Source organism: Leopardus geoffroyi, chromosome A2 (assembly GCF_018350155.1).
Source record: "Leopardus geoffroyi isolate Oge1 chromosome A2, O.geoffroyi_Oge1_pat1.0, whole genome shotgun sequence".
Classification (NCBI taxonomy): domain Eukaryota; kingdom Metazoa; phylum Chordata; class Mammalia; order Carnivora; family Felidae; genus Leopardus; species Leopardus geoffroyi.
Genome location: NC_059331.1, coordinates 126,004,149 through 126,110,764, shown reverse-complemented (window position 1 = coordinate 126,110,764; position 106,616 = coordinate 126,004,149). Strand labels below are relative to the sequence as shown.

Sequence of the window (106,616 nt, the reverse complement as noted above, 5' to 3'; positions counted from 1 at the left end):
GTTTAGTTGTGGTTTTTTTCCTTATTTTCAGAAACCTAAAAAAACTCTTTTATTTCCTAGAGGATAAAATTGGATATAGCCTCTTTAGTAGACTCTATCACAGTTATATCGTTTGCTGTGTCCATTTGCTTTAATGAATTGCGTGAGAACAGTCACTGTAATGAAGTGTGTGTGTTGGGGGTGGGGGGAAGGGCATGGGAAATGTTTTATGAAAAAAGAAGTTATAAGCCTAATACTATGAAGTAACACCTAACGAAGTTCTTTTTAAGTGCAATATATTTATTTCTGCTAGAAATGTATTATCAACATTATGTAATATTTGAAGCATTACATGTTATTTGTAAACAGCTTAAAATTATATATTACCCAAAATTGTACAGAAGTACAAATGTGTGGATATTAATTTCTTTCATTAAAAATGGTGTGTTTTGATATATATGCACACATTTACACCTTTAATTATCTTACACACTTTGCTTTGTGACTTTTGGCACCTGTTTCCTCACCTTGAAAAACAACAAAAAAAAAGGATTAGGTAAGAGTAGGGGTCATAGCTGGCCACTCCCAGTCCAGACACAGCCAACTGGATTACTGTACAGGGTTTGGGTTTTGTCTTTAATTGTATTTGGAAGCCTTTAGAAAAAACAGCGCTCTTAAGTCCCCACTGGTTCCTATTCTCCTACACCTAGTCCCCTCACTCATTTACTCCACCTGATGAAATCTTAAAATTACAGGACTTTGCACCTCTCTGTATGGAATGACACTGAAGACTCCATATAGCTTAAAGATCTACCTCTCATTCTAGCCATAAACTCTTGGATGTGCTGTAATGATATTACAGAAGGCAGGTTGATACAAAATAAGATTAGCCAAATTCAAAGTCTTAATCCTTCCACATGACATTTGACATTATCATACCTTGTGCTTCAGGGTATTTGACATTATCATACCTTGTGCTTTCAGAAGTCTACTCTATTATACTTAATTTTTTGTGCATGCCAAATGCCAACCTTTTAAGAATCTTTTATTTGGAATAATTCCAGGTTTACCGAAAAGTTGCAAGGATAAAATAAAGAAATGCTGTATATTCTTTACCCAGATTCACCCATTGTTAATGTTTTGCCCCATTTGATTTACAATTAGCATTTACATTGAGTAGTATATGCCCCCCCACCCAAACACATGCAATATATACAATTTATTTTCCTCCAATTGAGAGTAGGTTTCACATATCATGCCCCACTATCCCTATGTAATTCAAAGTGCACATCCTAAAACCAAGAAGATTCCATTAAATATCTACAGAAGAGTTAGCAATTTCAGGAAATTTCATGGTGATATAATACTGTGACCTACCATCTGTACTCCAGCTTTGTTAAATGACCAACCCAGTGATGTCCTTTGTAGCATATTTCTTCCTTCAGTACAGATCCAGTTCAGGGTTACATATTGCATGGAGTTATCCTGTTTCTTCAGTCTCCTTTAAGCTGGTACAGCTCTGCAACCTTTCTGTGTCTTTCATGGCAAAGAATTCTTATTTTTCAATGTTTTATAATTTATTACTATTCTTAGTTATCTTGATGCTCAATTCACCCTGGATTTGGTCATCAGGAGCCCCTTAAGCTGGTCCCTATGTCCTTTTGACATGCCCTACTTGATTTTTTTTTTTTTTTTTTTTTAGCACTTCAGTTTCTGGCATAACACGTTGTCCAGGGCTCATCTCATACCTTTTCTGGAACCAGTCATTTCTCCAAGGAGCCCAGATTCCTTTTAGTTGGGGAATATATTAGAAACCAAGATCTGGGTACCAAGATATGTACTGTATGGGATATGTTTGTTTCTAGGTTCTCTCAGCCAGCAGAGTTGGGAATGCATATATGTGTATAAGCACACACATTAGTGTGTGTGTGTGTGTGTGTGTGTGTGTGTGTGTGTGTGTGTGTACAGCACGTATTAGAAATCATGAGTCTGTGCTGCTATCTCCAATTCCAGTACACTCCCACAGGGGCCTTTTCTTTTGCTTAGCCCCATTCCCTATCTGCATGTACCTTCTCCCTGGTTCTCAACATCAACATATTTATTTACTCAATTCAACCATAAACCCCAAATAACTTCATCTTGCTTCACCCATAAAACTGCAATAAACAAACCTTTTAAAAAAGAGTTCAGAGGTTGTTTGCAGTTGGTCCCCTTCTACCCACTCCTTGACCAAGGGAACACAGTCAAATCACATGTTTAGCCATTAGATTAGTTCCTTCTTCATCTTCCTATATGGTTATGTTACTCATTCACAATACAACTGGGTTCACTTGTTCAGTTGCTTCAGTTTTGTTTTTGTGGGCTTTTTAAAATAATAAATGTATTTATTTAATTTATTTTTTGAAGTAAGCTCTACACCTAACATGGGGCTTGAACTCATAAGCCTGAGATAAAGAGTTGCATGCTCTACCTACTAAGCTAGCCAGCTGCTTTTAATTTTAAAGAAGGATTTTCTTTCCTTCTCATTCTTACTAATTTTAAAAAAACATACATTAACATGCTTCGAACAAAAACCTCATAGAACTAATAAAAAATCATATCTAGGTTGTGGGATGCAAGGTTAATAAATGAATTGCTTTTCCATATATCAGCAATGAACAATCCAAGTTTGAAATTAAAAATACAATACCATTTATATCAGCACCCAAAAAGGGGAAAAAATACTTAGGTGTGAATACAATATATACAAGATCTATATGAGGAAAACTATAAAACTCTGATGAAAGAAATCAAAGAAGATATCAATAAATGGAGAGGGATTCCATGTCTGAGGGTAGGTAGACTCAATATTGCCAAGATGTCAGTTCTTTTCCACTTCCACAAAGTCGATACAGTCCCAATCAAAATCCCAGCAAGTTTTATGGCTGTCGACAAACTGATTCTAAAGTTTATATGCAAAGGCAAGAGTCCCAGAATAGTCAACGAAATACTGAAGAAGAACAAAGTTGGAGGCTGACTTCAAAACTTAAGATAATACTGCCTATTTTTTAGCATTGAACAGCCTTAGGCTCTCCATTCTTATTTATTTTTACCCCCTCCCTTTTTTTTTTTAATTTCCCTAGGAAGAATCATAGCTATTTCTTTGGACTCCCTGGGGAGTGGGGGGGGGGGGAGGGAGGGACGATGATATAAATAATTCCCTCTCCACTCTGAGCCTTGATATGGTAATAATTGGTACCTTTTATAGAACATTTGCTATATCTATGCACTTCATATACATTATCTGACTTAATATTTGCAACAGCTCTCTGAAGTAGGAGCTAGTATTATTTCCATTTGAGGTACGAAAAACCTGAGGCAGAGAGAAATTAAGTTCTCAGAACCTACCTCAGTGAGATAGGCAGGATTCACATCCTGTCTGTACTCATAACTGAGACACTGTGCTAACCCCACAAATACTTCTAAATTTTAAGAAAAAAACTTAAAGCGTGCACATTGCCTTTACTGAACCCATATACACACAACCTTAATCAAGAAACATAAAAGCTGCATGATCCAACAAATTTTCTCATAGTGGATTATATAATTGTCACTGATAAGTGTCTCAAGAAGAGTTTCAGATTATGGCAAAGAACAGGAGGGAATTTTAGAGTTCCACATTCATCTTTTGGGGATGGGTCAATGTCTACGTGAAAGCAGGACTCTGCTGCCCAAAGCAAGAGACTGGTGGTCTTGATGTAAACACTTAGTACTCACTTAGGGACACTTTTCCTTCTCCCTTAAACTCTGGTTCCAAGTTAGTTCTTCTAGAGCACAGAAATAATTAGAAAATAGAAACAATGAACCCCACCGTACTGAAAGACTAGGGCAAGTGGAGTCAGGGAGGAACCAGAAGAAAAGACCAGGGATGGAGCAGGGGCCAGGTTGGGGCTGGGCTGAACAGGTTAGAGAGAAATAGGCTTAGCTCATTTGGGTTGGCAGTGAAGTGTAGCATCTGGAGTACAGGATGGGGATAAACTGTGGAGTAGATAGACTGCAAAGATGAAGACCCTCAGGGCAGAATCCAAACATAGCTGGACACAAAGGAGAGAAGGGAAGTGTTGGTACAAGGCACTATATGACTCAACAGATACATTTTTCCAGCTACTTAAGTATATGTGCAAATACTAACCAGAATCAAATAAAAGTAATAAGGCCATGTAGTCCGAAGTCTTTATTCCATAGTTGGGGAAATAAAAGCTAGAGAAGTAAAGTAAATGGTCCAAAACATACTGGGCTCAGTGCAGTGATATTTCTAGACCACTGTGTCATAATCAAAGTTAAATCTTAAATCAATCTAAAATATTATGTGAAATAAGACATAGCACACAGATGCCTTATGCAGCATTGCTGTTTTGCTATGTTTTGCATTTAATCTGCCTACACATATTCTACAATTCACACTTTAATATATTCTAAGACTTTTGGTTATTAATATTGAATGTAGTAATTCTTATAATAGTTACTTTGGTGGTAAATAAAAATAATCTCAGTATATTGGAGTTTTCACATGGAACTACCATCATTAGTTTCATGGAAAAATAGATTTTGCGGGAGGGTGGTGTATGTATGTATGTATGTATATATGTACGTATGTATGTGGTATACATATATTGGTTAAGTCATTTAACAGTGATTACTGAGTACTTTTTTGTTCAAATCAGTGTGTATATACTATGCAATTAGGCAGTGTCTTCATGTGGCCTGGGGGTGGGTGAAGGAATTCATGGATTTCCCCGCCCCCCCCCTTCCTTTGAATGAAATACGCCTATATAAGGCTATTCAAGGTCGAAGAGATCTCATTTCATCTACTATAAGCCTGGGTAACAACTGACCAGAGTATGGGTGGCAGAAGGAGCTCCAGTTTTGTTTTTGTATTTTGTTTTATTTTTTATTTGAGAGAGAGCGTGAAGCTAGGAAAGGGGCAGAGGGAGAGAAAGAGAGAGAATCTTCAGCATGGAGCCTGACATGGGGTTCGATCCCACGACTCTGGGATCATGACCTGAGCTGAAATCAATTGAGCCACCCAGATGCCCCTAGGAGCTCCAGTTTTAAAAGGAGAATACGCCTCTCGTGGACAAAGAAAATAGACTAGAACTCCCAGAAATTCCAACTTATCACAGGTACCTTTCTCATTTGGATGAAAAGGCAGCGTTATGCAAAACATTACATACAGATGTATTTCCATTCAAGCTGTACGCTTCACTGACACCTGGTGACTTTCCATTTTCTCCTATGAAGAAGCACTTGCATCCAACTAGAATTTAAGCAGGCTCTATAAAGTAATTCAGTAGCAGTAAATATACTATCTAAAAATGAATCAATCCAAGATATGTAACAGTTTTAGACTGAAGTAGTTGTTTTATAAAATACACATGTACAAAAGCATTTCTTTTAGTGGAGGCAACTTGCTGAAATTTGAAAAGATCTTTTAACGTATAAAAACAGACCAATTAGAAAATACACAGCCACCAAGAAGCACATACCTATGGTTATCCTATATTTTGGAGACAAAAATAGAGATACATGATTAAACAAAAATATTTTTTTCATCTTTATAAATTTATAGGAAGTCCTGCGAAAATATAAAAAATGAATCCCATTTGGTTCAGCTTTTTAAAACTTGTTAATTGAAATGAATAAAATTACTACATCAAATGGTTCTAAAAGAATATTGGATATGTGGTTCAATTACAGGTGATGTCATTATGAGATCCTAAAAACTTTGCTACCATCTTTGGGGCTAACTCATGGTAATAAACTAGAGATACACACTTTGATGCCAATTCCAACTCCTTGTACCATCAAAGGGGAAAAAAAAGTACTTTAATGTGTAAGAAACTGAAACAACACTGATACAAACCCATCTTTTATGCAGAAGAGCATCAATTACAGTGGAATTAGTATGTTAATTTATCAAATTATAGTTAACCTTTTCAAAATGATGTTCTCAGAACTACCTCTACCTCTGTCTTTCCTGGTCGATATAACCAAGCTAAATACAGAAGTCCACTTAGCTATGCGCTTCAATTTACATCTGTGTATTTGTGCAAAGTTAAAGCATTTAAGTTTGTGGGGTGCCTGGGTGGCTCTGTTGATCATCTGACTCTTGCTTTTGGCTCAGGTCATGAGACCAAAGTCGTGAGATGGTGCCCCTGTCTGGCTCTGCTCGGGAGTGTGGAGCCTGCTTAGGATTCTCTCTCTCGCCCCTCTACCCCACTCGTGAGTGCGCGCTCTCTCCCTCTATCTCTCTCTAAAATAAAAAAACAAAAACAAAAATAAAACACTTAAATTTGATTAAAAAGTTATTTGAATCAATATAAGTAAAGTCATTCTTATTTGGAAAACCAAATGTTGGCCATGATGAATATCTTAATTATTTGAAATATGAAATATGCAACATAATTATTTTTATATGGAATTACATTTGTAATTTCATATTTAGTAGATGGATTTATTATAAAACTGATTTTTTAAAATAAATTTAAAAAATACCTAAATTTTAAAAATTCTGATTTACAAGTCATTATTGCCATCTGCTGGTTATTTTGATTCATTGCATTTGGGGGGTAAAAATTACCAATTGCTTTACTAAGATACTAAGAGAAAACAGATGAGTTTTACATATAGATTAATTAGAAACCTTTACGTAAAACAAATAATTTGCTAAATTATGAGGCATATTCATATTAAATAGGATAAATAATTCAAGAATATATTGTATTATATCAAATTACAATGTGCTATTTTGTCAGTTCATCACAGAATAAATATCAAACATGCTGGTTTAAGTTATTATAATAATAAGTATGTAGTTAAAATACAACTCAAATAACTGTTGAAAACAACTAGGTAAAACAAGTGACTGCTGTGGGAAGTTATAGAAAGGTGAAAATGTGCCATGAATAAAACTAAGTGCCATGGTTTCCCTCACATACACAAATCTATTCCTCTTCTTAGTAAGAGAATGCATAATTATTTAGGCAACTGTCTCTCGGTTTTTTGAATTAACTAATGAACCTAAAACTCATATTACTGTTTAATAATATGACTACACAGAAATATAATTTAATGAAAAAGAATCCAGGTTAGCAAATATTAATGGTAAGTAACACTTACCAGTATACTTTTAATATGATCAATCTAGAGCAAGATCTAGGAACATTTATTTATTTATTTTTAATGTTTATTTATTTTTGAGAAAGAGAAAGAGACAGCCTGAGTGGGGGAGGGGCAGAAAGAGAGGGAGACACAGAATCTGAAGCAGGCTCCAGGCTCTCAGCTGTCAGCACAGAGCCCCCACGCGGGGCTCAAACTCACAAACTGCAAGCTCATGACCTGAGCTGAAGTCGAACACTTGACTGACTGAGCCACCCAGGAGCCCCCAGGAATATTTTTTTAAATTAAGAATGTACTGTTTTACATGCTTTAACATTTGTCAGATGAGAACACAAATATTAGAGTGGCTAAGCTTCTAGCTCAAGGTCATACCACAGTAATCTTCCATATATGAGCCCACTATGTAAAAGATTTAAAATGGAGCCTGGCATATAGTTAATTGTATGCATTTACTGTATGCCTAAATCATATATATCTTGATTCTTATACCTTTTTTTATAATTTTTTAAAAATGTTTTATTTATTTTTGAGACAGAGAGAGACAGAGTGTGAGCAGGGGAGGGGAAGAGAGAGAGCGAGAGACAGAATCCAAAGCAGGATCCAGGCTCTGAGCCATCAACCACAGCCCTCGAACTCACAAACCACGAGATCATGACCTGAGCTGAAGTCAGACGCTTAACCGGCTGAGCCACCCAGGCGCCCCTTCTTCTTATACCTTAAACACTATATCTTGAGTATTTTTCTATATTGTTAAATATTCATTCCAATAACTTTAGTCAATTTAGGAATGTTTCACTGCATGAGTATTCTATCATTTGCTATTTGATGTTTAGGTTATTTCTGATTTTCACTGATAGAAGAAATAATACAATGATCATTCTTATAAAAATTATGTTTTAAATCGTAAAAGTGACCAGATTTACACTTTCAAGAGCTAAACCAAGGGTAAGAATAGGCTTTATTCTGTTAGTACACTGAGTGATCCAAAAGGCAACTGGAAACTCCAGGAAACAAATTAACAAATTGGCCAAAAAGTGTCACATAAGAAATAGGAAATAGGCGAAAGAAACTGAAGGGTAGGAAACAAAAATCAGAAAGTTCAGAATTCTACAAGAGAATGACACTGAAAATGACATCTGGTCAACATTCCAGCAGCATCCACTCCTTCCTTCCCACAAAAATGCCCACCCTCATGAAAAACAGAAACATAAATCATATAAAGTCACTTAAATGAATAATCTATTAACAAGGACCCTCAAATTATCTTAAAAATATTCAACTACATATAGTTCAACAGCAATACATCTATTAAAGTAACAGACAGTTGAAGGATAGATAGATCCATTGAGCAATCACGATTTTTTTTTAAAAGCACACATAGCCATATTAATTTCAGGTAAAGTAGGTATAAAGTTCATCCAACTTGAAATGTCTATGGGAAAAAATAAATTTCCCAAATTGACTACAGAAGAAGTAGACAATGTAAATAGACCAATAATCATGAAGGAAACTGAAAGATTAAAGGAAAAAAAAAGGCTTCCAACCAGATGTTGTAATATAGACAAAAAGGTACGAATCCACGCAGTTCATTTTATAAATCTAATATAACTCTACTAAAAAATAATCATAGAATTTCACTTACTATTCTCAAAAAATATTAAAATACATAAAAATAAGGTATTTTGAGTTTGCATATTTATTCAATAACATTTTTAGCAACCACCTATAAATACTTTTCATTTTAAACTCAATATTGAACAGTTTACCAGGTATTACAACTTGGGCAAATTACTGTATCCTTGATCCTCAGTTTTCTAATTTGTACAAAGTTATTGTATGAATTAAATGAGGAAATATTTTAAGCACCACAGTGCCAGGAATGTAGAAATGCTCTTTGAAAAAAACTTACAAGACAACAAGTTAATAACAGTACTTACTGAATTTAAATAAGTGACAAGAGGAATACTATGGTCAGTAGTTGCTTTAGACCTTCAGAGAAGGGGGAATTCATGTGGGCTGGGGCTTGGAAGGTGACAGAATTCAGATTTGCAGGGAGAAATGGATGAAAAAGCTAGGGGATACTTTCTGGTATGAGCAAAGGGATAGATAGTTATAGAGTCTCATGCTCCGGACCTTACTCAAAATTACTGGAAAGTTTGTGTCCAGGAAAGTGGGAAATTAAAGTTGAAAAGGCAGATGGGGGCCGATTATTGAAGGCACTGATGAGTAAGCCAAGAAGTTTACATTTCATTTGTGGGCTATGGGAACCATGAACTTTTTTTTTTTTTTTTTTGAGAGAGAGAGAGAAAGAGAGAGACTGCACTCATGTAAGGAGAGGAGAGGGGTGGGGGATGAGGAGAGAGAATCTTAAACAGGCTTCATATTCAGCGCTGAGGCCCACGCAGTGCTCTATCCCATGATCCTGGGATCATGACCTGAGCAGAAATCAAGAGTCAGACGCTTAACAAACTGAGCCACCCAGGCGCCCCTACCATGAACATTTTTGAGAGATGTTGCATCAGGAAAATTAATCTGGCCAAAATGAGCCATAGATTTGATGGGGGAGGTGGGGATTAGGGAGTTCAATCTGATCCATCATAAAACAGATGGGAAGTGAAGAACGTGTGGACTCCAAAGATGCCAAAGGACATGGAAAATGACAATGAATCATGTCCATCTTTGCCAGACGCTGTGGCATCGTGTTTGGCTATGTGGTGACTGTAGGGCTGGGTAGGGTCTGGTTTAGCAAGGTGAGAGCGCTGAGGACAATGATTCTATGCCCAAGGAATTCTGTCTTAGCAACAATTATTAGTTGGGACACACACTTCCACTTGTGAAAATTAATAGAAGGAAATCTCATTTCAAACGGAGTCTAAAGGCCAGAAGGGGGAGCTACCACACTGTACCACTGGAGGTCAATTACAGACCCCAACAAAAGACGCATCAATAAGGAAGAATCATCAATTCCAAGTCCTAACAGAGAAAGAGGTACATTGTATCTCCCACAAAAACATCGGTAAACAGCAAGTCCGCTAATGAGAAATCCTCATGCACTCTTAATGTTCAAAATAACCCCTCCCAACTGTCTCCTAATAAGTTCTCTGTTGCATTCACCTCTGGTTTTGCCTATAGCTTGCATTTCTCTGATATTCCTAAATCAGCACCCCACCCTTTTTTTTTTTTTTTTTTTTTTGGCTGATAAAACAACTTTAAATTTCAAGGTCCACATACTTCAAGAACGGATTCATAAATGCCGCCCTCCAAGGGCAACCGCGGTGTCACTAAACTCCTGCCAACCTGAGGCCTCGAGGCTCAGCCTGCTCTGCCACATGTTGCCTATGGCCTTAGACCAATCCCTCTCTGTAGGAGGCATTTAATGTCCAATGCAAGGTGTGCGTAGGAGGGGAGGAGAGATGTTCCCAAAAGTGCCTTCCCTCCCTCTCTTTCTATGGTTCTTTCTTTCAACTAAACTCTCTTTCCCTTTTAATTACTTCCAGACGCACAAGCTTTTGGTTGAAATAACAAAGCTAACCCTGAACAGGAAAAAAATAATAATAATAATAATTAAATCGGAATTCCTCCTACTTCCCGCCAGCAGGACCATGGAGCCAAGGTGTGCGCAGGGGCGGCCAGCGTCCCAGGACGCGCGCAGGGATTTGAGTGGGGCAGTGAGCCTGTGCTGCGCGCGGGGCTGGTTAGGGGGACAAGGGGTGCTTCTGGGCGATGCGCGGGATGCAGGGCGCAGGGGCTGCGCGCGTGGGATGCGCAAGGGGACCGTGCTAGGTGCGCGTGGAGGGCGCGCGCGGGGCCAGGGCGGTCTGGACTTCAGGCCCCTCCCTCCCGGTTTCCCGGTCGCCATGACGACCGGGCGGCCCGCAACGGCGGCGGGGGCTAGTCGTTGAGGCCGCGACCCGAGCCAGGCCCCAGCGGACCTCGCCCGACTGGGCTGGGCCTGCGCCAGCCAGAGACCCAGCTCCATTTGAACAGGGACTATGAGAAAATGGTCGGGCAAACGAGGAGTAAGCTCAAAGAAGCGGCTTCAGAGCCGGTGCAGTCCTCGCGCTCCGTGCAGTCCCGGCGGCGGCGCCGGGCCACCGGAGCCGGGGAGCCGGAGATGGAGGAGCCGCAGGCGGAGACGGAAAAGCGGCAGCCGCCTTTCCCCGTAGGCGGGGGGAACCTGCCGGGGGGCTCCCGGGATTACTCGCCGCGGAGGACCCGAAACCTGAACGCGCAGAATTGCATGCAAATGGAAGTGGTCGCCAAGACCCTTCTTCTTGGTCGCTTCCAGTTCCTCAGCTGTTTGCTGGAGCAGCTCCGGGATAAGGTGCTGCAGTTTCGGAGACGACAGGTCAACAGCAGGACCTCCTTCGGCATAGGTGAGCAGAGGGGGGCGGGGGCGCCCGTGGCAAGGCCGGGAGGGCCTCTGAGCCCGGGTTTGAAGCGGTTTGGCTGAGTCTTCAAGATCAGTTTAACAAACAAGCTTAGCAGTTCTAATAACAAGGTCCAGCTCTGGAAGATCGCTGAAGAATTCCAGCCCCCCTGGTTCTTGTTTTAAAACAGAGTCCCGGGTTTGGGGGGGGGCATCGTGGTCACCCCCTATGCCACCACCAAAAGGTCGTTTTAATCAGGGCAGCCATTTATCACGGGTTCTAAAAACGATAGGCTACTTCTTGGGGGCACCCATGTTCCTCTTGTACCTTAAAGCAAAATAAAGTGTTGGTTTAATTAGCTGAGAACCTTTAATAGTTTACTTCCATCTTGCTGTAGAGCTTCACTGCTTGGATTTGGGAATTTTTTTTAAAGCACTTGAAAGATTGTTTATTTACATTCTTCATTTTCTGTAGTTTAAGAGTTAATTTAAATGTTGCCATTTCAGTAAAATCAGATTTGAGCCTAGTCCTCGTTCAGATGGGCTACTGATGTAGGTTGAAACATGGAGAAATGTCTGCTAATGTAAGTTGTTGTGATTTCTTTTAGTCATAAGCTGACTGCTGATGTTAGAGAAGAATGGGTCTCCACATGTGGGGTATTAACAAATATGAGAGGAATAATAGATGGGAATTCACACTTACATTTTATCAGATGTGTAGTTGTGGCAGCACATACATCCCACATCCAGAATCAGCATGGACACCACGCTGTTTCACCAACCCAAACACCAGCTCCTGAGCACCCATGTCTGGCACACTGAGGGCATTCCCTGAGTGCTGGGTGAAGTAAGGACTGAATATATTAAGTGCTAGGAGAGTTCAGAAGAGGAAACTAACACTTTAAGATGGGAAGTGGGAAATAAGGTGAGCAAAGACTTTTAGGAAAAGGTGGGATTAGAATTGTGATTCAAAAGTTAACATCTGGCTGTGTGAGGCAGAGAACAGCAAGTATTAGAGGCCCGAGGAATGGCATAATTGAAGTGGAGGGAGTAAGAAAATATAAAGGTGAAGTAAAAGGAAGGTGACAAAAGTGGGAAGTAAGTTCACAAGGTGGGCTGGGACGAGCAGTGGAGAGTCTAACCCAAAACTTGGGTTAAGGAATTTGAACTTCATTCTATGGAAGCAACTGATGGATTCTTTAAGGAAAGAAAAACAAAACCAACTTTTTTTTAAGGAGATGAAATGCCCGTCATATAAAATTAACCATTTTAAAGTGCATAATTCTGTGGATACATTCACAGTGTTAGCCTTGAATAATTTTAAAATCGAGTGACATGATTAACATGGTAGTGGTTTGTAAAATGGATCCATGACGGATGGAGAAGAACAGAAAAACATGATTGGAATACCAGAATCAAGGCAACAGTGGTCTTAGCGAGGGTGGAAACAGCAGGACTGTAGAGGAGAGGAGAGGAGAGGAGAGGAGAGGAGAGGAGAGGAGAGGAGAGGACAGAGGTGAGAGTCCATGGAAGCATATTGTGAGGGCTGGGTAGGTGGTGAGGTAGACAAGGTGGGAGGACAGGGAGAGAGAAAGTTCAGCAATGAGGATTATAGATTTGGGAATTATCCATGTAGAAGTGAGCTGAAACTTGAGGATTGAGATTCCCAATGAGAGAAAAGTGGGCAAAGCAGAGATACTTGAGAAAACCCCTTCTACTTAGTTTTCAGAGAGGAGAGGAAAAGGAAAAGCCAGATATGCATATAAAAACAGAGGCCAGAAAAACTGGAAGAGCTGGTGTAATAAAAGATGAAGAAATCTAAGAATCTGGTCAGATGCTAGAGAGAGGTTTGAAAAGCATAAGAATTTGAAGAGGTCATTGGTCATTAAAAAAAAAAAAAAAAAAAAAAAAAAAAAGACCAGGAACTCAGGAACATAAAAGAAAGACGTTGTGCAAGAATCTTGGCAGCAAATGGGGTTATGGGTGGGGGAGAGAATCTGTCGTAGTTTGAAGTGAAGTGCTGTTAGATCAACCAAAGTGTTTTAAGGCTTAGGAGAACTGAAGGCTGAAGGGACAGATCAAGGGGAGAGGGTGAGATTCAGATTCCAAGAGAGGAAGTAGTTGAAGTCTTGGAATCTTTGAGAAGAGTGGAATTAGAGGCACAAATTTGAGAAGCTAACTGGAAAAGAGAGAGATACTTCCTTTGCTGAGATAGATGGTAGAGAATAGCAAAGCAAGGATTAGTATACACAGAAATGTTAAAGTGGGTATAAAAGAAGTTAGGAGTGCTTGTATCAGATGATCTCCGTTTCAGTGAAATATGAGGCTAGGTCACTTTCAGAGGAGAGATTGACAGGATACAGGGATCAGGAGACATGCTTTTTATCACAGCTTTGGAAGGGACTGTGATAAGCACTTCATGCGTTTAGAATATTGGCTTCATTACACCTTATCATTTTATCAGGTGTGGAATGTGGGGTAAAGGGAAGGAATGAGAGGCATAAGAATATTTTGAAGATTTTTGGAAAGCTAGATGGCTCAAGTAGGATATTTGATCTTTTCCCTTTCCTTAAACACCATTTTTAAGAGTTTTTGCCGCTATATGTAATTGCCTAGAGAGTGAGAAAGAGATTATAAATATAAGTTGAATGAGGTAGTATGTGTTTATCTTAAGGCTAATGAAACCTTATCAAAGGGGCATCTGTTTTAAGTTGAGAGAGCAGATATAGGTTTAATCTCAAAGTGGTTCAGAGTATATTACATATGAGATAGAAAGAGCTAACATATGTAATAAATATATACTTAAAAAATTTTTTTAACGTTTCTTTATTTTTGAGAGAGGGAGACAGAGTGTAAGTGGGGGGTGGGGCAGAGAGAGAGGGAGACACAGAATCTGAAGCAGGCTCCAGGCTCTGAGCTGTCAGCACAGAGCCCGATGTGGAGCTCGAACTCACAAGCCGTGGGATCATGACCTGAGCCAAAGTCAGATGCTCAACTGACTGAGCCACCCAGGCGCCCCTGTACTTTTTCTATAAAGAGCCAGGCAGTAAATATTTCAGGCTTCACAGGTCACATACAGTCTCCATTGCCTGTTCTTCTTCCATATCTGTACAACCCTTTACAACCCTTTAAAAATGTAACAAGCATTTTTAGCTTGTGGACAGTACAAAAACAGACCAAGGGCTATAGTTGCTGATCATGTAAAATCAAGTAAATCTTCTGAGAAGTATTAAAGAGTGGTTGGGACCAGATGGTTAGGAACATGGAGAACAAGAGCTGGAGAAGCATGGCTGGGAATTTTTTTCAAAATTGCAATTTATTATTATTACTTAATTTTTTATCGACTTAATTTATTTTGTTAGTCCAGGTGAGTCATTTCTTGAATTTTTAAGAGGCTCAAATTTGTGGTTTGCTAAAATGATTTGCCAAGCATATTTGGGACAACCATAAGAAATATTATTATAAAATCTTGGAGGGGAGACAGGACATTAGGAATAGCTGAATGAATTCACTCCTCTGTGACAGTAACAAAAGTACTTGGAAAATTGTCAGAATCAATTTTTCAAAATTTTACAAAAATAACCAAAGGGTTACAGTACTCTAGAGAACATGTATTCAAAAAACGACTGCAATTCTGTAAGAACAGCAGAGTTTGTGGCGTTTTATTTAGGCCTCATCCTGTGCCCCTTCCCCAGCTCCGTTGTATCCTTGAAAACAAGCTGAGTTCCAGCCACCAGAGGAGTCATTGTTTGGAGCTCCTCAAAAAAATCTCCATACCCACAGGAGTGTCACTGTTTGACCTGTCTCCACGCCCTCTGTTAAAGCCTCATTCATAGGGCGCAGACAGGGCGGCTCTAGATGGGTCTCCCAGGCCAGGTGTCTGGGAGCAATCAAGCTCCATATATAGGGGCTTTCAGGTGCGCTGCTGAGGAAGGCAGTTCCTGCATTTAACAATCTTCTGATGAGCGTGAGGGAAAGTGGTCTACGGTGGCTCCTGTAGGCTAGATTCACTTCTGAAAGGATTGAGCTGAGCATAGTGTATATGTGCGCTTGTTTTAAAAATTTTATTGTAAAGAAATAGAGAATAAGAGGGAGAAGAGAGAATAAATTGAAAATCACAGAGAAGCACAAAATCAGTAATTTCATCACTCTTTTGCAATTTATGCGAATGAGATCTAGTCTTCCAAATCTTCCTTTGCTCCTCGGCCCTCCCTTGCAGAGGTGAGAACTATTCATAATTTGTTCTATGTCTGTTTGTAAATTTTTCCTAAATGGAATCATTTAGCCATCTTGCTAAATATGTGTGCTGTCTTAAGGCATAGAAGGGAATGCATTTGAAGTAGTTGTTTTAAGGGTATATTACGATAAAGCAGCTTTTAATGACTTTTTTGTTTGTTTTTCCAGCTGCCTTTGTGGGAGTTTTGCACTGGTAAGATTAGTTACAGTTTTAAATGAATAAAAACATTTGGATTCAAAATTGACATTGCTGTTTGTGTACAAACAATAAGACAATAACCTCTTTCTATGTGTATATAATATCTGTGTACCAGTTTACACATATTTGTTATTTAAAAAAAAACATGTGAAGCAGCATTTACAAAATAGATGCATTAAAGGAATAGTACTTATGAATTAAAATATTTTTGTGTTACCCAAGGATTCACCACTATATTTCTTAAATATCTAGCTTTCTAGTGTATTATGCATGTTTATTTCATCTAAAAAAAATTCCCTTATCTTACAGTAAATGTGTGTTGTTAGTGACATAAACGTAAGTTTCAAACATAAAACATATAGTGACTAAAACATAAGTTTTAGTAACACTTGTCAGCTGGAAATCAGGTAGAAATGAAACTAAAGATGCTACTGTGGTATTACAGAATTAAATGAGCATGCACATGTACCTTATTTTACACAGGTGACCTATCTATAAAAACTATATGTAATTTAATATTTTTCCTCTGATGTATTTTCATTTCTATAAGAGCTCAGGAATTTTTACTCTTAGGAAGAGTGGGATCTGCCTCACATATTTTCAGTGCTGTTCTGGCCATTTAGTTTGCAGGGAGATTTTGATTTTAGAACTAAGGCTGTAATGGTAAGAAACATTTCCTATAGCTACTGTTACCCTGACGTATATATGTCTTACATGTAAATCAAGGTACGTGAAGACAGGGTTGATATATAGAAGTTTGCTTTCTGTGTATTTGGAAAGCTTCTACTCGGTAAGTTAAGGATAGCAGAATTGCTAATTATTATCACATGTGCTCCTATTTTCACTACACGGCTGTTTTCTTGTGTCTCACTAATAAAATATCTTGACATACAGTTCTATGTCTCTTTGGCACCTGAAAGTTGATCCCTTTTATACTATTTATTTTAAAACTGCTTTAATCTAAATTTATTTATTTATTTTTAATTCTGCATGCTTTTTGATAGTTACAGAGGCATTTCTCCAACCTGTTACATTAGAATCACTTGTGAAACTTAAAGAAACTTGCCTCTGTTCTGATTTAGAGACCTGGAGTGGAAGAAGGGTGGTGCAGAGAGGGAGTTTTAGATATACAACTGTAGCTAAGGAATTTCACCTCTGTACACACTGAATTATAAATGCCTAAAAATATACAAATTATTAAGCAAATTATAAAATTATCTCATTTATTACAAAACTTTATTTTTTTCATGGTTTTTGTACTTTAATACTTTAGTAATGGTTTTGAAATGTTCTTATTAGAATATGGTGCATCATTTTTTTTTTCTAGGATGCATTTAGTAACACTTTTTGAAAATGATCGTCATTTTTCTCACCTCTCATCTTTAGAACGGGAGATGACTTTTCGAACTGAAATGGTTAGTTTCTTATAAATTAATTTGTAGTTTAAGAATAGTAAGACTATAAGGTGAAAATATATTAGGAACTGAAATGAATTTTTGTTGAATGCACTGTTTCTCAAGCTACAACTTAGGTTTAATATTTAAATAGAAAATGTTTTAGGATTCTTTTACTTATGTCATTACCCTACTCTTCTAATGCACACTTCTTTTAAAGATAGTAAAGATCACTCAGAAGAGCTGGGGAAGAAGGAAAACAAAGACAACATTTAAGAAGCGATATAGGCGTGCCAAATGTTACCAGAAATTTCTTATCCTCACCACCGTTCATTTCCAGAACTTTTTTTATTATTCCAAACAGAAACTATGCCCATTAAAAACACCAACTTCCCATGCCCCTCTCCTCAAGCCCCTCATAATCTCTGTTCTACTTTCTGTCCTTGCAGATTTATCTGCATACAATTTTTACCTTACCCACTGCTTTTTGAATCTCACCCCAATAGCCTCCTTAAACCTTTGAAGAATTGGATACATTGAGCATATTTGTGGCATTTAAATTTTTAACATACATACTATTTCCAAAGGGAGGATATAAAATACTATTAAATGAATTGTGTAGCTGTGGGTAGGGTGTGGGCTTTGATGACAATAACTGGATTCAGATAGCAGGTCTGTGCTTCGTTGTCTGACGGCTTGTCAGTCAACCTCTCAGATTCTCAGTAATCTCATCTGTCATCTAGAAATAATTCCAGCTTTACAGGATTTTATGGAATATGAAGGGAGATCATGAATGAAGCACATAACACAGTACCAGGCATAAAAATAACAGCTGTTGTTAACAAAAACTTATTTTTATATTTTTCTATTTCTCTAAGTATAAGACTTAAGCATATTAAATATTCTTTCATTGTAGTGTTGTCTTGCCCTCCTAAGGAGAAAGGAGCAATCCTTATATGAACTCCTATTTTAGCAACCAAAACTATGGGGAAATGCTCTTTCAGACATCAGCTGAAACAGAACTTCAATCTAGTAGCCTCTAGCATTGCTTGATCTGTTAATAACAAAGTTTTATGAGGCAGGAATGAGTGTAGAGTTGAAAATTATTTTTAATGCTTTTGGAAGCATTACTACGTGTACTACAAGCAACATGGCCCTTTATTTGCTTTTAGATTTTAGGAAGAAAAGCAGGAAATTGATGAGGAAAGTAATATTAAACAGCATGCTTTTGTTAATCTCTGAATTTTAACTAAACAGGACTTTTGCTGGCCTAATAAAGTCCTTATTTCCTATGCTAGCATAATACGCTCAGATAATCCCCTTTTCAGGACTGCGTTTGTGTCATGAACAGTGGTCAGTTGACATTTAGTTAGCTTTCACTTTGTGCAGAGCCGTTAGATGGAGCTAGGAAGTAAGTTGCAAGCCTGAATCATGTCTCATCTTTGCTTGTGACCATTGTATGTTGTTAAGAGGTGGAAAAAAGCATATGCAAACTTGTACAAGGAGATGAAGGCTTCTCTGTTTATGCCAGAATTCATCAGATTTCAGCCTCTAGGAATCTCATAATGTGGGGGCAAAATCAGGCTTGCTGGAATTACAAATATATTGTATTCCTGTTTTTGTTTTTTTAACGTTTATTTATTTTTGAGACAGAGAGAGACAGAGCATGAACAGGGGAGGCGCAGAGAGAGAGGGAGACACAGAATCTGAAACAGGCGCCAGGCTCTGAGCGGTCAGCACAGAACCCGACGCGGGGCTCGAACTCACGGACCGTGAGATCGTGACCTGAGCCAAAGTCGGACGCTTAACCGACTGAGCCACCCAGGCGCCCCTGTATTCCTGTTTTCAACCATAGTCAGAAAAATTCCTTGCAACATTTAACAACCCCTCCACCTGTTTTTCAAGCATACAGAAAATATGAAAGAATAGCACAGTGACAACCTGAAAATACATGCCTTTTTTTTGAGCCCAAGGATGCAGTAGCAAGGAGAAATTAGGAAGTTTTACTATTGACTTTTTCCTTTTATTCAGAAGAAATTGTTCTAAAAACTTTCATATTTAATTATATCAATAATTTATACTTTTTAAAGGGACTTTATTATTCCTACTTCAAGACCATTATTGAAGCACCTTCATTTTTGGAAGGACTGTGGATGATTATGAATGATAGGCTCACTGAATATCCCCTTGTAATTAATACAGTGAAACGCTTCCATCTTTATCCAGAGGTGAGTACTATTTGGGAGAAAATATTTGTAGATGATCCTTTTTTTATCAGATAAAAATAGTAAGTAAGCACAATGATGTCATAAAAGGAAGGAGACCTTTAAGGCTTGTTGACTGTGTGTCCTTATAGTTGAGCAGAGAATCAAAAATTCCTCTCCTAAATTTTAAAGACTCCAGAAACTAAGCTGACATAAACTCAGAGAAATGAACGTTCGTGTGGAAGTAATGACCAGCATACTTAGAGGAGCCAAATGGGAAGGAGTCAAGATGTGTCTAAATGGGGATAGTCTGTTGGCTTTTGAGACCCTGCAAATAGGCAATACTGGTCTCATGAAGGGACACTGAAAGTCATGAGCACTAACAGCGACCTTAGAGTTACATTAATAAAGCAAGATTTATTTAGTTACATAGTCAGAGGTCTGTGAATATCTTCTAATGCTTAGCCTAAAAGAGTATGGATTTTCTAATCTGCAGATTCTAGAAATTGGAAAAACGACAACAAAAAATTAGTTCAATTTTTGAACTCTTAAGATAAATGCTAATTTAATGTCATGGTATGCACTACTTTTGAGTTATCTCAGAATCCAGCACGTTTGTTAAAAATTAGTGCTTTTTAAGCCCATTTCATATTGTATAGCTTTAAAAAATTATTATTCCTTTGATTTTGAAATGTTGAAAATTACAGAAATTTAGAGAAAAGAAGTGAATGTGTCATCAACCACTTGGAATAAATAAATGCTATTCTTTTGTAATTTTTGATTCAGGTATGTTAAAGCATTATAAATACAGTTAGAGTCATCTTTGTTTTGCTTCCCAGTCTGGTTTGCTCCTTTACCACTCCCACAAGCATCCACTACATGAGTATAATGTGTGTGCCCATCATTCCTGATTTTCAAGGATTGCTTCATGTGTTTTTATAAATCCATACAAATGCTCTCACACTGAGTAAAGCACTCTACAGCTTTTTCCTCACATTATATTTTTGAACCCTGTGTATGTGTATATTTTTTCTTTAATTTTAACCATTTTATTAATTGCAAAATTATTTGTCCATTTTCCTCTTTGTGGATATTTGTTTCCATTTTTTAAATAGTCCCAAAGTATATATTCTTGTATATTCATAGTATATGTTCTCTAATTGTGTATAGGTGCAAGATTTTTTGGTAGGATATGTTCTAGAAGTAGAATTACTGTGTTATAGAGTATGTGTTTAGTCAACTTCATCAGATACTGCTAAATTGCTCTCTGGAGTAAATGTAGCAATTCACACTGCTGTGTAGGAGTATGTACTTTTCCTCTATCCTTACTAGATTTCAGTTTATCAAAATTTCTGATTTTGCTCTTCTAATTGCTGTGATATGCTATTTATTTTAATTTGGACTTGTGGAGCTAAGAATATTTTCATGTTTAATAGTCATTTGGGTTTTTTCTTTGTCACCACTTGATGGATGTTTTCTTATTGCTTTTTTGGCAAAATTTATATATGTTGTAGAGTAATCCTTAGTAATATGTGTTATACATATATTCTCTCTGGCTATTTTTTGTTTATTTAATCAGTTTTGCTGAGGTATAACTTACATGCAATAAAATACATTCATTTTTGAGTGTACAGTTCTTTGAGTTAAACGTTTGACAAATGTGTAAAACTGTGTAGCCACCACAATTGAATTCTGAAACATTTTCATAATTCCAAAAAGTTCCTGTGTGCTCCTTTGTGCTCCCCCCACTGAGTTGTCTCATCAGAGGAGCAGTGAGATGGAACATCCTTACTTTGTTCCTGATCTTAGTGGGAAAGCTTCAAGCTTCTCCTCAGTAAGTATAATTTTAGCTATAGTTTTTTTGTAGATATTCTTGATCAAGTTAAGGAATTCCCTGTATTCGTAGTTTACTGAGAGTTTTTTTTTTTTAATCTTGAATAGTTGTTAAATTTTGTCAATTGCTTTTTCTGCATCTATTGATATAATCTTGTAATTTTTCTTCTTTAGCCTGTTGATATGTTGGATTATATTAATTCAGTTTCAAATGTTGAGCCATCTTTACATACTGGCAGTAAATCTCACTTGGTCTGGGTATATAAATCTTGTTATACATTGTTGGATTTGATAAGCTGATTTTTTTTTTTTTTTGAGGATTTTTGCATCTATGTTCATGAAAAATGTTGTTTGTAGTGTAGTTTTTTTTTGTCATATCTTTTTCTGGTTACCAAACCAAAAATGCTGGCCTCAACAAATGAGTTCATAAGCGTTCCCTCTGCTGTATCTTCTGGAGGAAATTCTAGAGAACTAGTATACTTTCTTCTTTAAATGTTCGGTAGAATTCAGTAGTAAACCCATCTGGGCCTGATGCGTTCTGATTTGGAAGGTTATTATTGTTAAATTTATTTAATAGATATAGTCCTATTCAGATTGTCTATTTCTCCTTGTGTGAGTTTTGGCAACATTGTGTCTTTTAAGAAATTGGCTCATTTAGATTGTGAAATTTATGGGCAAAGGGTTGCTCATTACTTTATTATTTGCTGAATGTCAATGGGATCTGTAGTGATGTCCTCTTTTTCCTTTCTGATATTAGTAATTTGTGTCTTCCCTTTTTTTCTCAGTTAACCTGGCTAGAGGCTTATCAATTTTATTGATGTTCTGTTGTTAGATGCACGCATGGTGAGGATCGTGTCATGTGGAATTGACCCCTTTATTATAATGTAATACCACTCTCCACCCGTGACAACTTTTTTATGGTAAAGTCTGCTCTGTTTGGGATTAGTATAGCTACTCCCACTTTCCTTTAATTAGTGTTAGCATAGTATATCTTACTCCATTTATTTTTAATATATAGGTGTCTTTATTTTTAAAGTTGGGTTTTTGTTTTTTTTTTTTAATAATATATGGTTGTGGGCACCTGGCTGGCTTAGTCAGTAGAACATCCGGCTTTTGATCCCAGGACCATGAGTTGAAGCCCCACTTTGGGTGTTAAGCCTACTTAAAAACAAAAACAAAACCCACGTATGATTGGGTCTTGTTTTCTGATCCTTTCTGACAGTCTCTGTCTGTTGATTGGTACATTTAGATCATTGACATTCAAAGTAATAATTGATAAACTTGGATTGATATCTACTATGTTTCTTGCTGTTTTCTATTTGTTGCCTTTGTTCTTTTTACTATTTTGACCAACAGTCTTTCTGTGCCTTTTGTGGTTTTAATTGAACTTTTATATTATTACATTTTCTCTCCTTTTTTAGGGTATCAATTATAATTCTTTTTTTTTTTTTTTTTACTTTTTTCGGTTGCCATAGAGTTTACGATACACATTTATGACTAATCCAAGACCACTTTCAAATAACATTAAATCACTTCCATTGTAGTGCCAGTACCTTATAATAACAAGATAATGATAATTCCTCCCTCTCAACCCCTGAATCCTTTCTGTCATTCATGTCACCTATACATAAGCTTACATGCATTCATAATGATACATAATTGAATACATTGTTGCTATTACTATTTTGAACAAAACTTCTATATGTTAGATCAATTAAGAATAATAAAAAGGAAACTTTTTATCTTCACTTTTCTTATTTTGATCCTCTTTTTTTTTCCTTATGTAGATTCAATGTCTGATCTATATCTTTTTCTATCCCCTCTAAAGAACTTTTTTACAAAGTTCCTCAATTTTTGTTTGTCTGAGAAAGTCTTTATTTCTCCTTCACTTTTAAAGGATATTTTCACATGATACAGAATTCCAAGGTGGGTTTCTTTTTCTCCCAGCACTTTAAACATTATCAGTCCAGTTTCCTCTTGTTTGAATGGTTTTTGAGGAGAAGTCAGATGTAATTCTTAGCTGTACTCCTGTGTAAGTAAGATGTGTTTTTTCTTCTCGCTTCTTTCAGAATTTTTCCTTTGTCTTCGATTTTCTGTAGTTTAAATACCATATGTGTAGATTTTTTTTTTCTTTTTTTTTTTTTTTTTTTTTTTGGCATTTATCATGCTTGGTGTTCTCTGAGCTTCCTGGATCTGTGGTCTGACATCAATTTGAGGGAATTCTTTTCTTTTTTATGTTTATTTATTTTGAGAGAGAGAGAGAGAGGGAGAGGGAGAGAGAGAGAGAGCACACAAGCAGGGGAGAGGCAGTGAGAGAGGGATAGAGAGAATCCCAAGCAGGCTCCGCACTGTCAGCACAGAGCCAGACGTGGGGCTTGATCTCATGAACCCGTGAGATCATGACCTGAGCTGAAACCAAGAGTCATACACTTAGCCTACTGAGCCACCCAGGTGCCCATGACATTAATTGGAAGGAATTCTGAGCCATTTCAAATATTTCTTCTTTTCCCTTCTCCCTTCTCCTTCTGGTATTCCCATTATATGTAGGTACACCTTTTGTTGTTGTCCCATGGTTCTTGAATATTCCAGGATGTTTTTTTGTTATTTTTTCGTTTTGTTTTGTCTTTTTTTAATTTTTTGCTTTTCAGTTTTGAAGTTTCTATTGAAATATATTCAAGCTCAGAGATTCTTTCCTCATCCATGTCCAGTCTACTAATAAGCCTATCAAAGGCATTCTTGATTTCTGTTATTTATTTATTTATTTATTTATTTATACATACATACATACATACATACATACATACATACATACCTCTAGCAATTGTTTTTGGTTCTTTCTTAGGATTTCTCTTTCTGATTACATTACCCATCTGTTCTTGCATGCTATTTACTTTACCCATTAGAACCTTTAGCATATTAATAATAGTTGGTCTAAATTTCCCAATTTGATAATTACAACATCCCTGCTATGTCAGGTTCTGATGCTGTTCTGTTTCTTCAAACTTGTTTTTTGCTTTTAGTATGGCTTGTAATTGTTTCTTAATAGCTGGACCTGGGTGAAAGAACCACTGTCAATAAGCTTCCAGTAGCGTGGGGATAAGAGGCATTCTATAATCCTATTAGTAGGTGTCAGTCTTTTATGAACCTGTGCCTCTGGGCTGTAAACTTCACTTGATCTTAGCCAAAAGGCCGAGAAGCGATGGGCTGTAAACTTCACAAGTGCTTCTCAGGTTTTTTCCTCCCACTTAGGTGCAACAAGATGGCTAGATAGGGCTGAAATTTGGTATTTCCCCACTTCCCTGTGTGTTGGGCTCTGATAAAACCCTAGCAGGTTAGGCTCTAGTAAAATAATTTCTCCTAAGACAGGCTTTGTTAGGAAAAACACAGTGCTGTGGTCCTTTTTCCACTCCTCCTGCCAGAAGTGGGAGGGTATTTTTCTCTGATACTCACTGTAAGAACCTGTTGAGCTCATAGAAGTAAAACTCATAAATATCTGGCACTTCCCCTATTACTGGGTCCCTGGAGTTTGTGATTCTCAGACTTGTCTACCCTGTGCCTCCAGCAATTTATTATTATAGTTTAGTTTTTCCTACTCTCCAACTGGTTCCCATGGAGGTTTTTGTTCATGGGTTTCTGTTCCACTAAGTTGTGATTCTCTCAATTTACCTGTCATTTTCAAATTTGGGGAGCAGGAGTTTGCCTTGTGACCTAACCTCTCTTATGGATCTAAGAATTACTGACCTTTTAGTTTGTTCAACTTTTTTTTTTTTTTAATTTTTTTTTTTCAACGTTTATTTATTTTTGGGACAGAGAGAGACAGAGCATGAACGGGGGAGGGGCAGAGAGAGAGGGAGACACAGAATCGGAAACAGGCTCCAGGCTCTGAGCCATCAGCCCAGAGCCCGACGCGGGGCTCGAACTCACGGACCGCGAGATTGTGACCTGGCTGAAGTCGGACGCTCAACCGACTGCGCCACCCAGGCGCCCCTGTTCAACTTTTTACTCATTAGGATGAAGTTGCAACTTATGAGCTTCTTAGATGCTGGACTTGGAAACTTTGTATTTCATTTTTATTCAATTTAATATGTATATATTTATATTTATTTCCCTTGAGACTTTCTGTTTGATCCATGGATTTTTTAGAAGTGGGTTTTTTAGTTTGCAAGTGTTGGGAGATTTCCTTTTTATCTTCCTGTTACTCATTTGTGGCTTAAATTCGTTGTGTTTAGAAAACACACTTTGTATCATTTTGATTCTTTTAAATTTGTTGAGGTTTTATGGCCCAGAATATAGGCCTCTTGATATATATTCTGTGGGCACTTGAAAAAAATATGTATTACATTATTCTTGGGTGAAGTGTTTTATAAATGTTGATTAGATGCTGTTGGATGATGGTGGTGGTGATGTTTTCTCAGTGCTTGCTGATTTTCTGTCCAGCATCTATCCATTTTTGAGAGAGGAATGCTGAAGTCTTCAACTATAATTGTGGATTCATCTATTTCTCCTTTTAGGTCTATCAGTTCTTCATATACTTTACAGCAATGTGTGAAGTGCATAGGCATTTAGGATTGCTGTCTTCTTGTTGGATTTTTATTATTATATAATAATCCTACCCCCTTCACTTATAAATTGTTTTCTCTGAAGCCTACTTTTCCTGATACTAACATAGTTACTTTTTTTTTTTTGATTAATGTGTACATGGTCTCTTTTTTCATCCTTCTACTTTCAGTCTGCCTTTCTCATTATATTTGAAGTGAGTTTCTTGTAGATAGTTATGTTTTTTAATTGTCAATCTCACGTTTTTTAATTATTGTATTTTACCACTTATATTTAATGTAATTATTAATTCGTTTCAGCTTGAGTCTGTTATTTTTTGTTTTCTGTTTGTCCTTGGGTTTTCATTTCTCTGTTTTTGTTTTTTTTTTTTTTTTGTCTTCCTGTGGGTTATTTGAAGATTTAAAAATTATATTTTGATTTGTCTATACTTCTTGAATATATCTCCTTATGTAGCTTTTTTAGTGGTTGTTGTAGATATTACATATATGTAACTTATTACAGTCTATTGCTGTTATCATTTTACTAGTTCAAATAGTGCGTAAAACTTACCCCCTTTTACATCTCTCTACCCTTCTCCCTTTATAACATCATCATCTTAAATAATTCCTCTACATCCATTTAAAACTACATCAGACAGTACTATGATGTTTGTTTTAGCCTTCAAACTTTTTTTTTTTTAATTTGAGAAGGGAAATCTATTTTATTTTAGTCATTAAAAAAAAATTCCCTCCTTGGACAGCTGGGTGGCTCAGTCAGTTAAGCATCTGACTTTGGTTCAGGTCATGACCTCACAGTTCATGGGTTCAAGTCCTGCATTGGGCTCTGTGCTGACAACTCAGAGCCTGGAGCCTGCTTCAGATTCTGTTTTTCCCTCTCTCTTCCCCTCCCCTGTGCTCCTTGTCTCTGTCTGTCTGTCTGTCTGTCTCTCTCTCTCAAAAATAAATAAACATTAACAAATTAAAAAAAAAAATCCTTCCTTCTTGATGTTCTAAGATGCCTTCTTTTAGGGTAAGTCTGCTAGCAACATATTTTCCTAGTTTGTTGTTTGTTTTTGTTTTTTTTTTTTTTTTGTTCCATCCCTCATGTCCAACTCCCTTTAATTCTTAAAGGCTGTATTTTGCTGGTTATAGGATTCTAGGTTGACAGTTTTTTCTTTCAGCATTTGGTAAAGGTGCCACTTCATTCTGGCCCTTCATGGTTTCTGATGAGAAATCTGTCATCAGTTGAATTTTTTTTTTCCTTTAGGTAAGATTTTGTTTTCTTACTCGTTGCTTTCAATATTTTTCTTTTTCAGTTTTCACAAGTGTTCAAAAGTGTGATGTGTCTTGGTGAGGATTTCTTTGGTTTTATACTATTTTTTGTTTGCTCAGCTTTGGTTTCCTCTTTTCTCTTTTCAAAACTTCAGTGATAAAAAATGTTAGATTTTTTGTAATAGTCCAAGAGGTCCATAGATAACCTTATTTTTTTCAGTCTGTTTTTTTTTTTTTTTTCTGTTATTCAGATTGAGCAATTTATATTGTTCTGTCTGCTAGTTCACTGATTATTCTCATCTATCCCCCTCATTCTCCTGTTAAGTTCATCCGTTGAGTTTTAATTTTGGTTATTGTATTTTTCAATTCTGAAATTTTTTGTTTGTTTCTTTCATATCTTCTATTTTTTTGCTGAAACTTTCAATTTCTTGACTAAGACTTTTCTGTGTTTTTATTTGTTTCAAGTACATTCATAATTGACTCATTGGAGTCATCTTGTTACTGCCAGATGGGTATGGAAGTCCATATTCTTCCCCTGGCCTCTGTTAACCCCAAGGTGGGGGTACTCTTCATTGCCATTGAAGGGATCAGAATCTGACTAACTCTGTGATCTCTATAGACACCATAATGTGGATGGCTTACCCCTGGGTGGTAATGAAAGCCCTGACTCTTCACTAGGCCTCCTCTGACATTACCCCACTGAGCAAGGAAAGGGTTAAGTTATTTCTGGTTAGGGTAGAAGTCCAGGCTCCCTACATGGTCTATACTGACACCATGAAGATAGAGAGCTTCCTAGTTGGTTTTCTCCTACAACATCCCAGTGGGTAAGTTGGGGTGACTTGTTAAAGCCTAAAGAAGGTTGAAGTCTCTGTTCTCAATTTGACCTTTGTTGGTAGGAGTGGGACCACGTTTTTATTGTTGTTTTCTGTGGTTTTTGGTTGAGAGATATTATTGTCTATAAAATTTTTATGTATTCCTGGGCCTCTGCTTTCCTGATCCTTTAGCTAGAGAGAGAAGGCTTTTGTTGGTCTTTTTTTTTTTTTTTTTTATCAAATTTATTACCACGTGTATTCAAGTACTATGACCAAGGCTATGAGAATAGATTGGCTGTGTTTGCAACTTGTTTGCAAAAGCCATTCAAGGAGTTAGGTTCACTCATTTTCATTTTGACTCGAGAATATAGCTTTGCATATTACCTAGAAAGACGCCATGCATAAGCAAAGGTCATGATTTTTAAAAAGTGCTACATCTCCTTTCTCATTTATTTTTTATTTTTATTTTTTCAATATATGAAGTTTATTGTCAAATTGGTTTCCATACAACACCCAGTGCTCATCCCAAAAGGTGCCCTCCTCAATACCCATCACCCACCCTCCCCTCCCTCCCACCCCCCATCAACCCTCAGTTTGTTCTCAGTTTTTAAGAGTCTCTTATGCTTTGGCTCTCTCCCACTCTAACCTCCTTTTTTTTTTTTTTTTCCTTCCCCTCCCCCATGGGTTTCTGTTAAGTTTCTCAGGATCCACATAAGAGTGAAACCATATGGTATCTGTCTTTCTTTGTATGGCTTATTTCACTTAGCATCACACTCTCCAGTTCCATCCACGTTGGTACAAAAGGCCATATTTCATTCTTTCTCATTGCCATGTAGTACTCCATTGTGTATATAAACCACAATTTCTTTATCCATTCATCAGTTGATGGACATTTAGGCTCTTTCCATAATTTGGCTATTGTTGAGAGTGCTGCTGTCAACATTGGAGTACAAGTGCCCCTATGCATCAGCACTCCTGTATTCCTTGGGTAAATTCCTAGCAGTGCTATTGCTGGGTCATAGGGTAGGTCTATTTTTCATTTTTTGAGGAACCTCCACACTGTTTTCCAGAGTGGCTGCACCAATTTGCATTCCCACCAACAGTGCAAGAGGGTTCCTGTTTCTCCACATCCTCTCCAGCATCTATAGTCTCCTGATTTGTTCATTTTGGCCGCTCTGACTGGTGTGAGGTGATATGTGAGTGTGGTTTTGATTTGTATTTCCTGTTGGTCTTTTTTGTGTCTGCGCCCATTGGTGTTTCTGTTGCCAGGATCTTTAACACCAATTCTGAGAAAATGAGGCAAAAAGAAAGTCCCAGAAACTCATCACCATTTTGTGCCTTAGGTCAGTCCTAAGATCCCTGGCTAGCTTGCCTTTTCTCTACCTTTCAAAGTTTTCTTAGATTTGATTTATATAATTCCCAAGAGCTTTAGTCTCACTTAGAGAAATAGGAGAAAGTACATCTACTCCATCTTTCCCCAAACAGAAATTCATAGTATTTAAACATTTATATGTTGTTTTTTCATTTTGGTTCTGTTCAAGTTATTTTTTAATTTCCAATATGGTTTTTCCTTTGACCCATCGTATATTTGGTATTGTGTTGTTTAATTTTGGTTTCTAGATTTATTTTTCTTTCCTTTTCTTTTCTTTTCTCTTCTTTCTTTCCTTCTTTCTTTCTTCTTTTCTTTTTTGATTTCTGTAAGTACTTCTCAATGTCATTTGCAATAGTAACAATTGTATAGTATGGACCTGCCTGAGATCTAAGATGAAAGAAGCAGTTTTCTGTACCAGCTTTGTCTATGTCCCAGCTAACCCTTCAGAGACACTCTTCTGTTCTTACTTCTGTGATTACCTGTGTAACTAACATGAATGCAAAGATCATAAGACAACCTATTTCTTCAGTCTTCCACTTTAGTTGATGTTGACTTACTCTGTGTGTAGGATGAGGATTTAGTTTACTACACTAGCTCCCTTTCTCCCAGCGTTTGATACTTATTTTTACTTTTTTGGTTATTTTTAGAACTTTATATAGTAAAATCTCTGTTTCTTGTTTCCTTAATTTCCAACAGTATGGTCTCTTAGCTAATTTTTTTCTTTTCACTTGTTCAGAGATACTTATTTTTTTTTTTTTAATTTTTTTTTTCAGCATTTATTTATTTTTGGGACAGAGAGAGACAGAGCATGAACGGGGGAGGGGCAGAGAGAGAGGGAGACACAGAATCGGAAACAGGCTCCAGGCTCTGAGCCATCAGCCCAGAGTCTGACGCCGGGCTCGAACTCACGGACCGCGAGATCGTGACCTGGCTGAAGTCAGATGCTCAACCGACTGCGCCACCCAGGCGTCCCTAAGAGATACTTATTGAATAATTAGCAGTTTTCAGTTTCCTTGATGTTATGAAAGAGTAATCATGATAATGTAAACTTGATAGCATTATAAGGGACGAGGCAACAAGGAGTCATTCAATCTCATTTCCCGTTGCGTAGATACAATGTGGAGATCTGGATTTGCATGCAACCTTCTCTAGTACTGCAGTGTTGAAGTGGACTTCCATACTTTTTGTGTTCATCAGGGGATTAATTTCTCACCTACAGCTGAAACTGTTAAGTGTGAAACAATATGTTTTAAAAAGGCAAAGCATTTAATGCTTAACTGTATGCCAGTATATAATTTCTCATCTCCCATCACTCTTACAAGATGGTTATCACTAATGTCCTTTTAGAGATGAGGTGTGTGAGGTTCAGAGGTTGAAGGATTGGTTACTTCAGACTATCAAAACCATAACTGTAAGTTTGGTCACTTTAATTCTGACTTCAAAGCAATGCTTCCCTATTATATCAAGCTACCTTCCAGAAAGGAGTATAATTCTAGATTTAGCACATGCATTTAATGTAATAAAGTTTTTGTACATGGGTGATAAATACACAAGAATATATAACTTTTTGCATAAGGCCAGTTTTATACAAGTAAGTGATAAAACAGTAAATCTATACTTTTCGTATATGGAAAGATGTTTATTATGTTTGGTGATGCATATTACATTAGCATCTTAGATAATATATAATCCTGAATCATTTTAGCTCTGTGTGTGTTTTTGTATACCAAGGGGGAAACTGGAGGGATGATCACCAAAATACTAAAAATAGATCTAGGTGGTTTTCACTTTCACTTTAAACTCTTTATTTATTTCTTTTTTTATTTCTTTTCCCAATGATCTTGTATTATTCCCAAATCTATAAAATTATTTTTTTTAAATCTCCCAACCATGAGCATTTTGTTGTAATTTTCTGTTGTTGTCCTTTTCCCTGGTCTTTAAACTTCACCAAAGTGGATTGCAGATTGGGAAGAATTAGTTAATTAAATCTGCTTGTTTTAAGATTTGTTTTGTTTTTTTAATTTTTTTTTTTTATTTTTGAGAGAGAGACAGAGACAGAGACAGAGTGTGAGCAGGGGAGGGGCAAAGAAAGAGGGAGACACAGAATCTGAAGCAGGCTTCAGGCTCTGAACTGTCAGCACAGAGCCTGATGTGGGGCTTGAACCCACGAACTGTGAGATCATGACCTAAGCCAAAGTTGGACACTTAACCAACTGAGCCACCTGCTTGGTTAAAGTTTTAAAGGGCACAGGAGCTATTATCCCGTATGCAGTTGGTTTTATATTTTGTAGACTATGAAGAAAATAAATTCAGTAAATGAAATGTTATGAAATACTCCCGTAAATCATTGTATTTTGCTATTAATAAACACCATATTTTAATTATGTACTATTATACTTGATTTTACAGCTACTGTTATTTACGTTGTAGAATTGATTACAAGAACATATTACAGAGATATTGATCATAACATACATTTTTGTAGATGTGCATTAATTAGTAATATACAACTTTAGTTTATTGTGTGTATATATATAATTTTAAAAGGACTGTTTTCCCAGTGAAATGATTTAAAGAAATTTGTCAAAAGTTTATAATGTCAAAGGAAGCCATCATAAAGTAGTATTTTGGAAAAAGTTTTCTTATGAAGATATTTTTCTCCATCATCTCTTTTTGTTTTTGTCTTTGTAGGTGATTATAGCCTTCTGGTATCGTATATTTGTGGGAATAATGAGTTTATTTGGGCTAGAAGCTAAGACCTGCTGGAATGTCACCAGAGTAGAACCTTTAAATGAAGTTCAAAGTTGTGAAGGCATGTTTCTTTCTAAATGCTGCCATGTTCTCATTAATATTTACAAAAATGTTTTATAGAGTTGTGACTCATTTTAAGAATTATAAATTACTGTGATTGATTTGTTTTCTTTAAAACACTGTAGAGCTGATTAAAAGAGTATAAATAGAATAAAAAGATTTAAAAAAAGTTTTGGGGTAGTTTAAATGTATAAAATTGGGCGATGTAAACAGTCAAATATCTACCTGTAATAGTTCATGTAAAAATTTGGTTATGCATACATACATAAAAATCAAATATGCAATTAATAGATTGCTTTAGAAATACTGTTTCTTATATTCTCACAGTTCATGAATAGTTCTACTTGAACTCTCCGTATACATCTTCATTAGCACCTTTGTCGAAGAACCCCATTTGGAATCCTCGGTTTCCCAGGATCTATAATTGTCACTTCTATTTGAGATATTTGTCGTTTAGCACTTTTAAACTCTAAGAACTTTATTCAAAGTTACATATATCTACTTGCATAATATTTGCCTTTTTTATTTCTTCATATTCTCTACAACATGACTACTTAACTGTATTTATAAATATATTTTTTAGATTTGTTTATATAACATTTATTTCTTAGAATGTTCGCTAAATCTGTATTTCTGTATTTTCCTTACATTTTTCTAATTTTTTCAGCTGATCTTTGTAGCATCTAAAATAGCATTGATAGGGGATAGTTGAGGGGCGATTAGACTTTTTTTGTACAAAGTAATCAAGAAAATGTTTCATAAAATGAGAAACTTTGTAATGACTCAGCTTAGAAGTTAACATTTTTTTCTGAAGGATGGGGAAAAATTGCCACATATATGTGTGTGTGTATATATGACACATATATATATACACACACACACATATATGATGTTTATTAAGTTGCCACTAAGTGATAGGTTATTGTTTGCACTTAGAACCCAGATGAGCCAGGTAGGCATAGACCTTATCCTCATAGAGTTTACACGTAAGAGGGGTGTTAGTGGTTACAACTGTGATGGATATTGTAAATAAGAAAATAAGGTTGCTGAGTTTAGGAGTAAAGGAGAAGTGTTTCAAGATTAGGAACCAGAATATTCAGAAGTCCTGAGGCAAGAGAGAACTGAAAGAAGGCTAGACTTTTGGGAGCAGAGAGAGAAAGAAGAAAAAATGGTGTGAAGTGATGCTAGGAAGGTAAGGAAGGGTCAGAAAACAAACGGCCACATGCTGGTTAAGGATTTTGTACTTTGTACTTTATTCATTGAAGAATGTTAGCAGATTAACATTTTAAAAACATTATTTTGACAGTTATATGGAAAATATATTAGTAAAGGACAAAAGTGGGTTTAGTGAGACCAGGAGGAGACTATTAAGCTCTTAGCAAGTGATTGCGGTTGTGTGTGTGTGTGGGGGGGGGGGGGGGGGGATAACTGGGAAATGCAGAGATTTGTGGGATATTGGAAGTAGAATTGACAAGATTGGGTAATCGATTGATGGGGGAGGGGAAAGTGAGTGAAGTCCTGTTAACATTGGTTTCTGGCTTAAGTGATAGTTTCTTTGAATGGAAAAAAAAACTTTTAAAAGTAGCAGGTTTGGGGTGCCTGGGTGGCTCAGTCAGGTAAGCTTCTGACTTCAGCTTAGGTCATGATCTCATAGTTCGTGAGTTCAAGCCCTACATCAGGCTTTGTGCTGACAGCTCAGAGCCTAGAACCTGCTTCAGATTCTGTGTCTCCCTCTCTCTCTGACCCTCCTCCACTCATGCTCTCCCTTTCTTTCTCTCAAAAATAAATAAACATTGAAAAGATGTTTTAAGGAGCAGGTTTGAATTGCTACATTAGTTTGAGATACCTAGGAGACCTGAAAGTGGGAAGGTCAAGTGGCTACCTGCCTGGATACATACAGGAAGAAGAAAGTCTCAAAAAGAAAGTCGCAAAGGATAAAAATAATGCAGTAGGTCTTCTCCTGTAAATACATCAAGTGACTTTACAGAGAAGTCTAGATACTGAACAATAGCAACATCACTTTAACAAAATAATACACCACCAACTAATCATTGCAGTATAATAATACTTCATTAGGGCAAAGTATAAATGTAACTACAATAAAGTATAAAATTCAAATGTAATAATACGTGATATAAGGGGAAGGTACTTATGTAACTATTAAGTAGAGCAGCAATCTGAAAAGCAAATGTTTTCAGCAAGTTCTGAACCCTGAATCCAAGGCACTGAGACAGTTATGCCCAATTGCCTTATAGTCATTTATTCATGAAGTACTAATAATCTGTGTCTTTTTTAAAGGATTGGGAGACCCTGCTTGCTTTTATGTTGCTGTGATTTTTATTTTAAATGGAGCAATGATGGGATTGTTCTTCATATATGGTGCATACCTGAGGTAAGATTACTGTGTTAGGTCTTTCAGTGGACCTATAAAGACTGGCTGACATTTTCTGATTAAATGAAAAGAGTAAGTGTGAGATTAATTGATTAATAGTATGAAATTTTATACATTTATTTTATTTTTTTCAGAAACTTAGTTAATATCACGCAACCAGAAACTAAAGCTGTCACTTAAAGGCCTCTCTTTTATCCTTCTGGGTTTTGTTTTTGGGTTTTTTTTTTGTTTGTTTTTTTTTAAGACTAAGATTCCTTAACAAAGCCTTTAATGAGAATACTACCAGGCCATATGTAAAATTATTATAACATTAGAGGAATCTTTGGTTGGCATTAGTGACTGATTATTTCTAATTTTAATGTCTGTACATGTGAAATTAAGAAAGTATAAAAGAAAACATATATCACTATGGCAGACACTTATATGTGATAGCCTATGTTTCTTGTTAATGGTACCACAATTTGGTTTCGGGTAGCAGTGTGTCCAGTCTCAGGTGATAGGTTGAAGTTAATTATGATAATCATGCAATCTGCTTCCCACTCTCCATTGCTTCTTGGGATGGCCATGTGAGTTAGTTTTTTCATCGAAAAATACGATGAAATCAGTCTTGTTTATACATAGGAAAGCATTTGTCTTTCTGACAAAAGGATAGATTTCAGCTGTCTTTTCTCTGTCTTCTGCTTTAAAAAAAATTTTTTTTAACCTTTTATTTTTATTTTTGAGACAGAGAGAGACAGAGCATGAACAGGGGAGGGGCAGAGAGAGAGGGAGACACAGAATCGGAAGCAGGCTCCAGGCTCCGAGCCATCAGCCTAGAGCCCGACACGGGGCTCGAACCCACGGACCACGAGATCGTGACCTGAGCTGAAGTCGGACGCTTAACCGACTGAGCCACCCAGGTGCCCCTGTCTTCTGCTTTTATTTTTATTTATTTATTTATTTATTTTTTACGTTTATTTATTTTTGGGACAGAGAGAGACAAAGCATGAACGGGGGAGGGGCAGAGAGAGAGGGAGACACAGAATCGGAAACAGGCTCCAGGCTCTGAGCCATCAGCCCAGAGCCCAACGCAGGGCTCGAACTCCCGGACCGCGAGATCGTGACCTGGCTGAAGTCGGACGCTTAACCGACTGCGCCACCCAGGCGCCCCATGTCTTCTGCTTTTAAACTTTAGGGTGATGCTTGGAGTTGCTGCCGTCATCTTGTGACCAAGAGGGAAAGGCCACAAATATAGCACCTAAGTCTGCTCTAACATCCTTGTGCTGGTGAACCAATGCCAGCAGACACTTATCTTTCATTTTTTTAATTGAATGACATCAGCCACTTTTGTTAGGAATATATTTTGCTGTAAGAAATAAAACCTAACTGATCAGCAGCTTTCTTTATAATGTTATTCTTGAATTTAAAGTTGAAAATCTAGGGGCACCTGGGTGGCTCAGTCAGTTGGGTGTCTGACTTCAGCTCAGATCATTATCTCAGGATTCGTGAGTTCGAGCCCTGTGTCGGGCTCTGTGCTGACAGCTGGGAACCTGGAGCCTGCTTTGGATTCTGTGTCTCCCTCTCTCTCTCTGCCGCACCCCTGCTAATGTTCTGTCTCTGTCTCTCAAAAATGAATAAACCTTAAAAAAAATAAAGTTAAAAATGCAAAAGACCTAAAGAAATGCAAAAGACCTAAAATAGTGGAGACATTCTTGAAGAAGATAGGAGGACTTGCTTTAGTAATCGTTTCTGTATTATAAATCTGATGTAAATAAGGTAATGTGGTTGTGGTATGGGGGTAGGCAGGTAGAACAGTGGAGTAAAGCAGGTCTCAGAAACACTTGGCCCATTTAAAGACACTTGATGTATGCTGAGAGTGGATATTGTCCATCAGTAGGTAAGGACCAGCTTCTCAACACATGGTCCTGGAATCACTGGAAGATCATTAAGGAACAAAGAGAAGTTGAAACTGTACGAAAATTAAATCCTAGTTAGAGTAAAAACTCAAATATGAAAGAAAAATATATAAAATGCTTAGAATGAATATCAGTAACTTGGGATAAGAAAAGATTTCTTTAAACAAGGACCAAAAGGTTAGCCATGAAGAAGAAAACTAATAAATTTGATGGGAAGAATTAAATTCCTCAAGGCATTATAGAATGAAAAGATAATCCACAAACTGGGAAAAGATATTACAAAGCATATAACCAACATTGTATCCAGACTTTGCAATCACATGGCACTCCAGGTGCCAGGAATACAAAAGAACCTCTGTCCTTTTAGAATTTATATTCTAGAGAGGAGACAAGACTAAGAAGACAGACAACCCGATAGAAAAGTGCACAGAGTATTTATGATCAGACATATATGAGAAGAATTCCAAATTGCCAATAAACATATGTAAAGTTGACTACCATAATTACTTATCAGAAAAATACAGATTTTATCCGCAAGGATATTTCACATCTACTAGATTGGCAAAAGGAACTTTTTTCTGTGGCAAGTGGACATACAAATTAGTACAACTATTTTGGAAAAACTGTGTGCATTAATTTAGTAAAGTTGAAAGTGTAGATACTTTCTAACTCTGCAATTCCAATTTAAAGTATATACGCCTTTAAATACAGGGAACAAACTTGGTGTTTGCCACAGAGGAGGGGAATGGGGAATGAGCAAAATAGATAAAGGAGAATGGGAAATACAGGCTTCCAGTTATGGAATGAGTAAGTCACGGGGAGAAAAGGCACAGTATTGGGAATATAGTTAATGGTATTGTAATAGTGTTGTATGGTGACAGATGGTAGCTACATCTGTGAGCGTATCATAATGTATAGAGATGTTGAATCATGTTGTATACCTGAAACTAACATAATTGTGTGCCAGTTATACTATGTACACCAGAAAGTATGTATTGCAGGTGACACCAGCAGTGTTGTTTGTAAGAGCTGCAAGCTGAAAACAACTCTATCTATGAACAGAGAAATGTACCCATTACAGTTTATTAATAGTGAACTACTACACAACATTGATAATGAATGAGCTGTAGCTATACACATCAACATGGATTATTCTTACAAATAGAATGTTGAATGAATGAAGGCAAGCACAGAATTAAAGAAAGGCTGCATACTTCCATTTGTATACAGTTTAAAAACAGATTAAAGTAAATCATAGTATGTGTATAGATGTGGTTATATTAATACTCACAAAAATCAGGATAGTGGCTTTTGAAGGGGTGTCAGGTGGGGACCCAAGGCGTGATCAATTTTCTATTTCAATGATATATAGTGGTTGAAAGGATGTTCACTTTATAATTGTTCTAGAAACTAGAAAATTTTATGTATGTTTTAATATATGTTTTTTAGGAAAATATAAGCTCATCAATATTTTGATGGAAAAGAATTACTTTTAGATTATGTTGGCAGCTTTAAAATGTTCTATTTTTGAAATTATCCATATTACTCTTTTTTTATATGGAAAATGTTATACAAGACTAAAACTTTTTAAAGTTAATATTTTTCCCTGGGAGAAGTACCCAAGAGGTGATAGTCTTCTCTGAATTGTTTACACAGTTCAGGAATATCAAATACATTATTCGGCTCCAGTCTTTAAAAAAAGGATATATAGATAAAACAAATGTTGGCTATAAAAGTGTTTACCCCCAAATCAAGAGCACACTGTATATATACTGTATGTCAGCTAACTTGACAATAAATTATAAGCTAGCTGACATACAGTGTATGTATATGTATGTGTGTGTGTGTGTATATATATATATATATATATATATATATATATATATAGCATCACCAATATTGTGACGAGAGCAGAAACAATGGCATATGAGAAACAAAGAAATAGGAAGCAGGGGTAAATTTATATTTCTTACCCTGGCTACCCTCGCCGTTGGCAGTAACTTGGAATGTAGCTATTCCATTTCTGTTCTTTTGGTGGTTAATAATAAAACATTAACATGCTTATCTGACTTTATCAAGTCTAAAATTAATTGAGATATTTCCCCTTCTTACAATACAAGGAATTTGAGGACACTTTGCTTCAAAGCAGCCCCTCATATCTTACAATTATTATCGTAGTTTAGTGCTACTATTTCCCCTCCATAGCAGTCACTGTTATCACCATTTATGTTGTTGAATCTTGCTCACATTTATATCCACATGGTCCTACTTTCTGTATGCTAGTCTTCTGTCTCTCACAGGTTCCTCCTCGCAATTTCTTTCTTTTCAAAGGCATTCTTTGAATATTCTTTCATGAAAATCTGTTGATGGTATATTACTTCCTATTAGCTTTCCTTTGCTTGTTGTTTTGAGCTCATTTCGTTAGTTCTTCAGTCATTCATGTGATATTGTCTTCCAAGCGTGAAGCCGTGGATACAGTGATGACAATGTACAAAGAAAAGGCAACTTTAAGAAACAGTTCATAATCTTTGATGATTATGAGCTAATCATCTGGGATGATTAAGTTTTGCCATCTGGGATCTAAGTTTTGCATTTTGCATTGCTGTTTCTTTGGGACTTAACAAAAGAATGTAGTAGTTTAGATAGTTCAGAGTTACTGCTAAGTGAAACTTTTGGGCTCTTGTCTTCATCTCCCAGTCACTGAAATCCAATTTCAAAAACAAAACCTGGCCTCCATTGAGAAAATTCAAAGAATGCAATATAGGCTTTGAAATGCTGGCCTGTAAAAAACTTTTATGTTCACATGTATTTTGTTTAGAAAATAATTTAAATACAATAAATTATAAAATTCTGATTTCTTTATATGTATACTTTGTATGCTTGTACATTCAAGATTAAAATATTAACTACGTGGGTACTTTTGAAATTGTTACTATCATTTTATATGGTTCAGTACTGTGGTGTCTTAAATATGACTTTAAATTGTGAGAGATAATTTTGTGAGAAACTCACTATATTTTGCATGAATTATGAACGTATACTCTTTTTTTAACAGTGGGACTCAACTTGGAGGTCTAATTACAGTATTATGCTACTTTTTCAACCATGGAGAGGTTTGTTTTCTAGAAAATAATTTTTAAGAAATAGAAGGGGCTGTATAGGAACAAGGAAATACATTCATCAAAACAATATATAATTGCATGTTACTTAGGACTTCGCAATATGTTAAAGAACCTTATGTTGTAAGCTGATATTTTAATCATGTTAATCCACATTTTTACATAATTAGAATTCATGATGTGAAGTATCTTGCTTGGTTTTTAGTATACCTACATTTTGTAGAAAAAGCAAATACTCTATTTTGTTGAAAAAGCAAATACTGTACTTGTTGAGTTCAGGCACTTGATAAACATCTCATTTACTCATACCACACTTTTTTGGAAGGTAGCTGTTCTCCTCACGGGTGAAGATGTGAAATTGTAATTTAGGCTGGTTGTTACTTATGCAAGATTTCACAGTCAGTACCTGGTGAAGCTGGGTTTCCCATTCTCCATCTGTCTTGCTCTAATACCTTGTTTCTGTTATTACATCAGGCTGCCTTTTTCAGTTACACAAAATGCTGAATTCAAAATAGAAATTTACTAACTCAGTCCAATGGGGTATAGTCTACCTACAAAGAGCTCATAGAAACTTATTTAGAGTATGATAGATTCATTCAACAAAATACTGAGTACATGACCTATGCCAGATTCTGTTCGATGCTGAGGATGTGGCAGTGAAAAGAGAGAGAATATGACTGCTAGCTTTTGGAAGCAAAATATGTAATATGTTTTGGCATGGGTTACATAGGGTTGAAGTTTCTGTTACTACTGGGAAAGGCAAACACTTGGTGAATTTTAGAAAACTAGTTAGACAAGGGAATCATAAAAATTATACATAAATATCTTAAATGTATAAACTTAAACGAATACATTGTCATTCACCAGGTGTTAATATAAAGGCAAGAACTTTTCTTTGAGTATGCCAAACTTCCTTAAACATACCATAATTAATCTTCCAAAGTTTATAGTTTTGGTTTCTTAGAATAGGAGTAATAAGAGTTTATAAGAGTTATGATTTTCTCTAGAATTTTAGAATTCTTGACATAGAACTTTTATAATATTCTCACTCGTGTCTTAGAAATGATTAGTTTTAAAGCCTGTACGAAATGTTAATACTTTCATTTATGCATCACATTAGTGATTTACAAATACTTCCAGTTGTTTTTAGAAATTTACAGTTAACTCTTTTAAAGGTATATTTCACGGATTCAGAGACCATCTTAATTATTTGTACTGTGTGTCTGTACTCATTAAACTTGTTATGTGTAAATTCTCTTGGTGCTTGTGCATGCCCTAGGTGACATTTGGTTAAATATTTTTCTGGGCCACAGCCCTGAGATGCCAGGATCATTAGTGCAGAGCTAGAATGTGGATCTGGTTGTCAGTCCCAGAATCCTCACCACTCCTATGCCTGTCATCTTGTTTGTCCTTCAGGTTTTCTTGTATTTGGCATGATACATCTTTCACTTGCTTCTGGACTTGCTAGTCAATGGCTCTCTACCTAATGCCTGTATGCCCATTAAGCGAGCTCCAAAAACTGAGAAGCTATCCCAGCTATTCAGAAATCAATGAGTCTGGTATTAAAAGTATTAAAACCAGCCTACCCATGATTTTTAGATTAATAATGTTTACTGTAATGGAACATAAAGCAAAGTAAGTATTTTATTGATTTCAGGCTACCCGTGTAATGTGGACACCACCTCTCCGGGAAAGTTTCTCATATCCATTTCTTGTACTTCAGATGTGCATTTTAACTTTGATTCTCAGGTAATTTTTGTTTATAAACAAATCTAAATAAATTATGTAAGCTTTCTTAAAATATGCTTCAACTTATTAAGTTATAATTGTCAAATTTAGTTTTCCTTTTATTTATAGTTACTTTAAAATTAAATTGAGTATCTAGTTGAGAAAATTATCTAAAATTACGCAAATAATTGCTTTCCACTTGAGTCTAGACTACAGATTTTTGGTAATCTAAATTCCTAGAGAGATGGTTTCTTTTTTTTTTTTTTTTTTTTTTTTTTTCAACGTTTATTTATTTTTGGGACAGAGAGAGACAGAGCATGAACGGGGGAGGGGCAGAGAGAGAGGGAGACACAGAATCGGAAACAGGCTCCAGGCTCTGAGCCATCAGCCCAGAGCCCGATGCGGGGCTCGAACTCACAGACTGCGAGATCGTGACCTGGCTGAAGTCGGACGCTTAACCGACTGCGCCACCCAGGTGCCCCGAGATGGTTTCTTTTTATATTTTTGAAGTGATTTTAGTCTGACCAGTCAGGGGTTTCCTGGAATGAAATGTGTTAACTACAACATTTAGGATTATACCCGTGAGTGCATGTATTATATACTCTGTACTTTAGCCAAGAGTCATTTTTGTTTGGTAAATATAACTGAGTACTTAGTGAATATATTTTGTGATAATATAACAAAACAATAGGAACATTTAAAGTTTTGCTTTTGAAAATTTATATAACATAGTGTAAGGATTTATCAAAATCCAGTATACCCTTTATAAAAAAGAACGGCTACAATTTTATGATTTACACAAAATGTTGTACATTTCTTTTTCATATTCTAAAAGATACTAACACTATCTGTGGTAAAAGGTGTTGGTTACTGATATTTCATAATTGCAGACTGGACAATTTAAAACTTCAGTGTGCAGTAGTTTATAACTGCATTCCAGAATTCTCTTTAAGTCATCATTTTAATTTTTTTCTTTAAATTTTTCTCATTGTTAATCTATTACTTCACCAGCTTGTACACTTTTCCTCCATTGCTTTTTGAAATATAAAAATGGTGGTATATAAAACTGTTGCTGCTAACATAGGCTAAGTATCTTGAGCTATGCAGGGTCAGTTCATGTTCTATTTTCTGACCACATTGCTGGAGTATTAAATTTCTTATGTCATGCACAGTGAAAGGAAAATAAACTTTTATGTTTAAAGTATTTTATTTACTGGTAAACTAGATACAGTATTTAAACTGCTAATTTAGATTGTTTTGTACTAAGCATTTTTATAACAGGTATTTTAAGTTCTTTTTAATGAGGTTTTAAATTTAACTATATTTTGTTGCCTTAGATCAAAGGTAAGGAGTCATTAGATTTCATCATTTTGCAGTTAGCTTTTCTGTTTAGTGATAGGCTTAACTTTAATAGTAAAACTTACTGGTATTAATTCTCTCTATTAAGGACCTCGAACAATAGTAGAAGGCATTTTATTGCACTCTGTCTTTCCAATGTTGCTTTTATGCTTCCCTGGCAGTTTGCTCAGTTTATACTTTTTACTCAGGTAAGATGATTTCAAACTAATTTAAGTTGAATGCAAGATGTACTTGGTTGCTTTTATAGAAGTTTTAAAATGTCATGATGTTACTGCTCTAATAGTCTTTTAAAATATGGAATAATTATAGTTCTACATTCTATTGATGTATTGGTTTAGTTAGGCAGATATTAATGATCAACACGCAAAAGACCTTTTCCTATTTAAGTCACAATTTTTCTTGTTTATTTTTGAGATGGTCTCTATAAATTTGCCTGTAGATTTTCCTTTTATCTTAGGAATCATTTTGGATGCCAAGCTACCCAACATGGTAAGGGCCAATCCTATTCTTCATGGTGGGGGTATCTGCTTCTAATCTAGTTTACCGTTGGCTGTTTTGTCTGAAGAGCAGAATCGTACTGGACAGCGCTTCTCAGAGCTTCAATTGTGGTATTATTTGAGTGAATTTGAGGCCATATCCTGCCATTAAGTAACTAACGGCAAGAAACTGAGCTGGAAAAGCAGAGAGTAAAAGGTCAATTTTGATGAAATTTCATGATACCCAAATTTTCCATCAGAGCTCCTTTCTACCTAACTAACTAGCACTGATAATAATAATGTTCTCTATTGCCGATAAGAAATTGTACCAAGAAGACTGGTGCTGCCCATTATCTACAAGGAATGAAATGATAATCTCAGCTTAATTGGTGCTACATGTTTAAAGTATTCTCTGTGCTTACTTCCTTAGAGTTGGCCCTTCCAGGTTGTAACACAGAGAATCTGTGGTTTCCATTATGTGCACGTGCCAGCATAGATTTCTAATGTGCCTCACTTCCTCGCAAGCACATGTATTAATCCACTGGTGCTGATGAGATTGCTTAAGTAGCTGTTTGGGTAATTTTGATATCGCTTTAATGATTTTTGATCCATTCAAAACATGTGCTAGGCTTTTCTTTCTTTCTTTTCTTTTTTCTTTCATTATTGAGATACAACTGATGAGCAATAATTTATAAGTTTAAAGTGTACAGTGTGTTGCCACCTACTCACTTTTAAGGCCAGTGTCTGCAGAATCATGATGAAACCTTCGTCTGGGGGCAAGAAAAGAAGCCCGTTGTCTACATTTTCACAACACAATGTTGACTCTGTTGCTTGTATCTAATGAGAGGGCTCTCTTTTCAACCAGAAATTCAAACAGCAACATTTCAGCAACTGAGCAGAATTTTCGCCCCTTCAGTGTTTCTCTTAGCCACAGCTTATTTGTGATACTTAATAAGTGTGGTCCAGACTTGTATATGCTAATGATACTGGTCTCTGAGAGGAAAGAAAGGGAGACTAACATATGCCAGATTTCAGTTTCACAGTTTATCATTTAATCCTCAAGGAGTCCAGTCAGATGGGTATTATAGATAAAGAGAGGCTCAAAGATTAAATTCAAATCATCTATCCAACTGCAAAGCTCCAGCATTTTCCAGTTTATTTTTGTTGCATGTCTAAGGCCTTTGAACTCTTCTCTGTTGAAGGCTGCACACTTGGCTATATTATCTTACTTCCTTGCTAAAACGCCTTCAGCTTTCATGCAGCAGTAATAAAAGAAATATGCATTTGAAGAACATTTCTGTACCTTTTGTGAAACTATAATTAATTGAGTGTACTCTATTATCTAATTGCTTTTCTATATAAGTACCTATATGACACATTTTTCATAATTAGTGTCAAGATTAATTTTCCTCACAAGGTGAATTTATGAACTTCCTTTTAACCACTGTATCATATTAAATGAGCTGGACTCAAAAGGAGACCGGCAGAAAGCAACTGCATTTTTTCTCCTACTGCCTCTTAAAACCTTCATTCTAGACTTGTTTCTCCCTCATATTTAGATGAAATTTCAGGAGGTTCCATATCTATTCCTTTCCTTTTCATTTTGAAGAAGTTTCATTTCAGTAAAAAAAAAAAAAAAAAAAAAAGATCTTTAAAATCTTGTGTTTTCTGACCACAAAACATGATATATATCCACTTAACTAGTTCTAGGTTAATTTTCCTTAATAATGTTACATAGATTTTTAGAGACCTTACAGATCTTTCATTAGATTTATTCCCAGGTATTTTCTATTTTTGATGCATTTTAAAAGATTGGGTATTTTATATTTGTTAGGTATATAGTTATACATATGTTAATTGGGCAAAGTTTCTTAAATATGTTATTCAATTTTTTTTGTTATTTACTATTTTTGTTTGCTTATTTCAGTTACTAGAGGGGGAATGTGTTAAAATCTTCTACTTTAACAGTCGATCAGTATCTATTCTTTAAATATGTTGATGTAATATTATGATATGCACAGTTGTTAAATATTCCTTTTAGTTGTTATTTTTTTTAATATCAAATTTGTTGTCAAATTGGTTTCCATACAACACCCAGTGCTCATCCCAAAAGGTGCCCTCCTCAATACCCATTACCCACCCTCCCCTCCCTTCCACCCCCCATCTACCCTCAGTTTGTTCTCAGTTTTTAAGAGTCTCTTATGCTTTGGCTCTCTCCCTCTCTAACCTTTTTTTTTTTCCTTCCCCTCCCCCCTGGACTTCTGTTAAGTTTCTCAGGATCCACATAAGAGTGAAAACATATGGTATCTGTCTTTCTCTGTATGACTTATTTCACTTAGCATAATATTCCTTTTATTTTTATGTAATGTGCCTTCAAATTATTTTTTTAAATTTTTTAATGTTTAGTTTTGAGAGAGAGAGAGAGACAGAAACAGAGCACAAGTGGGGGAGAGGAAGAGGGAGAGGGAGACACAGAATCCAAAGCAGGCTCCAAGCTCTGAGGTGTCATCACAGAACTCACATGCCATGAGATGATGACCTGAGCCGAAGTCAGACACTTAACTGACTGAGCCACCCAGGCACCCCTGTGTCTTAAAAAATTTTAAGTGCATCTGTGTGTGGTAAGAACACTTAACATAAGATATCCCATCCTCACAAATTTGTTAAGTGTAGATAGAATACAGTATTGTTATCTATAGGCTCAGTGTTGTACAGATCTCTAGAGTTTATTGATATGTCATAACTGAAACTTTATATGCATTGATTAGCAACTTTCCATTTCTCCTCCCCCCCCCACCCCCCCACCTAGCCTCTGGCTATCACTATTCTTTGCTTCCATGGGTCTGTCTATTCTAAATACCTCATATAAGTGGAATCATGCAGTATTTGACCTTCTATGACTAGCTTATTTCACTTAGCATAATGAAATTATGAATTATCCTCATTCATATTGTACCATATTACAGGATTTACATCTTTTTTAAGACTTATGATATTCCATTTTATGTGTATGACACATTTTTAATCCATTTATCCATTGGTTGTCATTTAGGTTATTTCCACATTTAGGATATTATGAATAGTGCTACAGTGAGCACGGGAGTGCTTGTATCTCTTCAGGATTCTGTTTTCAATACTTTTTTTTTGTTTTTGTTTTTATCTTGTTTTATTTTTTATTTTTTTTTTTAAATTTCATCCAAATTAGCATATAGTGCAACAATGATTTCAGGAGTAGATTCCTTAACACCCCTTACCCATTTAGCCTATCCCCCCTCCCACACCCCCTCTAGGAACCCTCAGTTTGTTCTCCATATTTATGAGTCTCTTCTGTTTTGTCCCCCTCCCTGTTTTTATATTACTTTTGTTTCCCTTCCCTTATGTTCATCTGTTTTGTCTCTTAAAGTCCTCATATGAGTGAAGTCATATGATTTTTTTCTTTCTCTGACTAATTTCACTTAGCATAATACCCTCCAGTTCCATCCACGTAGTTGCAAATGGCAAGATTTCATTCTTTTTCATTGCCGAGTAATACTTCATTGCATATATATACCACGCCTTATTTATCCATTCATCCATCAATGGACATTTGGGCTCTTTCCATACTTTGGCTATTGTTGACAGTGCTGCTATACACATGGGGGTGCATGTGCCCCTTTGAAACAGCACCCCTGTATCCCTGGGATAAATGCCTAGTAGTTCAATTGCTGGGTCTAAGGTAGTTCTATTTTTAGTTTTTTGAGGAACCTCCATACTGTTTTCCAGAATGGCTGCACCAGCTTGCATTCCCACCAACAATGCAAAAGAGATCCTCTTTCTCTGCCAACATCTGTTGTTGCCTGAGTTGTTCATGTTAGCCCTTCTGACAGGTGTAAGGTGGCACCTCCTTGTGGTTTTGATTTGTATTTCCCTGATGATGAGTGATGTTGAGCATTTTTTCATGTGTCAGTTGGCCATCTGGATGTCTTCTTTGGAGAAGTGTCTGTTCATGTCTTTTGCCCATTTCTTCACTGAATTTTTTGTTTTTTTGGTGTTGAGTTTGGTAAGTTCTTTATAGATTTTGGATACTAACCCTTTATCTGATATGTCATTTGCAAATATCTTCTCCCATTCTGTTGGTTGCCTTTTAGTTTTGCTGATTGTTTCCTTTGCTATGCAGAAGCTTTTTATTTTGATGAGGTCCCAGTAGTTCATTTTTGCTTTTGTTTCCCTTGCCTCCGAAGACGTGTTGAGTAAGAAGTTGCTGCGGGCAGGATCAAAAAGGTTTTTGCCTGCTTTCTCCTCAAGGATTTTGATGGCTTCCTGTCTTACATTTAGGTCTTTCATCCATTTTGAGTTTATTTTTGTGTATGGTGTAAGAAAGTAGTCCAGGTTCATTCTTCTGCCTGTCGCTGTCCAGTTTTCCCAGCACCACTTGCTGAAGAGACTGTCTTGGATATTCTTTTCTGCTTTGTCAAAAATTAGTTGGCCATATGTTTGTGGGTCCATTTCTGGGTTCTCTATTCTATTCCATTGATCTGAGTGTCTGTTCTTATGCCAGGACCATACTGTCTTGATGATTACAGCTTTGTAGTATAGCTTGAAGTCTGGGATTATGATGCCTCCTGCTTTGGTTTTCTTTTTCAAGATTGCTTTGGCTATTCGGGGTCTTTTCTGGTTTCATACAAATTTTAGGATTCTTTGTTCTAGCTCTGTGAAGAATGCTGGTATCATTTTGATAGGGATTGCATCGAATATGTAGATTGCTTTGGATAGTATTGACATTTTAACAATATTTGTTCTTCCTATCCAGGAGCATGGAATCTTTTTCCATTTTTTGGTGTCTTCAATTTCTTTCATAAGCTTTCTGTAGTTTTCAATGTATAGATTTTTTTATCTCCTTGGTTAGATTTATTCCTAGGTATTTTATGGGTTTTGGTGCAACTGTAAATGGGATCGATTCCTTGATTTCTCTTTCTCTCACTTCATTATTGTTGTATAGGAATGCAACCGATTTCTGTGCGTTGATTTTATATCCTGCAACTTTGCTGAATTCATGAATCAATTCTAGCAGTTTTTGGTGGAATCTTTTGGGTTTTCCATATAGAGTATCATGTCATCTGCAAAGAGTGAAAGTTTGACCTCCTCCTGGCTGATTTGGATGCCTTTTATTTCTTTGTGTTGTCTGATTGCAGAGGCTAAGACTTCTAATACTATGTTGAATAACAGTGGCAAGAGTGGACATCCCTATCTTGTTCCTGACCTTATCCTTCTGTCCCTACTTTCTTGAGGGTTTTTATCAAGAAAGGATGCTGTATTTTGTCCAGTGCTTTCTCTGCATTGAGAGGATCATATGGTTCTTGTCCTTTCTTTTATTGATGTGATGAATCACATTAATTGTTTTGCAGATATTGAACCAGCCCTGCATCCCATGTATAAATCCCACTTAGTCATGGTGAATAATTTTTTTAATGTATTGTTGGATCTGGTTGGCTAATATATTATTGAGGAATTTTGCATCCATGTTCATCAGGGAAATTGGTCTATAGTTCTCCTTTTTAGTGTGGTCTCTGTCTGGTTTTGTAATCAAGGTAATGCTGGCTTCATAGACAGAGTTTGGAAGTTTTCCTTCCATTTCTATTTGTTGGAACAGCTTCAAGAGAATAGGTGTTAATTCTTCCTTAAATGTTTGGTAGCTAGAATTCCCCTGGAAAGCCATCTGGCCCTGGACTCCCTTGTTTTTTGGGAGATTTTTGATTACTAATTCGATTTCCTTACTGGTTATGGGTCTGTTCAAATTTTCTATTTCTTCCTGTTTCAGTTTTGGTAGTGTATATGTTTCTAGGAATTTGTCCATTTCTTCCAGATTGCCCATTTTATTGGCCTATAATTGCTCATAATATTCTCTTATTATTGTGTTTATTTCTGTTGTGTTGGTTGTGATCTGTCCACTTTCTTTCTTGATTTTATTTATTTGGGTCCTTTTTCTTTTTGATCAAACTGGCTAGTGGTTTGTCAATTTTGTTAATTCTTTCAAAGAACCAGCTTCTAGTTTCATTAATCTGTTCTACTGTTTTCTTGGTTTCGATAGCATTAATTTCTGCTCTAATCTTTATTATTTCCTGTCTTCTGCTGGTTTTGGGTCTTATTTGCTGTTCTTTTTTGAGCTCCTTAAGGCATAAGATTAGGTTGTGTATCTGAGATCTTTCTTCCTTCTTTAGAAAGGCCTGGATTGCTATATACTTTCCTCTTATGACTGCCTTTGCTACATGCCAGAGGTTTTGGGTTGTAGTGTTATCATTTTCATTTGCTTCCATATACTTTTTAATTTCATCTTTAACTTCTTGGTTAGCCCATTCATTCTTTAGTAGGATGTTCTTTAGTCTCCAAGTATTTGTTACCTTTCCAAATTTTTTTCTTGTGGTTGATTTCGAGTTTCATAGCATTGTGGTCTGAAAATATGCACGGTATGATCTCAATCTTTTTGTACTTACTTAGGGCTGATCTGTGTCCCAGTATATGGTCTATTCTGGAGAACATTCCATGGGCACTGGAGAAGAATGTATATTCTGTTGCTTTAGGATGGAATGTTCTGAATATATCTGTTAAGTCCACCTGGTCCAGTGTGTCATTCAAAACCATTGTTTCCTTTTTTGATTAGATGATCTGCCCACTGCTGTGAGTGGGGTGTTGAAGTCTCCAACTCTTTGCAAGAGGGTCTCACTGAGCAATGGCCGAATGCCAGCTGCACGCAGGAACGCTTGCGGGACTCTGTTGCTGCCAATGCCCTGAGGCTGCGGCCAGGTGCCAGCCCACCCCAGAAAAAGTTCACGAGATAGTGTAGCAGCAGCGTTTCAGGGATTATGGAAAATCACACCACACATCTGGCACCAGGCTTCACCCTTAATGACCTTGTTCCAGCACCAGCAAATGTGGTTTTCTGGGGTCTGCTGGGACCAGGTGGCTTCAACAGTCTCCACCAAATGTCCTTCCAGCAGTGGAACCGCTTTTCCCCATGTGGCCTGGGAACCTCCCAGACCCCACTCAGTTCCTGGGGATTCGCCCTTCCCACCAGAGCACCACCAGTATTGAGCTGTGGAGTTGCAGACTTTGCACTCCCCTTGTTTACAGTCTTAATGGAATTTAAACCTTCTCCTTTCTCCTTTCTCTCTTTTTAGTTTAGTCCCTGCAGCTATTTCCAATTTTCCACTTTCTCTCCAGCTGCTTTTGGGGAGGGGTGCTTTTCCCATATACTTCCCCGCCCCCCACTCCCCCGCCCCAGTCTCCATCCTCTCTCTGCTCACAAAAGCACCCTCCTTCCTGCACCTTCTTGCTCCCTAAATTCACTTCTCTACGCCATTTACCTGCTGAATTCTGTAGTTCAGGTTGTGCAGATTGTTGTGTTAATCCTCCAGTCAGTTTTCTAGGTGTGTAGGATGGTTTAGTGTTGTTCTGGCTGTGTCTCATGGATGCGAGACATACAAAAAACTTCCATGCTGTTCTGCCATCTTGGCTCCTCCCTGTTTTCAATTCTTTAAGATAAATACCTAGAAGTGTGATTGCTGGATTATATGATAATTCTATTTTTTATTTTTTGAGGAACCTTCATACTGTTTTCCATAGCAGCCATACAATTTTGCATATGTATCAACTGTGTGAACTGTGTGAAAGAGTTCCCTTTTTTCCATATCCTCATTAATACTTGTTGCCTGGTTGTTGATAATAACCATCCTAATGGGTGTGAGATAACATACCATTGTGGTTTTGATTTGTATTTCACTGATAATTAGTGACATTGAGCATTTTTTTGTATATATATTATCCATTTGCATATCTTTGGGTAAATACCTGTTCAAGCCTTTGCCCATTTTTTAATAGCATTATTAGTTTTTCCCTAGAGTATTAGGAGGTTTTGTTCAGTAATAAGTATTTTGGATATTAACCTTTTATCAGATATATGGTCTGCAAATATTTTCTCCCATTCTATAGATTGCCTTTTTACTTTGTTGATTGTTTCCTTTGCTGGGCAGAAGCTTTTTAGTTTGATGCAATGTTACTTGTCTGTACATCTGATAAGAGATTAACATAAAAAGATAAGAGATAATTAGTGTTGGAGAGGATGTAGTAGAAACGGAGTGAATGCTTATGCTCTGTTGGTGTGAATTTAAATTGGTGCAACCACTATGGAAGAGTTTGGAGGCTCTCCATGTAATTAAAAATAGAGAATGGGGCGCCTGGGTGGCGCAGTCGGTTAAGCGTCCGACTTCAGCCAGGTCACGATCTCGCCATCCGTGAGTTCGAGCCCCGCGTTGGGCTCTGGGCTGATGGCTCAGAGCCTGGAGCCTGTTTCCGATTCTGTGTCTCCCTCTCTCTCTGCCCCTCCCCCGTTCATGCTCTGTCTCTCTCTGTTCCAAAAATAAATAAACGTTGAAAAATAGAGCTATTATGTGATCCAGCAATTCCATTTCTAGGTGTATATCCAAAGGAAATGAAAAGAGATTATCCAAGAGATATTTAAATTTCCATGTTTCTTACAGCATTATTCACAATAGCCAAGATGTGGAAAAAACCCAAGTGACTTTCAACACATGAATGGATAAAGAAGATGGGATACACACACACACGCGCACACACACACACACACACACACACACACACACAGTGGAATATTCTGCTATGAGAAAGAAGAAAATCCTGCCATTTGTGCCAACATAGATGGACCTTGAGGGCCTTGTGCTAAGTGAGATATGTCAGGCAGAGAACAACAAATACTGTATGATACCATTTATATGTGGAAACAAAAACAGCCAAGCTAGTAGAGTTGAATGGTGGTTACCAGTATGTGGGGGGGGGGGGGGTGGGGTGGGGGGTGGGGGAGAGATAGGGAGATATTGTTCAAAGAACACAAACTTGCAATTGGAAGATGAATGAATTTGGGAGATCTAATACACAGTAGAGTGATTACAATTAACAATATTGTTTTATATACTTGAAAGTTGCCAGGAGAGTAGATCTTAAATGTTCTTACTACAAAAATGACATGGGAATTTGGTGACATAATGGAGGGAGATATTAGCTAACACTGAAGTGCTAATCCTGTTATAATATATAGGTATGTCAAATCAACATGTTATACACCTTAAACTTACATAATGTTGTGAGTTAGTTACATCTTAATAAATCTGGAAAAAATAGGGGGTTCCTTAGTAGAGATTCTAACCATAATAAAAAGGGAAAATTCTTAAGTCTAGTTAAGTTCTGATTATCCATTACCTGGTATATTGCTTGGAACTACATTCCACCTGTCTTATCTCTTCTGGGGGAGGAGGTGGGTAGTAAGGTATTTAGGCTGAGAGAACAAGAAATGACAAAGGCTTTGACAGTAAGATATTAGCCTCAAACTCCCAAATTCTGGATAGTTGATTTATAGAATAAACTTGTAATAATTTATGCATTCTTGAACTGTGAGTTTTGATGGTCGCCTTCTGTTTTATGAGGCACTTGATAATGTGTTGAAAAGAGGTTTGCTGAGCTATTTGTATCCTTGCCTTTTTTTCCACACCACCAAGTAAGTACCTTTAGGGTGGAGATAGCATTGGTACTCTAGTATCCATTGATAGGATTTAAATTTATAGGATTGTCTCTAAAAAAAAACAAACAAACTTGTATTTGAAGCTCTAAGTAGCTAAGGTATGACAAAGCACTGGAAAACTGTATTCAGGTAAATTGTTTAGTACTTGAAAGTATTACCATCTTCAGCTTTGTTTAACACAAACATCTCCTTGGCACTCTTGAATGAATTACTCATTGTTTCTGTGTTTACAAATTTTTTTGAAATTGTACATGCAATGAACTCCTAACCTCTTTACTACTGAGTGTTAAATTGCATGGGACTTTTCTGTTCAAAGGCCCAAACTAAAGAATTCCTGGGCTCAGTCATAATAATGACTGTGAATACCATCCTCTAAAATATAAGCAATGGTAATATTGTACTTTGCAGTAGAGTTCTGCAGTCTTTAATTGAATAAAGTATAACCAAAATAAAATGTCAAGTAGTTGGAATCATAGAGCATGTTGCTTTTTCACCCTAGCTTCTTTCACTTAGCAATATGCATTTAAGTTTCTCCATGTCTTTTCATGACTGGATAGCTCATTTTTTTATACTGCTGAATGATATTTCATTGTACAGATTTACACAGTTTGTTTATCCATTCACCTTTTGAAGGACATTGTGGTTGCTTCCAGTCTTGGGTGATTCTAGAAACATTTGTGTGAATTTTGTATGCATATAAGAATGTAACACAATTGGGTACATACTCAGGAATGTGATTGGTGGATTGTATTGTAAGACTATGTTTAGGTTTGTAAGAAATTGCTAGTTTTATCAGGATTTTGGATTTCAGCCATTCTTATAGGTGCATAGCAGTATGTCCTTATTGCTTTAATTTACAGTTACCATTTTTATATGTGCTTATTTGCCATCTGTATATATTATTTGATAAGGTAATTGTTTGGATCTTTTGCCCATTTTTAAACTGGGTTGTTCTCTGGGGCGCCTGGGTGGCTCAGTCAGTTGAGTGTCCCGACTTCAAGTCAGATCATGATCTCACGGTCCCTTGAGTTCGAGCCCCATATTGGGCTCTGTGCTGACAGCTCAGAGCCTGGAGTCTGCTTTGGATTCTGTGTCTCTCTCAAAAATAGATAAACATTAAAAAAAAATTTTTTTTAAATAAATTGGGTTTTCTTATTTCTGAATTTTAAGAGTTCTAAATATATTTTGCATACCAGACCTTTATCAACATGGGTTTTTTTTCTTTAATAACACTTTAAAAATGTAAAAACCACTCAGCTTGTAAACTACTCAAAAACATGTCTGGCATCATTAGAAATAGACTTTCTTTTTGATATGTGGAAGGAAATAACAGATAAAATTGAGACTTCCTGGGTTGCATGGGTGGCTCACTTGGTTAAGCATCTGACTTAATAGCTCAGGTCAGGATCTCACGGTTTGTGGGTTAGAGCCCCACATCGGCTCTGTGCTGACAGCGCGGAGGCTGCTTGGGATTCTCTCTCTCTGCTCCTCTCCCACTCGTGCTCTCTCTCTCTCTCAAAATAAATAAACTTTAAAAATTTTTTAAATTTCCAAGAGAGTTCTGAAAGCCATAATAGAAATTGAAATATATAAATTGATTACATAAATAATATGTAAATATGTAAATAAATTTATTACATAATATTACACAAATTTATATGTAATATAAATATTAGAATAATCAATATTAGGAAAGATGGATTTATTTATTTTTTTAACATTTTTATTTATTTTTGAGACAGGGAGAGACAGAACATGAACAGGGGAGGGTCAGAGAGAGGGCAACACAGAATCTGAAACACGCTCCAGGCTCTGAGCTGTCAGCACAGAGCCTGACGCGGGGCTCAAACTCACGGACCGCAAGATCATGACCTGAGCCGAAGTCAGCCGCTCAACCAACTGAGCCAGGCAGGTGCCCTAAGAAAGATGGATTTAAAAGCAGGTTAAATACAACCAAAGAAGTGATAAATTCAAAGGTAGGTCAGAAGAAAACATTTAGAAAAAAGAATGACAAAGGGATGAAAAATATATGAAAGAATATAATAGATACAGAACATACAGTGTAAAGGTCTAATATATTCTACTTTATATCTTAGAAAAGGATATAGGAATGAAATAAAAACTATATTTAAAGAGATTATATCGGAGAAATTCCAAACATTTACAGAAAAAATCAAGCATCGATTTATAAAGTATTCTTTCATATATTTTTCATCCCTTTGTCATTCTTTTTTCTAAATGTTTTCTTCTGACCTACCTTTGAATTTATCACTTCTTTGGTTGTATTTAACCTGCTTTTAAATCCATCTTTCTTAGGGCACCTGCCTGGCTCAGTTGGTTGAGCGGCTGACTTCGGCTCAGGTCATGATCTTGCGGTCCGTGAGTTTGAGCCCCGCGTCAGGCTCTGTGCTGACAGCTCAGAGCCTGGAGCGTGTTTCAGATTCTGTGTCGCCCTCTCTCTGACCCTCCCCTGTTCATGTTCTGTCTCTCCCTGTCTCAAAAATAAATAAAAATGTTAAAAAAATAAATAAATCCATCTTTCCTAATATTGATTATTCTAATATTTATATTACATATAAATTTGTGTAATATTATGTAATAAATTTATTTACATATTTACATATTATTTATGTAATCAATTTATATATTTCAATTTCTATTATGGCTTTCAGAACTCTCTTGGAAATTTAAAAAATTTTTAAAGTTTATTTATTTTGAGAGAGAGAGAGAGCACGAGTGGGAGAGGAGCAGAGAGAGAGAATCCCAAGCAGCCTCCGCGCTGTCAGCACAGAGCCGATGTGGGGCTCTAACCCACAAACCGTGAGATCCTGACCTGAGCTATTAAGTCAGATGCTTAACCAAGTGAGCCACCCATGCAACCCAGGAAGTCTCAATTTTATCTGTTATTTCCTTCCACATATCAAAAAGAAAGTCTATTTCTAATGATGCCAGACATGTTTTTGAGTAGTTTACAAGCTGAGTGGTTTTTACATTTTTAAAGTGTTATTAAAGAAAAAAAAAATAGACGAAGAATATACAACAGAGACTGTACATGGCCCACAAAGCATAACACATTTACTAGCTGCTTTTTACGTAAAAAGTTTACTGACCCATAAAGTAGATTCTTTATATACCTGTTTCTGTTATCCTAGTGATAATAGATATCTCCTATATCTGGTTGGTTTTGATGCGGTATTGGATATTGTACATGAACAATCACAGAGTTACTTTGGGACTAGGTTGATATTAACTTCTTCCAGAGAAGATTGAAATTTGTTCCACTAGGCAGATAAAGGCACTACCAATCTTCAGTCACCCTCATACAATGAGAGAATGAGCTGATTCAAAGGTGGACTTCCATCTTTCTGAGGGCTGCTTGACTTCTGCTTCTCTCTTATATCCCAAAGCAAAGCTTGGGGACTTAGTGAGGATCTTGTTCTTTGTGTGCCCTGAGTACTGAGTCCATTGAGATCTTTCAACTACCTCTATTAGAATCTGCTTCTGTTGGAATTGGCAGCTACGTCTGGGATAAAAGCAACCCAAAATGTCACACTCATCACTAGGTTTCCATCTCTTCTCTGGTTTTAACTTCCTAATTCTTTTTTGCTTTGTTAATGATGTGTGGCTTTCATACAGGTTTTGAAATATTTTTTCTAGCTATTCTAGTTCTTAATGATAATGTTGGTTCAAATTATTTTGATTATCATTATTGGAAATAAACTCTTATATTTACTTATAGGTAGTGAAGTGTTTGTTTTCTGCTTGTTTTCACTTTTGCTTTTTTGCTATTTTTATTTCAGATAGCTTCATTATTTCCCATGTATGTTGTGGGGTACATTGAGCCAAACAAATTTCAGAAGATCATTTATATGAACATGGTAATATTTTTAACATTTATAAGTCAAATATTAAAATAAGATTTCAGGGTTGATAAAACAGAACTGACTCTATTTTATGGGGTTACCTCCTCCAAGTAGTATTTAATGTATATGATGTTGATATTATCCAGAAGGAAAGATTATACTATTATATATCTACATCTATAACATCGGATAGACTACACTCTATCAACTAGACTATAGATGTTTTATGTTCTGTGAAACTTTAAACATTTTTAATGTTTTATTTATTATTATTATCATTACTTTTGAAACTGCCTTTTCTCCCTGAGATCTGAGATTTTTAGCACTTTGCATTAATATGACCCTGTAAATTTTATGTTTCTGCATTTTTAAAATCTTACTTTCTAAATACATATATATATATATATATACTTCAGCTAAGAAAATAAAATATGGCCTTGTTAGTTATGGAAATCTTCAAGTAGTCCAACAAAAATAAGATTAGAAAATTAATACTTTCTTACTATATTCTTTCTATATTCTTACTGTAGTCTTTCTTACTATATTATTCCATCATTGAATCAATAGAAACAATAGTGTTTTTTCTGTTTTCTTTATAGCAAGTAGCAAATAGAGAAATAAAATGAAATTCTCCTGTATATAATTTATGGTGTTGAAAATACTTAAAACCTATCAGTGTGTTGAAATTCTATTATCATTTGAACAAGATCTACTTATCTATTTATCAATCTTATTTATGCATATAACATTTGTGGTTTTTTTTTTTAAATGCTTATTTATTTTTGAGACAGAGAGAGACAGAGTGCAAGTGGGGGAGGGGCAGAGAGAGAGGGAGACACAGAATCTGAAACAGGCTCCAGGCTCTCAGCGGTCAGCACAGAGCCCGACGCGGGGCTCGAACCCACGGACTGTGAGATCATGACCTGAGCCGAAGTCGGACGCTCAACCGACTGAGCCACCCAGGCGCCCCTATGCATATAACATTTGTATTAGAAATGACTATGCCTGTAGACAAAGTATGCATCATGCTGTTTATCTAATCACAATAAAACAGATGTTTCTTTTCCTCAATTTTCAGATTTCAGTTCTCCTTTGTTTTGTGTTGATGTTTGGAAATCCAATGTGTTTATCTTCTTATTATTCATCATCTTTGTTAATGACATGGGTAAGTGTTTGCTAAGCTCCTGAAGATTTGTTTTTACCTGTCAAATAGTAGGTTTACCCATGTGATATAAGCTTAGGAGAATAAATAGTGCCCTTCCCGAATTATTGCTCACATGAGAAACTGTTTCCCAAATAATGCTTTCTGTCTATCTTATCCTTGAAAAATGAATACAATCCAAAATTTACCTCTTTAAGGCAATTCCCAAGTAAATATTTTAAAAACAATCATAAGCTAATAAGACTTATTTTAAAAATATGCCATCTATGATAAAAATTAGTTATTTCTTTCTATGTCAGTTTAGTACACTAGTTATTGCAGTGACACTGCCGTTGCCCAAGCATTTTTGAACTCCTCTGAAATGCCTTCACAGACACAGATGGTGGCACATTCTTTTGAATATCCTCAATGGTGGCAAATCTTCATCTTTCAAGGGTGGATTTAGTTTTTGGAAATGACCAAAGTCTTATGAACAAGGTGGGTGATTAGATCTTGGGTAATATAGATCTTGATCAAAATATGGTGTGACAATAAAGTAATTAGACTGATTTTCTTGCACCATAAATTATCCCTGGAAAAAAATTTATCTCTGAAGGCAGTTTAGAAAGAGGAGTTTCCGTCTGTTTTAAGCAATGGCAACATGATGAGAATAATGCATGTGACTTACTTTCATGGGATAACACTCATTTGGATTATGTATTTGGAAGGGTGGTTCAGTATATTCGTTTTATTACTTTAGAGTCACACTTCTAATATTGATGAGCCAGAGCATGGAGTGTTTCCCTCCACTGGAATGTTATTGGGGTATTCTCTTTTTGTAATGATTAGAAATGATATGAACCACAGTAATACCAAAATGTAGCACTTTTCCACATATGGTGCATAGATGGGCTCTTGCAATTTCCCCTATATTTTAATATTTTGGTCCCCAGCCTCTTTCCCCCCCAAATAAGTAATCCCTACTTTTTCTGTCTCCCCAAAAACCTTTCAGCATTTTGTCAAATTTTGTCAGTATTACAACATAAAGTACTTGTAATCATCTATCCCTTTTTATGAAAGCATTTTGTTTTGAAATATAGCACACGTGTAGAAAACTACATAAAACAAATGTTTTATGTACTTAGTACTGACTAGTAGTGATAAATACTGATTAATGAACTGTTATTTGACAAAGTAACTTAAGCTGCCATCAAGTCAAAGTTAGAACTTGTCTAACCATTCTAGAAGCCCTCTATGTGTCCTGCCCAATTATAACTCCCTTGCACTGCTCTAAAGCAGGAATAGTTGTCTTGATTATGGTAATTACTCCTAGCTTTCATTTATAGTTTCATCAATTAATTTTCTATTTTTACTTACAGCTTTTCTATATATCTTCCTGGTTTTGTTTCCAAGAAATTTATTTGTTAAGAATTCAGGTCATTGAACGCAGCACAGGAAGGTGCTGTGGTCTAGGTTTTGCTCTTTGAATCCTCATTGGGTGATTTTACGTCTCCCTTTGCCTTTTTTATTTATAATACAGTTTATCCTCGAACAGTACAAGGACTAGGGATGTTAAATCCCCATGCAATTAAAAATCCACATATAATTTTGATTCCCCAAAAACTTAACTACTGGTAACTAATGTTGACTGGAAGCCTTGCTGATAACATAAGTAGTCAATTAACATGTACTTTGTATGTTATGTGTCTTATGTACTGTATTCTTAAAGTAAGCTCTAGAGGAAAGAAAGTGTTATTAAGGAAATCATAGGAAGAGAGAATACATTTACAGTACTGTACTGTACTTACCAAAAAAATTTAAGTTGACACATGCAGTTCAAACCTGTGTTGTTTCAGGGTCAACTGTATATTAGTAATTAGATCTAAAACTTGGACAGGTTCAGATTTGATTCCTTTGGCAAGTCCATAGTATTGTTTTTTAGCAGGAGGCACATAATATCTGGTGCCTCTCTTTTTATGGTGGCAGCCATCAATGCTTAATACCAGATCCACTAATTAAATAGGGATTGCAAAATGGTGATATATCAATCCCTCACTTACGGTTCATATAGGAAAATAAAGTACATGTCCAAATGAGGGAAGTTGGGAGGAGGTAGAAAAATATTTGAAGAAATAATGGCCAAAACTTTTCCAATTTGATGAAAATTACAAACTGAGATATAAAAAATCTTGTTGAATCTCAGTACAAGAAACTGAGAGAAAGCTAAATAAGGCACATGATAATCAAATTGCTCAAAATTAGTGATAAAGAGAAAATCTTAAGAACAGCCAGAGAAATAAGACCTATTAAATGTAGAAGAACAGAGGGTAAGGATGTCAAAAGATTTTTCATAAGAAAAATAATGCAAGCAGTAAGATAGTCAAGCAACATCTTTATAAAATACTTAAAAAAAAAAAAAACATTGGGAATTTGTAATTATATACCCAGCAAATATATCCTTCAAAATGAACACAAAGACTCTATGACCAGCACATTTTCACTAAAATAAATGTTAAAGGGGGTCCTTCAGATGGAAGAAATAATATATTAGATGTCAGTCTGGCTCTACACAAATGAAGGGCACACGCAATAGTAGCTAAAGGTAAATATGTAAGGTTTTCCTGACATTTTTAAAAATATTTATTCTGAGAGAAAGAGAGAGAGAATGTGTACGTGTAGGGGAGGAGCAGAGAAGGAGAGAGAGAATCCCAGGCAGGCTCTGTGCTCTCAGCATAGAGCCCTTGTGGGGCTCCATCTCATGAACCCATAAGATCATGACCTAATGTGAGATCGTGACCTAAGCTGAAATCAAGAGTTGGATGCTTAACCGACTGAGCCACCCAGGTGCCCCCCTGCCATTTTTAACCACATTGTTGGACTTTGGGGGCATCATGCTCTGTGAAATAAGATAAATACTATCTTTCAATTTGTGTCTTTAGTTTCTTTCAGCAATGTTTTGTAGTTTTCAATGTATTAAGTCTTTTACCTGTTTGAGTTTATTCTTAATACTTTTTTTCAGAGGCTATTACAATTACAAATGGGATTATTTTCTTAATTTCCTTTTCAGAGTTTTCATTTTTAGTGTGTAGAAATACAAAACATTTTTGCATGTTGATTGTGTGTTGTGCTTCTTTGCAGAATTTATTTATTCCAAGTGTGTGTGTGTGTTTTCTATGTAGAAAATCACATCATCTGCGAAGAGATAATTTTACATCTTTCTTTCCAATTTTTTATGCCTTTTATTTCCTTTTCTTGCTTAATTGCTGTAGCTAGGACTTCCAGTACTATGTTGAATAGAAATGGTGAAAGTTGGCAACCTTGCCTTCTTCTAATGTTAAAGTAAAAGCTTACAGTTTTTCACCATTCAGTATGATGTGAGCTGTGGGATTTTCAAATATGGCCTTTATTGTGTTGAGGTAATCTCCCTCTATTCCTAGTTTGTTGAGAGTTTTTATCATGATAGGACACTAATTTTTTTCAAATGCTTTCCCTACATCTATTGAGATGATCTTGTGATTTTTAATCCCTCATTCTGTTAATGTAGCATGTTACATTAACTGATTTGCATATGTTGAACCATCCTAGCATTGCAAGATCTCACTTAATCATTGTGAATGGTCCTCTTAATGTGTGCTGTTAAATGTGGTTTGCTTGTATTTTGTTAAGAATTTTTCCATTTATGTTCATCAGGGATATTGGTCTGTAAGTTTTCTCAGTGTCCTTGCCTGGCTTTGGTATCAGGGTCATGCTGGCCTTAAGAAATATATTTGGAAGTATCCCTCCTCTGCAGTTTTTGAAACAGTTTGAGAAGGATTGACATTAATTTTTCTTTAAATGTTTGGTAGGATTCATCAATAAAGCCATCTGGTCTTTGATTTTTTTCTTTGTTGTGAGGTTTTTGATTATTTGTTCAATATTCTTACTAATTATAGATATGCTTAGAGTTTCTGTTTCTGTATGATTCTGTCTTGGTAGATTGTTTGCTTCTAGGAATATGTGTCTTCTATGTAATCAATTTGTTACTATATAACTGTTCACAGTAGTCTCTTATAATCTATTTTGCTTGAGTTTAGTTATTTCAGATGGGAGAGTATGTGTGATTCCTGTTATATCAACTTGACCAGAAGCAGTAGTTCCATCCTGATTGATTTTAATTACTTACTTTATTTTGGGGGTGAAATATTATCATGTTTCTAAGAATAAGAAATATATAAAAAGTTGTACTCAGAAAATGTCACTCCCTCTCATTCCCTCTACCTTTTCTCTCGTTTTCTTTTCACCTTTGTCCTGCCTTTCCTGTAAGGTATCTCATTGTTTTTCTCATTTAGTTGTTTTTTCTTTTTTACAGTAATAAATATTTTATATATATATATATATATATATATATATAAATATATACATATGTATATATATATATTTATCATATCTCCTCTTACTTACATGAAAGGTAGAATACTTAGATAGTCTTCTGCACTTTGGTTTATCAGCCTATTGTATATATCATGCAACAACCTATCCTGGATACAATTCCTTATAATGTCATAGAGATCTTCTTCATGCTTTATATAGTTTCATAGTACTACACTGGGTATGTTCTGTAGATAATTCAAATACTGTCCTATGTCTGGGCATCTAGGTTGTTTCCTATATTTTGCACTTACAAACAGGTTGCAGTGTATAATTTGGTACATTTATATTTTCTGTTGTTGGAAGCTCAGGAATTCTGGCTCACCTTGAGCTAACTAGATGCTGCAAAATTCTACTCCAAATCTAAGTAACACAGAGGCCTAAGATTTCGGTTTCCTATAGGAAGCTTTTTCTTCCCACCCCAAACTCAAACAAATACCTTGTGAGCTTGTAGCAATGGCAGGAGGAGTATTCCTAGTCCTTGAGTATCTTTGTCAGTTTGGGTTGCTATAGTAAAAATACTATAGACAGAAATTTATTTTTCACAGTTCTAGAGGCTAGGAAGTCCAAGATCAAGATACCAGCCAATTTGTTTCTTGGTGAGGGCTCTCTTCTTGATTTACAGATGCCTTCACTATATTCTCACATGGTCAAGAGACAGACATCTCTCCCATGTCTCTTCTTATAAAAGCACTAGTCCCGGGGCACCTGGGTGGCTCAGTTGGTTGAGCGTCTGACTTCGGCTCAGGTCATGATCTCACAGTTTGTGGGTTCAAGCCCCACATCAGGCTCTTTGCTGACTGTTTGCTCGGAGCCTGGAGACTGCTTTGGATTCTGTGTCTCCCTCTCTCTCTACCCCTTCCCCGCTCACACTTTGTCTCACTCTGTTTATCAAAAATAAATAAATGTAAAAAAATTAAAAAAAAATAGCACTAGTCCCATTCATGAGGGCTCTGCCATCATGGTCTAATTACCTCCCAAAGGTTTCATCTGTTACGTCAGAGTGAGGATTAGAGTTTCAGCACATGCATTTGGTGGGGGACATAAACATTTAGTTGATAGCACTGAAGGATATGATTTTTGAGGACCCCAGCTTTATACATGTCTCAAGTCCAATTTCTTACCTTCCATAGCCCCAGGCCCTTTTCTGCTTTTGATGTAAGCCCATTGTTGCAACTTTATTCTGCAGTCCTTCTTGAAGACTACCCTAAGTTTTCTCCTACATGTTTGTTTTTTAAAGTCATCTGCTTTCTCTGGCACCTGGAAAATTCATTTTCTTTCTTATAAGTTCAGTTAGGTATGTTTTTAATATTTTGTTTTTATTTTTATTTCATCCCACTACAATATTCAACCCACATGGCACAATGCCTGGCGTCCAGCACCCACAGTCACTCTAGAACACTTCTCCCCAGTCCCCTTCATCTAAATAAATTTCCAGTTCTAACAGCATCTGTTTTTCCACAACTGTGTGCTTCCCACCCCCAGGTACCTCTTAACTGTTTGTTTATTTGAGAGAGAAAGAGTGAGAGAGAGCATGCAAATGGGGGAGAAGGAGAGAGAGAGAGAGGACAGAGGATCCTAATCAGGCTCTGTGCTGACTCACAAACCGTGAGATCATGACCTGAGCCAAATTCAGACGTTTAAATGACTGAGCCACCCAGGCACGCCCAGTTAGCCATTTTTTAAAAATTTAAAAATATTTTATTTAGGAATTTGGGGAGGAAGGATTTTCATGTTATTTTAGACCACTAATTTTGCTGGGCGACTTAACATATATCCTTGCATGGACACACCTCCCACAAACAACCCACACCATCAGAGGAGTAACCTGCACAAGGCATCACAGCTAATTCAGTGAGGAATTAACTTGATTCTAGAAGCAACTTGCTGGTACATACAGCATTGAGCTGTCACTAAAAGGAAATCTGCCATGTCCAAATTTTGAAAAATCAACAATTAAGAAGGAAAATGACTGGTGATAGCCAAGATGGAAGGGGGTGGCTGGGTAATTTTTAAAATGTATCATTCATATAAAATGTCAATTTTATTTAATTGTTTAATTTTATATCATGTGCATTTTAGGTGATAATTCTAAAGAGAAATCAAATTCAAAGATTGGGAGTGTCTGAACTCAACTTTTGGGTAAGATTCAACATTTTTTACCATTTCTTCGAACTTTTTATTTCTATAAACTGAATACAGACAGTATACTTTAAAACTCGAATGACTTATAGTCAATAAATCTTATAAATACCTACTAATATGGGGCAAGAAATAGTCCTTAGTGACATCTACAAGTCATTATCAGAAACGAGTTCATGTATTTCAGTACCACTCTCACACCTCTCTTCCTTTACTTTTCACCCTGCTGTATATACCCTTACTGCCTTGCTTTCTAAAAAAATTTTTTTGCCTTGAGTTTCTCCCTTTAAATTTACTAACCTTCTCTTCAAAATAACTCAGTCTGTAGTCCTGCCCCCACTTTCTGTTTTTCTTTTCTCTACATCTGTCTATCATCTATTTGTTCTTCTGCTTCCCATGTTAGACTATTATTTTTGTCCCTGTCACATTTTCCCTACAGTCTCCCAGCCCCTTCCTATATCAACTCAGACACCACCTAATCTTCTTTTGACTTCTTCCCACACATGCAAATGGATGGCCCACATTAATTCTATGTTTGTGTGTTTTGTTTCCAAATAAACTCAGTATGCTGTTAGGTAGACACTACAATTACTAATTCTCGTAATATTGGACAGGTGACACTCCTTTTTTATCTCTTGATCTTTGATGTAGATGTACACCTATGAAAAAGTAAAACCTGCCATATTGAAGAACTATGTGATTACATATGATATATTAATAGGGGGAAGCTGGAGAAGTTATGGTAAGATAAGGTAGATTTCTACTCAGAATGCAAAAGGACAAAGTGTATTGAGTTGCCAGTTACTCGCTACTGGAGGCTTTCTCTAATGGTGAAAATATAGAAATATTTGTGTACTTGAATTAGTGGATGATATGACTCTTCTAATATATGATTTTTTTAGTTCACAAAAATTCGCAGTTTTTTCCAAGATGAAGCCAGGAAATTGATGGAAAATTCAAAGATCTTCACTTAATAACTGAACTCAAAGTCAAAATTTCTATTACAAACTGTTGAAAAATGGCAACAAACAGAATAGCATCCATGGACATTTAGGAAATTCTGGCAAAGCTGTACTGAGATTTATTCTCTTCTTTTCAGTTTTAGACTGGAAAGGGTAAAAATTAAGCTTTCAAGTCAAGAATTCAAAGAAACAAACATCTAAGAAGAAAAAAGTTGAGATATAATTAATGTTCAAAACATTTATTTTTTTAAAGCTGACAGAATTGATGTCAGTCTTTTGCAAAGGGGAGAAATAAATTTTAGTTATCTAAACAATACAAAGGATATTCTGGCCTTTTATGGCTTTTTCCCCATAAAAAGGCAAAAAGGAAAAGCAAAGATATTTTGTGAACTAACACTTTTTCTTGCAACCCCCTTCCTCCCAAAAAAACTTGGCATTTTACTATTCCAAGTAATTCTTTCATACCTGTGGAATAAAGATTATATTGCATATCTTACTCCATATGGTATTTAGAAGCCAAGGTCTGAATGCTGAGTGTTCTCATTGCTACACTGTTTCCTTGCTTCTAGACCCATACTTCTAGACCGATATAGATACATATGCATACATACATCTAATATTTGTACCATTGAAATTCCACAAGGAGAGGTAAAAGAGAGTGGGGCTGAAAAATTTTGAATATATAATGGCTGAAGACTTTCCAAATTTGGTAAAAGACATAAATCTACAGAGTCAAGAAATGGAGTGAATCCCAAGTAGGATAAACCCAACAATATCCATGCCAAGACACATCATAATTAAATTTCTGAAAACTAAAGACAAAAAATCTGAAAAGCAGGCAGAGAGAAATGACATGTTGCCTATAGGGCAAAACTGATTTAGATTACATTAGCCTGAAACTATGGGGCCAGAAGGAGATGGCATAACATTTGTCAAATGCTTGAAAGAATTGTCAACTGCAAATTAAATGTCCAAGGATAGTGTCTTTTAGGAGTGTAGGGAAAATAAAAGACATTCTCAGATGAAGGAAAACTAAGAGAATTTGTTGCTAGCAGAGCAACCCTTAAAGAATAGTAAATGGAAGTTCTTGAGGCAGAAACTAAATGACCAGAAAGAATCTTAGAACATCAGGAAGAAATTAAAAAGAAAAAAAAAAAAGAAAAAAGAAAAAGAAAATGGATACATAAAGGAGTAAATGTAATATACTATTCTTGTGTTTTTCTTTTCATGTGTTTCCTCTTGGCTTATTATTTAGCTAGATGTTTGAATCAAATTTTAATTAATTTATTTTTTCTCTCATTTTTATTGATATGAGTTTTTGAGGCCATGGATTTTCTTCTGATCATTGTTTTACATGACTTTCTTCATTCCTAATACGTAGTTTTCATTATCATATTTGGAAAAAAATGTTTGTTTCTCTCTCACTTAAGACCTGTTTTAATAATAAGTTTGTTAATTTCCAGGAGGGAAGGACCTTTTTTTCTTCTAACTTTGTTATTAACTTCTAGTTTTATTACATCACGATGATAGAAGATTACATTTTTAGTTTGTGGACCCACTGGATGCTTTCTCTCTGACCTAATGGATGATCATTTTTTTGTGAATATTTTATGTGTGCTTGATGAAGGTGTATCCTTTATTAGCAAGACATATTTTGATAAATTTATCCACGAAATTTATTTTTAAATGTTTTGGTCTTTTATATCTTTATGTATTATTTGCCCACTGACCTCTCCTGTATTGAAAAAGTGTATTTAAGTCTTTTAATATTAGTGTGTTTCTGTTTCTCCTTGAAGATCCAGTAACTTCTGTTTTATAAGGATGGTTGCAATACATAGATATTCATACTTAATTATATTTTCTTCATGAATTGTGTCTTTTAGTGTCAAAATAATTTCCATATCTAATGCTTTTTGGTGTGAAACTTAGTGAGGATAGGATTATAAGCTTTAGTTTCTTATTAGCTTTGGTACATTTTTGCCGCTGTTTCATTGTCACGTTTTTGAATCTGTTTCAGTACATCTTTGTATAGCACAGGTCAAACACCGCTTTGTGAGAATTTGAAGATTTTTATTTATGTTGTAAATGTTATATTATTTTTTGTATTTACAATTTCTCGACATATTTCATTACACATTTCTCTTTCATTTTTAACTTTCTATATTCAGGAAAGTTGTTCCCTCAATTATTGCATACTTGAAACTGTTTTTCTGTAATCTTTATACCTGAATGACAGATGGACTAGATATAAAGTTCTTGGTTCCCACTTTCTTGAGTGTCTTGAAAATGCTTCTACACTGTTTTATCGCTTTTATGTTTCTTTTAATATGCATGATGCAAGCCAGATTTTCTTGCCCTTCTAAGTTATGTGCTGAGAAGTGTTACGGACTTTTCTTCCTTTTTAAGTTTTACTAGGCTATGTCTCGAGGTAGTTTACCATACTGGTCAATTTTCCCAATTCCTGGTGGGTCCTTTCCACATGTAAGTCCAGGTCTTTTATTTCTAGGAAGTTTTCTTGGATTGTAGTTTGAATACTAGTGTGAATTCATTGCTCAGTTTTCCTTTTTCAGGGACTCCAATTACAAACATGTTGCCTGTCTTCTGTTTCTACTACTTTCTATGATTCTTTTATTTCCTTGTTTAATCTCATTTTTATTCTTTTGTGGGTGGTTTTTTTTTTTTACTGTCTTCAGTGCGTTTTTTGATTTTTATTTAAATCTCTGCTCCTTTAGTTACCTTGAGATTGTCTTCATTTTTCAATGGTTTCCCTCTTTTCTTCCATTTCTTTTTCTATATTTAATAAGTACTCTCAATTTTTTTCTGGTTTTGTCCATTTATGTTCTTAGTTTCAAAAAAAATTATGTCTCTGAATGCTTATTTGAGCTTACTTAATTGAGCTTTTAATTCTGCATTGTAGTTTTTTCTGCTTTGTAAGATTTTTATCATTCATTTGAATGGATATCAGCAGCTGAAATGTTTGGCTCTCAGTTTTGTTACCTTCTTATAGAAGCTCTATTATAGATCATATAGACATCTTTCATCTAATTAGTTTGTGTTCAGAGCAGGTATTTTCTAATCCAGGTGCAGCCTTTTGTCAATGTAACAAAATCTGGTTTTATCAATTATTAACTTCCTTCCTTCATCTTTCAGTGACAGTGGTGATTGTCTTTTGTTTGGTCCTCATTTATTTTTCTGGATACTTGATTTTCCTTTCTTCCTTATTCCCTTATCCACACATTCTTCAGAGGGTTTCTCTCTTTCTTTCCCCTTCCTCTCTTTCCAGAAGTAATGCCTTTCTGAGGTCAGTTCTTCTTATACTGAGCCCTTTAAGTCCCCGCTCTGTAGCTCATTCTCCAGTCTCCTGGCTCTTCTCACATGTAAGGTAGACTTTCTCTCCGTCTGGTTATTTCAGTTCATTTTAGTACTCCTCACCTCCCTCTCTCCTCTTCTGCATGATTTTGAGACTCCCCTCATTCTCTGCAAAGGCTTAGATCAGGAACTTGAGGTTTAAGTTCGCTGTATATGTTGTTTCTTTCTATTTACAGGTAATTTGAAGTTTGTACTGTTACCTGTTTTTTATATTTGTGATTGCGTTGTCCTACTTGTTGGATGAGTGTGGAGAGATTTGGATTTAGTCTGCTATAATTTTCCTCAGGCTACCTAGAAGTCCACATCTGTGCTTTTTCTAATCAAGGTTAGCCAAAAAATAAACAAAACAACAGAAACCCCCACGTGAGTTTTAGTTTCTATTTCTCTCTTTAAAATGAAAGCTTAAGTTTTGAAATTTTCCTTTCTTGAGGAAGGACTCATATAATTCTATTTCCAAAAGAGTGGTAGAAGAATATTTTATAATTTAATCCTATTTTTGAAAAAAGGACTTTTCTGCTAGGAAATAATATTTGGAACCAAACATATAACTCCTTTCTTCACAGAAATTGAAAATAAATAACTTGAAAAAAATTCTTTTAGAATTTGTAGAACTCTAGTGTTGTTATGTAGTTTATACCAATGTCATCTGTTTCAATTCTTTGCCTTTAAACAAAATTTTCTAAAGGAGCAACCTTTTTTTAGACCACATCACTAATATAGTTTTCCATACCATGATTAAAATTTCCCATACCACTTGTTGATATGATTGAATTTTGTAGCTGGGTAACTTACGATTTTTAGTGTCTGACTTCTGTCTCTTTCTTTCTTTCACTTACTTTCTAGCTGATTCAAGGCTTTGCCTGGTTGTGTGGAACAATTATTTTGAAATTTCTGACATCTAAAATGTTAGGTGTTTCAGATCATGTAAGTACTTTCTAGTTAAAGCATAAAAATTCCTATAAATATGTAGCTGGATGAAAACTTTAAAACCATCTATTTTTACCTCTTTAGTTTATAGAGATTGAGTGCCTTTTCAAGGTCCTGGAGTTAGTTATTGGCAGACTCAGTAATAAAACCCTACAGTTAAGTGATCTTTTCAACCCACTAAGAAAAAACTGTATCAATGAATGCTAACCTAGCCATCCAGAAAAAAAAAAAAGAATAATATCTTAAGTAGTTATGTGTTTATATTTCAGTTAAAATACGAATTGGGGCACCTAGCTAGCTCAGTCAGTAGAGCGTGTGACTCTTGATGTTGGGGTTGTGGGTTCAAGCCCCATGTTGCGTATGGAGATTACTTAAAAAATAAACTCCTAAACAAATAACCTCATTTATTTAAATAATAAGTTACTCATTTATTGAAAATGTTAACATATGAGCAGTCTGTACTCAGCTTTGAAATATAATAGTCAAAATCTTAATGTAGTTTTATTTATGTATCGTTAATAGACTAAAATCAAGATATGACTTGATATTTTTAAAGCTTTTCTTGTTATGTAAAAGGAAAGTGGTAAATGTTAAAAATCCTCTATCTTTTCATCTTCTAGAAAATATATGGACCTATCCCTCATGTGTGGTGTGTGTTTGTTTTAAAGCCAGTGTCTTACATAATAGTCCTTGTCAAAGCTTAAGTCCCTACTTAGCTAATCAGTTTAAGGGACAGAAAACAATGCAGAAACTTACTTTTGATTCTTACTTTCTGTTTGGATATGGGCATACATGAGCAAATCACATAGTAACCTACTCTGAAATGTACTTCATGTCATACTATCTAATTAGAAGCCTGTCTAATGCTGAAATTTCTTCATCTTTAACAACAGATTATGGTCCTTAGTCTCTAAAAGGTCAAGTGCTATCACTCTCCAGTAGAATTGAGCTAGCATACATGTTCAAGTTAAATAAAATTTCAAAGTATATGGATTTATCTGCCATTTATTGGTAGCTCTGTATGGTGATTTATTAGGTTTATTTGTTGCTGCTGTTCTCTGGTATGTCTGATATACTCCTTTTTTCTTTTCCTTTTTATTCTGTAGGGCTAAACATTTTATGGTGAACTTTATTGAGGCCTCCTAAGTCATCTGTTTGTTAAGTTGGTCTATGGGTTTCTTTTCTGCCTTGCTCCACGTTGTCACCCAACTCATTACAAATCTTACACACACACACCTACCCCCCCCTTGGTACTCTTAAGTTGCTTCATGTGTGTGACACTTGTGCGAAAGACTTGCAATGAAAGTGGTTTAGTTAAATTATTATTAGTCATCAGGCCCAGTCAAAATTAGAAAAATGAAGTCAATTCTAAATTATCCTTGCTACTGGTAGATAGGGGGAACCATAAATAAATGAAAACCACAGATAATTATTACACTTGATATAAAATAATTTCATTTCTGTAAAATAATTTGAATTAAGGTTTATATACCAAATATTTTCTCTTTTCTGGCCTTCTGAGAATGCAGTGGAAAAACAATTGTCTCACTGACAGTGGGTAATAAATAACTGAAAATAAGAGTTCTACATTGAGTTTGGTTGGTGATGTTTATTTCAAAGGCCTTAGAGATCAAGTAACTAAATCAAAGTCGTGTGTGTAGTTGTTATAATTCTTATGATGAATAGCTGTTATGTTTAATGGCTTGACTGTATGCCTGAAAAATTCAAGAAACACCAAAAATTGTAATCAGTGTATGAAACTTTGTGAAAATGACAACACATAGGAAATTTATTCATGTTTTTCACTGTGTGGTAAAAAGGGTTAATGTGAGACTGTTTTCTTCTTGAGAGATGATTATAAAATCTCATGATTAACTACATGGTGGTTTCTGCCCAGCTATTGTCGATCTTAACTCACTCTTTATATTATCATGTCTGCTTATTTTTTCTGACCTCTTTCTGCTTTTCGTTCTTTTGATATTTCTCTTTGTTTTCAGTTTTCCTCATAATTCAGTATATAATAATGTATTGTTCACTGAATTTTTTGTTTGTTTTCTTTGAGGGCCATCCATGTACCTTGGATTTATCTGCTCTGTAGACTTTGTTAATATTACAACAAATCATTTATTATTGACCATAATTATTAGTGTAATTTTAATTTCTTTTACTTTATTTTCTTCCCAGATTCGCTTGAGTGACCTTATAGCAGCCAGAATCTTAAGGTATACAGATTTTGATACCTTAATTTACACCTGTGCTCCTGAATTTGACTTCATGGAAAAAGCGGTATGAACTGGTTTTTTTTGGGTTTTTCCTTCTCTACAGGTATGATGGTCTTTTGCTCTTAAGTTTTCCTTTTAGTCTGAAACTCAAATTTTTTATTCAGAGACAACCAACTTTATCATTTTTTTACTATAATTTTTACTAATCATAAGCATTCCTTACCTGTTTTTGCTTATGTGTAAAATGAGTAAACAGTGACCCCTATCTTAAAGAGTTCTTGATGATGGTTGAATGAGATAATCCAGGAAGAGTGTCTACCATACTATTTGATCCACGGTGAATTACTATTAGTACAGTTCAATTACTTTTAATAGTGTATGTCACTTAGAAGTATGGGACTACTCACGAAAAATAAATCTAAGTTCTTGTTTTGGTTTTTAAAAACTTTAGTTATGTTTCATTTAGTACATCAAATATTATAAAAATCTTTAACAAAATGGTGCCGAGAAAGATATACTACTAATCATACATTATTCTCTTATCTATCCAACCAGTCATACATTTACTCAAAAACTATTAGCACTAATTATCTGTGAGGCTGTTGGCTGCAAAGAGGAAAATGGCTTGGCTTCTGCCTTCAAGAAAGTATTTAATTTAGTGACATGGTAAATCACTCTGACCACATTAATGGGTCATGAGAATTATTTAGCTGCTGTCATTTCAGTACTTATTCATATTTACAGTAAGTATGTAGGATGACTTTCTTCCTTGTTTGCTCTAGTTTTTCACCGGTGAAAATAATGGAACTTTGCAACCCAAGAAATGATAATATAGGGCCTGGGGATCGGTAAACACAAAATTTAAAAATTAATATATAAATAAAGGAAAGATAAAACCAAAAGAAGGGGAAAAATAATATATAGCTAATTTTTGTTTTAATAGTTTTTACCGTTAAAACCTTTGGTGCATTTGTATAACTTTTTATAATTTTCATTCTTGTATTAGAAGATGAAGGTTGATAAATATACATAATATTAATGGCAAAAACATTTTTACCTTTATGAAGTTTCGTTGTGACATAAGTTTTTACTCACTTAATATAAAATTTAATAAATGACTTTTGAACAATTTGCTTTATTTCAGACTCCATTGAGATACACAAAGACATTATTGCTTCCAGTTGTTATGTTGATTACTTATTTTATCTTTAAAAAGGTATATTTAAAAATTTGTTATCATCTGCTTTTGGGTTCAAGATAAGGGCTATAATAGAATTGTAGTTCAGAATTCCATCTTATCAGAATTCCATCTTATTTTTAGGATGAACCCTTCCCCCATAAAACAGATTTCTTACTCAGATCTTTATCTAGTATTATATGGGTTTTAGGAAGCCTCATTAGAAAAGATATTCTTATTTATTCTTTCAAAAGAAATTTGTCAGTTACGTACTATGTACCATGAACTATATTCACATTGTCAGTCCACTGGAACGAATAAAACAGGCCTGCTTCTATCTTGGAACTTACATTCTTGGTGGATGTGGGTGCAGGGTGGGGCATTAAGCAAATAATCACACAATAACTAAAGAATTAGAGTTGTTATAGGTGCTGTGAAAGGAAGATGACAGTTTGGTAGCTTTTAAATATAAAGCACATTCAAGGAAGTCTTAATCCGCTTTAAGACCTTCACAGGAGAAATTCTACACACATTCTTTAAAAAGTCATTGTGTGTTCACTGTTTTCCCAACAAAAGAAAACATTATTAATGATAGAAGAAATAATATTCTAAAATACCTGTGACAGATTTTCTTGGTCTTGAAGTGGTATATCTGAAAGCCTAAAGAACCTGGGTCTTAGTTTTTTGCAATTTTGAACCATCTTTATGTTACTGTTTACAAGTCGTCTTAAGTCAGTATTGTTATGCCCAGAATTCGTGATCCCCAAAGACCACCAGGGAGCCAAGTCCGATGTAAAAGCAAAAGAGCCTTTATTCGAGTTACCTGGAGCTCAATCCCCTACCTGCACCGACACAGCGGTGAGATACCGGGGAGAGAGAGAGAGAGTTTCAAAAGGACAAAGGTTTTATTGGGGCCTAGGGGCAGTTGGTGAGGTAATGGCTATGGCCTCAGCTGATTGGCTGGGGAGGGGTCCGAGTCCTGTTAGGCAGGTGAGGGGTGGGGGGGGGTTACTCAAGAAGAGGAGGTGTGGTCAAGGTGAAGGACACAGAACAAGATGGAGTTGGCCGGCGTAGGCCCGCCCTTTCAAGTATGTATTTATCATAGACTTTTAAGTAGATAGCAGGAGCATCTCTCTGCCACCATACCAGGGGTGGCCCTGATCCAACTAGTTTTCTATGTGTAAAGTCACGGTGCATACCTTGTGTGTGTGGTTGCAATTCCTACATTTTCTCATTCCTGTGTTTTCATGTAAAATGTGAACAATTTATGAGAAGCCTCTGTCTCTACCTTGATCTCTGTTGTTTCTCCCTTGACCCAGTTCCCTAGGGACCACTTGGAAAGAGGATAGAGGTAATGAGAAGGAATGGGTAAACTAGAGCAGTGTCCCCTGGGCTCTACCTAGCTCTCCACTAGCCTGTTTCCATTCCATCATGGCAAACGGTGGTATTCTTCCAAGGCTACACTTAAAGGGGTAATGCAGGAATTAACTCTTCAGTGAGGAGATAGCTGGCATCGGAGAGAAGATGAGAGCTAGATCTACTATTACTATTTTTTAAAATTAACATCCAAGACTCATAAACATAGTACTGGCCCCCAGACACACCACAGCTCAAATCATGCATGTGCATTAACATGTACACACACACACACACACACACACACACACACACACACACTCTCTCTCTCTCTCTCTCTCTCTCTCTCTCTCACACAGACACACACACGCGCACACACACCCATCCCTGCAGCTTAACTCCTTTCTGCCTCCAGGTATACCCCTCATCTTTATTTGTCCCATTGTGGTTTCTTTTTCACCTCAAGGATACTTCTGATCTAAATTTACATTTTCACTTGTGTGAAGTCACTTCTGGGAAGAAAGAAAGAAGGCATATATAGTATGATTTTTCTGTGACACTACAGAATCTTAAACTCCCCTAAGTGCATATATTCTATCAACTATACCACCAAATAGGCTTCGTGCTTGTCTAAGTGACTAGAATCTCATTTATGTCACTTGAAACATTCATCCATAAAAAATGCTCTTGAACAAATGAGAGAAGTTAAAGATTCTAAACTTAGATTTAATTTTAAATTAGAGTTCAAATTTCACTCTATTTATTTCATTGTTGATTTCTAAGTTGTAAAGCACATATCCTTCACAGTTTAAAATTTTAAGTTCCCCATAAGGTTTTTATCTTCCTGTTTAAGTTGCATAGGATTGTAGCTAAAGCCTCCTTGGCCCAATTTAGCCCCCACCTTCCCCTTCACTCCTCCTGTTCTCCTCCCTCCCTCAGCATCTTGTGGTACATTGTCAGAGGTGCTCACTGGCCTTCCCAGTGCTCACTCATGGCTGAGATCAGGGAAGCAGATATGCCATAACTAATTTTATAATAATCTGGAGTTTCAGTGAAGCAGGAGTATGGACTGCAGTGTATGGAGTATGTAGGGAGGTGGTAGGGGTGGGGGAGAGTTTCCCACTTTGCGTGGAAGGTTAAGATCCTCTCTGAAAGTACATGGGAGAAGCAGCCTCCTTTATAGAAACTAATTCCCTACTTTCAGCCCACCTCCCTCCCAGTAAAATACAAACTTAAACTCTAGTAAGGAGTTGTCCACATGTAAGGGCTTAGAATTTTAATGTTGAAATGGACCTTAAAGATTTATCTCAATAGCAGGGTGCCTGGGGAGCTCAGTCGGTTAAGCAGCAGACTTTGGCTCAGGTCATGGTCTCATGGTTCATGAGTTTGAACCCTGCATTGGGCTCTCTACTGTAAGGAGCCCACTTTGGATCCTCTGTCCCCCTCTCTCTCTCTGCCCTCCCTGTCCCTACTCCCCCACCCACCCCCTTGTGCACTCTCCCTCTCTCTTTCAAAAATGAATAAACATTTTTTTAAAAAAGATTTACTCCAACACTCCTTTCTTTTTTTTAATAGCAGAGGAACTTAGAACGGCAAGAAAATATTTGCCTGGGGCAAAGATGGGATTAAAGTGTTTCTGAGGACTCACTTTAACAATTAAGATACTTTTTCCTTGTGGGGGTGTTTACGTTAATGAATTGGAGCATTTTAAATGTCACATAATTCCTTAGAAAAGTTTAATTTATTCTATTCACAGGCTACTCGTGATATTTTATGTGTCTTATCTGCAAACACCTATCAAAGGTAATTATAATTGTTTTTAAATCACACTGTCTTCAGTTACTAAATAACTACTGTAATATTAAATGAATGTATATTAAATCAGCATTTTGATTAAGAAAGACATGAACCAATCTTAGATGTTCTCTTAAAAGACTGAATATATTATTCTTAGAGATTTCTTTGATGTGTTTGGACTTGTTTTGGAGATACTTATATTTGAATTAATTTAAAGTTTAAATCAAGTTAAACTTTAATATATGGCTAGAATTTAAAGTCCATAAACAGAAGTAAGCTAAAGTTTTATTTGGGCAGGTTTTTTTTGACTTTCAGAGAAAACATAATTATTTGTTTTTCTGCATAATCATGAAATAGTTTATTCTCCATTTATTGTACCATTTGCTGTATCACTTTTTTTTTTTTTTTGGTGGTTTTAGTGAAGTCACTAGAATTATGGCATAAACATATGTGAGTAAAGTAACTCAGATCACACATTGCTAAACATATGTGAGTAAAATAACCCAGATCACACATTGCTAAACATATGTGAGTAAAATAACTCAGATCACACATTGCTACCAGACATGAGAAGTGGATTGTGAAGAAAATTTCCTTCTGAGGAATATCTTAAATTAAATTTTATACTTATAGCTGTATCATTAAATTTGATGTATTTAATGAAATTTATTTTTAGGACAGTTTTAGATTTACGGAATATTTGTGAAGTTAGTACAGAGAGTTTCCATGAGCTCCATACCCCTGCTTATATTTTCAGTAAAGCATTTCATATGGTTGCTAGAAGAGCTAAACAGAACCGTATGTTTGAAATGGTTAAATCTTATTTGTTGAAATCCAAATCGAGGCGCTTAATAGACCCATGTTCTGGGTCTTAAATCTTAATAGACTTTGTTCTGGTCAGATAGAGACCAGGGAAATATGCCTTGATGCAGTAAAAAGAATGTTTTTAGAGCCATGGGAACTATTCACATAAAGAATATATGATGGCACCTGGGATATTTAATTGGATAATAGAGGATTGAGAAGTACTTTGTGACTGTCTTCAAATATTTGAGAGGGTACAGTGTGGAAGAGGACAGACTTGAGGGGACCAAAGGGTGGAAGATATTTAGCTCAAAGGAAGGAGGTAATTACAGTCCTGAAAGTGACAGCCTTGTGTGTGTGTATGGGCAGAGGAGTTTTTTAAATTACAAAAATAATACATGTGTACAGTAATACATTCAGATGAAATAATATTTCAAGAAAAGAGGAAATGTTTCCCTCCCTTAGAGCTACTACTCATTGGTGCTGATCACAAATGGCTTCATATGTATCATTCTAGAAAACACTTCCAAAAACACAATAGTTTTATAAAAAATAGAATCAATATTATTGTTATGTAACTTTTTATTTTTATTTAACAGCTTTATCTTGGGTATCTGCCTAGATCTTCCTCATACTTTATAGTGGTCTCCACATTTTATTGTTCCTCATATGAGCGATTACCAAGTACTTAGCTAGTCCCTCATCAATGGGCATTAAGATTATATTTATCTTTTTGTCATAACAACAAGTGCTAAGAGTAATGAACATTTCTGTACATATTTCTTTGCATACTTATTTTAATATTTAGAATATTTAGTATTAGAATATTTGAAATGGGACTTTTGAACCATAATTTATAAATGTTTATAATTTGATAAATCCTGAGAACTTATGATGGGAGTGTCCATTTCTCTGTATCTCCATGAACACCAGTGTTATCAAACTGAACTTTTTCTGACAGGTAAAAAAAGAAAAAAAAAGGTGGGGGGAAGCGGGGGCTCATTTTATTTTATCCATCTTTACCAGGGAAGTTTTACATCTTTCAAATGTCTGGTGTATTTGTATCTCTTGACCATTTGAAAATTGATTTGTAGGGTATTTTAATTTATATTATAGACAGTAACCTTTTGCCTATTACATGTATAACATTTCTTCTAGGATGTCAATTTATAGTTTATTAATGGTCTTTGCTTTATAGAAGTTTAGAATTTCTGTACAGTCACAACTATACATTTTCTGTGTTAATTTGTTCCTTAGAAACACCCACATCAAAATCATTAAATTACTTCCTCATATTTTCTTTCATAATGTTTATTTTTTGCCAAGTAATAAGTACATATTTAAAGTGTACAACACAATGACTTGATGTACATATATATTGCGAAGTGATCACCACAATCAAGTTGATTAATACATCTAACACCTATATCACCTCTCAGTTACCTTTTTGTATATGAGAATGCTTAAGATCCTTACTCTCAGCAAACTTTAAGTATACAATACAGTATTATTAACTATAGTCACTATTCTGTACATTCTTTTCTCAGAACTTTTTCATCTTACAACTAAAAGTTTGTATCTTTTGATGAACATCACCCGCATCAGCCCCCACCCCACAGCCTCTGGCAACCACCATTCTATTCTGTTTCTGAATTTACTTTTTTTTTTTCTTTTTTAGACTCCACGTATATGTGATACCATAAAGGATTTGTCTTTCTTTGACCTATGTCACCTAGCTTAATGCCCTCCTGGTTCATCCATGTTGTCATAAATGGCAGAATTCCCTTTTTTTTTTTTTTTTTAAGACTGAATAATATTCCCTTGCTTATATATACCACATATTCTTTATCCATGTGTTCAGTGACAGACACTTCAGCTGCTTCTATATCTTGGCTATTATGAATAATGCTGCCATGAACATGGAAGTGCAGATATCTCTTCAAAATATGGATTTTGATTCCTTTGGATATGTTCCCAGGGGTAGGATGGCTGGATCGTATGTCAGTTCTCTTTTTAGTTTTTTGAGGAGCCTCCAATACTGCTTTCCATAATGACTGTACCAATTTACATTCCCACCAACTGTACACAGGGTTTCCCTTTTCTCTGTGTCCTCATCAACACGTATCTTTTGTCTTTGATTATAGCCATTCCAATAGTAGTGAGGTGATATCTCGTTGTGGTTCGGAATTGTATTTCCTGGATGATTAATGAAATTGAGCACATTTGCATTTTTCCTGTTCTCCTTCAGAAAAAAATGTCTCTTCAGGTCTTTTGCCCATGTTTAAATCAGATTATTTATTTATCGCCATTGGGTTGTATGAGGTCCTTATTTACTTCAGCTATTAACTCCTTATCAGATACACAGTTTGCAAATATTTTCATCCCTTCCATAGGTTGCCTTTTTATTTTGTTGATGGTTTCCTTTGCTGTGCAGAAACATTTTAGTTGATGTGGTCCCACTGGTTTATTTTTGCTTTTGTTGATGGTGCTTTTGGTGTCAGACTCAAAAAATCATTGTGAAGATCGATGTCAAGGAGGTTTTTCCCTGTTTTTTCTCATAGGAGTTTTATGGTTTGAAGTATTACATTTAAGCTTTTCGTCCATTTCAACTTAATTTTTGTGAGTGGTATAAAATAGTTTAATTTCATTCTTTTACATGTGAATACCCAGTTTTCTAAGCATCATTTATTGAAGACACTATTCTTTTCCCATTGTGTGTTAGTGCCCTTATCAAAGATAAATTGACCATATACACATAAGTTTATTTGGGGACTCTATGTTCTGTTTCATTGGTCCATGTATCCACTTTTATGCCTGTACCATACTGTTTTGATTACTATACTTTTGTGATATAGTTTGAAGTCAATAACTACAATACCTGCAGCTTCATTCTGCTTTCCCAAGATTATCTTGGAAATTCAGGGTCTTTTGTTGTTCCATATGAAATTTGGGATCATTCTTTCTGTATCTGTGAAAAATGTCATTGGAATTTTGATTGGGATTGCTTTGAATCTGTAGATTGCTTTGGGTAGTAAGGATATTTTAACATTAATTCTTCCAAACCAAGAACATAGGATATCTTTCTATTTGTGTAGTCTTCAGTTTCTTTCATCAGTGTCTTACAGTCGTCAGTGTAGAGGTCTCTCCTTGGTGAAATGTACGCCTTCCTAAGTGTTTTAATGTTTTTGATGCTGTTATAAATGAGATTGCTTTCTAAATTACCCGTTCAGATAGTTCACTGTGATTGTGTGGAAATGCAACTGATTTTTATATGTTAACTTTGTATTCCACAAATTTACTGAATTCATTTATTAGTTTTAACAGTTTTTTGGTGGGGTCTTTAAGGTTTTCTGTACGTAAGGTCACATCATCTGCAAACATAGTTTTACTTCTCCCTTTCTTATTTCTTTTTTTTATTTTTCTTGCCTAATTGCCCTGGTTAGGACTTCCAATACAGTGCTGGAGGGAAATAGAGTGGGTATCCGTGTCTTGTTCCTGATCTTCGTGGAAAAGTTTTTGAGGTTTTCAACATTGAGTATGAAGTTAGCTGTGTGCCTTTGTTGTGTTGAGGTACATTCCTTTTGTACCTAATTTGTTGAGAATTTTTATCATGGAGGGGTTTCGAATTTTGTCAAACGCTTTTTCTGTTTCTGTTGAGATACTCAGATGGTTTTTATTCTTCATTCTGTTAAAGTGGCACATCCAATTTATTGATTTGTATGTATTGTACTATCCTAGCATTGCAAAGATAAATCCCACCTACTCATGGTGTGTGGTCCTTTTAATATGATGTTGAATTAGGTTTCTGGTATTTGTTGAAGTTTTTTGCATCTATGTTCATCAGGGATATTGGCCTACAATATTCTTTTCTTTTATCATCCTTGTCTTGCTTCAGTATGAGGGTAATGCCAGCCTTATAAAATGAGATTGGGAGTGTTCCTTCCTCTTAAATTTGTTGGAAAAATTTGAGAAGGATTAGCATTAATCCTTATTTAAATGTTTGGTAGAATTCTCCAGTGTAGCCATCTGGCCCTCCACTTCTTTTTTGGGGAGATTTTTGGTTATTTATTCAGTCTTCTTACTAGTTTTAAGTCTATTCAGATTTTCTGTTGCTTTGTAATTCAGTCTTTGTAGGTTGTATGTTTCTAGGAATATGTTTCTTTGAGATGTCCAATTTGTTGGTGTATAATTGTTCATAGTAGTCTCTTATGATCCTTTGTATTTTTGTGGTATCAATTTTAATGTCCCCACTTTCATTTGTGATTTTATTTATTTAAATCTTCTGTTTTTTTCTTAGTCTTACTAAAGGCTTATTAATTTTGTTTATCTTTTCAAAAAAACTAGCTCTTAGTTTTATTGATGTTTTCTATCGTTTCTTGTCTCTTATTTCATTTATTTCTATTATGATCTTTGTTATTTCTTTCCTTTTGGTAATGTTGGGCTTCATTTGTTCTTCTACTTCCTTGAGGTATATAATTGTTTATTTGAAATATTTTTTCTTAATATAGGCATTTACCAGGATAAGCTCCCCTCTTAGAACTGCTTTTGCTTCATTCCATGTTTTGGTATGTTGTGTTTTTATTTCATTTGTTTCAAGATATTTTTTATTTTCTTTTGATTTCTTCTTTGATCCGTCGATTGTTCAGGATTAGGTTGTTTAATTTCCATGTATTTATGAATTTTCTTTCTTTCCTACTATTATTGATTTTCTAATGTCATACTATTGTGGTCAGAAAAGATACTTGTTATGATTTTAGTCTTCTTAAATTTATTGACCTGTTCTGTGACCTAACATAGGATCTATCCTAGAGAATGTTCTGTGTGCATCTGAGGAGAATGTGTATTCTACTGCTGTTGATGAAATGCTCTGTATATATTTGTTAGGTCCATTTGGTCTAAAGTGTAGTTCAAGTCCAATATTTACTCATTGATTTTCTGTCTGGATGATCCATCCATTGTTGAAATTGGTATTGAAATCCTCTACTGTTTTGCATTGCTTTCTCATTCTCCTCTCTGATCTATTTATATTTGCTTAATTTATTTAAGTGTTTTGATGTTGGATGCATATAGATTTATGGATATAGATGTATATATGTATATATACATATGTATAGATATATATGTATATCACATATATATATACAGGCATATATATATGCACACACATATATGTGTATGCATATATATATATGATGCTTATATAGTATGCATATGTATGTATGATATGTATGCATATATATATCATATATATATATGTATATATATATGATATATATAGTTACCCCTGCTCTCTTTTTGTTTCCATCTGAGTGGAATATCTTTTCTCATCCCTTCACTTTCACTTTATGTGTGTCCATAAAGCTAAAATGAGTTTCTTTTTTAAAAAATTTTTTATTTAAATTATCTGTACACCTCATGTGGGACTTGAACTCACAACCCCAAGATCAAGAATCACATGCTCTTACAACCATTTTACATATATACATCTACATCTATAAATCTATATGCATCCAACATCAAAACACCTAAATAAATTATGTATAATTTGTTTAGCCACTCTCTGTCTTTGGGTTGGAAAATTAAATTCATTTACATTTAAAATAATTGTTGATAGATAAGGACTTGTTTTGCCACCTGGATGCTTTCTGTTTCATAGTTCCTTTCTTCTTCTCATGCTGTCTTCCTTTTCCATACTGGTATGCTTTGTTTCCTTTCTCTTAATCTTTTGTGTATCTACTGTAGTTGTTTGCTTTATGGTTCTCATGAGGCTTATTACATAATACATCTTGTAAGTGTCTCTTTTAAGCCAATAAAAACTTAACTTCAATCACATACAAAATCTCAGCTTTTTTCTTTCACTTCCCCTTTTTATCCTTTTGATGTCACAATTTAGATCTTTCTGTGTGGTATCCATTAACAAATTATTACGGCTCTATTTATTTTTAAATACTTTTGTCTTTTTACCTTTATGCTAGAGTTAAGTGATTATATACCACTATTACAACATTAGAGTATTCCTAATTTGTGTAGTTAACTTTACAGTGAGTTTCATATTTTCATATATGTTTAGGTTACTAATTAGCATTCTTTCATTGTGGCATAAATAACTTCCTTTAGCATTTTTTTAAGGCAAGTCTAGTGGTGATGAACTCACTCAGCTTTTGTTTGTCTGAGAAAGTTATTTCATTTTATCTGAGGGATAGCATTGCTGGGTAAAGTATTCTTAGTTGGCAGATTTTTTTTAGATTTCTTATTTTTGAGAGAGAGGGAGGGGGAGAAAGAATTCTAAGCAGACTCTGCACCAGCAGCAGAGAACCCAGCATGGGCTCGGTCAGAGAGAGGGAGACACAGAATCTGAAACAGGCTCCAGGCTCTGAGCTTTCAGCACACAGCCCGACGCGGGGCTTGAACTCACGGACCGTGAGATCATGACCTGAGCCGAAGTCGGCCGCTTAACCGACTGAGCCACCCAGGCGCCCCTCAGCTGATCTTTAAATAAGATTCCTGTCCTTTCTCTTCTCCTTCTTGGACTGCCATAATATAAATATTGTTTCTTCTGATGGTGTTCCATAATTCACATAAACGTTCTTCACTCATCTTCATTCTTTTTTTTTTTCTCTTCTCACTGGTAATTTCAAATTAATCACTGTTCAAGTTCCCATGTTTTTGCTTCTGCTTGATCAGGTATGGTATCGATGCTGTATATTGCATTTTTCATTTAATTTATTGTATTTTTTGGCTCTAGAATTTGGTTCTTTTTATAATTTCTAGCTGTTGAACTTCTTGTTTTATTCATGTATTGTTTTCCTAATTTTATTTAGTTGTCTGCACTCTCTGTAGTTCACTGATCTTTCTTAAAACAATTATTTTGAATTCTTTGGCAATTCATAGATCTCCATTTCTGTGGGGTCAGTTACTGGAAAATTATTGTGTTCCTTTGACTGTGTTATACTTCCGTGATTTTTCATTTCTTGTAGCCTTGCCTTGATCTCTTCAATTTGATGGAGCAATCACCTCTTTCAGATTTTAGGGTCTGGTTTGGTGAGGAAAGACCTTTACCTGCAGGTGGGTGCAAGGAGCCAGGTAAGGTGTGCTGTTTCCTTTCTTGGGGAAGGCTCAACACTGTAGTATTTGTGCAGCTCTATCAGCTGAGGTTAGCGTCAGTGAAGATTGCAGGCGTCTTCAATGACCAAGGCTGTGGGTGTCTGTAATGGTGGTGATCTGCTGAGATCTGCAGTGGTGAAACTTCTGGGGACTACTTGATCTTTTCTCCCATGGTGCACGTTGTGGTCAAGGTGTCTCGACCACCGGTATCTCCTTTGGCACTGGGTTTGTCTTGTGGGTGCCCTTGTGGTCGTGGTGGCAGTGGTGTTTGATACATGGGTGACCATGGGACAGCTGTGTTGCTGGGGATTGGAACTCGTGTGCTTGCAGAGCAATGGCGGCTCTGGGCTCCAGCAGTTCTGGCTAGCCTCCTGTAGTGGTGAATCTGGTTCCTAAGATGTGAGTGTACGTGGAGCAGGCACAATTCCGGGACTGCAGCCTGGGCATTCATGGAGAAACAATGGCTTCGGGGTGCGGGACACTGGCTGGCTCATGTTGGTGACAATTTGCAGGACACGGATGTGCATCAAATGACCACAAGGCTGGGGTCTGGAGTGCAGGCACTCATAAAGCAACAGTGGGTCTGGGGTTCTGGCTAGCCTGCAGCAGCATTGGTTTCACACCTGAGGCATTGGTGTTTGCAGAGCAGCCACAGAGGTCTGAAATGCTGGTGTACGCAGAGTGGCCATGTCTCTCTACCTGATATGCCCAGAGCTTGTGTGAGGGCTTGTGCGGGACGGCAGCCCTGCCTCCAGAGCGGTGCAACAGCAGCTCCTGCTGGGAGTGGTGCCACAGTGTTTTCCTCCCAAGGGTTTCTGAGTGCTTTCTTGTTTGAAAAATACCTTTACTTAGCCCTCACATTAAGTTGATGGTTTGTTTAATAAGTATTCCTGGGATTTTTTTCAGCATTTTGTAGATGTTGCTTTATCGTTTTCTAGCATTGAGCATTACAGATGAGAATTTTTTTAAGTTTGTTTATTTTAAGAGAGAGAGTGCGAGAGAGTGCATAGGCTGGGGAGGGGCAGAAAGGAAGAGAGAGAATCCCAAGCAGACTCCATGCTGTCAGCACACAGCCTGAGCCAGGGCTCAAACCCATGAACGATGAGATCATGACCTGAGCCAAAATGAAGAGTTGGACGCTCAACCAACTGAGCCCCTACACATGAGAAATTTTATATAAAGTTTTGCTCTCTGGAAATCTATAGAGTTTTAAGATATGCATGTGCATATGTACGTGTGGCTGTGTGTGTACTTTATATGTTTGTTAACTTGGACATTTAAATCTGAACATTCACATCTTTCTTTACCTCACAGAATTGTAGGGTCTCTTCATCTTGTGCTTAGCCTCTCTTTTTTGAAAATCTGTTGTTGCTTTTTATCAATTTAATTTCTTTAATTTTTATCTATTAATTTTTCTGTTTGCAGATTTGGTTGTATATTCACATTTTAGATTAGCTACTAGATTTATTCACATCAGCGGCTATTCTCAAGGCCTCTCCTCTGCACAAGGCAATTCACTGCAGCATTCTGTTGTGCCCAGATTTCAGGACCAGTGGGAAGCCACACCCCCGGCCCCTCCCTCCACTGAGCAAGTCAGGAAGGGGCCTCAATGGAAGCAGAGTAATTTGGTGATTGTAATGCTTTCCTGCCAGGCCTTCCCCTGACCAGCCTTTAAAAATAAAAAATAAAAAGTAAAAAAAATCTCTGGATCTGTGTGTGCCCTTGAACTTCCCTTACTTCGTACTTTCTTACTTGAACTGTGTAACTTTTCTCTCCAACCCCAAAATCCATATTAGAAGAAGGCCTCTCTGCATGTAAAACTGAAGTCTCCAGTCTTCTCAGTGGAACAATGAAATAGTTCTGTACCTGTTGTATGAGTCTAACATGCAGCCTAAGATGAGAAGGGCAATGTTTACACTGTTTATGCTGTGTTCCCTGCACAGTGCCTAGAGCTCAGTAGGTACACCATACAAATCTTGTAAACTTTTAGACATAAGCTTTTTTGGAAATAAAAATATTTATATGCTTTACCCAATAATGTTTATTCTAGAAATTTATCCTGAGGAAGTATTCAGGGATGCTCAGGGTTTTATGTACAAGGATGTTCATGGTACTTACAGTTGTCAAAAATGAAAGTAACTCAAAAGTCCAGCAGTACTTATCTAAAACAATATATATGCTGGACATGGTTGAATATTTAATATAAATTCTTTTTTAAAAATTCTCACAGAGGTACAGTCTCCTGCAATCAGTAAAACCTATTTTATCTTAAGCAAAGCATGGCTTTTTTATATACCTTAAATGGGATAACTGTCAATCCTTCCTTCATGTTGTTGTAATTTTTAGTGATATTGTCTAACATTTTTATTTTTTTTATTCATGTTACTGAATAGTTTAGAGAGAATCAAATTTTTTAAATCTAAGAACAAATAAATGCAGTTTATTTTTATGTAATCATAGTGGACATTCAATAAATACAGAATGTTTTTTATTCCAGAAAACAGCTCCTTGAACATGGTGAGGTAAGGCTTTCATTTTAATCTCTGCTATATTTGTATGTTAAATTCTAGTTCAAGGGTAATTCACAAAGGTACTGCCTTGCACTGTCAGCCCTGCTTCTGTGGTTCAGCACTGGTAATACATTTTGGCGATCCTTCCCATGCTTCCGTCTGCTCTTTTGAACAGTAGGAAGGATTTGAAAACCAGAAGGCTCATTGACGACCATGGAGCATAATTAAATTACCTTCATTAATTCATTCATTCTTTTATCCGTTCAATAATAAAAGCATTAAATCCCTAGCCCACTGAGCCTATAGCTCTAGTCAGCTAGAGCCTATCCGGGTGGATACCCGTGGCCCTGTGACTGGTGGCCTGCTGCCACACATGGACTTGATGGTCAGTCAGCTACAATCTTAGCAGTGTTCCCGGACACAGAAGGTGGAATAGCAATGTTTCTGCCCTCAAATGTGTATAATTTTTCAACAGACCTGATGCAAACAAGACAACATTTTATATGGTGCTAAATTATTTTGTGGCATATGAAGAGAAAGCTAGAAATAAGATTTCCTAAGTATTAGCACTTTGAGTCTCAAGAGTAAGGTCAAATTTACAAGAGAGGGCAGTTGAATTTGAACCTAATGAAAACAGCCTATAATGATAATGAATATTTTATAGTAGTTACTATGTGCCATGTACTGTGCTGTTTAATTCTCATAATATTATTCCCGCTTTGCAAATAAGAAAATTATGTTAATTAGATGATAGTAGCTTTTACGGAGACAAACACTAACATTTCAGTAACTTAACTCAGTAGAAGTTTAATTGTTTGCTGACATAAAGTTAAAACTAGGAGTTCCTGGTTAGCAGGTGGCCCTCCAACAGGCAGTGATTGAGGAACCCAGATTCCTTCCATTTATAGCTCTGCCATCTTCAGCGTGTGGCTTCTGGGGCCCATGGACTTGTCTGCCTCACGTCAGCACAGGAGAAGGAACAGGGAAGAGCCTGCACTGGAGGATTGATGCGTTTGTCTGCATTGAATCAGCAAAGGAGAAAGAAGAGGGAAGAGGGTGCCCTGGAGGTTTTGTAAGGGCTAGGCCTGGAAATGGAAATGTGAACTTCCTGCCTGCAGCTGGAACTCAGGCATGGGGCCACGCCTGACTGCCGGGGAGCTCGGGAAATGAAGTCTAGCTGCCTGTCTGAGAAGAAAAGCAAAGAGGTCTGGGCCACGGAGTGAAGACCTAAAGAAATTAAATAGCTTTTGTCAGGTCTACAGCTATTTGTTACTAAAGCTTGCATTTGAACACTAGCAGTCCGTCTCCAATGCCCTCAAAGTAGTAGTCAGCCCTTACTGCTTCCTGTGTGCATGGCATTTTGGGGAAGTGATTTATGTCTCTTTATAACTTAATTCTCACAACAACCCATTGAGGTAAGTACTATTATTTTGTATATCTTACAGGTGAAAGAGAACTGAGGCATGGAGAAGTTGAGTAACTTAGGGTCGCAAAGCTGAAATGACCTTAGCTTTGTGGAACCAAGGGCCATGAACCCATGCCATGTAGCAGCAGAGTCCATGCTGTTAATCGTTCACCACATTCTACCACCTAACGTGAGCTGCTCTTATGCAAGTCAGCCATGTCACATTGTCCACTTTACTTAGTGGCACACATTCATACTTCATATTTTATTATACTGTATTTAAAACCCACCTTGGGGCACCTGGATGGCTCAGTCCATTAAGCATCTGACTCTTGGTTTCGGCTCAGGTCATGCATGATCTCACAGCTCATGGGTTTGAGCCCCACATTGGGCTCCACGCTGTTGCCGCTTGGGTTTCTTGCTCACTCCCTCTCTCTCCACCCCTCCCCTACTCGCTCTCTCAAAATAGATAAATAAACTTAAATAGCAAAATAATAAAAAATAAATAAAATCCACCTCTTTTTAGAAACACAGTATTCCTTAATTTTCTGCCCTAATTTTTCACATTCTTTTGCTTTCTTCTTGTCTTTCATTTCTCCATTTATCTTTTTTTTTTTACCCATTTTAATTTTTTCTGTTAACTCTGTATACTAATCCACTCAATCTTTATTATGTGCACCTGTACACCAGGTCCGTGCTTTCATGGAATTTAATGTATAGTGGAGGAAGACAAGCAACATGAACACCTCATTATATGTGCCATGACGGAGGAAGTAGATAGACCAGTAGTGCAGGAGAAGTGATTAAATCTGTGCGGAGGAGATAGGGGTAGTTAGGGAAAGATTTTATTAATGACCTTAGAGGAGGAGTTTTCCAAGGTCAAAGCATGTGCGTGTATAAGGAAGCCGTAAAGTAGTAAGTTATGTTCAGAGCTGCAGGCAAATCAGTATTGCTGATGCATGGAGAAGGCAAGAAGTAGCAGAAAACGACCCAGGTTCAGACTCTGGTGATTTTGTATGCAGACACTGGACTGTCTCCTGGACTTTATTGTTTAGGAGAGGTAGTATAGTCAGATCTGAGTTGTAGATATTTTCCCCCTGTTGGCAGTAGAGAGGATAGCTTTTTATTTTTTTTTTTATTATTTTTTATTTTTTTAACGTTTATTTATTTTTGAGACAGAGAGAGACAGAGCATGAACGGGGGAGAGTCAGAGAAAGAGGGAGACACAGAATCTGAAACAGGCTCCAGGCTCTGAGCAGTCAGCACAGAGCCCGACGCGGGGCTCCAACTCACATAAGAGAGGATAGCTTTTTAAAAGGCAATCAGAAGTCAAGCAGGCTAAAAGACAGTGATAGCAAATCTGTTAATTTTTTTAAACTAAAGAGAGTATATTCCTTGCTTTGTGCCAACCCTCTGAATCCGGGGCAGTCCACAACCTTCACCTCATTAAATAAATCCCTGGGTTACCTCTGTAGTGTCATGATAATTGGCAAACTTTGTTAGATGAAAGGATTCTGTGGTGATTTTTTCCTCCCAATTTAATATATTTATCTGTATTTTATTTATTTCATAAGTTGGTTTCTTTTAACCAATTTTTCTATTTTATGGGCTTAGAAATTGGTGGAGTACCTAGTAATTCGCAGGAAAGAAAAAGAGGGGAAAGAGTTAGAAACAATATTTATTGCCAGAATGTTATAGTATCAATGAGGAGCTACTGTGAAGATAGGCGAGGGAGGGATAACACTGAGGGTGTTCAATCCTGAATATTCTTTTGACCCACTCATACCTCCTTTTGTCCATGATGGCCAGTCCTGTATCAGCCTTCACTCTTTTCCCAATCCCTAACCAATTTCATTAGTTTATATTTGATTCTTTATATTTTAAGTCAGTTGAGTTTGTGTTTTTTTATCGTAAGTAAAGTTTTTCTACAGCCAGCCAGAGAGTTTTTTGTGACATACAGCTGAAGCTGTCTGAACCAATATAGAGGTATCCTATTGAAGAAGTGAAGTAATACAGAATTGGGGGGAAGAATTACTTCTTTTGAAGAAATGGATTGAGTGATGTATGTTGGGGTCTGTACAAGTCTGTGTCCATGGACTGACAGAACCATGTGGTTGATAGTGTATTGTTTGGAGAGGAAATATAGTGGTTAAAGACACAGACCTAGGATCTGGCTGGTCTCACATCCTTGTTCTTCCATTTACTGATTTTGTGATCTTAGCCAAGTTACTTTACATCTTTTTGGGAACAAACAAAACAACAGCAGTAATAACAGCACTTAGCTCATGTGGTGGCTATGGGATTAAATGAGTTCCATGTAAGATACTTAGAATAATGCCTAGTATAAGTTAAACGCTGTGTAAATTCCCACTTTTAAATTTGTGTGCCTTTTGGACCTTTTGTCTGCCCTCTGTTACCTGTGCCGGTGAAGGGCATCCCTACCATGTTCTCAAGACGTTTTTTTTTTTTTAATTTTTTTTTTCAACGTTTATTTATTTTTGGGACAGAGAGAGACCGAGCATGAACGGGGGAGGGGCAGAGAGAGAGGGAGACACAGAATCGGAAACAGGCTCCAGGCTCTGAGCCATCAGCCCAGAGCCCGACGCGGGGCTCGAACTCACGGACCGCGAGATCGTGACCTGGCTGAAGTCGGACGCTCAACCGACTGCGCCACCCAGGCGCCCCTCAAGACGTTTTTACATTGTTGTGGGAGGTAGTTTTGACCAGGACAATCTGCTATTTGGACTGGCCTTCGTACTTAGTCTTTGTTTTCTTTGTGCTTGGTAGCTGCTACTTCACACTTTACCCAGTTGGCTCACTTACTCCAAAGATGGGTAGTGAACAGTTTGCTGGGCTTCTCTTCTTTCCTTGTTTCCAGCCTCTAAAAGATGTTGTGAGGATTTTCCTAGTTTTTTATGTGGATAGAAGTACTAACGAATTGATGACACTGTACTTATAGTACAGATTTTTGGACTGTACTTTTTTTTTTTAAGTTTATTTCTTTTGAGAGAGAGAAAGAGCTGGGGGAGGGGCGGAGAGAGGGATGGCCCCATGCCCCCAGCACAGAGCCGGATGAAGAGCTTGAATTCACAAACTGTGAGATCGTGATCTGAGCCAAGATCAAGAGTCAGATGCTTAACTGACTAAGCCACCCAGGCACACCTGAACTGTACTTTTTAATTTTTTTTAACATTTATCGTTTTTGAGAGACAGAGCATGAGTCAGGGAAGGGCACAGAGAGAGAGAGAGAGAGAGACAGAGAATCTGAAGCAGGCTCCAGGCCCTGAGCTGTTAGCACAAAACCTGATACAGGGCTCAAACCCATGAACCATAAGATCATGACCTGAGCCAAAGTCAGATACTTAACCAACTGAGACACCTAGGTGCCTCCTGAATTGTACTTTTTGACTGTAACCTTCTGTCTTCCATTTGGTAATTAAAAAGAAAGCTGTTTGATAGTTTAGAAGGTCAAATAACTGGCAAGGGAGCTCCATAGAAAGTCAGTAGCCTGTGAGTAGAAGAGTGGTTGGAGCGTGTGGATGACAATAAAAAACAAACATAAGTGGTGCCATTTGGGATGGCTGTTCTATGTCATGCACCCACAAAAAGCAGTATGCAGGGAAGATAAGGAAATGGTAGGGATCTTTCAGGTCTCCCCATGAAAACAAAGTCTTTTCAGCCTTTAGATGATAGAGGAAAATCAAGAAGAATTATTACTTTGGATTTAATTTTGGTCACATGAGAAGTTGGTCCTAAGAAGAAATGATGGAAAAATAAAGTAGAAGTGATGGGATTTAGCAGACACCATGATAGTCTCATCTGTGGCTCAGAATAACCAAAGGAAGGCATATTGGGAGAAGTCATGTGTATTTGCATTAATTAGACCATATCTATGGTAGTCTATTTCTAGATGCCATATTTTAACAAAAACATGGGTAGTCTGTACCATGTCCAGAGCAAGGTAACCAGAATTGTGACAATACGGAACAGTAATCCAAGTTTCTGAATATTTAGCTTAAAAATAGAAAGCTTTCTAAGGGTAAAGGTGGGGTTAGTGCAAAGTCATGATTACAGTATTTGGATAATAGAGAACTGTCATGTGTGAATGGGTTTAGACTAATTTTGTGTAGTTGCAGAGATGTGGAAATTACTGGAGACACGGTTTAGTTTTAGAAAAGATTTTCTAACATTTTCAGCTATCCATAATTATAACAGGCACTCCCTTTGGCATATTCCTTTTCAGGAATTAGTGAATACCCAGTTCTTAGATTTATAGAAGAGATCTCTATTTTGGATAGATGATTAAAGAAGATGGCCCCTGTAATCTACCAATCTGTGATTTAATGGTCCTATTCGGGTATGAAATAGGTTGATGTCTTTTGTTCTCTCCACATCATGTCCATGATTTTGTCCAAAGAGGAGTTTGACTAAAGAAAAATGAAGGGGGCACCTGGGTGGCTCAGTTGGTTGAGCAGCGGACTTGAGCGTGGATCATGACCTCATGGTTTGTGAGTTCAAGCCCTGTATTGGGTGCTGTACTATCAGTACTGAGTCGCTTCAGATCCTCTTTCCCTCCACCCCTCTCTGCCCCTCCTCACTGGCACTTCCTGTCAAAAATAATTTTTAAAAAATTTAAAAATAAATAATTTAACAAAAAAAAATGAAGGATTGATTTTTTTTTTTTTTAATGTTGAGTTTTGAGAGACAGTGCGAGTAGGGGAGGGGCAGAAAGAGAGTGGGACAGAGAATTTGAAGCACGCTCCACCCTGACAACAGTGAGCCCTATGTGGGGCTTGAAATCACTACTGGAGCCAAAGTCGGACCCTCAACCTACTGAGCCACCGAAGTGCTCCTGAAGGGTTGATTTTGAAATAAGTCTTCCACGTTCCAGCTTTGGGTTGAAGAATTATGAAAAAATTAGCAAATTCCATTTTTAAACATCTTTACTGAAAAAGGAAAAAAATACAGCTTTGGGCACAGTTTTGCATTCTGTTTTGTATATAAATTATATATTTCTAAATATAAAAATAACATCTTAAAAATTTTAGAAAGTTCAGGAAAATCCCCATTCAGGAATAACCTCTGTTCACTTTTTAGGTATATATTTTTATAGCCTTCCTCCCTACCCGCCCCATGCGTGTGTGTGTGTGTGTGTGTGTATATATATGTGTGTGTATATATATGTATATATATATATATATATATATATATATATATATATATATATACACACACCCACACATATATGTATGTGTGTGATATATACATATATGTGTGTATACATATATATACACATACATACACATGAATGTTTTTCACAAAATTAATATTTTGTACGTACATAATTTTATACACACTGAAACTTCTCCATGCCATTATATAATTTTCTAACATGTAATCTTTAATGGCTCTATACATGTGGTAAATGTGGTGATTTACTTCTCTATATTGGTCACATAGATTGTTTCTATTTTTGCTGCTAAAAATTCACTTCAATGATCGTCTTTGTAGAAGCATTTTTTGTCTTGATTATTCCCTTAGGTTAGAATGGAAATTTAACTCAGGGGGGTTGGCTCCTTAGTAGTGTCTTGATAAATATTGCCAAATTACAGAAATGTACCAATTAATTATTTCAGTGTATGTTTCGTGGCATCTTCTCTAACACTCAGCATTGATTTAATATTTTTCAATTTTATAGATGAGGCTATCTTTAATATTTAATTTGAAAATTAGAGAGAACATGAATATTCAGTTTCCACTTTCGGTTGCATTATTTTTCTAGTGAAGAATCAGGTGATATTTTATGAATATGTCTGTTAGAAAAGTTTTGTCTAAAACCTCTGCTCAGTAGAACCCCATCTTAATAAAAATGGGGAGTCCTAATCAGTACAAATATTGATATATGTAATTCCACTACTTTAACAAAATTGTTTTGCTATGTGACTGAATGACACACAAGTTTGTGAAGCACTGCATGTTTGTATGTGTCTGTGGCTCACTCCTTCACCTTTTGTGGGTCTTGTTCAAATACCACCTCTCCCATGAGGCCCACCCTGATGATTCCACTTGCAGTCTCAACTGCTCCCACCTGGGGCCTCGCTCCACGCCGTGTCCTCCCAGTCTCCTTTCCTTGGTCCAGTCTCTTCTCCACTGAACTTACCACTTTCTAATAGACTCTGTAATGGATCCATTTAGTTGCTATGACCATGTTTGTTTCTCCTTAATAAATGGTCTAAAATGTAAGCCTCCCAAGGGCAGCAGTGCCTCACTGTTGTTTGGTTCACTGCTGTATCCAGAGCCCCCAGAACAGTACCTGGCATATAATAGGCATTTGATAAATCTTGTTGAATGAATTAATAAATATTAACAGACTTATAACTCAGTTAAAAGATCCTTATCCTAGCAAATGATAATAGTTTTAATATTTTTTTATATTTATTTAAAAATATATAAAGTGAAATTGTCATTTTTTTTGTTTTGTTTTTACAGCTGATTTTTCACACATTGCAACTGTTAGCGTTCACTGTCCTTGCCATTTTAATTATGAGGCTGAAGTTGTTTCTAACACCTCACATGTGTGTTGTAGCTTCCTTGGTGTGCTCTCGACGGGTAAGGCATTCATTCTTGTGTAACTGTACTGTAGTAACTATAGTAACAGCAGGGTAGTTGCCATGGCTTTGCTGAGTAATCCAAAACATAAGAAAACATGGTTTAAATTATTTAAAATGTTATTTCATGATTAACTCTGAATAACAAAAGCAACTTTGAGTAGCTTTGAAAATTATTCTTAGATTTTAACCGATACTTTTATGACAACTGAGGAGGCACACTTTCCCCTCTGTTAGTATTCTATCCACAGACATAGTTTTTTAGAGTTCAGGTCTGTGCAAGAGTTTCTTGACGCATCAAAACTGTCCTCAAATGTTCTAATACTAGAGTAGATACAGGTGAATTTCTCTAGTATTGTCCTGTTTGGCTCCAAGGACCCCTAGGGAAAGTTGTCAGTTTGGGAGTTCTGTTACCATTATATACAAAGTAGCTAGAATTTGGGGACCAGTGCACTTCTAGAAACATCTTACTTAGCTTTGATGATAAGAGTCTTGTCTTAGAATATCATAATGCTTATTTTTCCAGGAGGAATATGTGTTTCTGCTAGTGGGATTTCCATAGATGACTGCCCCCCCCCCCCCCCCCCGCCCCGTGAAAGGCAGATGTTACAGGATTTAGTTCGAGGATGTTCCATTATTTTGTGATTTACTGATCTTAATCCTTGGTGGTAAATCAGTACTAGAAGAATAAGGTGTATTTCTGCCTTAATTCTTTTGAGAGGAAAGAAAGTTCCATTTTTAGTGGCCCTGTAATTCCAAAATATTTAGTATGTGTAAACAATAGGTGATGGCAGTTTCGTATATTATTAGTGCATTGATCATATCAAATGGTAATCCACCTTGGTTAAAGTAGCAAGGTGAGAGTTTCTTATTGCCCTATAGCACTCTTCATGTAAGAATTAAAAATAAATGGTTTCTTTTATTTCAGCTCTTCGGCTGGGTTTTTTGCAGAGTTCGCTTTGAGAATGTTATCTTTGGCATTCTAGTAGTGATGTCAATACAGGGTTGTGCAAACCTCCATAATCAATGGAGCATAATAGGAGAATTTAATAATTTGCCTCAGGAAGAACTGATACAATGGATCAAATACAATACTAGACCAGGTATGTCGCTGTCTGGTTATATGTATAGTTAGTAACATACACACATTTAAAAATACACATGGTGACATTTATACACTCACAGATTTTGAGCATGCTAATTGCAGCATCCACCAAATCAAACCCTTTCAAAAAACAATTTTGTGCCCTCTTTAAATGCCTCCTAGATAACTCAGGAATTTTAATTAACATGGGGAATTAATGATTGTTCACAGTTATATATTATAACTCTGAGATCATTATTGTATTTTAACTCTACCAATGACAAATAAAAGAAATCTTTAATAACAAAATTCCACACCTAGTTACAGGCCATTGGAAAAGGTACTTCTGACCATGGGAATGTCAACAGCACTCCTTCTCCACTTCAGTCAGTGCTGCCTGTCTGATCCAACTCTGTAAAACCAGTTGCGCACAAGAAGAGTTAAAATCTCAGATATTCTTTTTTCTTCACTAAATCATTTCAAGGAGTTGAGTATAAATCCTACTTTTAAATACTCTAAAATATCATTTTTAGCTTACCTTTTTTTCTTCCTATCTTTATCCAGAACCACCTCAAGCAAAGTTATTTATTTCATGTTGAAAAACCTTTCCAGAGAATAAGTGTTTTCTACGGTATTTTCTATAACTAATCTATAATCTTGTCCCAAACTATTTTTGATATTTAGTAATTTTTTCTGGCACTAGTTGTTCACTATGGCTTCTTTAAATTCATCCTGTGACTCCTTGGGTCAGTTTCCTCTTATCATTTATTTGACAGTTGCCATTTTACTAATTAGGCATCATTTAAGTAAGTTTTACAAGCTTCAGCTCAGATAGTTGGTTTTCAGAGGTGACAGTACCTAAATCGCCGAAAGCTGCCAGGACAATTTAATCAGAATTTTTAAATTAATCCTCTTGTGAATTTTCCCTATAGGAGTACCAAGTGTAGGCACTCCCTTTACTCTCCCTTATCCCTTCCCAGTTAAATATTTTTCCCAAGCTTTACCGGGTACCTACTTTCTCAATCTTTTAGTGTGTCTTTCTTTGCTCCAATGTTCGTCTTGGGTTCCTGGCAGAGAGGGCCTACCTTTGGCAACTTCTTCTAAGATAACTCTCACAGACTCCCACCTCAGTTTTAGCTGTCTCTTCTTTGATCTTCTTATAAGTCTTTTTTTCATCCTCGTATTATGAGTTCTTTTATGGTTACCACACATGTATTAAAATCAGCATGATGCTCTATAGTATGGGTGAGACTAGTGCTTACGTTCAGGTCCCCCATGTAGGGTTGTATAGTTTGTGCACTGCATAAAAGTGCTCAGTTGAGAGGACAAGTGAGAACTGAAATCCAGCCCATGGTCTAATCACCAAGTCATGTATCAGTGAGACTCTCTGTCAAGTCAGAAGGGATCTTTTTTCTAATATGGTCAGTCGAGTATATGTGGAGACTTCAGTATACATATAGGAAAATATCATATTCTTTCCCCCACCGTGTTCATATTTATCTCACCACCTAGAGTGAAGAGTGTATAGAGCATTTCTCCCCATCTCTGCCACAGATGGTTTCTCTTCAGTGATTACAGCTCTTGCTGAACAGGCCTGCCTCGTGTCCTCCTGATAACTGTGGCCCTGGGCTTTGGGTCCCTCTAGCCCAGGTTTTCTCCACCTTGACACTATTGATGTTAGGGAGTGTCCTGTGCATCACAGAGTTTTAGCAGCATCCCTTCCTCCTACCCAACAGTTGCCAGTAGCACCTCTGTCCCGCACAGCGAGCCAACCAAAAATGTCGCTGGAAGTTGACCACATGTGTCCCTCGGAAACAAAATCATCTCTGGTTGAGAACCACTGCTCTGGCCTAAGAGCTTTCCATCATTAATTATTGAATCTTGTGATAATAAATACACATTTCTATATTGGTTGACTTAAATATTTGCAAATTTAATTCCTATGTAGAGATTTTCATTTGACGTTAACATTTAGAATACTTATTATATTTGCAAGCGAACAGTTATTTACAGTAGACCTGAATGACCTGTCTTGTTCTTATTAGTGACTTTATTATGCTGATTAAAAATGATAATAACCTTCAAAATTATATAATAATGTATTATACAACAGTGCCAGGAGGTCAGCATTTGGTCTTTTTGTCTTCCGAGAAACCATAGTTCACAGCCCATGAAGGTCATTTTAAAAGATGTAGCATGAGACTTGCCCTTTGTAACAGTCTCTCAGTTCTTAGCGTTTCAGATTATCAGGACGAGATATGAAATTTTTGTAGTATCATCTTTACCTTGAGCTTGACCATGGCAGGAGGCGGTAGTGAAGCGGCTAAGAGGGTTGGCTCTGACACTGCCGAGGTGTGTGGTCTTGGGCCGGTCAGTCTCCCCTGTGATGTCTGTTTCCTCATTTACAAAACAAGAATAACATCTAGCCCACTTTACGGAGTTGTGCGAGCTAGATTTTTTAATCCTAGTACAAATATTTCACACAGTTCCTCACGCAGAGATAACAAAGTTGGTTCCTATTATAGTCGACAATATTGAGCCAAGAATAAGAACAGTGCCAGTGATGATTATTTAAATGTATTTTGTATTCTTAATTTGAGTTCAAATATTATAGATGAAAAAGAACCTTTGTTCTCTTTAAAATATGGCATTAAGGAATATATTCTTGCTTTCCAGATGCCGTTTTTGCCGGTGCCATGCCTACAATGGCCAGTGTCAAGCTGTCTACCCTTCACCCCATTGTGAATCATCCGCATTATGAGGATGCAGACTTGAGGTTGGCAACTGATTGAAATGTTTCAACTAGACACGCTTACAACTTATATCGGCTTTTAGAAATAGGGAAGGTTTTAAACACATGCATATGTTCTCATCTTCATACTCATGATGGTAGTTTAAAAATGTGTAATAACCATCCAGAAAGTATAATTATGTGCCTGTTGACTCTAAAGGATGTTTAATAAACCTCTTAAAAAGGAGAAAGGTTAATTTTTCTCAGAGTGAAGATGTCACATGACTAGCCTGCATGTGTGTCTCTGTTGAAGTAGAACTGCTAAGTACTAGTCATAGCAGTTGGGATGGATCTGGCCCATGGGCGTAGTTGGCTAGCCCTTGCTCTGGACTCCACAAGCCCCTCTGCCTGATTTAAGAAACCATTCTCCCTCTTATTGGTGATCTATACCTAGCTTTTTTTTAAAAACAAACAAAAAAAATACATGAAATTTGCTATATACTATATGCACTTATGAAAATTTAGGGTGTTTTTTTGTTAGCCAGTTATGAGAACTCAGGTTTTTACTGAGGTGTGAAAGTTTTGTTTTCCTTAAATAACTGCCTTTAAAAATTATTTTAATCATTTTAGTAATTGTCAGGGTAATCTTTTCCTGTTAATGCATCTTTGGCCTATTGTTAGAGGTAACATTTTAGATTATTTAAAGTTTTATGTCTGGTTGTGGACATTGGACATCCCATATGCTTGAAATTTTAAGAAATTCCCAATGCATAAATGATAATTGCTCAGGATTTCATAAAAACACCTTTTTAAGGCCAAATCATCTTTCGTACCAAATTTTGGTAAATAATCCAGTTTCTCACACTTCCATTAAGATATTTTCTCTACCTGACTGTTAGACTAGATGCCCTCTATCTCAGTGTTGGATTGGCTACATTTCAACTTCAATTCAGATGCTTTTCAGAGCTTCTACAGATGAAATTATCTGTTGAAACGTTTCCACTCGTTCAGCCTCTATCTGAATGTGTTCCATGAGCAGATTAATTATTTTATGCATTATACAAAGCAAATTTTTTATCCTGGACTATTATCCTGCTACCCAGCTCTAGACTCTAAACCAGTTTATATCTGCCCGTTCCAGTAAACACTAACAAGCAGTATATACAAAATTCCAACCACTGTAAGGTTTAGCACATGCACAATTAAGTAGGAATGTGGAAACTGCTATCCAAAAATAATCTATGCTATCCCCAAAACATTCATGCTGCTTGAGGTCATATATATGAATGCTCTATACAGTGAGTATTAAGATTTTGACTTGCTAGCAAAATTTCTCTAGTCTATTCTAATTTATTTTAAAACATTTAACTTGTGTTTTGAATGTAAAGGGCCCGGACAAAAATAGTTTATTCCACATATAGTCGAAAATCTGCAAAAGAAGTGAGAGATAAATTGTTGGCGTTACATGTGAATTATTACGTCTTGGAAGAGGCATGGTGTGTTGTGAGAACTAAGTGAGTATGAGCCCTGTGCTATACAATATGGAGTATCTTTAAGCCACAACTGTTTTACTTTATTATAGTAGTTGTGATTCTTTAAGACTTTTTATTCTAAACAAATTCCACTGAAATACTATTGTGGGAGGGGTGCCTGGGGGGCTTAGTCAGTTAAGCATGTAACAGTTGACTTCTACTCAGGTCATGATGTCATGGTTCTTGGGATCAAGCCCCATGACAGTGTGGAGCCTGCTTCCGATTCTCTCTTTCCCGCTCTCTCTGCTCCTCTCCTGCTCGCTTGCTCTCTCTCTCTCTCTCTTTCTCTCAAAATAAATAAACTTAAAAAAAACACTATTGCATTTAAAATCATTTCATGTAGAAAAGTAAATATCATTTAAAAACTATAGTGTGTTTTAGCTTCCAGATTTTTTCATTTAAATTTAGCATCATAATGTAGCTTTCTTTCATAGTGTTTGAAATTCTTAATGATAATTTTTATTAGATGTGTGAAATAAAGATTTGAATTTACAGCAATAGAGACATTAGCATTCTGTTATTACAAGTGGATAACATTAAATTTATAAGACTTATGAAAAAAGTTTCAGATAACTCAAGAGAAAAGAGTAAAAAAACATTCTTAAGTATAGTTTCTAGAAATCACAAAATTCTAATAGGTTATCTTGAGGCCTTTTTTAGATTCCTTGACTTAAGAGGTTCTTTGTTGTATTAGGCCTAACATTAAGAATTTTCATTTCTCCTGTAGGTAATTAGGAATTCAACTATAGAACATTTTTGAAGAGCTAGGTTCACAAGTTTAGTAGCTACTTTTTATATCTAATTTTAATATGTAATAAATATATCTAGGAAGAAATGGCATCTTGTAAAAGAAGCAGAAACATGATGTATGTGTACATCCATTAATTTAAAATTTAATAAGACAAAGTAGACTTCAGGACAAGGCATATTACCACAGATAAAGATGGACATTTTATAATGTCAAAAGAATTAATTCATCATCAAAAATATGTAACAGTTCTAAAATGTATGCATCTAGGGGCACCTGGGTGGCTCAGTCGGTTGAGTGTCCGACTTCGGCTCAGGTCATGATCTCGCGGTCCGTGGGTTCGAGCCCCGCATCGGGCTCTGTGCTGACAGCTCAGAGCCTGGAGCCTGTTTCAGATTCTGTGTCTCCCTCTTTCTCTGACCCTCCCCTGTTCATGCTCTCTCTCTCTCTCTGTCTCAAAAATAAATAAATGTTAAAAAAAATTAAAATGTATGCATCTAAACAGAGCTTCAAAGTGCACAAAATAGAAATATGCATAATTAAAAGAAAAAATAAGCAAATTTTTAATCATAGCTGGAAATGTTAACTTTCTCTACTGAGAAAATTAGATAAAAAGAGTGTAAGGGTTGAAAGCTAGAAACAACAAAAAGTGTCAAATAGCCTGACCTAATTGACTCTTACAGAACAGTACAGGAAGACATATTCTGCAGAATACACATTCTTTTAAAGGGCACATGGAATTTTCATCAAGAGAAAACACATGCTGGGCCATAAAAATGGCTTCAATATGTTTAAAAGATTTGAAGTCCTACAGAATTAAGTTAGAAATTAATAATTAGAAATCTAAATATAGATATCTAGTCAATCCATACATATTTGGAAATAAGGCAGTAAACTTATGGATAACTTACGGATCAAAGAAAAAATGCAGAGAAAATTTTAAAACCGTATTTTTTTTTCTTGAATGCAAAAACAGGTGTTTTCAACAATGTTGCTGATCTAACTGGATATTTGTATCAAAGAAAAAGTGAACCATGACCCATACTACCCCATACACAAAAATTAACTTGACATGGATTGCAGAACTAAATGTAAAAGTTAAAATTAAAAGATTTCTTGGAACACAGATCACTAACCATTATAAAAAAATGAATAAATCATTCACATCAAAATTGAAATCTTTTCCTCAAAAGATATTGTTAGGAAAATGAAAAGCCAAGCCATAGACTGGGAGACAATATTTGCAGAGCATGTATCTGATGAAGGAGACACATATTTTGTGTATGAAGAAATTTTATAAAATAATACATTTATGGTACAATTGAAAATGGACAAAAGACTTGGACAGACATAATTCACAAAAGAAAATATGTGAATAGTAAATACATGAAAAGATGCTCAATATTGTCAGTGTTCAGGGACATGCAAATTAAAACCACAGTGGGGATACCGTAACATATACTGTAGAACAGATAAAATCTTAACGAAAGTACCAAATATTGGCAAGGATGCTAGAAATCTCCCACATTGCCAATGGGAGTAAAAATGATACAACCACTTTGAAGAAGTATTTGGAGGCTTCTTATAAAAATTTAAGCATATCTCTGGCCTATTACTCAGCAATTCTACTCCTTGGAATTTAAACAAGGGACATGAAAATATCCATAGAGGATGTTATAGGAGCTTTATTCATAATATCTCAAACTGGAAACAACCCAAATATCAAGAGAAAAATGAATAAACAAGCTGTAGTATGTTCATACACTGGAATGCTACTCAGCAATGAAAAGGAACCAACTACTGAAATGTAAAAAGGATGAATCTCAAAAACATACTGAGTGAAAGAAGCCAAACACAGAAGAGCACCTACTATGAGATTCCATTTTATCAAGTTGAAAATATGCAAAACTCATGGGAATAAAAAACCAGAATAGCAGGTGGTTATGGTGGAGCAGCGGGTGGAGGTGGTGGGAATACTCTGTAAAGGGATTCAAGAACTTTTTTTCTTTTTCCTAGAAGAATGACAGTGTTCATTATCTTGATTGATATGTTTTTTATACGGGTGGATGCATTTGTCAAAGCTCATGGAGCTGTACACTGAGATCTGTGTGTTTTTACTTATGTAATTATGTAAACAACTTACTCTAAATATACAAGTAAATATTTATGCAAAGAAGAACTCTTCTAAAATTCTGGTACTTAGAAAAACATTTTTACAGCTATCACTAATAGCCTTCTGAGAACGGAAGGAATAAGTTGTAAAGAAGGAATAGCACATTTTCTCTCGAGGCAATCTTTTTACAAAATTGGCTGCTTTTGCTTTTCTTCACAACTCTGTTCTATTAAGTATCACATACTCCTTACCTGAAAGCCCTAAGGCTGTGTGACATTTAAGGAAAATAATGAAAAGTGTGAATTGGATTTTCTAGTTTGGGCAAACTGGATTTAGGAGTTATTAGTCTGTCTAAGGCCCTAAGAAATTGAACATAAGACCCATAAGAAACCAGTTTTGGAAGCAGTTCAGTTAATATTGGCAGGAAAAGGTTGAGTTAATGCTCACAGATATTACAGTTATAAGAATTGGGTGAAAACACAGGTATTCTTCACTTTGCATGGTACTATATTAGGTGAAACTTGAGCATGTCAAAGCTGCGTTCTTGCTTTGCATGGTTCCATGGAGCTCAGCGTCATGTTAACTGATGTGTATTGGAACTGTGTCCTCTAAGAGTTACCATGGCACTACTCAAAGCAAGGACATAGTTCCAATATGCAGATGCTTCGGTTAACAGGATGCATGCAAAGTTAGGTTTAATGGTATTAAAAACAACTATTTGAAGTCTCTAGAAAGTGACACAAAAGCAGGGAGAAACTTGAGAAAAATTTGCTCTTGAAGAACTTCTCTGAATTTGTGACCTTCAAACCTAAATCAAACAACGTTTAGTAATCACAAATAAGAATGTGACTGAACACTCAAATCAAAAGGCAGAGATTAGTAGTAGACTGAATACAAAAGCAAAATCCAACTACGTGCTGCCCGTTAAGACATGCATTTTAAGTACAAATACATGTATAGATTGAAAGAAAAGGGATGGAATTGTTATCACGTGAGTAAAACATGAAAGCTGTAGTGAATATAAATATCTAGAATATTCTAGAAAAGGCAAAACTATATTGCAGAAAGATGATCAGTGTTTGCCTGGGCTAAGTTTGGGCGAGAGCACTGACTGCAGAAGGGCTCAAGGGAACTTGTTTCAGTGCTGGGGATTTTCTGTATTACGATTATGGTTGTGCTTACACACCTATACATATTTGCCCATATTTATCAAACTTTACTCATAAAATGGGTACATTTTATTGTATATAAGTTGTATACAATATAGCTATTGAAAAATAAAAGTAAATTTGGGGTGCCTGGGTGGCTCAGTCTGTTAAGCATCCAGCTCTTGACTTTGGCTCAGATTATAGTATCACGGTTCATGAGTTCAAGCCCCACATCAGGCTCTGTGCTGACAGCACAGGACCTGCTTGGGATTCTCTCTCTCTCCCTCCCTCCCTCCCTCCCTCCCTCCCCCACTCATGTGCTCTGTTTTTCTCTCTTTCAAAATAAATAAACTTAACAAATTTTTTTTTTTTTTAAAGTCAATTTCGTCTGACTTCTTCCCTTTACTGACTCTCATGTGGGGTTATTCTCTAGTGGGAAATATTATCCCAGGCAGTTGAATCACAGAGCCACCCAAAATAGGAAAGGGTTGAAGAAAACAAATCTGGCAAAAGAGCTTTCTTTCCTCACCTTGGACTATATGTTTTCATGGTAATCTAAGTTAGATTAAGCTCAAAAATATGAAATTCATCAGGAATCAGAATAGCTCTCCTTTAATTTGTCTCCTACTACTCATGGCCCTTAGGCTTGGATGGTGACACCACTCAGAAAATATATCTATATTTCATTTTGAAAATAAATTTTTAAATATGTATTTCTGAATGTATATTGGACCTTTATTGGTAGGCTTAATAATATACTGATTATTTGCTTAAGTGGAACAGGAAAATGCAGCATAATTTCATTTTTATCTCTAAGTGTTGAACTGATATTTTTTTGAAATGATGCTTTAAAACCTTTATTAAATAAATTAGTCTCTAACAAACTTGGAGCTACTTTATAATTTACCTATTTCCCCTGTATCTGAATGCATTTTTAATATAGGTATATATGTGCCTTTTTTTTTTTTTTTTAGGCCTGGGTGCAGTATGCTGGAAATTTGGGATGTGGAAGACCCTTCCAATACAGCTAATCCTCCCTTATGTAGCGTCTTGCTCACGGACCCAAGGCCCTACTTCACCACAGTATTTCAAAATAGTATGTACAGAGTATTAAAGGTTAACTGACAACGAGACTACCTATCACACTGTGATGCAAAGAGGTGTATAGAAAACCATCACTTTGGCTTATTTACATTAAAAGAAAATCACAAGCTTTAATAAGGGATCCTTAAAAAGAAGATGATAAAAATATTTTATTCTGATTACTAAAAGGTAAATTGTTTCATTGTTTTCCATTGAATGTCAGCCTTATTAAGCTTGTTATTTAAATGACGAAATCATCTCATTCTGCAGAAACAAATGTCCATCTTAAAGTTTTAAAGAAAAATACATGTAAAAGAACAATGAGATTTAATAAATCAAGGGGAGATGTAAGTCCTTTTGCATCCAACTAGGTGAAATATTTCAGATTTTCTCTGGTACCAGCATGTACCAGCTCAAACTCTTTAAACCACTTAGAATAGACTAATGCAGTTTCTGAAAGACACTTCCATAAAATCCTGATTCTGATCACAACTTCTTTACCTCCATGAGGAAATTTGTGTGTAACCACGTGTCTGTTAAGGTTGTTTTTGCTTTTACTAACCCTCAGGAAAGATCTTTAATAGCTTTTAATATTTTTTTATCATTTCAGTTTAAATATTTTTAAAAACAACCTATTTTATAATGTTTTGTATCTCTTGAAATTTATTTACCCAACCAGATAGGTATTTTCTATTGATTAGTTCCCAACCTAAGTTCAACAGGTTATTAATCTATCTTTATAATCCAGTAGTTTTTCTTTTAACATCCAGATAAAATAAAAATTGCTATGGTACATGACCGACTTTTGGGGTTAAACATAATCAGAAAAGAAAATCTAGTTAAATTTGTCATATGAGATTTTAAGATTCTAGATCCCGAATGAAGCAAAGGCATTTTCATCTTGACAGCCCTGTAGCTCATTGGACATAGTCTTTCTTTCCGATTACTATCTTTCCAATCTCCATCTTTTGTAATAACAAATTTCTAAATCCTCATTTATGTTTGGGTTTGGATGAGGACATTGATGTTTTTATAAATCTTCTCCTCCAATATAAAACCTATGCAACAACAGTGCTTTGGCAGTGGGAAATAGTTATCTTGAAGATGTTGCCAAATGCAAAGACTGTCTGTGCTTGATAGTAAATATGCCACATCTGTAGTATTTTAGTATCTATCTGCTTTAAGTTAATCATCTCAGAGTCTTTGTAATTCCCTTATGTCCTTGGCCCTCTACATTTGAGATAACAAATGACTTAATTCCATAGATTAGTTCACATATGGTAGGTAGGAGATCATATTCAAGAAAACGAATAAAATTACTTTTCAACTTTTATAATTGTAAAATACTTCATTTAATACAGGTTACAAAACTGCTAAGAAAGCATACCACATTTTATCAGTATTTTCAAGTAACTGGGGCCTAGGTATGAGACAAAAAAGAAAAGGGAGACTTAACACCTAACATTCGTAAAAATTAAAATACATTTTGGATGATGTTTTCATAGGAAATATTTTTCAAACTTTGGGAGAATTTTTTTAAAAGAAGAGCTGTATTACCTAATAACATATTTTATACAAGTGTACTTACATGTATTTATTATTTTCAACTTGTATAGTTGTCAAATATTTTAACACAGGATGCAAAGCAGCTAAGAAAGTAAAACATTTTACT

At 36.1% G+C, this 106,616-nt stretch overlaps 1 protein-coding gene across 1 annotated transcript; it reads left to right on the top strand.

The window, feature by feature from the left end:
* The first annotated feature begins 10,975 nt into the window (after positions 1 to 10,975).
* Positions 10,976 to 105,295, top strand: DPY19L2 (dpy-19 like 2). The gene is made up of 22 exons (XM_045495291.1): positions 10,976 to 11,513; positions 15,911 to 15,935; positions 17,269 to 17,356; positions 19,426 to 19,563; positions 32,055 to 32,175; positions 34,473 to 34,566; positions 39,517 to 39,574; positions 41,238 to 41,329; positions 42,756 to 42,855; positions 56,512 to 56,589; positions 57,653 to 57,739; positions 64,205 to 64,264; positions 69,439 to 69,519; positions 71,707 to 71,808; positions 72,889 to 72,960; positions 76,034 to 76,080; positions 86,480 to 86,504; positions 94,387 to 94,506; positions 95,434 to 95,608; positions 98,266 to 98,365; positions 99,709 to 99,834; positions 104,836 to 105,295. The coding sequence occupies exons 1-22, from the start codon at positions 11,138 to 11,140 to the stop codon at positions 104,984 to 104,986; spliced, it is 2,316 nt and encodes a 771-aa protein (XP_045351247.1). The 5' UTR covers positions 10,976 to 11,137; the 3' UTR covers positions 104,987 to 105,295.
* The last annotated feature ends 1,321 nt before the right edge of the window (positions 105,296 to 106,616 follow it).

Coding starts and splice junctions, on each gene's coding strand:
- DPY19L2 (XM_045495291.1), top strand. CDS start 11,138: ATGGTCGGGCAAACGAGGAGTAAGCTCAAAGAAGCGGCTTCAGAGCCG. Junction 42,856..56,511: donor AGTTTATACTTTTTACTCAG/GTAAGATGATTT, acceptor TTTTTATTTCAG/ATAGCTTCATTATTTCCCAT. Junction 64,265..69,438: donor TGTCTGAACTCAACTTTTGG/GTAAGATTCAAC, acceptor CTTACTTTCTAG/CTGATTCAAGGCTTTGCCTG.